We start from the raw sequence: 106,657 nt of genomic DNA, 5'->3' as shown, positions 1-106,657 counted from the left end.
CATGCTTATCACAAATCATGCAGTGTTGCATTATAATCCACGTCAAGTTTACTGTTATGGCCAATTAAAAGATTTATTCAGACATCGTTAAAGCCACGTTAGCTGCAGGTCTGCAGCTCCAAGTCTAAAAAAATTCGGATGGACGACCTTCATCCGAGTTTTTTCAGACTGAAAGCTACAGACCTGCAGCTATAAATTGCCTTATGAACCAAATTTCAGTAAAAAAAAGAAAAAGAAAAAAAAACAAGAGGCCCATGGGCCACATCGCTCACCTGAGGAACAAGAGGTATGATAAAATCAGCTCAATGGAGTCATAATACAAACTATCTGGACAATGTACAATAATTCATGTAAATCCTGTATAAATAAAATCCATTTTCCCCTGGATATTCTTATGTTTATAATCATTAGTCCCTTTTCTAACAGGATGATTTTATAGTCATATCATATGTTGAGTATTGCAGATCTAAAAAAGATCCCTAACAATAGTTTATATATGGGATATAAACGTACATCAAACTCTGAACCTTCTCGTGAGGCCAAAGAATTGTCCTGGGGCCAAAGTCTTAACAATTATAAAGAATCATCTGGCTGATTAGTTTTTGAGAAGATTTTTAAAGATTTACCCTATATATTTCTTTGTTAAACTTTGACCCCCCCCCCCCCATTGTGGCCCCACCCTACCCCTGGGGATCATTATTTTCACAACTTTGAATCTACAGTACCTGAGGATGCTTTCACACAAGTTTCAGCTTTCCTGGCTGATTAGTTTCTGAGAAGAAGATTTTTAAAGAATAACTCTGTTTATTCCTATGTAAAACATCGACCTCCCATTGTGGCCCAAACCTACCCCCAGGGGTCATGATTTTCACAAATTTGAATCTACATTACCTGAGTATGCTTCCACACAAGTTTTAGCTTTCCTGGCTAATTAGTTTCTGAGAAGAAGATTTACTGTATATAATCATATGTTAAACTTCGATCCCCCATTGTGGCCCCAACCTACCCCCAGGGGTCATGACTTTCACAACTTTGAATCTACATTACATGAGGATGCTTCCACCCAAGTTCCAGCTTTGCCGGCGAATTAGTTTCTGAGAAGAAGATTTTTAAAGATTTACTGTATATATTCCTATGTTAAACTTCGATCCCCCATTGTGGCCCCACCCTACCCCCGGGGGTCATGATTTTCACAACTTTAAAATTTACACTACCTGAGGATGCATCCACACAAGTGTCAGCTTTCCTGTCTGATTATTTTCTGAGAAGAAGATTTTTAAAGATTTACTGTATATATTCCTATGTAAAACGTCGATCCCCTATTGTGGCCCCTCCCTACCCTCGGGGGTCATGATTTTCACAAATTTGAATCTTCACTACCTAAGGATGCATCCACACAAGTGTCAGCTTTCCTGGCCGATTAGTTTCTGAGAAGAAGATTTTTAAAGATTTACTTTTTATATTCATATGTTAAACTTCGACCCTCCATTGTGGCCCCACCCTACCCCCAGGGGTCATGATTTTCACATCTTTGAATCTACACTACCTGAAGATGCTTCCACACAAGTTTCAGCTTTCCTGGCCGATTAGTTTCTGAGAAGAAGATTTCTTAAGAGTTACTCTATATATTCATGTTAAACTTCGACCCCCCATTGTGGTCCCATCCTCAGGTGAGCTAAAAAGGTTAAGTTTACAATTCAATAAGTGGGTTTCTGGAAGAACAGATTTTAAAACTTTCGTAATAAATATTGACAATTTTTTTATACTTTTTTAATCTTTAGCTTTTAAGATCTGTGTACAAACATAGAATTGTGAGCAAATCTCTGTATCTTGCTTATAATTCGAAGCTTAACACTCAAATATGGTTAGTAAATAGAAATTGTAAACAACATGCACTACATGTATAACAAATAAAGAAAACAATTTATTTTTTCGAAATGAATCATATATATATACATGGATATACCTACATATTTCCGTAAGCGATATTAAACTCTATTTAAACTGAATAAACTAGAGAAAATGCCGAGCATCTCAACAAAACCTATTGCATTAATCTACCATTACGCAAAAGATAATGCCGAATTACCGATAGAATGAATTGTATTTCAGTACCCCTACATCAGACTTTGCTTAATATGCGCAGGTAAACAGTTAACGTAACTGTTTGATTTACCGAAGTCTCTGATTGATTTGATACGAAAAATCACGAAATACAGACGATAGTTTCCAGGTTACAAAGCATAAATAATGAAAACGAAACGAAAATCAGAACAAGCTAACACCAACGTCATGTGTGAAAACTGTCAACGCATTGAAATATTTAGCCTCAATTTACTTCATAAAATCGGCACCAATATATTTTTCATGTTTCAAAACTTCCCTTCATACGCGAACTGTTGCACAACAAGCAAATTCATCATAGTCAGATCGACCCTTTTTCGTATAATGTCATGGCTGCTTTAAACAAAGAACCTCGTTTTAGAAGTATGGAATACGAGTCTTGGTAAAATGGGTATGCAAACCCGGGCCGTGGCAAAATAAATGCCAGGGCAGATCGGCAATTGTCAATTCCAAATACGCATTATTTTGCAGCAATATCTACAGCGAATACAAATATACTAGTCCATCAAATATCCTGAAATTTTAATGAGATTGACAGATTAATAACTGCCAATCTTTTGTTTTGCCCAGGCCAAGTCTTGCCTACCCATTTTACCGGATGCCGAGCCCGATTGAAATACGCCTTTCCTTTATTATTATTTTCGTAATAACTTCGATTTGAAACAAAATTACCACTTAATTTTTGCAATTTATATTTTCCTTCCCATAAGGATAATTTATGCTAAACTACGTTGAATTTGCCTCGGTAGTTCTTGAGAAGAAGATTTTTAAAAATGCACCCCCCTTTTTCTACAGTTTCAAGGTTTTCTCCGATTTGAATACAGATCGGACTTAAATTTTTGCAATTTATATTCGCCCTCCCATAAGGATGCTTTGTGCCAAATTTGGTTGAAATTGGATAAGCAGTTTTAGAGAAGAAGTTCAAAATGTAAAAAGTTTACAGACGGACAGACGGACAGACGGACGGACGGACAGACGGACGGACGGACAGACGGACGACGGACAAAATGTGATCAGAATAGCTCACTTGAGCTTTCAGCTCAGGTGAGCTAAAAAAAAAGAAACCCCAAAAAACCAAAAACAAAGAAAAAGATAAGACTTAGTTTAAAGTTTGATCATTTTGAGAAATAATTGTCACTCATTTTGGAGATTCAATACCCATCATCAAGTTCAATCATTAAGAAAAATCATGCACCTTAAAAATATAGAACATTTTATTGAGCCAATTTATTATCTTAAAAATATACAAATTTAGCACATGACCGTGTATGCAAAAGAAAAAATAGTAAAATTTCTCCTCAATTATTATTTTTGAAAGTTAATAAATTTTTCTCTTTATATTGGACAAAAAATAAAGTAAATGGCACAAGTATTAAAAATAAATAATACTGAGTTTTATTAACATGAGCTGCATTCATTGAAAAAAATTTCAAAAATTTGCCCTAATAACTTGAATATGTTTCTATCATATATGATATTTCATAGCCAAATTTATGTTTTGAAATATAAATTCAAAAATGTAAATAAAAACAAAACCGACCAACCAAAATAAAATGGATCAGGTGTACAAACCAACAATTAAAGGAGTAAAAAAAGTATATACATTTGATTGTGTGAATTGATTAATGTACCGCTTATTCTTGTAAAAGCATAATTGAGCATAAAAAAATCAGAACTCTTAAATATGAGGAATAAACTGTCCACAATTGATAAACTGAAATTTAACATGCTGAGATCAACTTCTACCGCAAAAAATAAAACATTTTGATTATCAATAAAAAGATGCAACATATTTAACATTTTCAGAAAAAGAAAACATACCAATACTTTTGAAATATTTCCAAATAAAATATAATATGCACAGTTCTCATACTTCAGGATGAAAAATATTTCATGCTGCCTTGTACCATTTGATTTCAGAAATATTATGCATTTGAATTTTGTATGCACAAACACACTGGTACATGTACATGGTAAATGTTTTAAAAAATATATACAAGTGATAAGCCATTTCTATTAAAATCAACAGAATAATGGATTGATGAAGAATACACTAAAAAAATACAAATATACAATACATGAACTGGTATGTGATGCTCATTTGCAAGGGGGGGGGGATCATTCATGTAATATGATTTTAAAAATATTTCAGCTTTGTAATTGCTAAGCATCAGTATACTTAAAGTATCAGCATGTGCATTGGTAATCTGGTATACACTGCTATCTTTTAATTTTTATATGACCCTCATATTCCAAAGAAAATAAATTGTCTAAATATTTCAATAAAAAACCCTCAAAAAACATATTTTACATATCTTTGAAAGATTCTTGTTCCATTCAAAATAGAAAGAAATTACACATCAAAACATCTTCAATCATATCAAAATTTAAAGCTTACAAAAAAACAACATCAAAGGAACTTTCAAATACATTTAAATCTCTTATCATGTGGTTAAGTTTTAATCTGCCTTTTTTCCCCGGGTTGAGCGAGTATTGTATTTGTGGCTAACAGAGGTTGTGGTCACGCTCTCAACGGTTTTGGTTTGCTTGACCTGCTTTGTGAATGGTATTTCCTGCCATGACTGAACAAGCAACAGAGCGGGAATGACGACCCAGATTCCATTGAAAAAGACGAGGTAAACCCACAGATACAGGAAGTTGTTAGTCCGCAGATTATTGCTTCCTGTCAACCATTCTGGACAAAATGTCATCCATCCTAAAATGACATGTATCTTTAATAAAATTACTACTATATATTGTTTTACACCTATTATGTACACCTTAAAAAGTTACTGCCAAATTTAAAGGACATCAGTTTTACAATATAGTGAATGTCATTAAATAATAAAATACATCAAATACATAACTCTTTGTAGAAAAAATTTGGATGAAAATATCCATCTTCACTATTTTATTTATCTATTAATTGGAATTTTCTTGATTTCTATTTTTTTTAGCTGCTGTTGAATTTTTGTATATGTATATCCTTACCACCATAAAGTTCACATACACACAGAAATATCTGTATGAAGTGGCGATAGGATTTGTCTTTCAATATAGCAAAAATCAGCCACACAGCCAAGGGTCCAGTTATGAATACCGTCAGTATTTCCAAGGATACAATTGTTGGATCAGATACACCCCATCTTTTATCAGCCAAGGCATATTCTTTCCCTACATAAAAACAAACATTAATTACTGGTACCTAAATAATATCACATATAATTGTAGCACTATTTACTAATTCATCTTGAAAAAAAATGCATTTGAGATTTGGGTTTTGAAATCCTTGCTATCAAAGGGTGAAATTAAATTTTTATTAGTATAGGCAAATCCCTTCTGAACTCTTTAGAAAAAAAATTTTCTCTGTGTGCATTTCATAAAAAAAAATTTTGTGGACTACAATCTGCAAATACAAAATTTTGTTAAAAATATCTATCAAATTAATTTTAATTGATTTTCTCAAGACTTACATTTCCTATTTGTGTAAATTCATGATTTAATTTACAATGAATTTGGATTCCAATTCACTTTTAGTACATGTATTTAGACCACAGCTTATATTCAGTCTCTTTTCTCATATTATCTAAACAAAAGTTCAAGTAAATATGCGAGAAATTTTCTATTAGGCTGAAATTAAACACCATAGAGAGCAAGCACAATTTGCCAAAAAATCTAGATTTTTAAAGTAAAAATTAATTGTAATTCTTTTACACAACATTTAATCACATTGATCTAGGTAGAAATTTGGTTCAGCTTAATATTTGGATCGACTTCTTTACCAATTATCAAGTCAGTCCTTTAAAATCCATGTCTTGAAATTAAACCCCAACTTTGTTTGCAAAATTAAAGTGGATGAGACACACATTTAATACGATTTTAACTAATCATGCATCTAAGTTAGCTTGAATTTCCAAACATCAATTTTAGCAAAGGCGTCAGTCTAAATATCAAGCTGAACTGGTTATCTGATGTTACTATATTTATCATTATCAAAATAATACTTACAGACTTGAGCAGTGAAGTGTGACGACTTCTGGATTGTTGAAACAAGTGACCAATATACAAATGGTCCTTCCTAATAAAAACAAAATTATACAAACTTATTTTTGATCTAGGATTAATTATCAAAGCCTTTAATTTAATAAACAAAATATACTGATAAAATGTCATTGTTTTTCATTCAGCGCAGACAGTGAGGATTAAGATATTCAAACAAATCTTACCGAGGTAAAATGAATCAATGCATCGAACAGAAGCCAAGCAAGAATCAATTTGTTTATTCTGGTGTGCGATCTTCCCGTGGTGAAAGCAAATATAAATGCAACAACAGCATAAACAGCTGTAACAGCTAAAGACACTACAGAAACTTGAGTCAGTGCCATTTTTTCGCTTCTAGTAGTTTTGTAAGTTTTCTGAGTTTCTGCAAAAATCTTAAAAAGTGCAAAGAGAAAGTGACGCCTCAATGTAAATAAAGATCTTGTAAAATATGGTCAATTAAGATTTAGTATAAAACGCATAGATGACTAAAGTAAAAGACAAAGGTAAATCGAGCCAGGAATTTCAATATCCGGAATAGAATAAATTTAAAACCAATTCAAGTCCGAGCCGCATCTCTCTCTCTCTCTCTCTCTCTCTCTCTCATGGTGTTCCGATGGGGCCACTTCGACCTTCGCACTTTCGCCTTTAGGTCGAGGTGCTAGAGTGCGAAGTTGCGACGGCGAAAGTGCGAAGGTGCGAAGGCGAAGGAGCGAAAGTGCGAAGATGCGACGACGAAGCGCGAAGATGCGAAGGCGAATTCAAGTGCGAAGTTGCGAAGGCGAAGAAACGATACTACTATCGCACCTTCGCCATCGCAACTTAATTCGCACTCTCGCCTTCGCATCTTCGCACTTTCGCCTTCGCCTTTTTATAATTGTGGAGATCTCTATCGTTTAAAGACAATTTTAGCTGTACAAAAGGACATCTGAGGCAGACGATGAACTTTTTAGAATTTATTTTCAACAGCCTGCGCAGATCCATAACTTTTTCGGGGGGGGGGGGGGGGGGCGATGGATAATTAAATTTGCCGGGGTGGGGGTGTGGCATATTTTGGAGAGTTTTATTTATATATAAGTGATAAAATTAAATTTTCCCGGGGGATGGGATCCGGACCCTCTCTCTCCCTTTACTGCATGTGTGAAGTTATTAATATTGAATTTTCCGGGGGCCCCTCTCCCCCTCTAGATCCATACATGAGCAAGGAGTGTCGCATAATGAAATTAGAATAATATTGTGTTTGATCCACGGTAAACAGACAGCTGGTAAGTGACAGGAGTCTGGAAGTGCATATGTATACATTATGGCGGACATTACATTTTATGTGGAGTGTAATGATTAGGCATAAGCAGCACTGGTAAACATATATGTCACATACACATTAAAATATTTATAAATATTCATTGTAAGCACAATGGCCTAGTGCATGCGTACCAATAATATCATGGATTAATCGGAAAACCTTGGCGATCGATTACGGTGCCTGCATCAAATTCTATGTAATCGAATGAGACTTTCTGAATGCTATAAAAAAAAAGTTGCGCCTTCGCACCTTCGCACTTTCGCCATCGCAACTTCGCGCTTCGCCGTCGCATCTTCGCACTTTCGCTCCTTCGCCGTCGCATTCTCGCACTTTCGCCTTCGCAACTTCGCACTCTCGGATCTTCGACCTAAAGGCGAAAGTGCGAAGGTCGAAGTGACCCCATCGGAACACCATACTCTCTGCCCCCACGGATTTCCTCAGTGTTTTGTGACCTGCATGTTTGCCCGCTTGAATATTATTAAATATTATTTTGAATATGATGTACTCATGTACTTGTACTCTTATCCACATCTCGATATATAATGACAGACTACATTTTAAAACTATAGTCTGTCCCAAGTTATTGCTTCATCACTTTTTCATGATTTTAAATAAAAATACACATACCTGTGAAATAAATACAGTTGAAATCGATGAAAGGGAATATATCTAAGATATCTTCATTGAACAGTTATCATTTTTCAATCATAAAAGTTCACATTTCTTACGGAGTTTTATAATGGGAAATGTTTACATCTTTTCTCCATTCCAATTTTTCAACGTTATCATCCGGGCTTATGGCTGATGCAATGCAAAATCTCCGTTTATTTTATATTTTGACAGTGTATACAGAAGATTGGGAACTGATAAAATAGCTCAAAAGCTCATATCGAAAAATTACAATTTCAAATTTAATTTTGTTCTGTAGTGTTTTTGTTTTGTATTCATGTTTTATAGATATTTACTGTTTTATGAAATTTGTATTGTATTTGAGCCCTAACAATAGAAGCCCTAATATTAGTGCCCTAATTATAGTGCCCTCACTGCCCTGATAGTGCAGCAGGCCATAATACTGTAGCCTGTGCCCTATCAGGTGCCCTAATGGTGTAACAGGTCCTAATACTGGGGCCTGCTGTCCTAATGGCCAGATGGTGTAGCAGGCATTGGTACCGGAGTCTGCTGCCCTAATGCCCTAACATCGTGAGGTTTCTGGGCAAAGTATATATCAGGGGGAGAGAGAGAATGTGAAGAGAGCCAGAATAAAGAGGGTTATAGTTATAGGAGAGAGAGAGAGAGAGAGAGAGAGAGAGAGAGAGAGAGAGAGAGAGAGAGAGAGAGAGAGAGAGCACAACAGATTGCCATTTGATGTACATTTTTAACTTGTTCTTTGAATACACTCGATTCAAAAGAAACTTGTGTTCGTCTTCAATAGATTTATTATTATTTAAGATCTACTGGTTCTCAAAATACAACACAGAACCCATAAACGTTTGTGACGCTGGAGCAAGAAGATCCCTTCGCATTGACTCCGAGAGCCTTGAGAAAACGTCGCAGTTATTTTAAATCTACATGTATATGTTTATAATAAAATACGCTCATGCAAAAGCCCAATTTTAACTATAAAGTGTTTTTCATAATTTTACAAACACGAAAAAAAGACCCACCCCAAATTTTGATGGTATCGAACCACCAGCCTTAAAAGCCCAAAAACTTTTTTTAAATGAATGGTGCTCTATTCAAAAGCTGAGTCATTTCAGTCATGACAAACACATGTTACAATTAAATAATCACAAGTTAATTTACGGACTTTTATTTAATATTTTTCAAGAACGTTGTACTCTGATACAAAAATAATAAATTTAATGTATAAGGCCTAGCGTGTCATCACTTCAAGTTTTTGCTGATTGAAATTAGTTTTTTTTTAAATTAAACTATGAAAAAATATAGAACACTAATCCACTGAATTTCTTTAAAACTAGTATTTTAATATTTTGGTGCACGCAAACATCACTTCAAATTCATTTATATGTTCCAAATACTGAACCAATTTTAAAAAGGTTACAAATCGATGTTTTGTAAAATATATCGCATGGAACGAATTTTTGAAGAATCATCAAATACTGTATGTGGATATTTTAAAATTTCAACTGTGTCTTGACATTCACCCATCAGCTTAACGAATGTGTAACCAGAGACACAAATAACATGTTTATATTGGTATTTATGTCTCTGGTGTAACATTTTGTCCAGTATACCCTAATAACTCATTGTTAACTCGCCAAGTGCACCGTGTGTGTTTGCATTAGAATATAAGCCATCAATCACTGTTTTACAATTGATACTTATGTATACATCAATTAATTAAATTTCATGAAATTTCATAAAAATGCAAGTACAACAAATCGTATAGGTCCCACTGGCTTCGCCTTTGCCCCCCCCCCCCCAATCTTTGGAATTTTTGTTTTATAATTAAATATTTAACGTAATAGATCTTCATATTTATATCTGTTTTTTCCAAGGTTACTTTTGTCACTATCGCTATTACCAGAGATTTTTTATTTATGTCTCTGCTATTATCCTTGACGCCCAGAGCTATGATTCTTTACTGTATCGGCAAGTTCATAGTACTAGGTTTACCCTGTGCCTACACCCATACCGGAAACGGGGGAACGCACGCGCAAGTGCCATTTTGATGCTTGCTGAACTTGGGAAGAAAATCGTCAAAGAAAACCATGTCTGAACACTATTTACAGGTCGCAGAGAAAGAGGACGATGAGCCAGTTGAGATACCAAGTGAAGATGACGGTACCCTACTACTCTCCACCCTAGCAGCCCAGTTTCCGGGTGCATGTGGGTTGAAATACAGAAACCCCCAAACCGGAAATTTCCGAGGTGTGCGACTAAGTGAGGGTTACCTTTATCCCCCAGAGGGATCTAGTTGGGGAGACGTTGTTTATGTTGTTGTGTTTCCTAAGGTGCAGAATGTTGTACAAGAGCAAGAGGAGAATCAGATACACTACATACCCAGTATTTGTGGTAAGACTAATACCCATCACTTGGCTTTTTATATAGGTGCCATAAATCACGTTACAAGAACAGAAGAAGGCTGCATTAAAAATCATGAAAATTTTTGTAATTAAAAACTACTTTGACAAAGCTTGTTTTTATTTTACACATCAATTATCTTTTTAATATTTGGCATCCCCTGCATAAGTGCCTTATCTGTGTTTAATGTATATCACTTTAACAAATTTGGACCATTTTATAGATAACAAACGCAAAGGAGATGACATAGAAAATCCAGGTTCCAAAACTCGACGCATGGACAAGAAGAGATGTGTTGATCTCATTGTTTTGGGCTTACCATGGAAAAGTACAGAGGAAGACATGCGCAAATATTTCTCACAGTTTGGTGAACTGTTATTGGTGCAGGTGAAATGATGATTTTTTTTACTTTTTAATTACCCTAAAAATTCTGCTTGTCATATCAGTTGAGATATTGTATAATTTATAAAAGCAAAAGAATAATGTAATGTATGCAGAAGAAACTTTTGTAAACATATATCTAACCTGTTTTAGATTAATATATAAATGCTATTCATTCTTTAGAATATTCCAAGATGATAAGATCAATTCTTTAGAATATTCCAAGATGACAAGATAGATTTTAGACTAAGTGAAAATTTTATTGGTGTGTTTCAGGTCAAGCGAGATGGCAAAACAGGACAGTCCAAAGGATTTGGTTTTGTGAGATTTGGTGACTTCGAGGCCCAATCCAAGTGTTTAGCTCAGCGACATATGATTGACGGAAGATGGTGTGAAGTAAACATTCCAGCCTCAAATGTAATTGTTTCCTGTATTTTTTAAACAATTTTAATTGATAGTAATCCTCAAACAAAATTTCTATAAATCATAGGAAACTCAACCTGCTGAAAACTTTTGTTAAGTCTGTATAAAGTTGGTTTGTATTTTGATTTCAAAATATGAAGTTATTTTTTTCTTCTTACAGGAGCAAAGTGGTCCACCAATGAACAGAAAAGTGTTTATTGCTCGATGTTCTGAAGATATCACAGCCGACGATCTTCACAAATACTTCAGCAAATTTGGTGAGGTGTCAGACGTATTCATCCCCAAACCTTTCCGGGCCTTTGCCTTTGTGACCTTTATGGATGCAGAGATTGCACAAAGTCTTTGTGGAGAAGACCACATCATAAAGGGAACAAGTGTCCATGTCAGCAGTGCCACACCCAAGTCATTTGGGAAATACGAGGACCAGAGCCAAGGGGGTCGGGAACGAGATGGTAGGCGGGACAGGGACAGGGGGGATTATGATAGGCTAAGGAGGAGGGGGGACAACAACACAACCGTCCGAAATGAGACTGCAATGGATCAAAACATGGGAATGAATTTCCTCAACTCAGCAATGTTGGCAGCAGCACAAGCTGTACTTAGTGGTCAGGGAGGGTGGCCAGGGATGGGAGGGACCCAGCAGCCAGGGGCAAGTCAGGACCAGACCATGGCACAGAGCTATCGGGGTACCAGTCGCCCAGACAGTGGGGGTCAGAGTTACACTGGGTGGGGATATGATTCTCAGGCCAGTACCCAGGGAGGTGGGTACAGTGGGTGGAGTGGAAGGGGAGGGGCAGCAGGTGGGTGGAGCTAAAAATGGGGGAGGAGGAGGGAGGTGAAAGAGTAGTGAGATTTTAATGGCAGAGTTGTGATGGGAATGGTCAAACTGTTCCCTAAAATGGCAGGATAGGGAGAAAGTTTGTAAATAACTTACTGTTTATTTTTTTCCTCTGAAATTTATTTTCCTCTATTTTTTGAAAGAAAACAAAAGTTTAGTGTGCTGTAGTTAGCAGAAGTGAGCAACAAATGTGTGGTTTGTTTAAGATTGGTCAAGAAGATGTAGGAGAGGTGAAATGAGGAAATGACTGGCGTGAGAACTTGTTTTAAAGCGACATTTTGAAAGGAAGAGATTCAGCAGATTTCAAGAGAGATGTGAGGACATTATATAAGCGAGATGGTGCTTTGTTTTGAACAGCCGGAAAGTGAGAGTTACCCAGACTGACAATTATATATAAGTTTTTTATATATATATAAATGTGAGATCATGTTCTTGTTAAAGAGATGGCGTAAGTGTTGTATAAAGAGTTACGTTTGTTGTTGTGAAGTAAAATAGATACTCGACTGAGAGAAGAATTTTGTGAGTTTTATCCAAGAGGTTGACACAAGTGTCAGAGAGAGGATTGATTTTGGAAAAGGTACTTGAAAGAGAAGAGAAAGAGGAAATGGATGCAGGTTTATGCTAGGTTTAAGGTAACAGAGCGGAAGGATGATCGCAGGCAAATAAAATAGAATTGCCTCTTTGGTTCTGTACCAGATATAATTAAGGTTTCTATATTGAAAGAATCTGGGGGATTAGACCAAAGAAATTACTTCATCCTGGTAGAAATTTTTTTTATTTAAAATGGGACATGGGCTCACTCTGTGTGTCAATGCTGAAAATGTAAATGATTAGGAATTAGGAAATATGTTACCAACGCATTTTTTACTGCAACAGAGATGACAGGACATACATCAATGTAATTAAGAATACCGTACATTGCTAGTACAATGCATTCTTTTGAAATAACACCAAACTTAAACACAAACAAACCATTTTCAGCAAATATTGCTCAAGTGAAAAGATGTCGTTTGAAAATTCCCCTGTGATAGTGAGTTTTTAAAAAAAAATTATTTAATTTTAAGGACAAAAATTTTCGTCATTTGTTGAATACAGCCGAAACAATGAAAAAGTTTTCAAAGAGGCTACTAAAATTTGTCTTAATGCGCTTGTCAGGAAGTTGGTACATTTGTAAGAGGTCCGTTAAAGAAGGCGCCATGAACGAGAGTATACCAAAATTGTAAACTAGGTATATGTGTGTACTAATGCGCAAGAAACTGGAGCATGTAAGTGAAATTCCTTTAGGAGCCTAAAAGGCACGTAGCATCAAGGAGAGCCAGCCCCCCCCCCCCCTTTTCTCGGAGCAAGCATTTTCGTTAAATTTACATACAGAAAAGTGAATAAAAATGAAGTCCCCCCCCCCCTTTCTGGAAGCATGTAAAAAAAAATTGAAGTGAAAGGAAGGAAATCAACAGTGAATTATTTTGCTTGTCAAGATAGTTTGGATCACTTTGACTCCCCTTCCACACTTTCAAAAAGGATGCTACGTGCCTGCTTCCACAATAAAGCTGGGTGAGTGTTGGCAAACGCTGTCTTCATGGTGCTTGCATGGTGTGAAATGTTCTGCAATTAAAATGTAGCGAAATCGAATTGTATGCATGCATTTCGGATTGTAGAGTTTAAAAAACTTTGGTTTTAGCAGTAATATTTTTTTGAAAGAAATGTTGCAAGATATACACAGAACGAAGGAGGTAGGTAATGGTCCTTTGACACTGAAAGATAGAAAGTGTGTATTCGAGTTCAATGAAGGAAACGGAGTGACGTAACACTTGGTTAATTGTTAAGATTGATTAAGGAAAATGCACTTGAAATATTTATGATTTGAATTGAAACAAAATGTAGTTTAAAATTTAATATAACTTATCTTTTAAATTGGTAAGTTAACAGTACTGAAAAATCCCGATACATGTAAAATTCGCGCGAGAAATATTCTTCAGGGGATTTGAAGTTGTTAATAACTGGAACGACTTGTCTTGGATACAAAGGTAAGGTAAAACTTTCCAGTAAGATCGAGAATTGGAAGATTCTAGGTAGGAACCAAGGTAAGATGCAATACTGAGAATCGAAACCTAAGGATTTTGGACAAACGAAACCAATTGGTAACTACATTGTATTTGCAGTGTTATCGATCATGGTTATGGTGCAAAATAAATTCAACATGTTGAATCTTATCTTGTTATCTATTGAACAATGAATAGAAATTAATAAAAAAAAAATAAAAAGAAAGAAAACCTCAGTTGTTATTATTCTCTTGTTACCACGTTGTTTAGGCATAACTTCCCCTTTTCGTTGGTAGTAGCCCGGATGTAACTAAAAGAAGCATGCTGCTGTGTAGATTAGTTATAAATATCTGTGAATCTTATCCATTAAAAATAGATAAAGTTATTAACAATAAAGTTTGAAATTGTATTTTAAATTGTCAAGTTTTACTTTGGATAGTCTTCGATATATTTATTTAACTTTCTCTACTTTTTCATGACAATCTGTTCCTGGATTCAGACAGTCGCTTATACACGCGCAAGTTATTATGAATATCTCTTTTCTTTCATATATTTGATCATAATTAAATTGTGATATGATATTGCAGACAGTCTATGTACTCTTTTAATTTTAAAACGCACCGTTTATCCAGTTTATTAACAAAAGAAATCTTAAACGAAACAACATCCATAAAACAGTATAACAGCAATTACATGTATATGTATTAGTTGTTCAATATCCAAATCAGAAGTGTACGTAAATTGTGAAAAATGATATGGAAGAAAGCTAGTATAAATGCAGTGCAGATCATCGCATGCAATGGTCAAAATCATTGGCCCACATTGGGGTTCGATTGAGTAGGTTGAAGATCTTTATCAAAAGAAGTTGGATAGAATGTGTTTAAAATACATGTAGTTTAAAAAACTGGATAATGTGCAATTCGATGTAGCGACACAGGATTGTCGACGAAATCAAAGCTCGGAGTTAAATCGGAATAGGTAATATTTCAGTTTCAATTTTGTTTGATTATACATTAAATCATAATTAGATCTATATTGTGGCTACCAATCACATGTTATACACGAAAACTCTATCAATGAGCGACCTTAAAGCGCAAAAGAAAGTTATTGTGTTTTTTTAAAAACAAATACTGAACACCTGTACAATTTTACAATCATATAGTTTATTTATCTATTTAATACCTCTCTTGGACTAACTAACGGCTGTAACTAATGTAAGGACATGTTTTCAATATTTTAACAATAACGTCTACAGATGACAATATATACAATGTATGACTGTATGAATATGGTTTACAAAATTACTACTCAGGATAACCGTAAAATCATTTTTTTTAAATGCAAAAATATATAAATCTTGATTGTTTATTCCCTAGTAATAAGATAATGACATTGATCAAAACAAAGAGATTTGTTCGCTGCTTGCATTAAAAAAAAACCCTTAAGTACAAAATAAATATCAGTAAAAAAACATTGCATGAACGAAGCGTTGAAAACAAATACTAGTAATAAGATATTGACAGGGTTTTGTGAGACCAAGCTTGATGAAATTCAGGAAGGAGGATACCTCCTCCATTGATTTGTATTCGTTACAGTCACGTTTTACTGTATATATAAAATTGCACCTTTAATCGCCCATTTCAGGACAGAAAGCACATATAGTTATAAACAACACTAAAACAGTAAAATTAATTATAAAACAGAATTGCACAAACACGAAAAGTTAACATTGCTATACTATATGATATTGCCTAATAAAACAACTGTTTATCGAGGATTCCTGGAAAAGAAGAAAATAATGACTAGTCTACGTGTCTAAAAATAACCTCGTTACCCTTCTAATTTAGACCGGTACAGTCCATGAGCAATGCAATATAGACCATGTTTTGTTGTCGATGAAAAAATATTCACTAAACATTTTGAAACAAAATGCAACGCAAGTTTTGCGAAATTAGATTTAAAAAAATTGAAATCCATTACAAACACACGACATAAAATCATAAAACACATTTAAATTGGAAAATAAACTGTCAATATTTAAAAAATAATCTCACAAACAGTAACTTGCCCATATAATCCGAGTATATATTAAGCGCCAAAAATGTCAGTAAAAAAAACTTGAAGTTAAAGCAGATCTAACAATGTGAGCTACAACAAAGGTTCCAAACCGACAAAACAAGCGTCCTAAATTTTTGTGAGCATTTTTTTATAACTATCTCCCCGCAGTTGGAACGATCATCAGTCCCCCGGTAGAGGACAATACAGCTTGCATGGTTCCTCTGCTCTTTTTCATGATACTTTTTGCCTCCTTGGTCGTCGCCCGGGGCGGCGGGCGTGGAGATCGTCGGGCCTTGCTGCCTTCGTGCATCAGTCTGGACATGCGCCCTCCTTTGTCCAGATTTGCCATTTCTTCCCCTTCCGGTTTTACTCTTGGAGCGTTAGGTACATCTCTGGGATTATTGCCATACTTGTGCAGTAAAGAGTCCATACGTCCACCTTTATGCTGTTCTGCAATTTCTTCCGCCTCCGGTTTAACACGTGGTACTGCGCGACTGGATAGAGGAGTTCCGAATCCTCGCAAGTTCTTCATCATCCCCTTACCCTCCATGCTAGCTGTTACTGACGCCTCGGGCTTTACCCTTGGTTCTTTTCTAGCCGATGATGGAATTTGTGTGGGGTCATGCATCAGATTACGCATATATCCCCCCGAACTCTTCTCGGCTGTTTCGGATGCTTCCGGTTTGACCCTCGGCTCTCTGCGAGCTGAGGTTGGAAGTCTACCGTAGCTATTGAACAACTGACTTGTAGACTTTCCTTTGTGATGGTCAGCTATCTCCTCTGCTTCTGGTTTTACTCGGGGACCCGGCGCGGGCTCGGGACGCGGTGTTGCAGAGCCATTCAGAAGTCCGGAAACGGTGCCGTTCTTTCCAAGTTGGAAATTCCTCTTTCCTTCTTCTGTCTGACACCGAGTCTCACATCTTGGAGTTGGAGGAATCGGCCTCGGGGTGCCACTCCCAAACAGTTCCAGAGATCCCTTGCTTTTGCTGGCGAATTCTTCAGCCTCTGGTCTCACGCGAGGTGCCTTACGAGGTGTGTAGTAGTTTCCTGTCTGGTCAAAGCCTGGGTAGGGGCCAGAGGGTGCTGGCTCACTCTTGTACAGCATGGCTACAAATACAGGAACATGTATGACTTGATCATTTAACGCTGTACATGCATTCAATTTTAATTAAGTTGAAAAGCAACGGTATTTATAAATAAACCCTTCTTATAAGTAAAAATTGTCACTGATATATGAACTTACAATGATTGCGAAGAAGTATACATATATACCTAACGTTATGCCACGAGTCCAGTGACAGTGCAGTGAGAAATACCTCATACTTAGCAAAAACGAATATACATGTTATATCAAGCTTATATAAATATATATCTGTAGAGTGAGACTGGCTCTGAGAGAGAGAGAGAGAGAGAGAGAGAGGAGAGAGAGAGTTATTCAATAAGTTATCCTTTACCTGGCTATACAAACATTTCTGTGATTTTTTACATAGGATTGTAGTGGCATATTGCTCAATATTGTCAAATATCGTTCGTATAGCTGCATGACTATGGCTGCATGTAACATATTGGGTTGGGTGCGCAAACATTCACCGAGGTGCAAAGCTGTATTGTTATAGATGATACGTATAATAAAACAACTTATGTTAAATTCATATTTACCTTTTAGATACGATGTTTTATAGACCTAATCCAAATTCATTTTAGTGAAGTCGATGGCCGTGACGTTTCCACGGTAAACAAGCGAGAACCTGTCTTCCGGTGGTCTCACTAATGTACGATAAAGTGTCTTGCATATTTCGAGGTAATATAAAAAGGATATTTTTCACCATAGTTTTTAATAACCCAGATGTTTTTAATTTTGCTTTTATATTTTTTCTAATTTAACATTTTCTACTGTTCTTAGCTGCGATTTTAATTAATTTTATCGGGCTCAAGATTCAAAGAATGAGAGGAATAAAAACTTCCGGTTTAACCAAAACTGTTGTTTGTTTGTGTTAATTTTATTGTTAAAGTTTTTTATTGTTATTTGAAGTATTTTGAGGAAGATGTTGTAATCTCGAAGATGGGTGATGTGGGTGATATTTTAGAAGCGTGTATGCTTTTTGATCAAAAGCTACAAGACACTGATGATACTGAAAAGCGACATAACGTTATCAGGGAGCACATTAATTTAGTAGAAAATAAACTTAAAGTTAAATGCCCACAGTTTAAAACAGGTAAAATAATATTTCAGTGCTTTAAAGGAAATGTATTATTTTTCTCTCTGTTGTATGCCTTTATAATTTGTTTTAAAAAAAGACAGGTCATAAAATGATAAATATGAGATTGATAAAGAGAATACAACTGTTTATATCATTTGTGTATTTAGTTTATGTATGATATGTGAAGCTGTGTCCTCTTTCACACTAGTTAATGGGATGGGCAACCCAATTACATTAGTAAGCAAAGTCTTTTTAGTTCTTGTGGTCAAATTTGAATTAAAGGCCCCTGTAACTTTTCTCAGAGCCTCATTTTATTGGCGACCAAGCCTTGTTTGAAAAACTTTATAAATTGACATAATGATGTCTCTTCTACATGATCAGATAAATTAAATGGCCTAGCTTCTAGGGTTCTTGACCAAAGATTCAGTGGGTCTATATTTCCTTCCTTGTTTATTTTTTTTAACATCATATCTTTTTTCTGTAAAAATTGTTGCCATGGCCAGGACCTAAAATGATTTGTACTTATACTGGAATAACTCTTGTCACTTTGTACCCCCCTTATTTTGTAGATTTAGAATGGATGAATGTTAGCAGTCCATTGAATCTAGAGCAGCTGAAAGGTAAAGTGGTTGTATTGGACTTCTTCACCTACTGCTGCATTAACTGTCTTCACATTCTTCCAGACCTAGCTGCTTTAGAGAACCAATTTACTATTCAAGATGGTGTCATAGTCATAGGTGTTCATTCAGCAAAGTTTGAAAATGAGAAAATCTCTGCTAATATTTTAAGTGCCATATTACGTTACAACATTGACCATCCTGTGATGAATGATAATGAAGCTACCCTATGGAACGAACTCATGATACAGTGCTGGCCAACTCTCATAGTTCTAAGTCCAAGTGGGTATATCCTACAGTTCTATGTAGGAGAAGGTCACAGAGAGAAACTGTTGGAGTTTGTCAATTTCTGCACTTCTTTCTACCGTGACAACGGTCTGTTGAGCAAGCACGACATTCCTTTGGATTTGGAAAAATACAAGAGAGGTAACCTCTCCCTAAAATTTCCAGGAAAGATTTGTGTTTCAGGGAAAAATATTGTGGTCAGTGATACTGGACACAACCGAGTTCTAGTGTTGTCCAAAGATGGTGTGGTGCAGGTATCTTGGATTATCATTTGTAGTCTTACCTTTATCTTATATAATTAACAAATTTAGCTACAGTATATCTATCTTAAAATTTAAGGTACATGTATTGTTCATTCTGTGATCTGCTGGTACGTAATCATTCATTGATAAAATCATAGTAAACTGTACATGATGCAAAGTTTGCCAAGCTTTTAAATTTAAGATATTTTTTGGTTAAATTTACCAGGCTATGAATTTGAAGATGGCCTCATTATCTGAGTTGGAAAGTTTTCATAAAACTTTTTTTTAAAATTGAAACACTAACTCTTGTATGCATTAAATTACCTTTAAGGCCTTTTTTTTTTTACTTTTTTCAACAGCATTGTGTAGGTGGAAAAGAAAGAGGATTCAAGGACGGGACATTTACTCAGTGTCGTTTCGATTCTCCTCAAGGTGTAGTCATGAAGGAGAACGTAATCTATCTAGCAGATACTGAGAACCATGCCATCAGAAAGGTAAGCTTAAAAAGCAGAATTTTTATACATTAACACATGAATATTTTATCATTCTCTGATTTGGATTGCTATAGATCCTTAGGTTTTATACTTTTCTTTGCTTTAAAAGTACCAGTATATTGTTTTTTCTTTGCAATGTTTATTGGTTAGTGTTGACCATTGTTTTTGTTCATATTTCAGATAGATCTGCAGAAACAGGAAGTCACGACAATAGCAGGCAATGGTAAACAAGGAAATGATAAATTTGGAGGGGGAATCGGCATAGAGCAAGAGTTGTCTTCTCCTTGGGACCTTGTGATTGGCCCTTCACCAGGTAATGTTGCCAGTGAATTTTTTGTAAGCGTTTGATACTTTTTTAATTTATTGAATAAATTAATTTGATAAAATTGCAGACCTAAATTAAATCCATGTGTTCTTATACTTAAGTTGTTGCTCTTAGCATCCATTAGACCTTAGAATTTTAATTTGATAGATCATTTTTTAATGTTAATACTGCCAGCTTTTAAAAAGCTAGTCTTGATAGTTGATACTGAAGATGTGATGTTTTGAAAAAAATGAATATAATGTTTTTAATTTTAAAAATGTTAATATTCAAATGTTATCACCAGATGGACAGACAGACTCTGTGTTGTACATAGCCATGGCAGGGACACATCAGATCTGGGTGTATTTCCTAACAGATGTAAAGTGGTACAAAGGGAAGTAAGTATAATACAATGTATCAATCATATTACTGAGCCTGGTTTTCTTTATAAATTAGAACGAGTTAAGGAAAAAAAGTTTCTGTCGCATTTATCAGAATTCTCAGCAACTATTTATCCCAGATGCTTGACATTTTTACACAGTGTTTGTTAAGGCATGCCATATCGTGGGATATATTTTTGTACCAATCAGACGTCAACTTCCTGTTAAATGATGACTTTGCTTATTTTTTAACCAAAATTTTCAAACAAAATTTAGTCAAAGATTTCTCAGCAACTATTTATCGCAGATGCTTGAAATTTTTACACAATATTTGTATAGGCCTGCCATATCGTGGGATATATTTTTGTACCATTCAGAAGTCAACTTCCTGTTAAATGACGACTTTGTTTATTTTTAGCAAAAATTTTCAAACAAATTTTTGTCACAGAATTCTCAGCAACTATTTATCGCAGATGCTTGAAATTTTTACACATCGTTTGTTAAGGCATGCCATATCGTGGAATATATATTTGTACCAATCAGACGTCAACTTCCTGTTAAATGACGACTGTTTATTTTTAGCAAAAATTTTCAACCAAATTTTTGTCAAAGAATTCTCAGCAACTGTTTATCGCAGATGCTTGAAATTTTTACACAGTATTTGTATAGTCATGCTATATTGTGGGATATATTTTTGTACCAATCGGACGTCAACTTCCTGTTAAATGACGACTTTGCTTATTTTTTAACCAAAATTTTCAAACAAATTTCTGTCAAAGAATTCTCAGCAACTATTTATCGCAGATACTTGGAATTTTAACACACTATTTGTTCTGGCATGCCATATTGTGGGATATATTTTTGTATCAATCGGAAGTCAACTTCCTGTTAAATAATGACTTTGTTTATTTTTAGCAAAAATTTTCAAACAAATTTTCGTCAAAGATTTCTCAGCAGCTATTTATCTCAGATGCTTGAAATTTTTACACAGTGTTTGTTAAGGCATGCCATATTGTGGGATATATTTTTGTACCAATCGGACATCAACTTCCTGTTAAATGAGTACTTTGTTTATGTTAGCCAAAATTTCAAACAAATATCCGTCAAAGATTTTTCAGCAGCTATTTATCACAGATGCTTGAAATTTTAACACACTATTTGTTTAGGCATGCCATATTGTTGGATATACCGGGTATTTCTGTACCAATCGGATGCCAGCTTTCTGTTAAATGTCGACTTTGCTTATTTTGCATATTCACATCAGAGCGGGGGTATCACTAGTGAGCATTGGCTCACAGATATCTTGTTGCTTTTATTTCTTATCTTTTTTTCATGAGATGATTTAATCAAAATTTATTAACAAATTAAAAACATTGAATTCATGAAGTGAATATGCTTAAAAACTTTAAATTGAATTAATATGAATCAAATCCAATCATATTAACAATCAATATGTCTATACCCTTTCCTCTATAGGGAATACAAGCAAGGATCTTGTGTGCGTTTCGCTGGTAGTGGAAACGAAGAAAACCGAAACAATAACTACCCAGAGAAGGCAGCCTTTGCCCAGCCCTCAGGTCTGACCCTGGGAAACACCCCAGAGGGGTCCTTTCTGTTTGTAGCGGACAGTGAGAGCTCTACCATTCGGAGTGTGGCCCTGAAGGATGGGGCTGTAAAACATGTTGTTGGAGGAGAGAGGGACCCAATGGTTAGCAAAGCAAAATTTACAATGTACAATGTAGAGTAATACCCACAAGTCTTATAGATTATTTATTCATTTGTTTCTAAAGGATCCAATACTATTTTTTATAGAAATTAATAATGAAAAAAATTGAATTTATTGAATGATTTTTGAAGGAAAACTATCAGCATATTATATGATGTACAAGAGTTTTTCAAAATCCTTTGTTTCATTGTGTCAAACATTGTAGAAATTTTTTACATTCCAGTATTAGTTTAAAATTGTTTAAAACCTCTAGTACATGTACCATTAATAATAATATTAATGTGTTTTAGAACCTGTTTGCCTATGGGGACAAAGATGGTACTGGAATTGATGCAAAGTTGCAGCATCCTCTTGGTGTTGCCTGGGTAACTGATTCTGGTTCTATTCTGGTGGCTGATTCTTACAACCACAAGGTCAGTTTATGAGAGAGAGAGAGAGAGAGAGAGAGAGAGAGAGAGAGAGAGAGAGAGAGAGAGAGAGAGAGAGAGAGAGAGTTGTACATGTTAAAATGTTATTGACAAATTAAAAAGCTGTAAGTTTTACAATATACTGAATGTCGTAGAATGTTAAAGTTTTGTTTCTCCTGCATAAGATTTTATACATGTATATAATTCTGTGATATAATGTAGGTGATCTTTTAAATTGTAGTTAAAGCTAGTGGACATTAGTAAGAAACAGTGTACTACTGTGTGGGGGTCGGACCGGGAGGTCACACTGAACGAGCCCGGGGGTCTGAGTGTGGACAGCAAACAGGGCCTGGCCTACATAGCAGACACCAACAACCACAGCATCAGGATACTGGGGATCCAAGACAAAGTGATGTCTCAGGTACATAATACCAGACATAAGGGATTTTCTTGGGAATAAAAGAGAGAACCAAAATTACTCAAGATATTATTGACTACAGTGAATGATTGCAAGATTTTATGTTTTTGCTGTGATCAAAATGTTTACTGTTTAATAGCAATAAATTTACATTATTGGGGATGTAAACCTAGAAAATAACTAGCAACTGTTTATTGCCACTGACCACTCTTAAAATGTTTAGAAGCAACAAAATTTTGTGATATTTAATTTATGGTTAAAACCTTAATATAAATTAAGATATGCTCATACTGGTTCATGTTGAGAAATATTTGCAACTTTGAACTTCAAGTTAGTTAACAGTATTGTAATGAATTTTTTGCTAGCTGTTTTGATATTCAATACTCTGTGTATCCTTTTTACTTCTTAAAAAAAGTACAGTTTGATTCTGTGCAAAAAAAACTATTTACGATTTTTTCTTTGACCAGCTGCCAGTTATCTTCCCCAGTGACACAGTAGATAGTCTGACTATAAAGTTGTCGGACATCTTGAAACCAGGAAAAGAACCAGAGAAAAATGAGACCATCAGTGTTGCCCCTGGATCAGAGGTCAAGGTGAACCTCCTTCTGAGTTTACCAGTTGGAGGTCACGTTAATGATGAAGCCCCAAGCAAATGGACTGCTGTTATTCAAGGTAACATGGGCATTTTAGAATGAAGTTTTGAACATGTAACCTTTATAAAGTCTCATGGCAGTGTTAAGAACTTTACAATACATTCATTGTATAGACAATAAATTTGCTTTGGTTTTGATTGCTTTATTAAGATGTTTTATAAAATGTCTCTGAAGAAAAAGTTGTAGGACTTTTTTCACAATTTGGATATGTTATTCACAAAAAATGAAAATGATTAAGATTTTCAGAATTGTAGTTATTTAAATTTTTTTTTGAAAAATGTGAATACAAGTACTATGTTGTAAAGTTGGCAGCAATTATTTGTTTACACATCACCTAGCTTAACACTTAAGCTTACTCTCGTATCATAGGATCTAAGGAGCAAAGTTTAAGTATTGTTCATGCTACTTGCTATACATAGCCTTATGTAGCTGCTTGACCACCAATGATTCCCTTTTCTTCCTTCAGATTACAAATATTTATTTTTCTTGTTCCAGAATCCTCTTGTGATGGAGCGGGAAATCCCCTCTTTTCTCAGACAGGAACAATTCAAGAAAACTCTCCTCAGCATCTCTTTTCTTGGAAGATGCCAGATTTGTCTTCCAGTGGTAGATTATTTTTGTACTTAAAGGCCAAAGTGTTTTATTGTGATGAAAGCAAAGCCTGTAAGATGAAGGAGAAAGTTTTTATGCAGGAGTTGAATTTTGAAAGCAGTGGTGCTAGTAAAGAAGTGCAATTTAAATTCCCAGTTTGATTATGCGTTGCTGAAAATTTAAGGATTGAATATTTTTTAGAATTGTTCATTTACTTTTTAAATAAAAAAATGTATTTTTAAACAATTTAGTTATGGTGCAATATGTATTTATACATAAATGCAAAATTCTTAAGAAATATAAGTTTTACAATTTTACATTTAGTTATTATGTTGAGATTAAAAGGATGCTTCTTGAAACACAATGAATTGCTGTTCTGTTGTCATTTGAGTGTGTATGTGTGATGAGGGTGAACAACTCTTTTATTATCTGAAACTTAAAGAAAGAATCAATGACTCCTTGACATAGAAAATACTTATTTTGAATCACCCCCCCCCCCCCAAAAAAAAAAACCCCACCCCTACCCCTTACTTGGGTTTATGATAGCATATTGTCATTCAGAAGCTTATCTACCTGATTATTGCTAATGCCAGACGCATTTTCTTCCAGACGAAGAAAATAAAACCCCAATGATTTGCAAACTTATATTAGTTATATTTCAGCGATGTACATTTACTCGAAAAAATGTTGCGCTTTTTAATGACGAATCGAAGAAAACTATTTATCCTTTTATTAGATTGACCCATGTGCTTGAAGGTACAGATAGATTACACAAAGATATTTGAAGTAAAACCTGGATGAATTACTGAAGACAAAGTTGTAGGTCTGGTAATTTGACGTTTAGGGTTTATGTAAATGCGACATGTACATGTATGTATAAAATAATCGTACCGAATGTCGGCTATAATAGATAGGTACGTGTATTTAAATGATGTACATGGGATGCGTTTGTAGAAACAGCACGTAATTCTTGAAGCAATGTTCAAATGCCTATTGATTAGCTCATGCAACCATCTTGTATGTAGAAATTGCTAGATTTACTTGACCGCAGCTGAAAATAAGCACTGTAAAACTATTAAATTACTGAGTAACTTTTCATTCAGCATAGTTAAAATTCGTCAATCTCTTCTGCGGTCGGTTGGAAAAAAACAACCCTGCAACCAAATGGCAATTGCACCTAACCTCGTAAAATGCAGAACCCCAAAATAAAATGAAACTTTGACACTACATTATTGTAACTGTACCTATAACTAAATTACCGGATAAATGCCCAGTAACTAGAAAAATGGTTTTTATTGATTTTAAGTTAGAATTCTTGTCCTGATAATTTGATATTTTAAAACAATTTTCGAAGTTTCCTATTTGAGTGAACATCCCCCTCCCCCGTTTGAAAAGTAGTTTAAGAAGGTTTCTAGTTGTAACTGGACTGTTAAAATCCGACACTGGTTCAATTTCAAAAACGTTCCATAGAACTTTTTAAAATAACATACGACGTTCATTAATTAAAACTATGATTTTTACTGTAAATCCAAATTAGACATTTGAACAACAGAACCCGTCCGTCCCGATTCCAATTTAATGACCAGTAATTGCAGATTCATCCGCCAGACCACGGACTATATTTTTGTTAGGTGTAAATAAATACCAGATAAGATTAACATGAATGGCCTTGCGGAAAATTTGTCTAACTTGGGTACACTTTAATATCGGAGAATTAATTTGATTACGAGACCCACGGCGTGATAAACAGGCCCATGGAGGGCAACCGTGTCACCCACGGTCAAGTCGTAATAAATGACTTTTCGGTAGACAAATTAGTGGGACGGTGTATACATATTTTCCTCAATGAAACATGTATGGTTTATAGTGCAGTTTAGTAGTGCACGTAAATTGGGACATCGATTTTATCAAAAGTGCATAGATCTATATCAAAATTAATTTTTTTTCAAGAATGACACCTTTGCTTTTCTTGATATTTTAAAAGTACATCTCCATCAAAATAAACCCGGCTATGTTACCACCTTTTCGAATTTGCATTAACTTACAATTACTTGTTAAGTTTTGGCATTTAAGTAAATAAATGACTATAAATTAAAACTACATACACCAGGCCCCGAGATCTGTGAAACAGTCTTAGACAAGTTAGAATTCGTGTAGTCTGAAAATTTTCGAATAGAATAGATTTAAAATTATTTTTTAAAAATTGTTTAGCAATCATCTTCAAATGTCAGATTCTGGTAAATAAGTAGTTTATAAATGATTGAAATGTTGACTTTCTGCTGATCCTAGGTCCAGAATTCACTTTCTTACTACTTTTCTCTTGTAAAAAGAAACCTAAATGAAAAAGCGATAAGCAAAACAAAGCTATGAAATTGCAAAGCTAAACAGCAATACAACTTACTATTTTTTTTTTGTTCTTAATTGGGTTTTTTCCCCATAGATTGCCATTTTTCTAATCTTATGATTACCAATAGGTATACATATGTAACTATTTCAAGAAATATTCAGATTTCGCACAATTTGTAACAAATGACTAGTTTACTATAATGTCCTGCCAGTGATGCCCCTGAATGGATGCACATTCTACAGAGGAAAATAAAAAAAAAATCTTCAAAAATAAAATTTTGAAATAAGCTGATATTTGGTAAGCATTCAGATGTAGTGTTTATTTATTTATGACAAAGGACCAGTATTGGGGCCATATGAGTGGAACAAACTCCTGATACGAAAACGCAGAGAAAAATGTTTTTCATATCACAGGTATTTATTAGTATTTAACTCGTGAATACATTTGGATGATTTCTTACGTGTATATCTATTATGAGGATTCGAATTCGTAGACATCGCCGAAAACACAGTCATGCAGTTTTGTTAACACTCTCTAACCGTGGACCAACTCGCTGAATTTTTCTCGTGATCATGAATAATTCATGCTCTATTTCAATTGGCACCTTTACACTTTCGTGAAAGAAATGCCACTAATCATGTCCATGCTTACGCATGCATATTTTAACAACGGAAGGTTTTCATGACATGATCACCGTTTTTGTATATATCTTCTAAAATAGAGAGAGTTTCGCTTGCTCATTGGTGTTATTAATGAATGGAAATAATAACGACAACAGTTCAATGAGTTGGCCCAGGGTCAGCAAGTTTTCTCCGAGGAGTGCATTTAATTAAAATGAGATTTTTATGTAAGAGAGCATGTGCAGGTTTTTTTGAGAATTAATTCTCGGGTGAGCACTTTGGTCCAAGTGCTTCATGCCTCATGACAACATACTACTAATAAATCACATTTCATGTTGATGATATTGTCTGTAACATTTCCCAAAGACCGTTGAATGAAAATTGTCAAAAATATAGAAGATAGATCCAAAATTTTAGAACTTCAATGTAATGTATATTAAAACTACTGGAAGATGCTTGTATAAGAAGCAAGAAATAAAAACAACTACAATGACCATCAAAATCCGAAGAAGAAAAATTGCTAAAGCAATATGACATTAAATTATTAATATATATTGTGGAATCATTTAATTTCGCGGGGGCAGATTTTCGTGGATTGTGGGTTTTTTTGCATATTCGTTGGGATGTAATTTCGTGGATTTGTCAGCTTTAAGATTCTGATGGTAAACTGAATCTTTTATAAGTAGTTTTCGTTGAGGATGTAAATTCGTGGGCAAGGGCTATCCACAATCCACAAATACTACGAAAATTGAGCCACCACGAATTTGAATGATTCCACAGTATTATATAATGCATAGTTTACGGAATTTTTAAAACCAAACTTTTACGTCTATATATTTACATTTTCCAGTGTCTTTGTGATAACACTACAAATCGATTTAATTTGTAATGCATGGTCCAGTACATTTCAGAAACGACTATTTTTAAAATATTTAATCGTGCAAATGCTGAAATTTACATAAAAATAATTTTGGAATAATTCTTGAATATCATGAGGTGATCAAATAGGATCGGGCGTGATCAAATCTATTATAAAGCCCGGGGTTTATTCAATCTGATCACCTCATTAATAATCGAAGAATGATTCCTTATTTCTTGAATATAATCCTAATTACTTCGCATGTGTGGTATAGAAAATACAGTATTATATACAAACATATTGCATGGTACACGAGGAGAGGACTACGTACAGCAGTTACTTAATTAACTTTTGTTTAGTTTTCTTTGTTTGCTTGTCACTAAGATATGTTCAGTTCTTAATAAGTTTTGTTAATGTTCGTTGATTTTCTTCTCTATGCTTTGAATTTTATCTGCAGCTGTAGTTCAAATTGAAAATGTGATTGAATTTATAAGATATTAACACATAAACCAAGCCTACACTCTTATTTAAGACATAAAACCCACATTTATACCCCTCTTATGTCTCATTATCGTATACGATTAAAAATACAACCTGACATTGATTAATTTAAATATTTATTTTTTTTATGCAAGTTGCAATGATAGAAGCAAAGTATTAAATCAAATTATCAACAACAAATTTAAAATATGAGAGAGAGAATTATATCACTTTTAAAATTAAATAAAAACAGCAACATGGTTACCAACAAAATATTTTCATCTTCATGTCAATGACTTATAATTAATTCCGGTTCTATTCTTCGACAATCCCTAAAACTGATGACGCCATTACAAGGTACGGAATTATCTCCGAGTGGATTTGTAGTTGAAATCAATAGGGTTCTGTTTCTATTAACATACCAGTGCATCTTATAAAATGGTGTTTGGTGTCTATTAACTATACACAGATTACTATACATGTATGTCCCCCTCTCTCTCTTTCTTTCTGTCGTATATAGGAATAGATAATTTTCGTGCTCTGAAAACAAAACACATTAAGCTTTTTCTGGGCGTGAAAACACTCCACGCTAAGATTTTAATCCAAAGGAAAACACTCCGAGATGATATGTAGTCCCTATCTTGTCATTCATGCGATGTCGTTCACATACCAAGACCAAAAGGTTGTCATTTTTAACGACATTAGACGGACGCTAGTGCAAGATCAAAACGATTGTTTTGCTTTTAGTCGAACGAGCTTGCCATTTGTCAAGGATTTCTTTACGCACTTCGTTTTTAAAAAAAAATATATAAAACCCCCTAAAAAAAATAACATTCAGTGTTGATGTCATCATGTAATATTTGTTGAATTTTGACATAAAGTAAAGGTTCAAATGAATGCATGAAATGGTGCAAAATGAAACTATTGGAAATTTATTAACTTTTAGGTACATTGTATTTTGTGAAAACACACTAATGCCAAAAAAATTTAGGAGTATCAAAAATTACATTATTTAATTATCTGTCAGCTCTTATAATAAAAATGCCGATATGTATATACAAAAGAAGCGCACACAGACGAAAATATATAGATTGCACATGCGTTATTATTGTCAAAATACAACAGGAATAATCCACCATTATTTTCCGAAGCCGAACGTGGCCTTCAGTCGGGATCGTTTGTCGAGCTTGCAGCTGCACCCGACCCTGATGCGTTGTGTGTAAGTCTCCCAGGCATGGGCCAAAGTCTTATTCTGACCGAACGACGTGTCTTCAATGACCAAGAAACAGCCATTGGGGCTGGGGGTCCGGCGGAGGAAGGTCAGATGGAGGATATTTTCCTGACAAGCACCATGTGCTAAAGAACAAAGAAGGAAATAATTAAGAGGGCCCAATGTTCATGGCCATTTTTAGACTGTATTGATCTCCTTTAAAAGAAGAAATCCTTATAAAAATTTAGGAAAATACCCAAATTTAGTTATAGGTTAATAATTCTGATTTTTCTTCAATAAATTACCGAGTATATATTATAGCATAACAATTCACATCTTACAATTTTAGGAGCATCTGATGGTTAATTTCTGGACCATCCAACCCCCTTAATTTTTAAACAATTGGTAATATGATTTTTTAACATATTTATTAAAAAGAAAAGCTCTTATATATAATATATGCAACTATATGGTTGTCATTTGAATTTTATATCCCCCGTTTAATAACATTGTTTCACGAGTGACAGTTTTATTACAGATTCTTATCACCATTGTCCGAAATTACTGTTGAGTACCATTACGATACAAAGTTTCAAAAATAGTCGATTAACTATAGTAAATTCCCGTGTTTACAATAGTATTTATACTTACGGCTTCTGTTGACGGTCAGACATGGCTCCACATTGCACACAATCTCGTTGATGTATCGCGGGAACCTCTCGCTCCCGAGATCTGTCGTGGTCATACACGATGTACAGAAATTGATGAAACCATTATCTGTTTTGTTGCCTCTGTACTGACATGCTTGGGCATTGACGCCTGTAAGAAGAATATGAAATACTAGTGTTTTTGCAAGCAATATCTGAAGTTCATGTAATTGTGTATTCAGGTTTTGTCTTTTCAGACATGATCAAAAATTGTACAAAAGGAAACCCACTCATTTTAATTCAAAAGAAAGAAATATTCATACAAATGCAATTATTCTATTTGGTAACCTTTTACAAACTACACATTTTTAATAGCACAATCTTCTAGATAATCTAGTCATCATGCATAACATCATGCTTTTGTTTATAAATGATCTTACATAAAGGGTTTTTTAAAACCAGAACATTCTTTTTTTTTTTTTACCTGAAGATTGCCTTTTCCATCTGCGATCCGGCTTTCTGATCGAGCTGAGGATTTTGGGATGATGGATTATGTCGTGGTCATTGATAAAGTTTATTATGTCTTCCGGATTAATTCCGTTTTTTACAATGTAATTCCCCACTTCCGATCCTAAGAGATTCATTGCACTCTGTAATTGATGGCTATAGTCAGGCGACACTGGCCGAGGAATTTTGTGGGCAGACTTGAAAAAGGTATCCCATTTATTTAAATCGTCCAAAAGCTTTTCTTTGGACACTGGTATGTCGACGTTTTTTATATAGGTATCCTGAAGAATATGATTGTTTTAAAAATAAATTGTTGACAAAAAATGTGAGAAATAAATGCTTTTTGCATCACAAGAAATAAATATTGCAAAACTATGATGTTGTCGGACCCATTAAAGAATTTAACCTATATAATTCTCGTTTTCAAAACTAAATTTCTTATAAATACTATAAAAATTGCAACGAGATAGTTTCTCAAAAACACCAGAAAATGGCTTGATTGGGAAAAATAGCATGGCGCATAAGAAGTATGCTATTTGAATAGGCAGAAATATGCAATTTTTGATAAGAAATTAAGGTTTTAAAAGATTAAATTTAGTGAATATGAACAAAAACACAAAGACTAGTTGAACTCGTTATCTGCGGTTTCGAAGACCATACTTAAACTAAATTCAACCAAATAAATTGATACAAACAATTTAGCAAAACATTCAGATCGCCGTCTTATGACATGTCTTAAAAAGCATAAGTCTTGATGTAGTGAGCTACCTTAAAAATATTATTAATAAAATCAACATAAAATTAACGTAGAACATTACGTACCTTAGCTTGACCAATTGGTAGAAGGTTAGGAAAATCGGAAAGAGCTCTTTCCTCGTCAATAGCCATCAAAGAAGACCGGAATTTCCCGCCTTTTCTGACAAACAGTTGCATCAGCTGGTCCTCAGTGAGGGAGGTACGTCGGGAGGGGCTGTTCGCACACGGGACACGGGAATATTGGAAATTGACGTGGAACATCATAAGACCGAGGGTCGGTCTCGTAACCCCAGCGGGTAAGGGAGGGGTGGGGTAGGGGGGTAGGTAACGTCTAGGACGGTGCCTGTGTAAAGCATTGTCTGAAAAATAAAATTTGTTATTAAATATCAATTATGAGATCGATTATAAGAAGAAATTAATTTCTTAAAAATCGAGATTGCAGTTCATTAAACGATAATTATCGATCAATGTTAAGGATTAAAAAAAAGGTTACAAAAATTGTCTGAAGTAATGTTCATCCATCCATTCAAAATCAATATGATAAAATTATATATTAAAGATTATGACAAAAAATAAATTAATAAATAAATAGATAAATAAATAAATAAATAAATAAATAAATAAATAAATAAATAGATAAATAAAATTACCTTTGTCGTGGACATATCCCGAATTTATCGTCCAAAATATTGAAACAAAACAAAGCACCGTTAACAAAACCATCATCCGCTCTTAATTATCACAACTATTACACTTTTCATTTTTCGCTGTCATGTATCTCCTGAATTTCCAAAAAGTCTTCGCATTATGCAACTGCATAACGCCTGCACCTTCGTTTTACAACACGCGAGTTCCCAGTAGCTAGCTTTGCCTATCACCAAGGGGGCTTTCCTTATCGCCCTGACCAAATACCCGTGGTTTGTGTGACGGGGTGATAGCTTTCACCAATCCGTTTTCATTGACTTCAGTGACCTTAGATGGGGTACATAATCTTAGAGAACTTTAATTGATATCATAGATTTATTCACTTTTGGATACATGTATACTGGTGAACTACTATAAAACTCATTTCTGGTAACTACAGATTAAACATGGAAGGTTTGAAAAAATTGAAAACAAAATGTGTCATAAATCTAAGTACATATTTTTTATCGATATGAAGGAAGGAAACTAACGAAATTCAATAAAGATACATCATTCCAATAACAGCAACATTAATATGCATGTATATTGATTTACATGTAAAATTCATTACAGTATTTTATATACTAGTACTTGTCAATCTAAATGTTTCGAAAACTTCATGAGCTTCCTTGTACGTTCAGAAGTTTGACTCAAGCCCATTATGTCAACGTAGGATTTTAGACTTCACATTCTGATTGTGCCATTTCAGTGTATTTTTTAAATTAATTAAGGAAGCTGCACTATGCCAAAAAAAAAATCTGTCTTAAACTTTGACCTAAAGGGATTTTAGGAACATTAAGTGAAGGTAAAATGCACAAATATTTTAGCTTTAAATTTTGAGCATTTTCCTATATTATTATACAGAGCTCTTCTTCATAAAGAGGTAAATATAGTCTATAAAATGGCTACGACGAACCAGTCCTCTAAAGCAGTGATTTGAAAGTGTAAATGAAAGTTTAAAATTAGGACTGTCTCCTCACAGTGTTTTTATACAATCATGACTTTTTAGTTTGTAGTAATCTGTTTATGTTGTTGAAATGAAATGGATTTTCTACAACGACAGGGATTTATAAATCAGGAGTTTCAATTATTTGACACTTTATTTCCTTCATGAATGGAAAGATATACACTGTACTCTGAAATTATGGAACTGCTGTGCCCTAGTTTCTAACTTGTGTACACAGCCTGTCATAGAATGTGACTCTGGTTATGAAATTCTCAACAGACATAAAGGCAAGAACAAATGATTCAATGTCGAGTTATGGTAACTGACGGTTACCTAATATTGAAAAAAAAAATACATGGATCTCTTATCTACTTTAAGAATTTAAAATATTACCGCCCCGAAAGACAAAATTGCTCTGTATATATACATATATGTCTTTTAGCGTTTTGCTGAAAATCCTAAACTTTATTTATCGTAAAAAATGCACGATGTTCTTGATATAGAGATTTTATATTCTTTCGGTTATATTTTTCACGGTAACCGTGACCATTTTAAACTATATTTATCTTCTTGAAATAATCAAACCTAATGTACTTGGATCATTTCTTTACTTACAACTTTTTTTTTATTAAATTATATTTACAATTTTAAGGCAGAGTTGAGGGTCATTTGTTGAACATCAAGCCACCTTAAAGAAAGCATTCACCTGGGAAAAGTTGAAGAAGTTAAAACAGTTCATTTGTTTACTTTGATAAATTTGAAGTACTCAAAATTATGATAAAAAAATGATAACTGATAAAATTTATGTGCATGTAATATACATATATATATATATATATATATATATATATATATATATATATATATATATATATATATATATATATATATATATATATATATATATACAGTATCTATTTTAGTCACGACAAATGTTATTTCTTTCATCTTCCTGTAATGTCGCCTGATTCATGTAGGTACAATTGACTAAAAAATTTCCCATATATATGCCATACAATTAACTGTTCCTTAAAGTAATCATCTTTGTTAATGACAGGAAAAAAGTTTACCATAAAAATTTGAATAATAATTTCGAGACCGATTTTTTTTTTTTTGGAAAGTAGACTAGTATATAGACAATTTAAATATTATGATGAACGTTGTCTCTACGGTATCTGGATTTGCACAGAAAATACTTATATCTAGTTTCGACAGAAATTCAAAATATCTGAAACGAAAAGTATTCTTCCTACTTCATGAATTACGGTTTTCCATTAGAATGTTTTTAAACAGGTTAAAATTATATCACTAGACTAATAAAATACATGTACATCAATAGCAAGCACAGAAGTCATTCTTATAACATATCTGGACTTATTGGGGGGAAACATGGACGGTTGTCAGAATATTACATAGCACATGTTTAATTATCCATAAGTGTATTATTGAAAAGTTTCCATACTTTAAGAATATTTTGTGAGATCATCTGATTTCATTTTTTGCTTGCACTTTTCGGTAAAATACGTCATATTTTATTTTCTAAATAGATAGAAAAAAAAAGTTCTACATAGTTCCAATCTTACTTGAAACCCCCATGAATACACAATGCTCTTCGTGACTTACTAAAGTTTGTCACAATTAATCTGGACCTGACAAAATTAGGAACATTATTTACAAACATAATAATGGACCATACCAGATGACCGGGGGTTTTGAGAGGACGACAGATATTTTACCTCTGCGGAAGTGACATGTTTGTATGTCTTGTGCAAACCTCCTTAAAAACTGTTGCTTTTAGGACAAATTGTTTTAATGCAACCGGGCACTTGACAAAAATCGCTGTTAACTCGAGATCATTTTACGTGCGTCATTCTTAGTGCTCATTTTAACCTTCTTTACAGAATACGCACTTTTTGGGGGCCAAACATTCTTGCATTTTCGACCAATTAGGTAAACCTTTAATAGGTATGCACCATTGTGCATTTGAAATAAATGAGCGCAAACCAGATTTATGTTTGCCCAAGATAGTACTGACATCGGAGGTTAAAGTAAATTTTACGATAGTAAATACAAGTTGTATGAATTGAATTGTAGGGGTAAATAGGCCACTCTGTCGGGGGTTGGGGAACGAATTTGGCGTATTTTTGCGAGTGCATTTCATTACGATATTTTCGCATATAAACACTTTCGTTTTTCCAAGCTCTGATATTGTTGTTGATCCAAGATCACCCTACGCCTTGGTGTATTGAGAGAGAGAGAGAGAGAGAGAGAGAGAGAGAGAGAGAGAGAGAGAGAGAGAGAGAGAGAGAGAGAGAGAGAGAGAGAGATTATCAAACAGACTGCAGGCTAGATACGTCTTTCGTTGATGGTGTATGTAATGGAAAACTACGTTTGATAACTGTACTTTTATAACTCCAGAAGTCTTCTTCACATACCCCTACAATGCTAGTTTTGTCATGTTGTATATTTTGAATTTACTTGATGGGTGTAAATACAGAATTTAGAATTTTACTGGGTGGGTGTAAATACGTAATTTACAATTGTAAATTCTGTTTTTACACCCATCCAGTACAGTAAATTTAAAATTTACAACATAACAATATACTGATACAAAGTGCAGTTTTGTGTAGTATCCGATCAATGCACACATTTGAAAATTAAATTTTTGATTAATATTGTTTTAATTCTAAATTTGTATATGAAATAACAACTAACAACAGTTAGGTCCTTTTTAACATTTTATTTTGAAGTAAAACAGATTCGAACAAAAACAGTTCACGTTTATCCTTCTTAAAAATGGCTGTTGATTTTTTTACATTAACATAAGCTCACACGAGTCGACAGAGAAAGTTACAGGTATTTGCATGCAAAGTAATCTTGAAGTAAAACAGATTCGAACAAAAACAGTTCACGTTTATCCTTCTTAAAAATGGCTGTTGAATTTTTTACATTAACATAAGCCCACACAAGTCGACAGAGAAAGTTACAGGTATTTGCATGCAAAGTTATCAATGTGAAATTATATACAGTGTCAGGCAGTCAACTAAAAACGTATATCCTAGTATGTAATATTAATTAATGTAAAAAATAAAGGTATTGCACAACATATTAAAAGAATTTAACGACTCTCGTCGGCATCCTTCGTAATACAAAAAATAAATAAATAAAAGTTTGTAACATTTTCGGCCTCGTGTTAACTGCTTGGATGAAGTTGTGAATTATAAAAGAAGTTGTGAAGGATCCTCGATCTCTTGTCAAATCCGCACACACATCCTCCCCTGATGTCCTGTGTGTAGGTATTCCACTGGCCTTTCCGTGTATTAGAAGCACCAACTGTCGTGACGTTTTCATATCTAAAGAACGTCATGTGAATTATGGATTCCGTACATTTCCCATGAGCTGTAAAATATCGTATATGAATATTAAATATCCTCATTTATAATATGCGCTTCGATATTATGTCAAGTATTATTGATAATGCGATTGTGTATACCAATGTGCATTTCATTTCTCGAATATCGCAATGTTGTCCGTCGTGTAATGAAAAGTGCTGGTCAAATCATTGCATGTTTGGGGCTTTGCCTTATGATTATCTAGCTTAGAGTTTCAATTACAAATAAATCAATATCGGTTGAAATGCAAGTTTTTTGCAAGCTTGTTGGAATATGAAAACTGGAAATTCTTCGCTTTCGAAAATTGCACGTTAATTTTACAATTGAAGGGTATGACGTTATAAGAATAGGAATCTTTGCAATCTTAATTGAATTATTAAAAATTTTAAAAGAAATGTCTTTACATGGCATGATTGGTGGGGGAGAGACTTCATGTGGATCACGGTGAAAATTCAAACACGCGGTATCTGGTCCGTGACACGTGATCTCGGTGAAGTATCTGGGCCAATAGTTGACGCCAAGATCTGTAGTGACGACACAGGAAGTGCACATTCTCACTAAACCATCCTCTGTTCGACTTCCTTTAGGAAAGCACTGCTGTACTGAAAATAAAGAAAAAAAAGGAGTTAACGTGAAATTTAATGTGTATATACTTATTTGATTAAATGACTGTTGTGTCAGCCATTTTAAAAAATAAAGTTAGTGATATGCTAGCAGACCACAACGGCAAACAAATACAGCGGTATGTTCGAGGTAAAAAATCTGATCACGCTAAACACATCAATCAAAGGACCTTCTAACGGGCTGACCTTATCATAATAGGATAAATTAATCCTGCATAAACTGTCCTTGCTATTCTGTTATGTTTTCAATTACGTACATACATAAACGTTCCATGTTCGTCGACAGTTATAAAAGATACTGGTACATAGCCCTTTTATTATGCATGTTAATTACTAGTATTGCAAATAACCAATTCAACAATTATATTCTGTAATGAGCATAATCAACAGATAAACAGCATAATGATATGGTGAAACTTGTCAAATTAATATCAATTAATGATTTTAAGATATATTAATCCAGAATCAAGCTCAATGAATTTCATTCTCGCTTTTGAATCGGCACGTTTCAAGACATAGTATAATTTTGTAGACTATAATATATATAAGTATCTTTGTTCACTTCAACATTTAGGGGTAAAAACATAACTTACCTTTTTGTAAAAAAGGCGCTGCATTTACAAAATTCAGTATGATAGTAAACGAAAGTAATTTCATTTTTCCCTTTCTCACTAGTCCAATTTCAAAAGTTAATATTCTTTTTAGGAATATTTGAGATCAGTAAAAAAAAAATCTTCAGCCTTATGCGAATAGGTCTGTAGTGTTGCAAATCTCAAAGACAAGTCTATCAGCTAGAGCAGCATGGCTTTTAAAAAAGTAAGGCCCCGTTCTCTTACTAAAGCACCCGTGTTTCTATTGACTTTACCTTATCCCACGATATATACATTGCCAAGTGTTCCGGGTTATCGCCCGTGGGAAGATCCCCCGCTCCTCTTACCGTAGCATCGCACACAAACAATTGTCGTAAAATTGCAAACAATTGTCGTCAAATTGCAAACAAAGGTCATCTTTCCGATGTCTTTTAAAAAAATTATTTTGACACGTGTCCTTAGAGACTGACAAAACATTTTGAAAGTTTAAATCAGAATCTGCTAAACTTCCGGGAGTTTATCCGTGTTTATTAGTGTGGGAGGGTAAAACAAGAAAATTGTGCTATAGTGTTGGATTTAAGAGATAAATGGATCACAAATGCCTGTCTACAGTTCCAACGTAAGAGTCTTGGTCTCACGATTACTGCATGTAAAGTAAGCACTTACGACACAGAGGTTAATATTTTGAACGTCTCCAATAGGAATAATATATAACAAAAGGATACTGTAATTGACGTCAATCCGAATGACTTGTGGACGGGGGTTGGGGGGGGGGTGGGATTGGGGGTGGGGGTGGGGGGTTAAGCGAGAAATACATCTTGTTGTCCAATTTACCAAGTACAAATCAAAAAGCTAAGTAAACGTACATAGTGTTAAATTCAAATTTACATAATGATGTCAAAAGTGTTAAATTAAAAAGTAATTTTTTTAACAACCAATCTGTACAGAAAGGGATAAATAAAAGATGATAAATGCAAATATGGATGTCACTATTTGGACAAAAAATTGATTATCTACAAATCAAACCATTTGCAAAAATTTAAAAGAATATTCCTTTGCAAATTTAAAAAATGAATAATTGTGCAAAATATCGCTTTTATTTGTGTCAGAACTAAATGTAATAATATTCTAAAGCACAGCGTCAATCATTAAAAGGCTTGTATAGATTCAATGGCGCCCACAATGAAATTTTTTTTAATTATGATAATAATATTTGACAACAGTCTTAATAATGCCAAATCTTTGGAACAGTGAATTAGATTATCATCAACTCCACTGTTTTTTTAATATTTAGTCAGTTGGTAAATTCCTGTTTAGTTTATCAGGTTATGGAGGAAAGACATATTTTTTATTTATGAGAAAAAATAATAAACTCAAATTTATGATGTTCAAAGCATTTACTTTACATCTTTTTAAGATATGAATGAGGAGAAAAGAAATGGTACATATTGCTTTACATGGTAGATGATTGCGCTATTTTTTTTTTACTTTTAAAGAAAACCGCCGTTTAATTTACACCGTTGGGATCACATTTTTCATTTATTGCAAGATTTTTGCCAGGACCCTTAGGGAAAAAAAATCAATGCCTGCAACTTTAAAACACTGGTAGCTGTTCTACCTTAAAAATAAACAAATTGTGACGTGCCAGTGGTAATCCGCGCTCTATCTCTTGGACACGCCCAAAGGTGTCCAGATCCGAACGATGAATCCCAATAAAAACAATTCCGTTGGTGTTATAAAAACTGAGGAAGGCATTTAAAGAGTAAGGAAGCTCATTCTGATATACAATGATATAGAATAGTACGGATATCATTTGCTGGGTTTGATTGTTTTCACATTGTTATTTGCGTGGGTAGGCAGCAAACTACTTTAAATATCAGTTGATGAATGATATCAATTGGATGGCACATGAAACATTTATCTGTCAATTGAAACTTTGTCCTATGAATACAAAAATGTATTACTGAAGAGACAACCGCATCTAACATTGGAATATACTTTATTATTCATCATGTTTGCAATGAATTTAACAATAGTAAATCAAAACGTATATCACAGAATTGTTTTCCATACATAATTAGACTAGCTAAAGAAATACATCCAGTGACATATAAAGAAATGAAAGTACATTTGGGTTCATGGCCGCTTATACATGTATTAGCGCATGATGATAATTTACTTCCTATGGCAATACATGAACGAAAATATGATTTTACGAAACTTTCATCATCTGCCATAAAAAAAAAATTAAAAAAAATTCGACAATAATTTAGAGTGGTCTCCCTCAGTAAACCTGCACAGTCCTGTGTGATCTGTAATTGCTGTTTGCATACGGGGACTTGTAGGCATCCATCCTTAGTGACGGAAGAAGACTTGGTCGCGCTTTATCTGCGTGATTCGATCGTCTGCTGTAAGCTGAAACACAGTGATGAAGAAAAATTGATTGACAAGTTCAACCTCCGATATAAATCAGTAAATAATGAACGAGTAATATTTTATGATTTGAATAAACTCCGTTAGAATGATATAGTGTTGTACATTTACAGATAAATCGGTAAAATAATATACAATTACATGTATCATACAACCAATCCTTATTATCATAAATTTAGAAAAATTATATCTATAATCATTCCATTTTCCAACTAGGACATAATTTGTACGTTATAATGGGGCTGTTTTGGTACGTATCAAATTCGTTAATGATGAATTTAAGTATTACTTATTAAATCCATAAAACTTTATAAGCGTAACGCAAATTTCCCAGATGAATGTCAGCTCAACGATAAAAAAAACCATACAAGGATTCCAAAAATATAGTTTAAAATTGATCTTGAACAATGGACGCGTGATATGAAACCACTAAATTTAATTTAATCGCACTCTTTCTGTCTGTTTTAAAAGAAACAACATAAAAAAGACAAACAACTTGAATTGTCGTTGCTAAAAATGCTATGAGAATGATCTTATTCAGCGAAGGTAAAATAGAATGAACGTATTTTCAGATCTTCAAGTCAACCGAGTTCATCATTTTTCAATTTAAATACCGGACACCGACACAAACAGGAGAGGCTCCAAAATCTGTAGAAAAAATACAATTAATTCCCACCTATTTACTTGGACATTTAATTTATATCTATTTACATTTTATTTAATGGCATTCTATTATTCCTTGCTATGCATATCCCTTGAAAGACAGGAAGGTTTTTTGACATAATTCACGGAGAAGTAGTTATCGTTCGGGGGGGGGGGGGGGTCTTAAATAATAATTTTACCCGTATTTTTTTCAATTAAGCTTCAATTCGTTAATTTTTCTGAATGAAAAGTTACAAATTTTTGTACAGAACGTTTGGTAATCTGGTAAGCACTGTCATTGGTAACCCCTAGTCCCAACAAATAGAAAATAGATGTATAGATCAAAGGAATTACAATTGATTTAACAATTAAATGGATCAAATGTTTACGAGCGTTTATACTTGTTCATAAATATTTTAAACATCCATGATAAGCCGACAACTAGATAGGTTAATTATCTTTATTTTATCACTTTGCTTACAAATCTTGTAAATGATTTGTGGAAGTTGCGATAAAAAAAGAAAATAGTAGTATAACGTGAAAATAATATTATGATTATTGTAATGACATCTAGTATATACTGAGATGGTTCAAGTTATTGAAAAAGCCAGGTATGAAATATTTTGCTTAAATGTTATCAGTCAATGTCCAAACTTCTAGAACTAATCCGCTTGAAAAAGCAAACATTTAATTAATGTATCCAAACCTGCTTTGAACCGTTATTTAGATTTGTCTTCCATTCTTTATTTATTGATTTGCCAGCTTAATATGTTCAACATGAACTTTTGGATTAATGTTCTTACCGATTGATCTCAATTTGAGCACGCAAGATAGATATTGATACTTGGGTTGTAACGAATAGGCGCCTGGTAATCGTTTGTCGTAAAATGGGTAAATACTTTTAAAATGGTTCAACCATTATTCATTTGTCCCAACTGTAGTTGAAATGTTCATTGATATTTATTTTGTTAGGTTTCATCTTCTTATAAAAATCAATTGAATTACATGCATAAAGTGAAAACCAGGTCTAAATCAGTTGTCTCTCTACACCAGTTAAGTTTAGTAATATGTTTTGGAACTTATTTTTAATACAATAAATACCACAGAAAAAAAAGTTTAATATATTTTCATCCTACCAATTGCAAGACTGGCGTTTCCCTCTTTGGTCCAATCCTTGATCCGACTGTTGCCAGGGAGACAATATATTTTATACAGTTCCTGGTAATTTTTCTGACGACTTGGAGAACGGTCATGTGACCTTCGAGGTGAGTTGGTTTTGGCCTGTTGAGATTTCTCGTCCGTTTTAAGTCCATACTTAGTACTCGGGGGAAGCTGTGAGTGTTTCTGAGTTGAAGTCTTTGACGAATTAGGTTTCTTTTTTACCTTGGGGTAATCAACGTCGATTAATAGATTCTGTGGAAGACCGTAACTGTTTCTACGGTCCTTTTCGTATTCCAAAACCTTTGGCGTAACAAACTGTTGGTCTACACGCTTATAATTCTTCATAGCAAACTCCCTCCTTCTTTCCTTCAAGTCCTTCATAAACTTTTCACGTGCCTCTCTATTTTTGCGTTCGCGTTCTCTCTTGTTCTTCTCAGCTTCCCGATCGAATTTGGAGGTGATTGTAACAAATTTCTTCACAAGATTGTTAGCTCGCAAATTTCTTTGACTGACGGTATCGTAAGCCGCCTCAGTATCCTTACGCCATTCCGAAATCCGAGAGCTGCTACTATTGGGTCGGGAGGTCCGAGCTTTTCCCATGGATAACGAGCTTTCCGGGCGGTAAGGGGTAACAAGTCTTGGTTTAGCGTTGTAGATGGTCCATACATCTTGCTGTGTCGTCGTTTGGGGCGTGAATCGGCCGTGTGTGTTTCTCGATTGTCGTTTCCTGTTGTCGTCTGCTGAGGGCTCCAGACTCCTTGTCCGCTTATGCCACCCAGTAACCCGGCTATCTGACCTCGGTGTTCTCTCTTTCTTGATTGGTGGTAAACTTACCGATCGCCTTCCCGGCTTTTGAGTTTCTCCATTTTCTTTTCTAGGCGATACTTTCCCCGGGTCTTTCGACGTCCTTCCAGATTTCCTTTTCGAATCTGACATGTTTTTCCTCGTTAAGTCAGTTGTGCTTCATCCGTATCACCAGCCTATTGAGGAATTAATGGTTAACTTTCCGTAATTTTTTCTATTTAATTAAGAATTGCATAAAACCCTACTCGACGGGATTTCCAAAAACTTTTATCCTACACTTTCAAGAACGTCTGCCCTTTTCAAACTGTATTCTCTTACGTGTACAAAACATTTTCTCCCTGGATTTTAATTGAGAAAATATTTAAACCTCTGGGGGTGAAAGAGAGTTTGAGATAGCACGCTTCATATAGATCACATCACTGACCATGCATGGCTGGTAATTATCAATAAAAGAGGTTTTAAAAATTTAAAGTACAAGAAAAAAGGTCTTGGTGAGAAACTTTAATTTCTCTGGAGAGACATTTAAAGTCTTCTATTATGTAAACCGCCAAAGCTGTTTTTATAACAACTTACAAACAAACAACAAAACAAGATGACGCTAGCATACATCATTAAGCCAATTAACTTTATTCAATTCTTCTGATAGCAGTTTAATCTTGATTGGATATTATTGTCTAGACTTGTCGACCGTCACGAGTGAGTTCGGGTTACGTACTTTTGATTTACACTCATTTCATAATTTGGCACATGACAATAGGTGTAAATTCCGTTTGGACTAGTACTGCCATTTTCGAATTGGAAAAAAAATGTCTTGTGATAATTTCGTCATTAATTTACATGAAGAGAAAACGAACGGCCGAAATATGACGCTATTAATTTGGTTTGTGTAAAGCAATCCAGCGCACATCTATTTGAAAAATCTGAAAATTGAGGGAAAATAAACGACCTTTGTAGATTAAAAGAAGAAAGGAACTTATACTGATCCATTTTAAATAAAAATTACTACCTTGCGGTCAAACCAGAACAAACCCCAGTCTACCAGCCCCTATCCCCCCCCCCCCAAAAAAAACCCCCAAAAAACAAAAAAAACAAGAACCGGCGTCCTCATGATTTATTCACCAAAAACGGGTTGATATTATCGCAAAACATAGTAGACAAATACATATATGCATGTGTATCATGTCCTTTCTCAACATGTCTTTAAAATGAATATGCGATCTTCTATTATCCTATTAAACCATGTCATACGAAGATGGCGAACTTTTTACGAAGAAATGCTAAGTAACGGGAGTAAAACTCTTTCAGTCACTGTTGTACAATAGATTGTGTTACGATAGCATCCGAGAAAATCAGTCAATTGTATTGGCACCAAAAAATTTAAAAAGAAAGTTCCATTCATCGGGATGTTATCGTACACTAAGTCATTATTTGTGATGCTCTAACACCTGTGCTTTAAACGTGGTAACATCTTTTCGGATTCGGTCATCAGTCACCGATACATATAATTTGACTCATCGAAGAAAAATAAATGAAAAATCACACCCGTCGCAACCCCCCCCCCCAACCCCTAAGTTTAAAGTCGGACTACACGATGACTGACGGTCTACAGATAGTAGGCCTAAAACCCATTTATTTGCCTCAAAATCGCCGGCAGGTAGTCGGTATTGAGCAGTCTCATTGAAATTATACCTTTGATCCTACTTATCTAGTTTGAATTAGATTGGTTATGGAGATGTGAAAGAGGGTTATCTTGTAATATTAATGTGATATATAATAGATATAACGACATACTTGTATTAAAAAGACATTAAGTCAAAATAATGCAATTCATTATACTTAATGGTTTAACATCTAGAGAGTACTTTATATTTGCTACATGCCTAATATATATGTACTATAGTTCATGCTCATGAACGATGTCCTCAGAAAGAAACCAGATTTCGTTTATGTTAAGAAGAGAGTTGTCAAAATATACAGTAGTCTTCTTTACGTGTACTGCTGTCTCCGTAGCTTCCGTAGCTTTGACAAAAGTCCTGAAGATGTACATGTACCTTAAGTGGACTGATTGCAACAGACTTCCCTCTCTAGGGGGTAGAGACTTCAAGGATACAGCCAATTTTTAATATGATGAGGTTGATCTTATATTGAAGCAGCTTATTGACAAATAACAATACACCCGGGATATGGTATTCATCCCACGCACTCGTAGAAACCGACCTAATGCAACCGTAAACCTTTTAATGCACCTTTAGTATTCGGTAAATTGGTTTTGAAAGACCCAACTGTTTCCATGAAACATTAGATTTGAGTAATTTGTGCACGCAGTATATCATATACATCAGACACCCTCTAATGATCACATATGATCTTATGAATAATTGAACATCTAGAATTTATTACATGAATGTCAAATATATCAAATAGCAGTAACCATCCTTTTTTTATCGGGTTCATTTTTTTGGCTTATTTGACCCAATTTAAAAAGACCCCACTTTCAAGTCTGTACCCTATAATCCAGTTTAATAGATGCTTTATAGGTACAGTAAATGCGTTTTTATGTTACCATGACATTTTACCCATGATTAAACAGAAAAATCGATTACATACCTAGCACCCTTGTGCTAGAAAGAAGTGGTGTCTTCACTGAAGAAGACAGCGATTGTAGTTTAACTATATCTGAAAAGGAGGAACGCATTTTGTTTGAATGGGAAACATCACAATAACACCAGTAATCGAACTGTCTCAAACTTGGAAATAAAAAAAAAAAAGAAGAAGAAAAAATGCGCTATTTGTAAAGTAAATCATGCTCCTCTTTTTATGAAATTGCATGACAAACTTATTTTTCTTCATTATCAAAGTAACAGCTAAGTTTTTGTATATATATTACACATACATACCAGGTAATTATCCAACAGTAGGTAGACTTTCCAATCTTACATCAAACGCTAGAGCGATTCTTTTAAAGGTCTTATCTTAAAGTCGTTACATAACTTTCTGTTGAAATCAAGCAATTTTATACTGAATTGCTTAAATTTTGTTTTAAAAGTGACAGTAAAAAATAATTATCTACATACAAAATGTATGTTTAGTTTTTTAAAAAAAAACCCGCTTTTTAAAAAACAAATATGAATTCATTGAAACCGCAGTTACGAATTCTCAACCGCTCCCTCCCCGAAAAGAAAAAACGATTTAATGTTATAAAGGAATCATATTTGAATTAATAGTATATAAGCAGCGGTGTGCACAAAATCATGGCATGAACTGTCCCTGCGAGCACCTGCTTCTTTTCGATTCTGGTTATGTTAGCAAAAATGTTTTAAAGAATATTAAACCCATTTGAACTCGTTTGTTGGTATATCGCCAGTTCATTAAAAGTGTTTTGAGTTATGAAAACGTTTCATTACTAGTTTATTTGTTTGATAATTTTACTCTCTGACCTGAACTAAAATTCCATAGTTTTTTTTTCACCTTGCATCTGATGCACACACAAGTCAGCTAGTTTACAAAACAGAAAAATTTTCAAGAAGAAAATATAACATGGTTCATCGTAGCATAAACCGTAAAAATAAATGAAATTCTGTATCTCTGCAGTATTTGTTGTTGTTGTAGAAGATTGTGATTGATTTCTAGATGATAATCAACATAATTTGTACACATGTCCCAAAACTCCACAACTGACAGGTGTATCTCATGACAGAATAAAAAAACTCACAGCTGTCCATGTAATGTGTTATACAATGTATTTTCTCGCTTCAACACTGACCGTTCTCAAAATCAATTCACCCTAGCAGTTCTTTTCCCCGTCGGTTCTGCACGGATGTTATTTGGCCTGTCCAATGAATAACGAACCAGCACACGTTGTCCGGAACTTCTTGTCACTGGGCTTTTCTCGGATATAGTTTTGTTTTTCAAAGCCGACATTTCCTGATTTTCTCGGATGTTGTTACCAGAATTTCTTTCTTTGAAATGGTTTTCACAGCTTTTGTCTACAAAAAAACAAAAAAAAAAATAAATAAAATAAAAAAAAATAAAAATATTAGAAAAATTATGTGAACAGATTTATTCGTTTGCCACATGTGCATAAGCAAAATTCACACACCTAGTAAATTTTAAGTAAAATGTAAAGTGCAAATACTTGTAACGATTGTCAGTGGTTGATTAATATAATTGTTTAAATTTTCATACGGCAACAAATTTTTGTTACTTTGTATCGTGATAATTGTCTTTCAACTATAATAAGCACATTGAAAGATTGCGTCAATAAAAGTATCTTTTGATTTACAAATGCATGTAATAATAATTTACCCGTTTTCCGCTTGTTTTTCCAACTGAAAGACGGAGGTTTCAACCGAGGCTCAATTGTCGGGTAATTTATGCCATAAAAATTTGGAACGGTTTGCACTGATTTATTCTGGTACCGCGAAGTTTCTTTAGGAATGTTTTGGTTGATTGTCACAAGCCTCTTAGGTTTCCTCTTCTTTGGGAAGAAATCTGCTTGGACGTTTAGCGGAAGTCCATACAATTCACGGTCCATCCTTTCGTGCTCCAGAACTCTGGTTGTGACGTACTGGCATCGTACCCGCCACTCCTTCTCTAGTTGAAACTCTCTCCTCATCTTTTTAAGCTGACTTAAGATTTGATTTTCTTTTTTTACCCTTTGCCTGGCGGCCTCACGCTGTTCTCGTAGTTGCTCCTGAATATATCGGGATCGGGATGTCGAATATTTTGACACAAGTTCTCTTTGACGCATTTTCTGTTCTCGGTCCACATCATACACTTTCTGTGTTTCGATGAAATGATTCTTCTGTCTGCCATCCATTGACAAATCGACACTGCCCATAAATGACGCCACCTGTCGCCCTCTAGATGGCGTCACTGATCTGTTGCGTCCGCTACTCAGACGCCGAATCCTCTTCACATCATTCGAAGTCTCGTAGACGGCGTTAAAATCTAAAGGGGTGTTGGTTCGCGGAAGATACGTTGTCATTGCATTATGCATATCCATTTCCACGAATCCAGTCGATGTTGATGAATTATCAAAAACATTGGTTTCCGAACTCATAGACCGAGGCCGATTCTGCCATTCTGGTTTGGTTCGCTTAACTCTTTGGGATTTGAGGTCTCCATCTGACTTCGACACATGTGAACTCACGGAGGAATGGCGATTTTTGTCATTCTTCCAGAGTGGTTGGTTAAAGTTTAGCCTTGTTGCCATCATGGGAAATTTATGGAATTTCTATGAGAGAAAAAAACCCCGACATGATGTGAGGCTGAATTCATTAGGGAATTTGTTGAGTATCATTTATACATAAAATTACATATATAGGTACCCCGTTCTAGATTAATATTTTCGGCTCATAATACTGCTCGATATCGGAGAAAATCTATATTAATATTTCTATAAGTTAACAATCTATTAAAAAAAGCCAAGGCTTATAGCGAACATTTCGCTTGACTTTTCTAGCATTATCAAAATTTTGATTTTGATGTTGATAAATCGAAACCTTTGTCTAATGCCATTACGAAGCATTTTTAATATTGATTTTAACTGGATTAAAAATTCAGAAACAAGCAAGCATCGAATTAACAAAATGATGGATATTAAGTGAAGTCGATCTGTGCAATTTATGAAATGAAAGAAAAAGCCGGCCGGGGAGAGTAATAAATCAATTTATTGCTCAGTACTAGGTTTCGATTACATACTATTAAGTTTCTTTTGGCCTAACTGACATTTAAGTTGATGGATTCCAAACACATATCCTTAGACTGTAAAGTACCCATGACAAATATGGTAATTGCATATTAAAATCAATTATTGTTTTTTCTGTATCATTTAATACACGACCGTCCGAATAATGTTAGTGAAATAAATCGTAATCAATATACATCAAAAACTTCTACACAAAAATTTAGATAATTAAGAATCAAAATTTGTACGTGACAACTTTGCAATCTACTGATTTTTGCAAAGAACATTAAAATAAAACTGAAGCAAACGAAAATAAAAATCATATTTCTTTCTTACCTAAACGCAACCCTTCTCTCTAGTCGATGACCTAAAATCATTGACCCCTCCACGATGTTTTGTAACAAAAGACAAATTTAAAGAACTCTGCAATGATATACCATAAAAAGCAACCTTAATGTCCATTAATCTAAGAATTATCGAATGGTCGCCATGTCTTGTCTTGAGACAAGATTAACAAAGCTTCTTATGAAACGGATAGATTTACAAACAATAATGTCTAGTTGTTTAGTTAGCTCGTTGTTGTTGCTGTTATTGGCGTATGTTGTACAAAGGCATAATCAACCTGTTCTATGAATGAATTTCATCTAATCGAAACAAATAGGACGGAAATCGGCGAAACGAAAACATGAATGTCAAATGAATTGAATTGTGCCTATTGTTGGGATTAACGTTTGAAATCTCCACGAAACACAAACGAATGATAGGAAAAACTTTGCCCTGAAGCTTTCATTTTCTTTCACAACAAATTCGCTAGAACTGCTTAAAGATTAATGACGGTGTAAATGTTAAGAAGAAATATGCAATTTTATCAAATCTTATCATGATCAAGAAATAGAATAGTGTATTTAAGAAATTTTTGTGATCAAAAGCTTGTGTAATTTTTGTTATAATAAAAAAAAATAACCGGAGCTTCCAAGAAACTCGTCAAAAGTCTTAAAAGTTCATAACCTAGAGAACTAGTAAAGTTCGTTTTTTGCGTGAATGTGCTTAGTAAATGTGGCATCTCTTTGACTGACCCGAGTTCATTTTGCACTAGACGTACTAGTGTAAATAAAAATGAACTTTTACCATCTTTTTGTGAATCTTGATATCAGACATAGGTAGAAATGTTGTATGTCTGAAAAATAAAACGCGTTGATGCAGATTTCCCCCAAAATACTAAGGTACTATCAAATACTATTATTTAACTAGAAGTACTATAAATTTCCATAAACTGGTCATCTTAGGCGAGTGTGGTCTGAAATATACACAAATAAGTAAAAATGTATATAGCGACCTTGAGATTATGTCTTGTTTACGTGTGTAAATTTATAATTTCGAAATTGTTTACTAGATCGGACCAAAAATTACTTTGGAATTCCCTTTGAGGAATTACCAATACAATTAAATAGAATTTCTTATTACGTTATCACTTAAAGATATTAAATGGTTGAATAACTTATTATAATTGCTTAGTTTAGTCAACCATGTTTGTCATCGATTTTTGTTGGATAGGTTTCAAAATTCAATCAAAACTACTGTAAACACATTTGTTGAAAGAAGAAATTGGTTTAGATATAAATTCAAGGACCCGTAAAGGAATTGATTCTGCAAGTTCAAGGCTAAAAGTATTAAAATGTTTAGGTATCGCTGACGTAGAATCCGAATTTTTAAAACACTGTCAGGTTAATATGCAGTATTTCATATCGAAATTAATATTACACGACATGTGTTAGGATGAGTGGAAACTGTCCATGGCCGCTAAATTTCGCTTTATCCTTTTGCCAAATGCGTTTCTGTGTATAAGGCCACTCTCTGTTTAAAAATTCATTTTTTTTAAACTAATCAACCCAAATTTTTAGAAAAAAAATGTTTCTGGTGTCAAGTGAAATTTAATTTATTCAAATCACGATATCCACTAGAAAATTCAGCGTATAAAAAATGAGATTTGAACAAGTTTTTAAAGAGGGATTTACATTTATTTGGATATGTTGTCAATCTCGTTGGGTGTTAGATGCGTGTGGGTGATGGTATTACTAATACATCATTAGATTTTTTTTTACAAAAATGTTTCTTTATTAAATTTTATTTATTTATTTATTTTGACATAACGATCCAATTATTGATGGAAAAGTCTTGAAAAACAATCAATAAATAATGGCCTATGGGAAAAGATTGAGGCGGGTGCACACAGCTTTCTTTGTGATTTCACAGTCACGAAAACTTTAATAACATTGCCTTATTACCTTCATCTATTGAAAACGTTTGAAAAAAGTCGCCATTTAACGCCTTATCTGACATTGTTTGTCTCATAATGCATTCAATTTGAAGTTTTTTATACAGTATTTCAAAATTAAGACTAGAATCTTTGAAATTGATTTATTCTTTGATTTTACCGAATGAACTTGTGTTCTAACTGCCCCAAGATATCTGAATAAAATTCCTGATGTGATAAGGCCAGAAATTGCACTTCTTCATTGCTAGTATTTGAGAATCGTTGTCTTTTTAAGTCGATACTCCTTCGTTATATGGAGATAGATATAAATATTACTCATTATATATTAATATGCAGCAGCTTAATCATAATTTGCTAACAATTTTTGATCATATGCTTTGGCCATATACGATGATCTTATATCTATTCATTACAAATGCTAGACTTTGCATCACATGTTGAAACTTTGATATTGTATTTTGATGTTTTGTCTTTGTATACCAATCATTTTTTTCATTATTATGATAATTACTTTTAAAGTTGATACTTATTTATTAAATGCTTATTATTCTTCTTCATTGTAGGTTGAAATTGCTACGCTATGAATATTGTAGATTTGTTTTAAAATTTAAAATATTTTTGTGACATTTCTTGAAAAACGTTGCCTATTCAAACATATAGAAAAAAATCATGCTGTATATATTATATAAAAAAATAACCATTAACCGATTTTAAACAAGAGTATAAGGAACACTATGCAAAGAAAATCACACTCTAAAAACAACTTCCGAAATCGCCTAGTGGATGATCACACGAAATAGTGAAAAAGATTTAAAAAATTAGAAAGTTAATACGAAGGCTACACTGTACATAGAGTGAAACACACAAATGACAAGTTTCAGACAAATTCGAAACAACTTGAAGAGGAAAATTAGACAACTTATGTTAGAATAAGAAAGCTACATTTTGTAGAGGGTCAGAGCAAAAGGGATCACCTAACTATCTGTATTTAAGATGGGGAAAAAAATAATGAAGAAAATAAATGTAAGACAATTAAATCTACTCAAGCTTTCAAAAGTACGAGGATGCAAGTCAAATAAATATAGACTAGAACGAAGACAGAAAAAAGTATTAAAACATCACTATCATAAATTTTGGAAGGTGAAAAATTTAAACCGACAAGTTTTTATAGATCACGTGGAAAACTGCATGAAAGTAATGGCGATCCAAATGCAAGGAATTCAATTTTTAGTGAGGAATTTAGAAAGATGCTAAAAAGATTAAAATTACATTGATGACATCTGGCACAAAAAACAGTAAACACAAGATGGAAAAATTGAAAAACATTTTGATAATCATAAACAGAGAAGAATTTATTCAGAAATGAACAACAAACAATCGTATGAAACAATGGTGCTTCTTTTTTTATACTATAATTTGAATTTTCAGTCAATAGTACTTTGAAAATGACATACTCTTTTAACAACACAAATGAATCATGAAATCACAAACGAAGTAACAACATGTTAATAGAATTTTAAAATTGCTTATTATTACAAATGATCAGTGTAAACAAGGAAATACACGTAGTTAAAGTTATTTTGTTTAATTACAGTTACTATGCTTAGTTACATGTAACGTGAATGACTAGTTAAGGCCATCCGTTATGTTTGATAGAGCACCTAATCACGCAATGGAGGAATGAATGGTAAACGCCGGAACAATTTGGACTCTTTCAAAAATCGCGGGAGAGGGATATCATAAATCGTGACGTCACCATCGAATTCTTCCATATCATATGCTTTTTCGTCGATCATTTTCTGCCATGCCTCAATTCCTCTTTCTTTCAAAGTACCTAAAACAGACAAATATATTCAAAACATTGTAACATGTCCAATAACCAAATATAGATAAAAGAGAAGAGGTGTAAACATCGAACAATACATGGATTTTACTTTCATTTGCGGAACAGTAATAAAAACTGAAATAACCGTTCATTTCATTTGATTTAAAAATGATTTATCATAATACCAAATGCTACTAAAATGAGGTTCAATGTATTTAGAAACTATGGTTTAAGGTACATGCGGGATTATGATAATAGAAGAAAATTATAATTTTAAAAAAACTACATCTAATTTTGCTTATGAGCCATTTTCAAAATTGGTCCAATTTCCACCAGCAACATTCTAAGAAAATAAATGCCAAGTTCTAACTTTTTGAAAGTTTTATTTTATAAAGGAAACATCAGAGTTGCATTAACAATACTTAAACACAAAGAATTACATTAACAAATACTAAAAAAAACTTTTTATGCACATTGAGTCGACAATTAATGTCCATGGTGTTACCGGGTTAGAAGTCACAATAAAATTTTATTTAACAAAAATTTCAGGTTTGTAGCATGAAATTCTTAACATCTTGATAAAAATTATTCTGCTAATATACAAAAAAATTGGACCATTTCAGAAATATTTTAAACCATTGGGCTATAAATGCCTAGTGTGGTAACATTTGATAATCCTTTAATATGTACCTGTAAAAAAAATTAGTTTTCTCAGCCAATAAATACCAATTTTGCCAACAAACATTTTCATTAGAAAACGGCAGTATATTATTGCAAGTTAAGTGAAATTGTTGAGAGATTTGAAATAAAAATTTAGAGGAAATGTGTAAGTAACACAAGGGAAATCTACATAACACAAAGGACATAAAAAGTAACACAAAGGATAGTTTATACAATTCTCTGAAATAAATAAGAAAATTATTCCTCTTACCTCCACTTATCATTACAATGGCATTGTTTTTAAAGATAAAAATAAGAGTATTTGGTTTTGGGGAGAAATGACAGAAAATTAGCCTTTATTATACATATTGGAATCTGACAAGGTAACACCAAGGATATAACAGTAACAACACAGACTATTTGTCCAGGTAACAGAATTTATGACAACAATAAAACTGAAATCAAGTCGCTATGCCCATATCATAAATGATACAACCACATAACCTTAAAATATTGGTTAATTAACATGCATTTATGCAACAAATCAGATATCGTAACACTAAAGACAAAAGATAACACAAAGAACATCTAAAAATATAAACCCTGTTTTTAATATGAAACATACATGAAAATACTTAGATTGGTTCATATATTTGTTCATATTTATGTATAAACATGAAGAGTTCCCAATCCTTTTTCATGTTCGGAATTTTGATTTCAGTTGTTTTGTTTTGTTTTGTTAATAGCATTTTTCCACAATGTAGCATCTACATAAAACTTTCTGCCTACAGCATGTGGTTGTGGAATTATTGCCAAAACATCTTCAATACTGTACCAACATTCATCTTTCACAGCTTTTGGCCAGTAAAAAGAACATGATTTAAGGTCCCGCCCAACCCTGTGCATGCATCTAACAAATACTTCATCATCATCGCAATCAATAACAACTCCAGGGTAGGGTTCGTTATCATATTGTACTAGTACGTAACGGTTAAGAAGATTGTGTGGAATCTTGTCTTCTGTACATGTGGTGATATCCGATATCTTTTCCGTGGTATCCATCCTCTGTTCATCTGGGTTCTTTTGTTGTGCCTCCATCCCTTCACCATCTTTATCTTGTCTCTCTTCTGCTGGATCTGGTATCTGCATTTTTGTAATCTTCTGTTCTGTAGTTGCATTCAACATTGTCTTACCAAGTGTCTCAATCTCATCGGCCTTTTCTGCCGGTCTCGCTTCACGTGAATTTGGGTTCTCTCCATCTGTTTTTTTCTGCTCTTCAGAGGCAATCAAGTCTATGGCTTCCAGTGTCTTAATCGCTTCTATATTCTTTTCAGTATCTTTATTTTGTATCTCTTTTGGTGTATCTGCGATATGACTATCATCTGTATTCTTATGTTCTCTAATTGTATTTATCTCCTGTCTCTCTTCTGGTGTATCTCTGATCAGTTCTGTATTCTTCTGTTCTGTAGTTGCTTTCAACAACGTTTCCTCCAGAGTCTTAACATCTTCTGCATCTTCATACTTTATCTCTTCCAGTGTATCAGTGGTCTGTCCAGCTGTTCCAATTTTCTCATTAGTTGCATTCAATACTGTGGTTTCCAGATTATGAGTTTCTCCTGCATCATTTTCAATGTCTATAGGAAGTAATGCGACAAAGTGGTTTGGAATCCAGTGATTTGTTACCATGTCTGTTCTTGTTGTTGTCCACATGACATAAGTCATGGATTGGCTTGTTGTCTGTCTTGGTATAATCACACGATGAAGGTCTTTTCGAACGTTTGGATTTCCTAAGTTTGGATATACTGAGAAGATCGGTCTGTTCAACACACTGGATAAAGCAAATATCTGCCATATTCCCATGTAAGATTTGTCTTGGGTAATTTTTAAGATTTCCTTTTTGTAAATTTCAGCTATTTGATCTTGTGTTAGCGTAATATCCGCTGCATATTCATCAGAATAAAAAGCACATGTCTTTGCCAAATCTTTATTTGTTGATTCTATGCCCCTTCCGAGATATTCATGGGAAAGATAAAGATCCATATGGAGAACGGCTTCTACTATAATCTTCACCCTGATTTCAGCTGCCCTATCCTCATTTCCGAATGCTATGATACTGCCAGTGTACGGTAAACAATTACCGTCCGCTCCTACTTTTACTGGATATAGAATACAATCCTGGGGAATATCAGTTGGACATATCTGAAGTGCATCCTCATCCACCTGCAAACCTGTACTCATGATTGATGACTGATGCATTGGTATTGTGATATCATCTTTTGGCATTAAGCTTGACAATGATGAACAATTTGTGACTATTTCCTCAAAGGATTTACACTTTCCAAGGGCATTCAAAGCATTTGTAAAAAACTGTTCCCTATCTGGTATTCCTTTGCAGATCTGTGGAGTTTTATGATCTTTCACTCCTAAATCATTCATTTTTGCCTTTCTTGGTCTTTTTAAATGTGTTGTGCTTCCAACATCTGGAGAACATGATGTAGAGTTGCCGGACTGTGATGTAGAAATTTCTTCCACCAATACTTGTTCTGTGCTGTCACAGTCCTGATTACTATCTACATTTCTTTTTTTTCTTTTCTTGTTTGTCTGAGTTTTTAAGTCTTTATCAGTGTCAGCTACTCTTGCAAATTTCCAATCGTGGCCAGTGTGCAAACAACCCTCATCACAAACACAACTGATGTTTCTAAAATAAATTTCTCCCATTCTTGAAGTCTTTATCTGATGCAGCTTGAATGTTCCAGGAACTGTTTTCAAATTTTGGGAAGCTAATATTTCTGACTTCTCAGTAACATCACTTGTGGGAACTTCATATATATATATATGGCAGATTCTTTCTCCTTGATGCTTTGAACAAACGACGCAGCATTTGTAATGTCCTTTCCATGCAAGACAAGGTTGTTAGCTGCTCTTTTAAGGGCACCTCCCACCCCATCTGGAACGCCCTTTCCATGTCCACTCTCATGGAAATTCCAAGTAGCCTGTATTCCTCGATCAGACATCTCCTGTGATAATAAGAAAAAATTCCCTTTTTGTCTATACTGAGTACATGGCCCATCACTAAAGAAATGTATGGTTTCTACATCTGGATGCTGGTCTAAAAGTTTGTTCAGCAAAGGGTCAAGAAATGCCCAAATTCCACTGGGATCATGTTGCAAAGAATCTGATACAGCACAAAAGGTTTGAAATTCTGTTTCTGTGTAGTACACACCAGTATGCAACGTAATCTGTCTTTGAGATGCACCAAAATGCATGCCTTGTATTTCTTTGGACAGCTTGCACTGAAAGTTTTCTGAAAAATCTATGTGTATCAGAGCTTCTGTCTTCTTCAGATTTTCTTTAAGGGCTCTGTAATGATTTAGTTGATTGGTAATGTTGTAAATATGGATTTTGAATCTCGGCATTTCTTGACAGAATTTGTCTATCAATGATTCCAATTTGTCTGTGATCTTTTCTCTAACTGTAACTGTTATTTCCTTTGCTTCACCTTTTATCAATCTGCTTTCTTTTTTAGTCTTCCACTGAAAAAATGTTGTCTCTTCATTTCGATCAACCTTCTGTCCAGAGACCTCCATTGCAAGACGCACCTCGTTGCACTTTGAACATCTACCGTACATGCAATTCAAGTCAGTCATATCGCAAGTGAAATTCTTTGCAACATCATGTAGCCGTTTAGAATGTAAAAGCTTGATGTTAAATAGAGCATCAACAAGATACTGCATATTTTCGTGCTGTTTGCAAGCACATGTGTCTCTGTTTGCCTCACTAGGTGGCTGCACCCAAAATGGTCTTAATCTGGAAAATGATGTGTAACTTATTTTTTGTTCTGTATTTTCCAAGAGGAATTTCTCATGGATCTTCTCAATTGTGTCATTCAGTATTCTCTTTTGCCTTTTTTCTCCTTGTCTTGTAATTGTGTCTCTTATTCCAGAGGTTAATCTGCTAATATCATCTCTCTCATAAAATGTTTGTACTTGTTTCCTTAGTCTTGAGGAAAGTGACCCTTTCACTTTGCGGTTCCTTCCCCCTGAGACACAAAATTCTTTAGAAGCTCTTCCAAGTACTTTGTATTTCCTCATAAGTTTCCCTCTCATTATCTCTAGTATGCTCTTCTTTTTTCCTTTACAGAGCTGTCTGTATTTTGCTTTCATTTCTTCATTGAGGGTAAATTGAAAAATCAGGGATCTTTTAACTGAATTTTTCATTCTTCTGCGTTTAGCTCTTGTTCCTCCTCCTTTTTCAGTTGACCAATTTCTGAGAAGTTTTTTGGTTTTAGTTCTTGGTGTATCAGTACCCCCCTTTCTTTTTAGTTCTTGCCGTGTTGCTTTCATTCTTAACTTTGTAATTGTACGTTTCTGCTTTTGTAACTCCTCTCTCAGCTTTGCATTATCTCGATAGCACTTTGCAATTGCTCTTTTCTTTCTCGTAGTACTATGGTGCTCTCTTTGTGAAATGTCCACTGGTGATGATGGAGGGGTCAGTGCCTTTACTTCTTGCTTCTTTTTCTTTCTTCTTTGGTTTTGCTTAATTTTACGCCATTCTTTTCTTTGCTTTCGTTGTTCCCTTGGGGTCATATCTGATATCTTTTTAAGTCTTCCAACTTGTACATCATTTTTATATTTTTCATTTCGCTTTTTCAAATGTTCTTCCCTTCTAGACGGATCCATATCTCGCCTTTCCCTATAGCGCCGCTGTTTTTCTGCGTTTGTTAACGCCATATTGATTCTAAAATACATAAAATACTGTATTAATTCATATTCTGTTAGCTTCCTTTGAGTTACTATTTTCAAACTACTTACATGTACATTTTTTAAGCAAGTTATGAGTTTGTTTTGACTTCAGTTGTACCATCCTATCATTTAAACCGAACATACCATACACTGAACACTACACCTGCATTTGTGCTATTGTCTTTCATTTTCTACCTTTTAATTGTTTGTGTGTCTCTTGAGTAACTTCATTTGTCCATGGTGTTACCATAGATAAGTATCAACTAAATATCCATTCATTAAAGCTATTTTAATGAATAAGCTATATATTTCAACTACCTCAAATAAATAGACTTTATGTTTTACAGCAATATAAAAAAAAGATGAGTATACTCTAAAATCTAAATGTTTCATCGTGTTAATGTCATAAGAGTTACTAAACTTGTCCTTTGTGTTACTTATATTGTTTATTTAATCAATTTGTAAAATTCATAAACATAAAAATTGAAAATAAGCAACACTCAACAATGCACATTATTCCGCATTATTAGTTTGCAATAAACTTGACATAATGGGTTTTATTTCGAATTGATAAATTTGAAGTTTGTTTTAATTTGTCATTGGAGTTACTAATTACATGTATGTCCCTGGTGTTACCAAAACATCGAAAACATAGTAATAGCAGATCGCGAACAGCTTTTTTCAATTAATTTTGCATTTTTTACATTCACAGTTATCAGTCAATTAAAAAATATACGGAATAAAAAAACAGATGACTCATAATTGTATTCTGTTTAATACATTTTTCTATATATGTCCATGGAATAATCAAATGTGTCCTTTGAGTAACTTTTCCTGCAGTAACACAATGGACAGTAACACCAGGGAATTATTCTATAAATAGTGGGAAGCATACATAAAATGGCTGACTTGTTGAGATAGAACAAAGTTCACAGATGATATGTATTTTGCTACAAATTTGCTTAATACATCAAAGAAACGATATAATAAATAATTGTCACAGTAGCATGGTAACTCTGACTTCAAAATAAATTACTAATGCAATCAAACTTACCTCAAACCACATATTTTGTTAGCGTTGAGACACACATGTTTTTGGTGCCTGTTTGTGCTTTGGCGGGAACAGGAACTTAAGAAGAAAGCTGGTGTTGAAGAGTTCCACAAGGAAAGATAACTATTACACTCAACTTATATGCCTTGGTTACTCCAAGGACACGGCGAAAATAACAAACATTATCATTTAAAATATCATATTTTACCATTTTTTAAAAATACAACCTATCACAATTTTAGACAGTTTTAAACACAAACTAAACATCAAATGTATTTTTATACAGCTATATTAAATTAAATGCAGTAATAATAGCAGTTGAATGTATAGTATTGGCGAAATCACAACCAATTTTCTCTCACCAACACATGTTTAATTTCTTTTTTTCAGTTATTAAATCAATTTTTAATCATTCTTTATCATTTATCTCGTCTTCAGATTGTAGTTTAATTCATTAGATTAACAAAATTTGTGATTTTATCACAATATTTACTAGAATTCTTGAATAACATAAATTTGGACAAATTTTGAAAATGACCCTTATAGAGATAACGAAGTAGCAAAAATAACCATACCTCTAACTGTGTTGTCCAGAAAGCAGGCCGAAACTCCCCCACACAAGTTGGGATTGATCAATAGCAATTTGATCATACCATCAGTGGTTGCTGACCCTACAATTAATTGAATGCTCAATGATCATTATTAACATGCATCACAGAAATTCATTACGTATTTTCGAAACATACATATTGTAGCCAAACTCTCAAGATTGACACAAAGTCCAAGGTCTCCTGGCCCCATGGCCATATAAGTTAGACGAGCTCTGTTTTGATCTCAGTTTCACTTTTAGAAAAGGAATATATAGTGAAAGAGTGAGACATAACAAAAGTGTGATCGTCTTACTTTTATGGCCCCGGGGCCAGAACCAGACAAGAACCAAGCACAGACATAGTCTTATTTTAAACATGCGATAACCTAACAATGCGATTTTTTAAATAAACCTACTACTTTTCTCAAAATGCACTACGGCTAGGGAGTATAATTAAGAAATCAATTACTAATCATAAGTTTAATAAAAGTATGATAAATTTTTATAAAGGTCCATTTTCAGTCTTGTTATTTTTTATTGTTGTTGTCTAATTACTATCAATAAATAAAACCTGTTTGAATAGCATCGGGATTGGTCTCCAGCCAATACGGAATCATGAGACCAAACAAGATGGCGGTTCCCATGATGGCAAGGTTTCTAGATGAGCTAAGGGAAACAACTTGTAGATTTGACAGAACAACACCGATGAACATTCCATACATCACGAAAAGTACCCCACCGAGTACGGGATAAGGAATGGTAAGGAAAACTGCCGAGATCTTCCCAATGATACCGAATATAAAATATATCACACCCGTTGTTATAAAAACGTCTCTACTGGATACCTGCATGGAAAGATCATACAGATTTTTTTTTTCATTTTTTACTATAAAAAAAGTTTTGATTTTGATGATTGTTTCTGTAGGAAATTTCGTTTTTATTAACAGTTTGTTAATAAATATTAAAAAAAAAAAACTTATAGCGATTTTTGTTTATTCTTTTATACGCTTTTAATATACACATAAGCATTATCTGGTACATGTACATGAAAAGTTAAATTTGTCAGAACGTTCATCATATTAAAATGATATGTTGAAAACGAAATAATACCAATTTTTAAAATTGTAATTGGATACACATTTTAACAAATCTTTCGTTAATACACTCAATGAAAGTTCTATAAAAAGTTTATTAAATAAATGCATGTTTATAAAGATTGTATATAACAGTCTTTTTGCGGGTCAATGTATTTACTCCTGTTAGCCTTAAGCACAAAGTGACTTGTACGAAAAGAGTGGCTGAAAAGAACTTTAAATTAATTCAATCTCAGACTTCATTTCACTTTCTAATAAAACTGTATTTTTACCTTTGTTACGCCAATTGCACCTACATTCCCTCCGTACGTTGTCGTAGCATGTCCACATCCAAAGAAACCCGCGATCAGACTACAGAACCCCTCAATGGCTATCCCTCGATTAACACTATGTGCTGGTGGGGGAGGAAGATTGCACATCTTTGCGCATGCATAGTAGTCCCCAATAGAATCAAGTATAGAGGTAACAGTTCCTATCAAAAATCCCACAAATACGCTCGTGCTGAACGAAATAGGACCAAACTGACCTAAACAAATCCCATAGAAAAAATATCCATAGAAGAAGTTAATGATATGGTGCATGGTGAGATCATCGGTACATGATCTTGAAAACATGTCTATGTTTAAACACATTTTTCTCATACTTAGATAAAAAAAATCCCATAAAGTTTTAAGTAAAGTTTGACTTAATGTCACATGATTGTTGTCCATTTCTGACACTTTCAGCAAAGAAGTTTGAAAATTGTTCATACTAATCTGATAAGACATCAATTTATAAAATCATATCTTTATTCTTCTTTTAATTTCATGTTTAAAAAAAACCACTCACACACATGAACACTTTTAGTTCAGGTCAGCTAAAATAATAGTGTAAGAATTAATTTACTATCAACAAACATTGCAACTAGCGTACCTGGATACGGTATTCGGAACCAATCAGCTTTTATAATGGCGTCCAAGCCAGTGTCTGTTCTCGCCAACTTGTCACCAGGACTAAACGCACCTGCTGCTGTCATTACACCACACACAAACCAACCAACTAGGATCCCAATAAGGATCTGAAAAAATAGCATACTCACATGGATATGTATTTAATTTTTCTGGTGATTTGAAACAAGTAATTCAAGAATTTTCGAAAGATATTTTATCTAACTGGCTAAACAATTACACTCTTGAATAAACATATTGAACCAAATGATCAAAGACATACTACTGAAGAAAATAGGTAAAAAGTTTATATAAAAAGGCCAACTGATGAATGACCTTATACATGTACATAGCCTGTGTTCATTTCAGCCAATACTCAAGGATAGAAGGCTAGCTTGAAATTATTGAGTAAAATTCCATTCAAATTTATTCTGAAACGACCAATTGCAATGACTAAAACGGTACCCCAAAAAATGAACTCTCTATATGATATAATGCCTTAATAAATCAAAGTATCGAAGCACTGACGGGAGTTGATTTTATCGATGTTTATTTATTTTAAATCAATGATATACCGGTATTATTTTGCATAACAAGTACAGGTAGTTTTTAATCTGTATTTGAATTACGCACATTTTTATAATTTGAATATTCGGACTTTTCGACGCAAGAATGTTGAAAAGAAACCATATGAATCATGTCAAGTAATATTTCAAGATAGAATCAATTCAACCAAACTATGTATCATTGATAGAAATATTTCTGGAAAATTTATGGAACCTAGCAATATTGAACTCTACTCTCATTCAACCAAACGCTCGGCTATCGTCGTTAATCTCCGACAAGCAAGAAAGCCTCTCTGCTTGTCGGAGATTTACGTAGACAGCCGAGCGTCGAGTTGAACGAGACTATATTAAACTCTGGCGTAAGAATACATACGACTACAAACAATATCTTAAATGTTCATACCATTTAAAATCTGACTATTTTCAAGGTATTTGTTAATAAGTTTCCTTGAAAAACAACGCTTTAGCATACATTATATCGAATTTATCAATTATTTTCAAGAACTAAGTCATGTCAGCGGCGATGATTTGTGCTTTGGTCCAAACACTTTCACTTTCGGTTTGTCAGAGTAACTGCATAGGAGAGTTGATTAAAATCAACTCCCAAAAAGAAGTTTAATATTATCATTTCATTCAAGAGTAAATGGGACGGTATATGCTTCATAAATCCCGAACAGGTCTACAACACATTTTAAAAATAAATTTACACAACCCATTTATATAAATAAAGCGTGGGAAGGTATATAATTTTTAACATAAAATTCTAATTAGTTTTCTGCACCATTTATTGCAGAGGGTGAAAAATTCTGACCTCACAAATTTTGTTTAGTTTTCCGCACTATTTATTGCAAAAAGTGAGAAATTCTGTCCTCGCAAATTTTGTAGCAAACCAACAGAATTGAAATTTAGGGTTGTTTGCTCATTTAATACTAGGTTTCAGATGCATTTCATATCATTTGTACTGTATTGTGTACATCTAACACCATACATGTAGTCTTAACTGCAGAAAAAGCCCTTAGAAGTAGCTTGACTGACTAGTTCGGAAAATCAAATAAAACAACTATGTACTTGGACAAACAACGTACTTGAAATTTATCTTGTAATTTAAACTATTTTTCATAGGTCAATATGAAAAAGAAAACTAACCGAATACACTTGATGTAATGGAAACCACATGATATGAAAACCTTTCTTTCTCGTCCACATCGGAAATGGGGTGTTGTGATGGCTTAGATAGAGCGACAGTATCAGGGACACGGCTGCTACCCTTCAAAGATACCTTAAATATAAGTTATCTCTATGATAAATTAAGCACAATTTACTGTTAACTGATGAAATGAATTACAAGGATTTCAAATTTGTTACTTTTTACTTACATGAATGAAATGCCCCAGTTAACGGAAGCAAATTTAACGCATGCTCTTACGAGAAAAACGCAGCTCAGGAATAGAGTTGGAACGATTGTGATTGGTCCAATGAATTTCAAAAGGAGGCTGACTAATCCTGTGGCTCCAATCAAAAACTGAATTGTCCCTGCAGCCACCAAACTTCCTTGGAGCTTCGAATGGAAAATAGTGATATAGAGGTGTATCAAGAATCTAATTTATCTATATATAGTTCTAATTCTCTTATTCTAATGACACAGAGAATAATTCTTACACTGTGAACATCATCGAAAAATAATTAACAAAGTTCGATAAGTTCATTGTTTCAAAATTTTTATGCATTAGTCAAATTTATCAGTCACTGTGTTATGTTTGTAATAAAATATATCAACATTACATTGATAACTACTCACTTCTTGGATGTTGCTAAGAATAAACTCTCTCTGGTTTACAATTAAAATTCCGGACGAATTAGTAAAAGTTGTTTGGTTTGTATCTACAAACAATAATAAATTCAGAGGGAAAAGTAAGAAGGTAAAAAGTAAGAAATTTAAAAATATTCTCCTCTGCTCCCACGCATGTTGGGAAAAACTAAATGCATGGTAATAATGCCAATGAAGCCCTCTCCCAAAATTGTTAAATTCATGGCCATATATTAACATGTATTAAATCTTCGAAAATGTTCTTCTCCACTCCCACATATATTTGAGAAAAATTAAATGCATAATTCGGATGTCGACGAAATCATCCACCTAAATTGTGAATTCCACGGTCCCTGAAATAGGGGTTCAGGCCCTAGAGCGGGGCCAATATTACCATATCGTAAAGTACTTTAGATCTTTTAAAAAAAATGTTCTTCTTTATTCCCATATAATGGCATATATATTTGAGAAAAACTAAATACAAGGTTACGATGTCCATGAAATCTTCTACCTAAATTGTGAAATTTATATTCCCCGAGTCAGGGGTTCAGGCCCTAGGGCGAGGCCAATATTGCCATATACATGTAGTAAGCCAATATTGCCACAAAGTAAAATACATTACAGTGGCATAGCTCCATTGAAGCACTGTAAGCACGTGCTTACAATTTCTTTTTTTTTAATTTATTGTGTTTTTTTCCATTGTAAATCCCGACAACCTCAACACTGCGTTTGTGCCGCAACTTTTCCTGTAGTATTCTGAAATTGTTTTTTTTTTTTATACATTTAGTAATACACTTTTCGAAATATTAATATTGCCTGTGTCGCAAGTTCAATATTAAGAATTTACAAATACGACCATCATTGCAATCGCTTCATTCTGTATTAAAATGAAAAAAGAGGCAACGCTGCTTTTTCGGAGGACAGGTTGGGTAGAGGGGAAGGTACATTTAAGTTGATATACTACTAAAAGAATCAAAACATGATAACCGTTATGACAACTTTTATTCCCTAATTAGAAATATGCCAGGTATAAAATTGCTTATAAAATGTTGCGTCTATAATAAAAAATCTAGTCAAACACTTTCACCGTGTTGTCAGGCGTGGTTGCCTCGTATAAAAAATTCTCTGAGTTAATTATTGATATTTATTTTCTCGATTCTTTTGTATCTGTTGATTTGTGGGTGTTTTATTTTCAACTTCTTTGATTTTTTTTTGTTTGAAGTTGTTCGATGTAATGTAGACAAAAGGAAGAAAAAGAAAATATGGAAAGTATCAAACTATCACTGCCGACCTAGTTATACCCCACACAACAAGTTGTGAGAGGTATGATGTTTTTGACCGGTCCGTCCGTCCGTCCATCCGTCAGTCAGTCAGTCAGTCCTGTTTTTTGTAAGCAAAACTCCTTTTAATTAAACCGCATTTCGGAATTCCGTAAAATTTGTTATGTATTTAGGACACAACGTGCAGAGGTGGATATGACCAGAAAATTCCGATTCCATTATTTTTTTACGCAAATTTTGGCACTTTATAACGTTTAAACTGTTGTTAATAAATATGCATTCTTGCGGAAAGTTGATATATATATATATATATATATATATATATATATATATATCTATCTATCTATCTATCTATCTATCTATCTATCTATCTATCTATCTATCTATCTATCTATCTATCTATCTATCTATCTATATTTGAGAAAAACTAAATACAAAGTTATGATGTCCATGAAATTTTCTACCTAAATTGTGAAATTCACATTCCCCGAGTCAGGGTTTTCAGGCCCTAGGGTGGGAGAAAAAGTCCTACATTTTTATTATGTTCATAATGCCTGGTGTTCAACTGTAAAAATCATGGTCACCTGGCCATGATGTAGAAGTTGAGGTTTTTTATTGGGAGGGAACATGTACTTTTACTTAGGGTAATCATACTATTTTAACTCCATCTTGAAAACTTAATAAGTAACACCAAAAATTGTTACTTGGCAATATTAAATTTGTTTTCTAATTTAGGAAATCTACATTAATATCCTGTGCATTGTATACTTGTAGAAAAAGGCTGTATGGATTTATGTATGTATGCGTTTTGTGCATTATGAATATTATAAAAATCTGACGATTAAAGGCCTACGGGTCTCTTTTTACCAAAAGTTTACAATGTTTGGCCCCTGGCGCTAATTAAGGTATAGATAATCTGAGATACCATTGACTCATGTAACCCCCGTTTCCCCATCAATTATCGACTTTATATCCGGGAGACTTGATTATTAAAAGTTATACATACAACGTTTTGTGATAAGTTAGAGCTGCTAAATTTTTTCGTGAATTAAATCGTCTTTCTTCCTAGATCCTAGTTTTGAAAAATACTTTAAACATATACCACTCCTGAGTTGTATTAATTTTTATTTTTACTATGTCAATTTCTTTTTTGCCAAAGACATACGTCTTATAGCACATATAACGATGAACAATACAAAAATATAATAGGCAAAAATGTTATTAAATCATGTACGTATTTGTTTATACCTGTGTCAGAAGTCTGTAATAGATTACACCTTGATTTATTCAAAGCCTGCATTGCAAGCAATGGAACCAAAAAATCGCTAGCTGCTCCTTGAAACAGAGGTAGTCTGTAAAATATAATAAAACCCGCTTTACAATTGAAGGGATATAGATTAAGAAGTGGGTAAAAAAAACAATATACTGAAGTATCGATATAATTACCTGGAGCCGATTAAACTCATCATTATTGTACAGATACCAGACATCAGCAAAGAGGAACTAAGAAGAGTCGACTTAATGTCGTCATCTAGATTTGCACATGTGACGTCAGAGACCAATAAAGAGACGGCCATCACACCGGAAATTGAGATCAGAGTGTGCTAAAAACGAAATTTTGGTTTATATTGCACAGGTCGGAAAATGGTATGCTTCAATAAGTAAACGATATAAATTATTATACATTATTTTTGTTGAGAATAACCATTTTATATAAAAAGAAAAGATATCACTCATTTCTTTGCAAAAATTATCCAACATAATTTTTTTTTACCTGAAACCCAAAGAAAATGGTCAAATAAATTGGTGGATGATCCCTGGCCGAGTACAAGATATGTTGCTTTGGATCTGTTTCAACCTCAACAAGGAGATCGCCTTTCTCAGCATCTTCAACGCCATTTTCTATCTCAAACAAAGCTGCAAGTTGAACGTTATTGTCTTTTTCACACTTTAATTTGTATCCATCGCCTTCAGAAGAGCCCATTTTGTTTCTTGAAGTTTCGACAATATTTCAAAAGCTTGTTCTTCCTTCGATGATATATTGAAACTAATTGGTATATATTTTATTCTTTAAAGTTGGCTGGGTGTGGAATTTCAGTCAGTTGAATCATATGTAGACCGAGACGTAAGATTAAAATGTGCCTTTATGAACTCCATATGACATCGGTTTACAAATTGCAGCGCAAGCTAAATGACAGACAACGCGGATCAACTACCCCTGCGGATGTGAGGATGGTTAACTTTTTCCGACTTGCGCCGTCATATTGACACCGCAGCGGTGTTGCTTGTATTGTATATGTTAATCAAACAGATTTTCAATTACATAGTCGATTTCAGACGACAAGATGGCCACTATCGTCAAATGACATTCTTCACTGACCAATATTTGAAGTGTTGTTGTCAGTTCCAGAAACATAATTTAAAAACATTTAATGCTCCCAACATATTGCCACTTCCACTGATCTGTAGGGGAAATGAGCCGATTTTGTGAGAGTAAATGAAACCTCAACATTTTTAAATATCGATTTCGACGATTACTTGTGGAAATGTGTTTTTACCAATTCAGTTTTTTTTTAACCAAATTGATTTTTTATGAGACTTTGTTAATTCAAATTTTGAAACATCTGTTATTTTTTAAAACCAATTTAAAACGATTTCTGAAAACATATAAATAATTTGTACATTTCTTGTCTAAAATAATTCGCTGAAATGAGCTACCGGTATATGCTTTGATAACTTTATCAATGCATATAATAGATAGGTAGATAGATAAATGATAGATACTTTTTAATTTCGATTATTTTAAAAAGAAAAAGTAGTTTCAACAAATCCCAGTTTAAATTATCGTGAAGATGTCTTTCAAAACAGCAACTATAAAACTACAAGTATTAAGAGTTGCTCAAACCTTGATTTATCGTTGAAATGACACCCGTGCTCATATGAAAAAAAATCGAGATAACTTTTTGATAAGTATGTTATGTTTGTATGGTATCTAGCTAAACAGTCATCTCTATTTGTTTTAATACCTTCATAGAATTACAAACTGTAAAAGCCAGTGTTCCGTAGAAAAGCGCAATTAATACAGCGTGCCTCTTTTATCGTTAAGCATATGTACATGTATAATAATAATAATATAATGTTACATAGATACCGATCTCAACTTTTTAAAAATTTGTCCTTCTTTCGTTCACATTCGTATAAATACGTCGTTGGACGAGGGCCTTTTGTTTTGTTTTTTTTAGATGCAAGCTTAATTTTACCCCCCCCCCCCCCAAACACACACACTAGTACTATCTCGTTTATAACAATCACAAAACGCAGTTTATTGAAATCAATTTATTCTTTGAAACTGACAACAAAGGATCATAAAAAAGATGATGTTTGAAGATTAATTAAATAAAAATCTCAATCACGTACAGGAGGAATAAATGGTAAACGCCGGAATAGTTTGGATCTTTTGAGAAATTGTGGGAGAGGGATGTCATAGATAGTGACGTCACCGTCAAATTCTTCCATATCGTCTACTTTGTCGTCGATCATTTTCTGCCATGCCTCGATTCCTCTTTCTTTTAAGGTACCTGAATTTGAGGCATTGTATGACAAAAAATATAAATATTCTTAAAATGTTATATTCATAACAAAACAATACACACTGTATTACCATAAAAAGTAACAATTTTAGCAGTGTTTTATAAACCGTAAATGAAGTTTTCATGTTTTATTGCTAATTAATAACGAATGAATTTCAATGTATTAATATGCTTATGGTAGTTTAAAGCATTGTTTGCCTTTTTTCAAAGTTGAATTCAAACGAATGTTGCAGCCAATATTCATTCAAAATACCGTTATAACGTTTTAGCGCTGATACAAGTCTCAGTATTGAATCTCATGGAATCATTTCACATTGAACAACCCGAACGAAAATGATGTGCATGTATCAATTTAGTAAACTTTAGTGCATTGATTAAAAAAATCGCTATTAAAATAAGAAAAAAAATGTTTAAAATTAAACATCATATCCACAAACATCTGCTTAACAATAGATGCAAATTTGTCAAAGTCTGAAATATGAAATACAGAGAAAAATGAAAAAAAAACTTGTCTACCTCTCACTGTATTGTCCAAAAAGCAGGCAACAACTCCTCCGCACAGGTTGGGATTAACAAGTAGCATTTTTATTACGCCATCACTTGCGGCTGAACCTAACAAAAAATGGTTCCATAAAATTATTGTCAAATTGAATGTGAATCTCAAGAATAAATTGTGTATTTCACGAATATATTAGTAGTATAACAGTGCCTCTATTCTTGCCAAACCTGTTGCAGTTGGGAGGCCTCCAAAACAAGACGAGATTTGATAACTAAATTAAATACATTTTCAAGGGTACTTTTGTATCCTATTTTAGTCATATTTAGTCGAACTGGCATTTGTTTGTTTATTCTCAAAAGGAAAGAAACCTGTTTGAATAACATCAGGATTGGTCTCCAACCAATATGGAATCATGAGACCAAACAAGATGGCGGTTCCAATGATTGCGAGATTTCTGGTTGAGCTAAGGGAAACAACTTGTAGGTTTGACAGAACGACACCGTTGAACATTCCAAACATCACAATGAGCGCTCCGCCTAATACTGGATAAGGAATGGTAAGGAAGACGGCTGAGATCTTGCCAATGATACCGAATATGAAATATATGACACCAGTAGTTATAAACACATCTCTACTGGCTACCTACGAAGAAGATGAAAAAGCATTTAATAGTAATGTCAAGTGTCAATCATTCGAAAACCACTTGGATATAAAGATGGAGGCCTAAAATGTTCATTTATTTTATTTGTGACCCATATCACATGCCATTTATTGGAAATATAGGGCCCCAACCAGAAAAGATAGTTTTCCTGAAATTTTTTAACTAAAATTTGAAATTGAGCCTGAAAATTTAAAGAAATAAATCAAATATTTATAGTTTGAACATTATTTAGTTACGAATTTTAAACAGAATGAAGTTGAACACATGTAGTGACAATAAAAGAAAATTACAGTCAAAGTTTAAAAATTCTTGCTTAAATGGTGGCTTCATAGGCCAGTACATAGTGAACACAACAGCAGATGTTACAAAATTTTGGAGTAATCAAATAAAAAAAATAAATGTAATGTAATGTCATCTTTCCAAAACTTTGCATACAAATAGACATACATTAAATGTCTCATTTGAAAGAAACCAAGTAGGGGTCACATCTAAAAAAAATTGAGATATAGCATGAAATAAGCTAATTTTGGGACACAATTGGAGTTAATTTTTTTTTAACTTCTATGAAATATAAGTTAAATATGCCAAAATATATCGATAGAAATATCAAAATATTGTTTTAATATGTTTTCATGATCACATTAATAAATCATAATACACAAACTAGCTAGAAGTTTGGTCTGCGCTGAAAATTAGGAAGCTAAAGTAATAGTAAAACTATTGATTTATGAAACCTTTTCATTTCCTTCTTGAAAACCTTCCGCCACAAAATATAGCCTATTACTAAACTCTGTAAAAATGTAATTTTTTAAAAACAATTTTATTCAATAAAGTTTATTTGGCATTGTAAAATATAAGTATACTACTAGAGTTAATGTGTGATGCTGAATTTTCGGACTAGAGGTGACCCAAAATGCCTACCCATAACCTAAGGAGCGAACTTCTTTAATACAGAATACTTATTAAGCAATTGTTATTGCAAAAAATATACACTTTACATTGATCGTTATATTATACATACCGTAGTTTAAATATTATATTTTATTTAAAGACAAATGTTATTCCCTTTTTTCTTCTAATTAAAAATTGTTTTCAAAGTTTTGAAGTAAACTTAAAACTAAATTTAGAATTTTTACCCCCTTATTTCTTCTAATTTTATCTTTTCACATTATAATCTGACTGCTATTTATATGTACCTCATGAACTCTAAGCATACATATCTTATATGTATTTAAGGACAGAAACAAAGCATTAATTGTGAGGACATAATCAGCTGCTGGGGCTCGTAACATAAAGCATGCTAAGATTTTGACTAAAGTACGGTCATAGGTAGGACTTAGGCCGAATCTTAGGACCTACATAAGTCCTGCTTAAGTAAGTCTTATACCGCATAAAGCAAACTTAGCAATGTCTTAGCTAAGTAATGTTTATGTTAAAAGTAAAAACGTGATTTTCATTTCTTTTGTCGAATTTAAATGCATGGTTAAAAAAATATATTTTTATAGATACACGTGCATGACATCTTTGATATTAAATGGGGTAAATGTAAATGTATAGACACAACATTCAAGGTGGCATGAGTATACATACACATGTTCCTAAAATTTTAAAAAGCTCAAAGCGATGGATCTTAGCAATGTATTCAGTCTATTGTTGTTCTTTCTTTGTTTTAACGAATATTCACTATTTTAGTCCTTCTCGAAGAGTGCCTGTGGCGTAATATCGCGACGCCATTAGAACTTGATATGATTATATAGTGGATTTCTTTTTATCTTTTGTTCTACATCTTACCTCACCAATAAGGCAATTTACCTACTCTGGGTATAATTTCGTTATTATGCCGATATATTGAAAGAGGCAATCGTTTTCTTAAAAATCACCGAGGGTTTTTCTGTCTTTAAAAGTCCTTTTTTAATTCCTCAAGTTTCGCGACTTTATATATACAGTGACTTCTTGTAAACCGACCATTACTTGTTTACAACCTATTCAGCAGCCCACTTGAATACTACCAGTATATAGAAAATGTTACAGATCACTACGACCACTGTTAATATTTAAATCAATCAAATCAAAATTTTTATATTGGTGAATATTAAGATATTGATTCTGTGTAAACATGTGATTAATACTCTGCAATCAAATGCTTTTAAATGAGTAAAAACAATACTTAAGACATACTTAAGTCACCTCTACCGGCCGCCTAAGTTTTAGGTAAATTGTCCTAGCTAAGCACTCTTCTAGGTATGGACTTAAGTCTAGGAATGTACATAAGTCCTGCTTAAGCACTGTCTTAGACTTAAGTACCCTTTATGTTACGAGCCCCTGATAAGGAAGAAACTTTAATGTATGATTTGATTAATTGTGTACCTTTGTTACGCCGATTGCGCCAATGTTTCCTCCATACGTTGTCGTTGCATGTCCACATCCGACGAAACCCGCTATCAGACTACAGAACCCCTCAATGGCTATTCCTCGATTAACACTATGTGCTGGTGGGGGAGGAAGATTGCACATCTTTGCGCATGCATAATAGTCCCCAATAGAATCAAGTATAGAGGTAACAGTTCCTATCAAAAATCCCACAAAGACGCTCGTGCTGAACGAAATAGAACCAAACTGACCTGAAAAGTTTGCAGATATCAGTCAATTTTAATGCTATGTAAAACAGTTTTTAAAGCAAATGTGAATCATAAAAAATGCTTTAAAAATGGCTAAAACTGTTTCATATTATAGTTATACTTTATTAGCAGAAAACAAGACCTGGATATGGTAGCCGAAACCAATCAGCTTTTCTGATAGCGTCTAGGCCAGTGTCTGTTCTCGCCAACTTGTCATCAGGACTAAACGCACCTGCTGCTGTCATTACACCACACACAAACCAACCAACTAGGATCCCAATAAGGATCTGCATATAAACACAAGTATAGGTGCATGTACAAAAGTATGAGTAATGCTATTTACGTAACACAAGATGTGACACAATGGAGACGATTTAAAGTAATAGGTAAATCATGAGAAATGAATTGTTTTTCTTGTTTATTTTCCGCTCGCCAGGTCTTGTCGATCCATTAATTAGAATTCATCGATTAACATATTTTTCATAAATGTTTTTGAAAATAATATGGCGGTTCTTTTAAATTTATTTATACACACCGAATACACTTGGTGTAACGGAAACCACATGATATGAAAGCCTCTCTTTCTCGTCCACATCGGAATTGGGGTGTTGTGATGGCTTAGATAGAGCGACAGTATCAGGGACACGGCTGTTACCCTTCAACAATATTACATTTTTAGTCAGTGACTTTCTAGTATTAATCAAACAAATGGTCGCGTAATCGTCAACTGATTTCGAAATCATGTAAAATTGTGTATTTTGTTTTACTTACATTAACGCAATGCCCCAATTAACAGATGCAAATTTAACGCATGCTCTCACGATAAAAACACAGCTTAGAAAAAGTGTTGGAACGATTGTGATTGGTCCGATGAATTTCAAAAGGAGGCTGACCAATCCCGTTGCTCCAATAAGAAACTGGAAAGTCCCTGCAGCTATTAAGCTGCCTTGAAGCTGAAGTTGATAAAAGTGAAACAGTAAACATTATTTGTTTTGGAATGGAACAGTAGTGAAAACATGTGCAATACATATTTTCATCAAGCCTTATCTTCACATAAAAGTTTTCCGATAACAGATAAATGAAAATCAACAGATATGCAAAACTTAACAAATTCATTTGAAATACATGTAAATTATTTCTATATTTATTACTGTGTTTTCATCCCGAATTAAGTACACAACTACTTGAAAACTGCTTACCTCTCGAATGTTGTTTAATACAAAGAGTTTTTGGTCTGCAAGAGGTATACCGGAAGTATTCGTTATTGTAGAGTTTGTGTCTAGAATTAAGTTGACAATATGAAATAAAACTGATGCAGTAGTACAGTCTTTTGTGCAAAGTTTCATTTTCGGGTTATTAATATTTTCGAGAAAACAATAGATGTTACATAATTTAATAAATATGTTTGAATACAAAAATGAAAGAATAAAATAAAGAACGATTATATATTATAGTACTTGTATTTATGTTTAGAAGTATAGTTTAACCTGTATCAAAACTTTGTGGAAAATCACACTTCGATTTATCCAAAACTTGCATTGCAAGCAAAGGAATAAGAAAATCTCCAGCAGCTCCTTGAAACAGGGGAAGTCTGTCAATATATAAATGAGATCCTTGTCATGTTGTTAAACGATAGAGAGAGAGAGAGAGAGAGAGAGAGAGAGAGAGAGAGAGAGAGAGAGAGAGAGAGAGAGAGAGAGAGAGAGAGAGAGAGAGAGAGAGAGAAGAGAGAGAAAGAGAGAGAAAGAGAGAGAGAGAAAGAGAGAGATATTTATTTTTACCTTGAACCCATAAGGCTCATCATAATTGTACAAACTCCTGACATCAACAATGTAGAACTAAGAAGGGTGGACTTGATGTCGTCATCCAGATTTGCACAGGTGACGTCCGAGACCAAAAGAGAAACTGCCATCACACCGGAAAGCGAGACAAGAGTGTGCTGTAGAACAATATAATGTTAATACATTAAGTTTACAATATATATTAATAAAATATTAAGTGAAAAGTTTATTTTTCTGCAAATCAATTGTATTTTTTAAAGCGATCTGACAATTTGGATAAATGCTTAAAGGGACCTGGACACGAAATGATACAAATGAAAATTTATTTTTGATTTCTATGTATAAATTTGTTTACTTTGCATTGTGAATGATTCACTTAAATTTGAATCTTAGAAGTCATGTTACAAGCGAGATACAGAGGAAAGAAGTTGTGGTTATGTAAACAAAGCTCGAGTCTTATGTTTGTTTACAAATACTGTAGAGTAAAGAAATTGCCATTTCTTTATCAAAATAACTTGTGGAAACAAGATAGACGGATTCAATGGGTTCATAAACAATTAAATCACAACAAACATCAACACTAGATTGAAACTGATATCAATACAACAACTGAATGTGAACTTCAACTAAACTGGAGCTTTGTTTACAAAATAAAGAATTCTAACCTCTGTAACTCGATATTTGACTTTTATATTTTGTCTAAGTATTGAAAACATCTATATTAACAATTCTAGACATAACAATAATTTAAAAAAATTGAGATCAAATCGTGTCCAAGTCCCTTTAAAGCCACCTTAATCACCAAAAAGACTTTATACTTGCACCTCAAGTAAACAGGGACTTTTTTTTATTGGTTTTTAAAGTTCTTACTTGTTCAGCAAATTTTATGGTGGAAAATGACCGAAAATAAAAGAATTTTATCATCCTATTTCAGCACTCTTTTAATTGTTCATTGTCTAAAATTGGGTCCTGCTGATGACAATATTAGTTTTTTTTATTCTATCTGTTGATTCTGTCTTCCTATTGATGAAATAATCATGACGTTCAGCATTCGTTTGACATAAAACCAAGCTGACAATTTTAAAGATTTATTAAATTCTGTACACAAATTTATGTACGGGGTCTCTATTGATAACTCTATGTATCTGTCTCATTCTGAGAATAAAGATTTAACAACAACCTTCAAAGCTTTAATTTCATACCACAAGAAGATAGGGCAATAAGACTTGTATTACTTTTCTAATACGTTCAATTGCTGCATGATATACAAAATGACATTTTTAAAGTACAGTGGGTCATCTCTCCACGATTTTGTGATCAGCTTTGACCGATCACAGTTGTGTCCATGTGAGGCATTCAGCAAATTTTACTATTTTCACACGTCTTAGACCTTGCACTACTTTTTTTTAAATTATGGAATGGAAATCTCATTTAAATCTTTAATTACACGTAGATTACTAAAAACGTTGATTTTATCCATTTGCCTTGAAAATAAAACATTTATGCAGTTATATAAAAACTGATTCAAATCCTGTTTTTCTTCACAAATGCGTAAAAAAAGTAAATTCGTCCGCTTAAAGAAAATATTACTCATGCCTTGCTATTTCATGTCAATCATTCCTTTAAAAGGAATACTTGCTGCTATTAAAAATCGGTTTGATAGATGGAAGTTTTAACACGCATACTCTGGTTTAAAGCAACATATTCCAACGTATTTAACATATTTAAAGATTACTAATAGATGTAATGTTAAATATACATTGTTATTAATAGCTTTAAAAAGGTATCAGATTTGTTGATAATTTTACAGTATCTTATCTGTCCTTATGTAGGCATTTTACACGTTTTATTCACCCATTTTTTAGCCAGGCTCTGCTGAAAGCAGAGTCCTGGCTATAGGCAGGCAAATCGCCAATGTTACTATAAATAGCACAAATAAACAAAAAACCAAACAGCGTCAAGGTAAAGCTTCCGCAATACCAAATAGTTACACAAGAGCCACGTTTTGTCAAAAGTGTTGGCATTTTGTTTCTTTCTTTTTAAATTTCGAATGAATTGTCTATCTTTTTTAGTTTTCTTATTAATAACGTGTTTTTAAAACATTACTATGCATTTTGGACACATACAATGCGCATGAATTTCCATGAATTACTTTACTGCGCGGATTGAATATATAATGCTTGTTGCAAAATTCAAGGCAGCAACTGTTAAATTGTTTAACTTCTACTAGACAGACATATTTTTTGTTTATAGCCGCTTACAAAATTTGGTCGCTCTCTGATGCTTTGCCGACATTAAAAGCATGAATGAGAGAGAGAGAGAGAGAGAGAGAGAGAGAGAGAGAGAGATTTTCAGTCTTTACTACACAATATGCATAAAGACACAACAAAAGAGCCCGGCTTTCAGTACTTCAGTACTTTGATTTTTTAGTGTTAACCGTCAGTATGGAATAGGTCGTAATTATTACTTGACGTTACTTACGGCTAGATACATACTGTAGAAGCACATACTTTCGTTGGGTCAAAATTTCGTTGTTTTTGTAACAAATAAAATTCCGTTGGCATTTAATTTCGTCATATCGTAATTTCTTTGTATTAATTAATACTTTGGTTAAAAATTCGTCATGGATTTAGTTTCGTTGATTATACTGCTAACGAAAATAACGAAATAAAATTCTCAACGAATATTTCTGCTTCTACAGCATTGCAAACTCTGTTACTATGCATCGGTGCATTTAATCCTAGTTTTCTTTACAATATACAATAACTAAATGATACAGATACCGGTGGACCAAAAAAAGAAATATTACCTGAAAACCACAGAAAATGGTTAGATAAATCGGTGGGTGATCCCCTGCCTTATACAAGATATGCTGCTTCGGATCTGTTTCAATCTCAACAACCAGATTATTTTTTTCTTCATCTTTAATCATTTTCTTCGTTTCAAACCCGGTTCCATTTTCAACGTAATTGTCTTGCTCATATTTTGCTTCAAGCCCATTTTCTTCTGCGGTACCCATTTTCTTTTCAATTCACAAAAATCTATATCTTGATTTCTCTTCGATGATACATTCAATGATGATGGATGAATGTGTCTTTTAAAAGTCGGCCTATGAGCTTCTCCATGTTTAATGCATAGGCATGAAATGTAGATCGGTTACAGAAACGCTGGGCTACATATACCTGTAATCTATCTTTATGTATACCCACGTTCACGTCGTATCATTGCATCATATTTTGTGCACTTAAACTTAAGAAAGGTATTTCAGGCTCCACCGTCACCAAAATTTTCAAATCCCTCAACTCATTCCTCCACTAAAATCCGGTAAAGAAAAGTGCATAAACTTGAGGTCAAACCTCAGATTTGAGGCTGAGTATCGATTTGAGGAAAATTGGTGACGACGGAGCCAGGCCTATAGGGTAAGAAACCAATAATAAGCATCTAAATTTTCATACAAAAATTATGAAACTTAAGCCATAAATCCAATGATTGGTTTTATTCAGATACACTGTTCTGTTATCAGAGAATCCACGTAAATATATAAATGCAATGTCATAAATATTTCTAATATTGAAAATTGGACACACTGAATAAGCAATATGATAAGGGGTTTTTTGCAAAAATTTTGATTTTAAATCATGCAGTTTTTGAAAAGATATTGAATATTCTCAGTCTATCAGAATATTTGTTTTCGTTGTAAATGTAGATAGCTTGCTGTGAGGCCTGTACTGCTCGCCTTTGTAAGCTGTTTCATCATATTTTCCAACCCAGTTAAAGCATCACAAATCAAAGTTCTCAAAGAACTGACCAGAGTTTATTTTTATTTACTGACAGGAAAGAATAATTATTGGAAGTTGATTTTCAACTCTCCTATGCAGTTACTCTGGCAAACCGAAAGTGAAACAGTGTTTGGACCTAAGCACAAATCATCACCGCTGACAAGACTAAGTTCTTGAAAATAATAGAAACAAAAAAAAATATATGATGAAGCATTGATTTTCAAGGAAACATATCTATAAACACCTTAATAAAAGTCAAATTTTATATACTACGAACAATTTAGATATTTTTGTAGTCTCATGTATTCCTACGCTAGAGTTAATAGAGTCTCGTCCAACCAGACGCTCGTCTGTCTCCGTAAATCTGCGACAAGCAGAGAGGGGGCTCTCTTGCTTGTCGGATATTAACGGAAACAGCCGAGCTTCTAGTTAAACGAGACTAGAGTTCGATATCAATAGTGCTTGGATCCATACAATTTTTAGAATTGTTTCGATAACTAATACATACTAGTAGTTGAAATCTATCTTTAAGTATTACACAACATGATTCATATGGGGTTTCTCGAAATTCTTGTCTGAAAAGTCTAAAAATTCGTATTATAAAAAAGTGCGTAATTCAAATACAAACTAGAAACTAATTGCCATGCAAGATAAATTGATTTTAAAATAAATGATGATCGATAAAATCAACTCCCGTCCGTACTTCAGTACTTTGATTGGTTCAAGCAAGCATTTATGGGTATTTACACATGTACATGTACCTACTGTATAAATTGTTTGTTCAAAACATCGCATCGAAATTATCGATGCCTGAATTCGATAATTCATCGAATGAAAACAATAGAAAAATTACATGGCAATTATTCACGAACAGGAGGAATAAATGGTAAACGCCGGAAGACTTTGGATTTTTTTAGATATCGTGGGAGAGGGATGTCATAGATCGTGACGTCACCATCAAATTCTTTCATATTGTCTGCTTTGTCGTCGATCATTATCTGCCATGCCTCAATTCCTCTTTCTTTCAAAGTACCTGCATTTAAACAAATATACAAATAATCATGGAATTGCCATGCATTCAGATAGAGGTAATGTTCAATAAAAAAAAATCGGTCAAATTAAGTAATTTCTCTTACCGTTTCAAGAGAAACATAATTATTAGCCATACAAAATGCATTACAATCGTTTTTAAAAACATAAAAAGAGTTTTGGTGCGTGTTATAGATGCCTTTATAAATAACAAACTTTAAAAAAATAAAAGTATTCTAAATCCTAAGATATAGTTTTGTTTGCGTTTTGAATTTTAATGAATCCAGCTTTATTTCATTTATCATTATGAAGTTTTGACATGCATACATATAAACATACATTGTTTATATCTAATGTCACTTTGTTTTGTTATCTTAACGAGGCATGGTCACGATTTTGGTCAAAAATAATTTTTCCTATTTTAATTTTTACCATGCTTCAGTAAGGCATTCTTAATAGGCAACCAAAATTTGAGTGTTTTTCGTTGAGTTATAAGCAAATTACACAGCTTGAAATTCTTTGCTATGTAAACAAACCGTCTGTTTACATTTTGAATTTTGAAGTGAAAATTCTAATTTCAGACCTAAAATAAATGTGTTAAACATAAGCAACTGTTTAATTATGCTTAAAATTAATATAAAGATAGACAAATCAGGTTGAAAAAGATTTTTTACTGGTATATTGAACCAATGTAATCAAAAACTGGGCACGAGCCTTGTTTACATGAAAAGAATTGAGAGCCCTGTATCTTGCTTATAACTCTGCGATTAACTCTGACATTTCATTTTATCATTAGAAATGCATTGTAATTAATAAAAAAAGAAAAATAGAATTTGACCATGCCCCTTTAAGATCAAATATATTCTCATTTAGATATAGAATAGAAAATTAAAAAAATAAAAATACCCTCGTAAACAGCTATCATTCAATAAATGCAATATCTATGAAATATGAGAGATTAAAAAAAGCAACCTTTGACTGTATTGTCCAGAAAGCAGGCAACAACACCCGCGCACAGGTTGGGGTTAACAAGCAGCATTTTGATCACGCCATCACTGGTTACTGATCCTAAACATATATACGTATCAAATAATTATTATCATGTCTTTTTTTCATGAAAATACTCGATGAATTCGATGTTAAGTAATCAGAGGATTTTTTTTTCAGAGAACCTTATTTATAAATACCTTGAAAATAGTTATATTTTGAAAAGTAGGAACAATTTATATATTTTGTAGTCGTATATTCCTACACAAGAGCTCAATAGGACTGGTTTCACTGTCATTAATTACAAAAGCGCCATTTCTACAGTGGTAGCGTTTGGAACCAATTAAGAGCAGACAATTTAATCTAAAGATAGAAAAAATACTTGCGTATTGAATATTACATAACATGATTAATATAGGGTTTTCCGTCTATAGCTTGGATTTGCCTGACAAGTCGTATTAGATAAATTTTTGATAAACAATGTGCGTATTTTCTCAAACACAGCTAAGAAACTACTTGCCATGCGAATTTACATATCGTTGGTTTCAAAATTAATAATAATCAATAAAACCAAACCCAGTCAGTACTTAGAAAATGTGTTTCTATTGCTGTTGTCTTCTCTCATTTGATTTTAATACTTTGAAAACATGACACCTGTTTGAATAGCATCAGGATTTGTCTCCAACCAATACGGAATCATGAAACCAAACAAGATAGCTGTTCCCATAATGGCAAGATTTCTGGTTGAGCTAAGGGAGACAACTTGCAAGTTCGATAGAACGACACCGTTGAACATTCCAAACATCACAATGAGCGCTCCGCCTAAGACTGGATAAGGAATGGTAAGGAAAACGGCTGAAATCTTCCCAATGATACCGAATATGAAATATATCACACCAGTAGCGATAAACACATCTCTACTGGCTACCTACGTAGAAGATGAAAAAGCAAATTATGAAAACAGGATAATTTTAGAAAGAAGATGGAAAAGCAATTATGCAAAGACAAGATAATTTTAATGTTGTCAATGAATAATTATCGACAAAATACACTTTTATAACAAAGTCTTATTGTAAAATAATTAATGTAATGACGAAAGCAAATCATTTATTGCGAGGACATAACATGGGCTGGTTAAGAATGAAACATCGTTGACCAAATATATTAATATACGATGCAATGATTTTTAACCTTTGTCACGCCAATTGCACCAATGTTTCCTCCATACGTTGTCGTAGCATGTCCACAACCAAGGAAGCCCGCGATAAGGCTACAAAATCCCTCAATGGCTATCCCTCGATTTACACAATGTGCTGGTGGAGGAGGAAGATTGCATATTTTGGCGCATGCGTAGTAGTCCCCAATAGAATCGAGAATAGACATAATAGTTCCTATAAAAAATCCCATAAAAATGCTCGCACTGAACGAAATGGAACCGAACTGACCTGAAAAGTTCGTAAAATTCAATTTAGCAGTTGAAAATCAAATTCAATGTATACAATGTCATTATTTCTCATTAAATGTGATCAGGGCATGTTGTCAAATAATTGAGTAGTTGATTAGCAGAAATACCTGGGTATGGTAGCCGGAACCAATCAGCTTTTCTAATGGCGTCCAAGCCAGTGTCTGTTCTCGCCAACTTGTCATCAGGACTAAACGTACCTGCCACTGTCATTACACCACACACAAACCAACCAACTAGAATCCCAATAAGGATCTAAAAACCCAGGAATAGGTATAGGAACATTGCTTTACGTGAAATACACAATGTGATGTTTGGTTTTAATATTTTGATTATTTACATGTACCTTGCAGCTAAAATCTCATTTCTTAAATCTGATTTCATTTTTGAAAGAAAGGTTTTAACTTTATTTTTGAATACTGGTTTATCCTGTGTTCGACGCGACTTGAATACCCTTACATATACATGTAAGTATGATTTCGACATTGCATCGCAATACTAAGTACGAGATGACATGCTGATTTGAAGTATGAATTGCTGTTACTGTTAATCATTTTCTGGCTAAGGCTCGACAATACAATAAATTTAAATTTGCTAGATAGAAACCTTTTTCTAAAAATATTAGAATGAATCATGCATGCAATTGGCCGTATATCTATGAAAACCTACCGAATATACTTGGTGTAATGGAAACCACAGGATATGAAAACCTCTCTTTCTCGTCCACATTGGAATTGGGGTGTTGTGATGGCTTAGATAGAGCGACAGTATCAGTGATACTGCTGCTACCCTTCAACAACATAAAAGTAGTCAGTGACTTCCAAAATAGCCATCTGATTGTATGAAATTAAATAAAATTATTTAATTGTTTCAACTCACATTAACGCTATGCCCCAATTAACGGAAGCAAATTTAACACATGCTCTGACGAGAAAAACGGTAATCAGAAGAAGTGTTGGAACGATTGTGATTGGTCCGATGAATTTCAGAAGGAGGCTGACTAATCCTGTTGCTCCAATCAAAAATTGGATAGTCCCTGCTGCCACCAAACTTCCTTGGAGCTTCCGTGAACGTGAAATAGACGTGAAACACTAAATACTCCATATTACTACAAAACAGTATTGTCATTTTAATGTATTCATCAATTTTTTCTTAAATAGGGGAAATTCTTCTATGTTCGAAATATGAAATAAGAATTCTTTTCTAGGTAAATAGTAGACACCCATCAAGCAAAACATTCATTTAAATTTAATTATTTTTACAGTTTGTAACGTTTATCTGCTTAAATCTTGATATATGTACATAAACAAATGAAAGATGCTCACCTCTCGAATATTCTTCAGTATAAACTCGCTATGTTGATCAAGATGTATACCAGACGTGTTTGTTATCGTAGAGTTTGTGTCTAAAATGATACACCGAATAAAAGGAGATAAAATTTACTTGTAATAAATATTTGTCTAAAATACTTACTCCGAGATAAAACTGCTCTGTCAAAATACAATTTTGAAAAAAGAAAACAAAACAAAAAAAAAATACCACAACAAATAAAAACCAAACAACCCCCCCCCCCCCCCAAAAAAAAAACCCCAACAAAAAAACGACAACACGAGTGTACACTTCCAGAAAATGTTTTTTTGGTGATTAAAAGTATATTCATACCTATATAAATTTTTGCTGGAAAATCACACTTTGATTTATCTAAAACCTGCATTGCAAGCAAAGGAATCAAAAATTCTGAAGCAGCGCCTTGGAACAAAGGAAGTCTACGGAAGAATAATGAAATGATAGTAAATACTGATTCTACATGTAATCACACGTTGTGAGATACACACACACACACACACACAGAGAGAGAGAGAGAGAGAGAGAGAGAGAGAGAGAGAGATTTACCTGGAACCTAACAGACACATCATAACTGTACAGACACCAGACATCAACATTGTAGAGCTAAGAAGGGTGGACTTGATGTCGTCATCCAGATTTGCACAGGTGACGTCGGATACCAAAAGAGAAACTGCCATCACATTAGAAAGCGAGACTAAAGTGTGCTGTGGGACAAAATAAAAATCTTTACAGAGTATTTTACAAGATAATAGTTGAAAAGATCTTTTGTTTTACATTGATCGTCTTTTCAGAGGTTATCTTACAATTTTGCTTAAAGGGACCTGGACAAAATTTGAGCTTAAATTTCATATTTTATTTTTCCATTTATATTGTCTAATATGGTTAATATGGGTATTTATAATACTATGTCAAAGTTTGAGAGTGAATATTGAGTTACAAGCAAGATATATGGAGCTTGGACCGACCCTAACTATAAAAGAAAACGCAGTGAAGTTCTTAAAAATGACACTAGATGGAAGTTTTAACACGCATACTCTGGTTTAAATCAACATATTCCAAGTATTTAACATATTTAAAGATTACTAATAGATATAATGTTAAATATACATTGTAATTAATAGCTTTAAAAAGCGATTATCAGATTTGTTGATAATTTTACAGTATCTTATCTGTCCTTATGTAGGCATTATACACGCCTTATTCACCCATTTTCTTCAGTGTTAACCGTCAGAATGGAATGTGTCGTAATTATTACTTGACCTTACTTACGGCTAGTTACATACTGTAGAAGCACATATTTTCGTTGGGTCAAAACTTCGTTGTTTTTGTACCAAATAAAATTCCGTTGGCATTTAGTTTCGCCATATCGTAATTTCTTTGTATTCATTAATATTTTGATTAAAAATTCGTCATGGATTTAGTTTCGTTGATTTATGGTGATAACGAAAATAATTCTCAACGAATATTTCTGCTTCTACAGCATTGCAAACTCTGTTACTATGCATCGGTGCATTTAATCCTAGTTTTCTTTACAATATACAATGACTAAATGATACAGATTCCGGTGGACTAAAAAAAAGATATATTACCTGAAAACCACAGAAAATGGTTAGATAAATCGGTGGGTGATCCCCTGCCTTATACAAGATATGCTGCTTCGGATCTGTTTCAATCTCAACAACCAGATTATTCTTTTCTTCATCTTTAATCATTTTCCCCGTTTCAAACCCAGTTCCTTTTTCAACGTAATTGTCTCGCTCATATTTTGCTTCAAGCCCATTTTCTTCTGCGGTACCCATTTTCTTTTCAATTCACAAAAATCTATATCTTGATTTCTCTTCGATGATACATTCAATAATGATGGATGAATGTGTCTTTTAAAAGTCGGCCTGATATGGAAGACGTATGAGCTTCTCCATGTTTAATGCATAGGCATGAATGTAGATCGGTTACAGAAACGTTGGGCTACATATACCTGTAGTCTATCTATATGTATACCCACGTTCACGTGGTAAAATTGCATCATATTTTGTGCTCTTTAGAAAGGTATTTTAGGCCTATAGGGTTAGAAACCAATAATAAGCATCTAAATTATCATACAAAAATAATGAAACTTAAGCCCTAACTCCAATTTTTGGTTTTATTTAGTAACACTGTTCTGTTATTAGAGAATCCACGTAAATATATAAATGCAATGTCAAAAATATTTCTAAGATTGAAAATTGGACATACTGAATAAGCAATATGATAAGGTGGTTTTTGCAGAAATTTTGATTTTAAATCATACAGTTATTGAAAAGATATTGAATATTCTTAGTCTATCAGAATATTTGTTTTCGTTGTAAATGTAGATAGCTTGCTGTGAGGCCTGTACTGCTCGCCTTTGTGAGCTGTTTCATCATATTTTCCAACCCAGTTAAAGCATCACAAATCAAAGTTCTTAAAGAACTGACGAGAGTTGATTTTTATTCAGGAAAGAATAATTTCTGGTTCAAGCAATCATTTATGGGTATTTACATTTACATGTACCAACTGTATGAATTGTTTGTACATATATCATATCGAATTTGAATATTTCTATTTAAAAAATGCTTTTCAAAACATTGCATCGAATTTATCGATTGTTAAGTACTATATTATATAATACTTTAACTATCTTTACTTTTTAGTATTGTCTGATTTGAAAAGCATAAAACAAATTAATTAGAATCACGTTTCAGCTTGTTAGATGTAAATAAGTATTTCGTAATATATTTGTGAAAAAGTAAGTTTGTAAAAGGACAAATCAATATGTGTGACAGTTACTGTCTCCTGAGTATGGATGTATGATTTTATTACTATGATTTTTTTAATATTTGTTTTTTTTTGTGTGTGGGAGTTCTACATGGATATAATTATATACATGAAATATCTGACAAGCACTCTTTTATTTCAGGTACACGCTCATTAGGCTTGAAGTCATGGCAATCAGCATCTTTAGAGTTTAAACAACCATTTATTAATTAGAATAAACTAATTTTTAGTTTTCCGCATATAAGCATGTAAAACTTGAACAAGTTATTTTTCTAAAACTTTATGATCTATCTATTATATAAATCATTTCTTTTTGTTAAAATAGCAATATATGTGTAAATAAATTATAATAGTAAAGCCTAAACGCATTTATACTATTTCACTTATAACAATAATAAACGTTGTGGATAAAAACAATAGAAAAATGACATGGCAATTATTCACGAACAGGAGGAATAAATGGTAAACGCCGGAAGACATTGGATTTCTTTAGATATCGTGGGAGAGGGATGTCATAGATCGTGACGTCACCATCAAATTCTTTCATATTGTCTGATTTGTCGTCGATCATTACCTGCCATGCCTCAATTCCTCTTTCTTTCAAAGTACCTGAATTTAAACAAATAAACAAATAATCATGAAATTGCCATGCATTCAGATAGAGGTAATGTTCAATAAAAAAACGGTCAAATTAAGTAATTTCTCTTACCGTTTCAAGAGGAACATAATTAATAGCCATACAGAATGCATTACAATCGTTGTTAAAAACATAAATAGAGTTTTGTTGCGTGTTAGAGATACTTTTTTAAATAAACTTTTTTTTTTAAAAAGTACTAGTATTCTTAATCCTAAACATAGTTTTGTTTGCGTATTGAATTTTGGTGAATCCAGCTTACAATATTTATTTCATTTATCATTATGAAGTTTTGACATGCATACATATAAACATACATTGTTTATATCTAATGTCACTTTGTTTTGTTATCTTAACGGGGCATGGTCACGATTTTGGTCGAAAATAATTTTTCCGATTTTAATTTTTACCATGCTTCAGTAAGGTATTCTTAAAAGGCATCTAAAATTTGAGATTTATTCGTTGAGTTTTAAGAAAATTACACAGCTTGAAATTCTTTGCTATCTAAACAAAGTCTGTTTACATTTTGAATTTTGAAGTGAAAATTCTAATGTCAGACCTAAAATAAATGTGTTAAACATAAGGAACTGTTTAATCATGCTTAAAATTAATATAAAGATAGACAAATCAGGTTGAAAAAGATGTTTTACTGGTATATTGTACCAATGTAATCAAAAACTGGGCACGAGCCTTGTCTACATGAAATCTCATTTTATCATTAGAAATGCATTGTAAATAATAAAAAAAGGAAAATAGAATTTGACCAAAATCGTGACCATGCCCCTTTAAGATCAAATATATTCTCATTTAGATATAGAATAGAAAATTTAAAAAATAAAAATACCCTCGTAAACAGCTACCATTCAATAAATGCAATATCTATGAAATATGAGAGATTGAAAAAAGCAACCTTTGACTGTATTGTCCAGAAAGCAGGCAACAACACCCGCGCACAGGTTGGGGTAAACAAGTAGCATTTTGATCACGCCGTCACTGGTTACTGATCCTAAACATATATACGTATCAAATAATTATTATCATGTCTTTTTTCCATGAAGAAAGTGTATAAATTGTGTACTTCAGAAAATAATAACAGTGCTTCCCATGCCTTCATATTCTTGGCTACAACCTTGGAATTAAAAGAGAATTAAGTGAAAATTAAGTTTTGCTTTCAATGCAGCTGTTGTATTTAATCACATTTGTTATTTTACCATGAATTAGAATATAAATTTCAACATGTCTGAAAAAAAATTCTTGCATTTGATTTTCATAAATTCTTCTATGCAGTTACGGAAGTAAAAGAGTGTTTGGACAAATCATCACCACTAACAAGACTAAGCGCTTGAAATTACTCGATGAATTCGATGTTAAGTAATCAGAGGAATTTTTTTTTAGAGAAACTTATTTATAAATACCTTGAAAATAGCTATATTTTGAAAAGTACGAACAATTTATATATTTTGTAGTCGTAAATATTCCTACGCAAGAGCTCAATAGGACTGGTTTCGCTGTCATTGATTACGATTACAAAAGCGCCATTTCTACAGTGGTAGCGTTTGGAACCAATTAAGAGCAGACAATTTAATCTAAAGATAGAACCAGTACTTGCGTATTGAATATTACATAACAGGATTATTATAGGGTTTTCCGTCTATATCTCGGATTGTTGGAAAAGCCTGAAAAGTCGTATTAGATAAATTTTTGATAAATAATGTGCGTATTTTCTTAAATACAGCTAAAAAACTACTTACTCGGAAGCAAATCATTTATTGCGAGGACATAAAATGGGCTGGTTAAGAATGAAACATCTTTGACCAAATATATTCATATACGATGCAATGATTTTTAACCTTTGTCACGCCAATTGCACCAATGTTTGCGCCATAAGTTGTCGTAGCATGTCCACAACCAAGGAAGCCCGCGATAAGGCTACAAAATCCCTCAATGGCTATCCCTCGATTTACACAATGTGCTGGTGGAGGAGGAAGATTGCATATTTTGGCGCATGCGTAGTAGTCCCCAATAGAATCGAGTATAGACATAATAGTTCCTATAAAAAATCCCATAAAAATGCTCGCACTGAACGAAATCGAACCGAACTGATCTGAAAAGTTCGTAAAAATTCAGTTTAGCAGTTGATAATCAAATTCAATGTATACAATGTCATTATTTCTCATTATATGTGAATCATGATCAGGGCGGCATGTTGTCAAATAATTGAGTAGTTGATTAGCAGAAATACCTGGGTATGGTAGCCGGAACCAATCAGCTTTTCTAATGGCGTCCAAGCCAGTGTCTGTTCTCGCCAACTTGTCATCAGGACTAAACGCACCTGCCACTGTCATTACACCACACACAAACCAACCAACTAGAATCCCAATAAGGATCTAAAAACCCAGGAATAGGTATAGGAGCATTGCTTTACGTGAAATACACAATGTGATGTTTGGTTTTAATATTTTGATTATTTACATGTACCTTGCGGCTAAAATCACATTTCATAAATCTGATTTTATTGTTGAAAGTAAGGTTTTAACTTTATTTTTGAATACTGGTTCATCCTGTGTTCTACGCGACTTGAATACCCTACATATACATATACAAGTATGATTTCGACATTGCATCGCAATACTAAGTACGAGATGACATGCTGATTTGAAGTATGAAGTGCTGTTACTGTTTATCATTTTCTGGCTAAGGCTCGACAATACAATAAATTTAAATTTGCTAGATAGAAATCCTTTCCTAAAAATATTATCAGAAATTATAAATGCTGTTGGCGGTATAATCTTTAAAAACATACCGAATACACTTGATGTAATGGAAACCACAGGATATGAAAACCTTTCTTCTTCGTCCACATCGGAATAGGTGTATTGTAATAACTGAGATATAGTGACAGTATCAGTGATACTGCTGCTACCCTTCAATAACATAACAGTAGTCAGTGACTTCCAAAATAGCAATCTGATTGTATGAAATTATATAAAATTATTTAATTGTTTCAACTCACATTAACGCTATGCCCCAATTAACGGAAGCAAATTTAACACATGCTCTGACGAGAAAAACGGTAATCAGAAGAAGTGTTGGAACGATTGTGATTGGTCCAATGAATTTCAGAAGGAGGCTGACTAATCCTGTTGCTCCAATCAAAAACTGAATTGCCCCTGCTGCCACCAAACTTCCTTGGAGCTTCCGTGAACGTGAAAAAGACGTGAAACACTAAATACTCCATGTTTGGAAACGGAAAAAGTATATTTCAAAACAGTATTGTTGTTTTAGAATTTTAATGTATTCATCTAAATTTATTTTCATAAAGGGAATTTTTCAACGCATTTTTCGAAATATGAAATAAGAATTGTTTTTTCCAGGTAAGTAGTTGACACCTGTCGTAGAAAACTTAGTATATTCATTTAAAGGAGCATGGTCACGATTTTGGTCAAATTCTATTTTTCTATTTTTATTATTTACAATGCTTCATGAATGCATTTCTAATGATCAAACAAAATTTGAAAGTCATTCACGGAGTTAAAAGCAAGATACAGAGCTGACAATTCTTTGTCATGTAAATAAGGCTTGTGCCCTGTATTTGTTTACATAGGTTCAATATACCTGTAAAAAATCTTGTTCAAGCTGGTTTGTCTATCTTCTTATTCATTTTAAGTATAAATAAACGGTTCCTAACTTCTTACACATTCATTTTAGGTCTGAAATTGGAATTTTCACTTTAAAATTCAAAATGTAAACAAACGCTTTGTTTACATAGTGAAGAATTTGAAGCTCTGTAACTTGCTTATAATTCAACGAATTACACTCAAATTTCAGTTGCCTTTTATGAATGCCTTACTGAAGCATTGTAACAATTAAAATCGGAAACATAATTTTGAGCGAAATCGTGACCATGCCCCTTTAAAGTTAATCATTTTTACATTTTGTAACGTTTATCTACTTAAACTTGAAATAAGTACATAAACAAATGAAAGATGCTCACCTCTTGAATGTTCTTAAGTATAAACTCGCTATGTTGATCAAGATGTATACCAGACGTGTTTGTTATCGTAGAGTTTGTGTCTAAAATGATACATCGAAAAAAAGGAGATAAAATTTACTTGTAATAAATATTTGTCTAAAATATTTCCTCCGAGATAAAATTGCTCTGTTAAAATACAATTTTGAAAAAAGGAAACAAAACAAAAAAAAATACCAAAACAAAAAAACCCAAACAACCCCCCCCCCCCCTCCGAAAAAAACCCGAGAACACAAATGCACTCTTCCAGGAAATATATTTTTGATTAAAAGTATATTCATACCTATATAAATTTTTGGTGGAAAATCACACTTTGATTTATCTAAAACCTGCATTGCAAGCAAAGGAATCAAAAATTCTGAAGCAGCGCCTTGGAACAAAGGAAGTCTACGGAAGAATAATGAAATGATAGTAAATACTGATACTACATGTAACCACACGTTGTGATATATATATATATATATAGATAGATAGATAGATAGATAGATAGATAGATAGATAGATAGATAGAGAGAGAGAGAGAGAGAGAGAGAGAGAGAGAGAGAGAGAGAGATTTACCTGGAACCTAACAGACACATCATAACTGTACAGACACCAGACATCAACATTGTAGAGCTAAGAAGGGTGGACTTGATGTCGTCATCCAGATTTGCACAGGTGACGTCGGATACCAAAAGAGAAACTGCCATCACACCGGAAAGCGAGACTAAAGTGTGCTGTGGGACAAAATAAAAAACTCTAATTTACAGTGTATTTTTACAAGATAATAGTTGAAAGAATCTTTTGTTTTACACTGATCGTCTTTTCAAAGGTGATCTTACAATTTTCCTTAAATGAGACCTAGACAAAATTTGAGCTTAAATTTCAAATTTTATTTTTCTATTTTATATTGTCTACTATGGGTAATATGGGTATTTTTAATACTTTGTCAAAGTTTGAAAGTGAATATCGAGTTACAGGCAAAATATGAGTTTGAAATTCTGTTTTCTTAAAAAGGCTAGAGTTACTGTTTACTTATGTGTTGTATTAGTTCAAGTCTGAATCAAATGCACAGCTTCGCGTCGGATCGGTTGACAATGGTTTGATTTCTTGGAGTGTCAATTTCAACTCAAAATTTGATAATTTTACCCTTCCAAACAGGCACTATTTGTTTTATTATACTGAATGTCTTATTCGATCAAAACTTTACTGCTTTTTTTCTATAGGAATGACGTGAATTCCGCGGCGAACCGTACGCGCCTAATTTACGCGCATATAACAACTCGTTGTGTTACCCGTTGCCAAGTGTGTTGCTAACGCTGAGGGTAATAGAACGGATTATAAACTGCGTCTAAACCAATCAGATTTCAGTATTTTACATGAAAGTGTTGGAAAAAGTATTATTATACTTTCATGTAAAATACTGAAATCTGATTGGTTTAGACGCAGATGGTAATCCGTTCTATTACCCCAGCGTTAGCAACACACTTGGCAACGGGTAACACAACGAATTGTTACATGCGCGTAAATTATGCGCGTAGGGTTCGCCGTTGAATTCACTTCATTTCTATATAAAAGCAGTAAAATTCTCTTTTAAATTAAGACATTCAATATAATAAAATAAAAAGTGCCTGTTTAGGAGGGTAACTGTTGAAATTGACACCCTCCCAAACAGGCACTATTTATATAATGTTGAGCGAATCAAAAGCACGCCACTACAAGAATTGAATTACTAGTTAATGAATTTTATTCTTATGGTCTTGGCGTTCACGTGATTTCACTTGACTGAGATTCGAACTCTCATAACAAGTTTTATATTTCCATGCACAAATTTATGCTAAACATGTTTCTGTTGTTATGACATTATATATTTACACTTGCAAATGTTCCCATTATACAATACTGTTTGAACAATCCGCCTTTATTCCTGCATAACAGTAGTCTGGGTCAAGAAGTCAGTGTAGTGCATTAATAATATGGGTCACTACTTGTCCTTTATACTCAAATTTACCGATTTTTGCTATAACACGCCTAATATTTTAATAAAAACATAATTTAATGAATAAAGAAAAACTAATAAACTTGTCTGTATTTTGTGACGCTTGTACGAAGTTTTATTCATTCTTTTCTTTTTTACAATTTTATAACATTAATTGCGAGATAAATGATCATGGCTTAAGATTTACGTTAGATCACGTTTATGGATCGACATCGTAACAAAGCGCTCTTGAAAATTACAATCGCTTTATGGGGTTTGATTATGTGACCAACTTGTTTTTATATCCCGAAGAACATTAAAGAATGATACCTTATTTCTTAAGCATTTACATCATCTTGAGAAAAATATAAAAGGCGAAAGAAATTAGCAGCAAAATTGGCCATGTTCTCAAAGGCAATTAAATTTCAAATAATACACCCGGAGAATTGGTCATTTTCATAACAGTTTGAATTTTGAAAATATCTTTTAAGGTTTTCATATCATTTTATTCTGGTTGTAACGCGGCATTTGATTGGATTGAAATTTGTATAACCTGGTTTGCACCAACGTGAAAAACGTACCAATCCGCTTAACGATGCGTTTTAATTTTGAACAGATTGATATCATTTTTAAAAGTAAAAAAGGACTCAATTTGTACCGTAAATTTAAGAAAATTAAATTATAATTTACAAGAAATGAACTCATAATCTAGTAGTGGTAATACTCGAATAACCTAGGTTGGAGCAATTTACGCTTTTTTATAATCCGCTTGCCACAACCAAGGTTATACATGTACTCTTATAACTTGCTTAGACATTGAACTCATTTCTTAATCATCTTGACGACATCTATTTTATATATTTAATTCTTTCTTAAATCAAACTTATTGAATGAAAAATTTAAGGTTGCAAGAAGTTGAAAACACTGGTGCCTAAAGACCAGTTTTTTCTTTATCTGATGCCAAAAAAGTTTTAATTAGTAAGAGTAAACTAATAGTACTATGTTATGGCATATTTCCGCACCCTACACGCAAGATAAATTATGTCACTTTATTTTACTACTTTGATGCAAAAAAAATAATTTTGCAACCATGCAAGATAATTATGTCTACATGTTGCAAATCGTTGAGACAACATGATTTTTTATGATTGGGTGAAATCACTTTCTTACGCCCGTATCTGAGATAGATGCAAGATGCAACATAATTGTGACAACAAGGGCTTATTTATGTTGACATGCGACTTATTTATGTGAACATTTCATTAAATAATGTTAATTTGCAAGATATTTTGTCGATGCGAGATCATTGTGTTAACGTGCAAGAAATTGATGTAAACATGCGAGATAATTATGCATGTTGACATGAGAATTATCTACGTTATTATGCGAGTTAATTATCTAAACATGCAAGATAATGATGTCAGCATGCGAGATAATTATATTTTAAAGCAAGTTTTTTTTATAACAACATGCGAAATAACTTGCATGTTGACATAATCAACTCGCATGTTGACAGAAAAAAAAAGTCGCATGTCGACATGTATGTCGTATTTTGACGTAATTAACTCGCTTGTAGATATAAATATCTTGCGTGTTAACAAAATTAACTCACATTTTGATATGAACAGGTCGCTTGTCGACATAAATATTTTGCATGTCTATGTAATTATCTTGCATGTCTACAAAAAATAAGTCGCTGTTGTCATAATTATGCTGCATCTTGTATTTATGATGTCAGAGTTCGCCATTGCATGGTAAGTCAATTAACCCATACAAAGATCAGAACATCTAAAAAGATTTGCTACCTGGATGTCAAAACAATTATTTTGCATGCAGACATAATTATCATGCAAATAGACATAGTTATCTTGCATATAGAATAACGCATCTTGCATGTAGGGGCAGAAATATACTTTAATACAAAAGAGAAAAATTACCTGAAAACCACAGAAAATGGTAAGATAAATCGGCGGGTGATCTCCTGCCTTATACAAGATATGCTGCTTCGGATCTGTTTCAATCTGAACAATTAGATCACTTTTCTCTGTATCTTTAATCATTTTCTCCGTTTCAAACCCAACGCAATTGTCCCGCTCATTCTTTGCTTTAAGTCTATTGTCTTGTACAGAACCCATTTTGCTTTTAATTCACGACAACCTATCTTTAGCTTGACTTTCTTTCAATTAAATATAATCGACGTTGAACGTATCGTTTAAAAGTCGGTCTAACATGGAAGAAGAGTCATGCTCCATGCAAAGTCATGAAAGGCTAAATACCCTTAGTTTATGTACGTGTATACCCACGTTCAGATCGTATAAATATATAGAGTTCATGCACAGTAGAAGAATATAATTATTACACTTGTATCTATACTTTTCTGAAGGTGTTCTTCCCAGACGAATACCAGTGTATCGGTATCTGCTGTAGAGTTTTGAACATGGATAAGATGGAGATAAAATTGAATGGTTTGAGTTTGGAATCGATTAAGGTAATGGTCCATACCCCACTAGATAAATAAAATGCGTACAGAATTTTTTCATATTTTTCAAACATGTATCTGAGGATATCTTCTCATCAAATTTTACCCTGTTGGGTGGTCCATCGGTATTATAAGAGCTAGGGTCGTTGCTAAAAATAGAACCGATTGCAGAAAATGGCGCTTTTTCATACATAGAGAATATAAGCCTAAGCCTGAAATTTGAATTTCACAGAATCATTTTTTGACTTATATCCTATGTAAAATAAAGGAATTATTATTTCAAATCAAAAATTTTTATGTTACACTTGCTTATTTATCAAAAAAAGATATATCCGCATAAAAATGAGATAAAATGAAATAAATTTTCAAAGAGAATTTAAGTTCTTATAATTTTATTTACGTACAGAATTCTCTAAAATTTTGATATTATTTAAACCTTAACGCCTTTAATCAACTGGAAATAAATTTACCCAAGGGACCGGCCTTTTCAGGATCACAATGGGCGTATTTTGGGTAAAAATCATTAAAATATATATTTTGAAAAAAGATCCGTAAAATTTAAATTGTGCATAGGTTTATTATTTCATCATTCTAAAAAAATATGTTAAAATTATTGTTAATTAGAAAACATGATTTAAACAAACTGTTGATTAATCTGTATTATTTAAACCGCAAAAGATTGTATCTTTGGAAATCGGTAAGTATTATGGATCGAGATCGGTATTTAGAAATTGCAGTCACACGCGTGGATAATGCTAACTACCTGATATGCCTTTAAGACAGAACCTCTATTCAACCTTTTTTTAATGGTTTTAAAGACTGTTCTTAAAATGAAATAACTTTTCTTCAGCGCATGATTTTAATTCTAAAAACATTTTTTGTTGTTGAAAATATATCTATGCTCGTTGCTAAGCGAATATAGGATAAAGATGACATAAGTCAAATTATTTCCCCTTGTGTATTTATCTCCCTTATTTATGCACTGGAATATTAGATCTCGGTCAGGATTTCATTTTGGATGTTTATGGACTTTCAGGAATTAATGTTCAAAGAATTGGATTAAGTTCAGCCTTGTAATGAATTGATGTTTATGCAGGACAAAAAGTAAGCGGTCTATATTTTCAAAACGAGTACTCAATCGACACAACCCAGTCAAATTTTCATTTCGCTGAGTAATAGGCTAATTGATTGCAGTTTTCAGGATTTTTAATAGATTTGTTTTGAATTAATTTCTAGATCAGCTTGATTTTTTTGTTTTGAAACACATGTACACCGTAGCGTTAGGTTTCGATTAGATCGGGCACGGAAAAAACGTAATAACGCGTGAATTACGTCAGACGTTGTTTTGTGACGTATGGATAATTACCTTAACATGTATATTAACTACTTTTAAAATTTAATGATCATTCAAAGTCCAGGGAGTGTTTTTGCAAGGAGTATGAAAAAAGCAAAAAAGTCTAAAAAAAAAAAAAAAAAAAAAGTTTTTAAGGAACCCGTAAATTATTGGTTGTGCATGTATGACACGCACGCACACATATAGTAAAGTGCAAAATTGATGTGTATATGTAACAGTCCATGAACTTTTTTCTGTAACAAGAATTACATGTAGGAAATACCCAAAAAGGGGATATTGAGACTTCTGCTATTAAAATAAGCTATGAAATGTGGAAGTAATATCAACAGGTACATGTATTTTGTGCATCATAAAATGTATATGAATGTACGGAGCTTTTTTATCTTCTTGAAATAAAAGATCAATTTTAGCAATGCCAATAAATAAAATTACTTACAGTGAGTAACTAGTAAATGTATATGTACTTCAATTGTCATCAATCGCATTAAGTTCCTATTAAATTACCTGACATATAAAAAAAAGACCAAACTTTTGCTATAAAATAAAAAAAAACACTGGAAGTTGAGCATTTATTTGATATCAAGAATAAAAATCAGACATAAAGCCAATATTTCTAGATAATTTTTAGATAATACATTTAAATTTAAATAAAATTGCAGGTCAAACATAAGCAGAAAAACATTATAAAATATGACCAACGAATAAAAAAAAGAATGCAACATTACACAGTGTAAGAAAGTAAAGATTCATTAACAAACTAATCTTATGATTAATAAAATATTTGTGTATTGATAAATGCACTTAAACTTGAAAAGGTTCGAAGAAAAACTTTTGAGTAAGTCTTAATAATGAAAACGGAATAAATAAAGTTATGCTAAGCGTAGATAAACACATTAATTGAATTATTTAAGTAGCAAAATAAATCAACCAACCACAAAAACCAAGAAAAGTATTTTTCAAAATATAATTGACGCGTACATTAAAGAATACATTGTTATGTAAAAGAGTCTATTTGGTAAACAGCAAATAAATATCTATGCTGTGTCGCTGCATGTCTGATAATTCCTATTTTTAGCTTCATGAAAGCATACTCATCACTTGGCCAACGGAAACATGGACCCCTCTTATGACATAATTTTTAAAACAAAATCTTTACATTTTCCCCTGTTCCAAAAGAAACATTTAGGTCGAATGCCCCCCACCCCCATATAAAAAGTAGAAACCGCTCACTATTCTCATAACTCCATGTGTCCATAATGTTTTGCAAGTTTCAGTTTTGTTTTTGCCGACAGCTCATTTTTTCTGTAATAGGCCACGAGCTCGGAAAGACTTTGAAAAATATTTTCTTCCGCAATGTAAATGCCTCCTTGTTCCTGGGGGAAAAAAGATAACAGTTTGAAACAAATCAAATTAAATGGACTTAAAAATTGCAAATACCACATATCTAATAGTGATAATACCTATTAATATCAATAGTGAAAGAAGTAGGGGTGGTTGACAATTACTTCCATTTGATGGGATCAATCAATCAATCAATCGATCAATCGATCAGATATCATTACAAATATATTACCACCTGTTAATTAATATCAAAATATCTTCGAGTTCTTTTACCATATCATAATGATTGTTATATTGTTATTAACCAGAGTGTCTTTTTGAACAACACTAGTCTACTGTTTAATGTTGTAAGTTTTCTTTGCAACTGTTTCATGCCTGTAAGTTTCAAGAATACACATATATTTAGAATACAATCACCACGCTATGTAGGAGGGATAAGCCATTTTTGGGTACCTTTTTATATATCCTGAACTGCACTTCCTCCTCCGGTCCTGATACCACTAAAACCTACAACATAATGGATTATCCTGAATGTTTAAGGAGGGTAAAAGGGTATTTAGTATTACAGAAAATAACTACATATATTTACTTTAAAATTTGAAACATCTAAAGCAAAACACGTTTTTAGCGAACACGCTTATAATAAAATGATGCTTACAGCGAAGTGATCTTTATTTCTCGTGACTTTTTTCGTGTTGTAAACTTGACGGATATAACGAATTATGCCTATAACGGAGCAAAATCACCCATCCCTAGCACTTTGTTATAAGCGTGTTTTTAAATTTTCTTATATTTTCATACAAAGCTTCTCTTCTCAAGAAGATTGATATAGTCCAAAAATGGCCACGACCATCAAGCTTCTTAAACATCACACAGCTCAGTAAATCATTTACATGTACTTGTATATAATGATAATTAATGTGGATCTAATAAGGCTACTTACATATGGAGTTCTACCTTCAGACTGGCTTGATTTCCTTATGATAAACGTTCCAACAGCTTCACTACTGATGGCTCTAAAACAAATTACGTACATAAAAATATTACCCATCACAATTTGATGAAAATTTTCTAAATGTTATAAGTGAAATTTTAATTAATATCCAACAACAGTCGTGTTGCAAATTTTAAAAAGTATCAAAAATTCATGGTATCCGCTGATATATATCGAGATTGTTTTTGCTAAACGTGTGTACATGTATATCAGTTGAAAGAGCTCTCTCTCTCTCTCTCTCTCTCTCTCTCTCTCTCTCTCTCTCTCTTCCCATTATTTTTGTGTCCTCGGCTCTCTATCAATAAACATAAGGAAGGTAAACATACGTCTTTGCCTCCGCAGAATTTCCTTCAAACAATGGCAAATCGTCAACCTAAAGGTTGAATAAAAACAAGGATTTTGGACACCTTGAAAATTTCTCTCAAATTAAAATAAAGTAAAATTAGATATACACATTAAAATAAAACCAAGATAAGAAGAGAAAGTGAAGTGGAGGAAAAAACGATTTTTAAAAAATCCATTCCAGCCAAGTTTGCTATCAAACCTTCGGTTTTTTATAGTCCATATTGATATACTGTCCTCGGCTTGCCGTGGGGTTGGTCTCTTTCGGGGACCGGGGGAGCGCCGGTAGGCTGGCACGCTTTGGTTTGATCTTTGAGGGCTGAGGTTTGGTTCCAACCGCGCAGTCATCATATGATTCATCTGGCAATTCTGACTCTGGGTCCAGTTCTGGCATATCGTACGACAGCTCCTCTTTTGGAACAGGTGGCAAACTTCGGGTTTTGAATACTTGCGATTTTGATTTAGCTGAAACATTGCATTTGAGTCTTATAGTTGTTTACAAAAAATGTAATGTAGAGAATAACCATTTCTTAGACAAAATGACATGTAAAAAAAACAATTTAAACCAACTCAATATCTTCATAAATACTGTTATCAACAAAAGACAGTTACATTTTATGGAAACTTACACCAATACAACACATATGTAAAAATGACAATACATGTAATCGAGCTATGTTTACCAAATAAAGAATAATGAACTCTGTATCTTACTTCTAACTTGATCTTTGACTTTCAAATTTTGATATAGCATTATACACTTCTATATTTATCGTTATAAACATTGAAAATGGAAAAATAACATTTGAAAATTTTAAGTCAAATCGTCTCTAAGTCCCTTTAATGGTACTTTTCAATAGATTAATTAGAAATTGTTAAATGAGAGGTTTCATTATGACACCAATGTTGTGCATATTTCATGGTATATCCCAAGATATCCCAAGATTTTCGAGATACATAAGTAAAAACCTTTTTGACTGATTTGAGGCGCGCAAAACGAACTCTGTGTAATCTCAAAATATGTATTAATATAAAACTGTAAAATCTGGAAAGTACATGAACAAGTATATTGATTTTGTAGAAGATCGTTGGATTTCAATTTTATGTACGTTCAATTTTACTTTCTCTTGTTAATGAATAAATGGATTTTTTCTTGTTTTGATATTTCAAATACTAGTACATGTAAGTTAATGACTTTTATGTAAGAGTTATTGATCTTATTTGATGATGATATGTATAGTTTGAATTGACTTAGTTATAACTTATATACTTGGCATGTCTGAGTAGCGCCTTTTTGTATTGGATAGATTCCCTTCACGTTCTTCATCTATGTAGTCATAGCGATTACCTCCAATTCGCTTGAAAATGTCTTTTGTCCAATCATCGTTGCCACTTAAATATAAGGGTAGAAAAAGCATGAGTATATCTGTCATTAGTTTTTGCAACATTCTGTATGTCGTTTTAATTCCGCGGTGTTAAAGCTTCAAAATTTCTCGAATATGACCAATCGCTGCAAGAGTTATCTGTCTTTGTTTCTACATGAATGTACTGAAATACTGCAAGATTTTGAAAACTAATTATAGTATTCACGATGGGTTTAATTTCGTGGAAAATAATTAATCGCGAACATGAGTAAAATAGAATCGGGATTATTGCTAATCTACAGTAGTTCTAGAATAATTATTTGTAAATTCCGTTTCTTTTTGGTTTTCATAATTTATATTTTTGAAACCTGAATAATCAAACTTCCGGTATTAATCTAGCTAATTGAACGTGCAACACGAAATTGACTGTTCTTTAACATTATATTGAGAAACAAAAACATCATACACTTACACTATTGTCCTTCATTTTGAATTTTAAAGCTTCTACACGTACATATGCAACAACTATTGATAATTCAAATAAGATAAGACAACCAAGATAATTCCATGTGGAATTCACTCATTTAAAATACTAGTAACATGAATTTGAAGTGACGGTATTAAACTTAATTAAAACAACAAAATTTACTCACACGTCTAAAGGTTCTGGTAGGTCGTTAGCAACATGGAACGCTTTATAAAAGGCGATCAGCCATTCCTATAAAAAAAACATTTCGTTTTTATTATTCTAAATATTTGTAACAGTTTAAAAATTAACTTTGATTTTTGAAAACGTTGCGTATTATGTTTCTTTTAATTAAGTTAAATTTACAGGTGTGATGCCATTGCTATCTTACCTTTCGACTGTTGTCGTCAGATGCAGCGAAGCAGTGTTCTTTCATTTCAACATAGTTGACCCTTGGAAGAAGTTTAAAGCAGTAATCCAAGTCTGGTGGCTTCTCGAAACATTCCAATCTGAATAATGTATGTACAATTCAAAGTACATTGACAGTTTGTCATATAATATATGTTCTTACTTTACGTTTGAAAGGGTGAAAAGCTGATATTCAAGCGCACGAGAGAGAGAGAGAGAGAGAGAGAGAGAGAGAGAGAGAGAGAGAGAGAGAGAGAGAGAGAGAGAGAGAGAGAGAGAGAGAGAGTTAATCAAAAATTGATTCGGTAAAGAAATTGGTAATTTTTTTAGCTGCTTCTTTAATACATCGATTATTTTTTCTTTTTACCCTTACCTACAGTAGTTTTCAAAAGAGAATGCTGTTTTGGGTTGCGTTGACTGGTCATTGTCAAAGACATAGCAGCAACCATCTCGCAGGACGACGAAAACTTGTCGCCCTGTAAAGCAGATTTTCAACTTAGGCCGCCATAAATGGAAATCAGAGTCCAGCGTACAGTAGTAAATTTAGTTGATGAAAAAGAAACTACAAATATTTCAAAATCACCAGAGTACGTTCTTTCCTAATGCCTGTGAAATATGATTTTATGTATACAGCTACAACAAAAATGATTATTTTTCAATTTGTATGCAGATATATGCATTCCTTTAATTTTTGAAACTACACGTACATGTACCTATAGAGACCAATTATTGCAATACTTTTAATGGATATTGTCCATGTATGTATTTTCTTATCATTTTACACTATAGAAATTGACTTTATGTATAGATTATTTTGTGGTTGATCGAAAGTATCGTGAGCTGCATTGAGAGAACAGATCCAATTACATGTATTTGATCCATAGATAGATAGATAGATAGATAGATATATATATATATATATATATATATATATATATATATATATATATATATATATATATATATATATATATATATATATATATATATATATTAACATTTTCAGGTGTCATTGTCTATGATAAAACTATCAGTCAACTATTTTGTTTTTCAATATATTCATCATTAGCATATTGTTTAAAACTTGGCTCTTTTTGGATTTGATCACGTGCCCGACTGTTATGATCATCCCATAAAAGGAAAAAAATGTTTATTAAAGTTTATTCCTTTAATGGAAGAATTGGCTGTTCCTTTTATGCAACGTACTGACCAACAGCAACGATAATTTACACTAATGCTTGCTTCAGATAGATATTGGAGATAAACAACAAGGGGGAAAACATTAACAGCCTAATGCTTCTTTGGTGGTTCTGAGGGTGGCATTCAACATTGCATTATCCACTGACTCAAAGGCGTTTTTTCTCGGAAGTGCTCACACTTCCATAACCGGATGAATCACCGAAGAAAGGATGGAGTTTTTATTTAAGTATTGAATCGTTATTTTTTTTAGATGTGGTCTCATAACTGCAACGGTGTTTGCATACAAATTGAATGACGGGCGTTAGCGCGTTATGAAAATTTGTTTGCATACACAATGAAAGTGAATGTAAATATTGTTATACATGTATATCATACAAGAATAGTATTTGATTTCAAATATGTATATACATTGTACATACATGTTACGCCGACAAGTTTGCCCAGCAAGCTTCTCTCTAGGAGTCCTTCTTTCCGGAGATGGCCACTTTTCTGATAGTCTAACTTGAGAATATCCCGAGCCCCTTATATAAATAAACAAATAACAATGAAAAAATCTGTTTGAGATTTCAAATTGAGTGAGAATGTATTCTCATTGTTTGACAATTGATGCCAAAATCGGAAAAATGAAATATGTCCATCTGATGTATAAAATGAAAATGGCGACGAAGAAAAAAAATCGTAATTTAATTCATTCATAAATTCATTCGTTCGTTTGTTCGTTCGTTCGTTCGTTCATTCATCCATTGTACGATTTAAGTAAACGCGTTTATATTTTTCTAAAATATGAAAATATACATGCACATATAATAGTTATGTTAACATACCTAGGTACAAAACTTGCAAGTAATTTTATTTAAAATACAATTGGCGACGATTCGAAGATAAAACAGTCACATGTTTTTAAATAACGTTTTCAGTTTTGCTAGGTTGTTTTGCAATATATTAACATAAAAATTTACAACAGCAGATATTAAGATACATGTATCAAGTATTTAAATGAGCTTTTTAAATCCTGCACGTTTTAAATAACCTCTATTTATCACAGTAGATATATTAACCGCTGAACTGAATAAAAGCAATAGTAATCTTGGTTAAATCAACATTTTAAAGTTTATTGCCACAAAGAACTGAGTTAGTTCTACCGAACTTTGGAACAGGACATATTCAATCAAAGTACAGAAGTACTGACGGGAGTTGATTTTATCGATTATCATTTATTTTGAAATCAACTTATCTTGCGTGGCAATTAGTTTCTAGTCTGTATTTAAATTACGCACTTTTTTATAATATGGATTTTAATTAGACTTTTCAGACAAGAATTTAGAGAAACCCCATATGAATCATGTTGTGTAATATTTAAAGATAATTATATAGATTTCAAACTATGTATTAGTAATCGAAACAATTCTAAAAATTGTATGGATCCAAGCACTCTCGATATTGAACTCCAGTCTCGTTCAACCAGACGCTCAGCTGTCTCCGTTTATCTCCGACAAGCAAGAGAGCCTCTCTGTTTGTCGGAAATTTACGGAGACAGCCGAGCTTTTGGTTGAACGAGACTATATTAAACTCTGGCGTAGGAATACATGAGACTACATAAATATCTTAATTGTTCGTATTATATAAAATCTTACTATTTTCAAAGTGTTTATAGATAAGTTTCCTTAAAAAACATTGCTTCAGCATACATGTACATTACATCGAATTTTTCTATTATATTCAAGAACTAAGATTTGTCAGCGGTGATGATTTGTGCTTAGTTCCAAACACTGTTTCACTTTCGGTTTGCCATAGTGACTGCATAGGAGAGTTGATTAAAATCAACTCCCAAAAATATAACGATTAAAGCAATTTGAGGTGCAATTTTCATTTTGTATTTTTTTTTTTTACGAAAATGTTATCTTCTACTAAAATGACAAAAAATATCTTATTTATCATAAAATTTTAAGTTACATGCAGAATTATCATACTAGCAGGTTTTTGGAGCAAAATAAAATTATAAAAGATACAGATCATGTTGCTTTAAATCTTTAGTTTGCGTCATTTGTCTATTAAAAAACAAATTTATGTATTAACATTCATGTCTGTCTGTCTCTCTCTACTCGTAGGAAACAAAGATAATCCTTTCTTCCTTGGGCAAAGTTCTGATATCATTGTGGAATATGAGTGTACATGTATGTTTTAACAATACGACGTTGAATAAGATATCTTCATCTGTTTATGACACATGATTTTGATTTTTTCGGTCATACAAACTTTATTAAGTACATGTAAATGCTACGTATGAAAACGAGTCAAGGTATTTAAAATGATTGGCAAATGAGATTGTTATCATGACAAAGTAGAATGCATTTTTATACATGAAATAGTCAAATATTCGTTTTTTACGATAGCAAAATCTTACAAAAAGAAGAGAGAGAGAGAGAGAGAGAGAGAGAGAGAGAGAGAGAGAGAGAGATGTTTATGTTTTATTTTTAAATTATCTTTGTAATTTTTTTCGTTTTATTAAGCGAGTGATATACTTATATCATTAACAGCTTACCTATTGTTTTTAAAGGAGTCTTCGACACAGAGCCAGGACTGGTCATATCTTATACTCTTGTCATGCTCCTTTCATGCTCTTATCATGCCGTGTTTATGCTCCTGTGAATACGATCACACCAAGAACAATGTTTATCTTATTTTTTTTTCTACAACTTTTAACTCAATGAAATATCTCTTGATTTTCTTAAACATTTTATATCCCAATATGGTGAAACACTTTCTTTATTGAGGTTATTACTAGGTCACGTATATGCAAGTATTTATTCAACCTATCAGAAATAATCGATACACGATTTGTGTTTCAAACAGAGTTGTTTGAATTTGTCATTGATAACACATTGAAAGCACTGCTCATTGAAAGTGCAGTATTCCCTAGTGAAAATGCAGTCCTTTTGATTTATTTAGATAAAACGTCAAATTTGATGATAGACTGGCGTTTTCTCACATATACACTGGTTCATATGACACCACCAACCCTTCGGAACCCTTTTACTAAAAAGGTTCTGCCTATCGTTGGTTTTCAAATTTGCTTTCGTTTTTCATTTAAACCAATCACTTGCCTGAAATGTTTTATCTTGTTCTTTGACAACAACAAAATAAGGTATAGTAATTAATTCGATCTATAATATTTGTTGTTAATCAAATAAATACCCACCGTTTTTGTATTAAAATGCCTTCCTTTGCCGTGAAACTGCGTCTTTCATAGACCAGGAAGTTATTTGACACGCATTCAAAAACCCGAGAATGTGCCAATAGGGTATCCCTCCGTATAATACAATGCACTTTTGTAGAGTCACTGTGGCATGTAAAAAGTTCTAAGTGCTATTTTTATCGACCCAGTTCATATTTAATCGGAGTCGCCTCAAACTCGCCAGTTCTTACGTGAAACTTAAAAAGAAAATAATGTGTTCTCCATTATAAAATACGAGGACGGTAATGTGGACATTTCTTTTTTCTCAAGAGAACTCGGACTTTTTCACTGGAAATATCACCCACAATAAATTTTCTATGTACACGTACATTTGCTTCCACTCACATTTGGGCTTTTCTGGCCTAATAGTTTTGAGAAGAAGATTTTTAAAGATTTTCTCTATATATAAAAATTTATTCCCCAGGGACCATGATCTCAACAAACTTGAATCTACACTATCTGAGGATGCTTACACACCAATTTGAGCTTTCCTGGCCTAATAGTTTTTAAAAGAAATTGTTTTTTAAGATGTTTT

At 33.2% G+C, this 106,657-nt stretch overlaps 11 protein-coding genes and 1 long non-coding RNA gene across 19 annotated transcripts; 2 read left to right on the top strand and 10 right to left on the bottom strand.

The window, feature by feature from the left end:
- Positions 1-4,006: 4,006 nt before the first annotated feature.
- LOC105333797 (emopamil-binding protein-like) lies at positions 4,007-6,611 on the bottom strand. Its single transcript, XM_011436977.4, has 4 exons — positions 6,351-6,611; positions 6,133-6,202; positions 5,116-5,298; positions 4,007-4,840 (listed from the first exon to the last, which is right to left on the bottom strand). The coding sequence occupies exons 1-4, from the start codon at positions 6,507-6,509 to the stop codon at positions 4,584-4,586; spliced, it is 669 nt and encodes a 222-aa protein (XP_011435279.2). The 5' UTR covers positions 6,510-6,611; the 3' UTR covers positions 4,007-4,583.
- A 3,499-nt stretch (positions 6,612-10,110) lies between these two features.
- Positions 10,111-12,670, top strand: LOC105333799 (TAR DNA-binding protein 43). Its single transcript, XM_011436979.4, has 5 exons — positions 10,111-10,501; positions 10,734-10,897; positions 11,168-11,308; positions 11,475-11,766; positions 12,359-12,670. The coding sequence occupies exons 1-5, from the start codon at positions 10,198-10,200 to the stop codon at positions 12,397-12,399; spliced, it is 942 nt and encodes a 313-aa protein (XP_011435281.3). The 5' UTR covers positions 10,111-10,197; the 3' UTR covers positions 12,400-12,670.
- Positions 12,671-15,602: 2,932 nt separating this feature from the next.
- On the bottom strand, positions 15,603-18,069 carry LOC105333801 (uncharacterized). The gene is made up of 2 exons (XM_011436981.4): positions 17,909-18,069; positions 15,603-17,356 (listed from the first exon to the last, which is right to left on the bottom strand). The coding sequence occupies exon 2, from the start codon at positions 17,352-17,354 to the stop codon at positions 16,404-16,406; it is 951 nt and encodes a 316-aa protein (XP_011435283.3). The 5' UTR covers positions 17,355-17,356; positions 17,909-18,069; the 3' UTR covers positions 15,603-16,403.
- A 123-nt stretch (positions 18,070-18,192) lies between these two features.
- LOC105333800 (NHL repeat-containing protein 2) lies at positions 18,193-24,929 on the top strand. The gene is made up of 10 exons (XM_066068631.1): positions 18,193-18,465; positions 19,020-19,606; positions 19,954-20,088; positions 20,269-20,401; positions 20,697-20,790; positions 22,249-22,480; positions 22,789-22,911; positions 23,147-23,326; positions 23,791-23,995; positions 24,472-24,929. Exons 1-10 carry the CDS (start codon positions 18,312-18,314, stop codon positions 24,726-24,728), a joined length of 2,100 nt encoding a protein of 699 aa, XP_065924703.1. The 5' UTR covers positions 18,193-18,311; the 3' UTR covers positions 24,729-24,929.
- Positions 24,930-29,052: 4,123 nt separating this feature from the next.
- On the bottom strand, positions 29,053-32,888 carry LOC105333802 (uncharacterized). Its single transcript, XM_011436982.4, has 5 exons — positions 32,644-32,888; positions 32,060-32,352; positions 31,215-31,518; positions 30,735-30,902; positions 29,053-30,229 (listed from the first exon to the last, which is right to left on the bottom strand). Exons 1-5 carry the CDS (start codon positions 32,717-32,719, stop codon positions 30,012-30,014), a joined length of 1,059 nt encoding a protein of 352 aa, XP_011435284.3. The 5' UTR covers positions 32,720-32,888; the 3' UTR covers positions 29,053-30,011.
- Positions 32,889-36,396: 3,508 nt separating this feature from the next.
- On the bottom strand, positions 36,397-38,696 carry LOC105333804 (uncharacterized). Of its 2 annotated transcripts, none has more exons than XR_010708505.1 (3): positions 38,504-38,696; positions 37,420-37,617; positions 36,397-37,022 (listed from the first exon to the last, which is right to left on the bottom strand). It is a non-coding gene; the product is annotated as an uncharacterized lncRNA (long non-coding RNA). The 2 variants fall into 2 exon arrangements; XR_010708504.1 differs by having other exon boundaries at positions 38,232-38,694.
- A 1,514-nt stretch (positions 38,697-40,210) lies between these two features.
- Positions 40,211-43,639, bottom strand: LOC105333803 (serine/arginine-rich splicing factor 4). The gene is made up of 2 exons (XM_011436983.4): positions 42,440-43,639; positions 40,211-40,643 (listed from the first exon to the last, which is right to left on the bottom strand). Exons 1-2 carry the CDS (start codon positions 43,398-43,400, stop codon positions 40,513-40,515), a joined length of 1,092 nt encoding a protein of 363 aa, XP_011435285.3. The 5' UTR covers positions 43,401-43,639; the 3' UTR covers positions 40,211-40,512.
- A 3,020-nt stretch (positions 43,640-46,659) lies between these two features.
- Positions 46,660-49,586, bottom strand: LOC109619468 (uncharacterized). Its single transcript, XM_020069554.3, has 3 exons — positions 49,294-49,586; positions 47,574-48,504; positions 46,660-47,254 (listed from the first exon to the last, which is right to left on the bottom strand). Exons 2-3 carry the CDS (start codon positions 48,484-48,486, stop codon positions 47,043-47,045), a joined length of 1,125 nt encoding a protein of 374 aa, XP_019925113.3. The 5' UTR covers positions 48,487-48,504; positions 49,294-49,586; the 3' UTR covers positions 46,660-47,042.
- Positions 49,587-52,615: 3,029 nt separating this feature from the next.
- Positions 52,616-68,028, bottom strand: LOC105333807 (solute carrier family 23 member 2). Its single transcript, XM_020069555.3, has 11 exons — positions 67,547-68,028; positions 67,219-67,376; positions 67,021-67,124; positions 64,484-64,566; positions 64,062-64,243; positions 63,832-63,952; positions 62,106-62,250; positions 61,466-61,719; positions 60,671-60,944; positions 60,086-60,181; positions 52,616-53,066 (listed from the first exon to the last, which is right to left on the bottom strand). The coding sequence occupies exons 1-11, from the start codon at positions 67,754-67,756 to the stop codon at positions 52,894-52,896; spliced, it is 1,800 nt and encodes a 599-aa protein (XP_019925114.3). The 5' UTR covers positions 67,757-68,028; the 3' UTR covers positions 52,616-52,893.
- Positions 68,029-69,093: 1,065 nt separating this feature from the next.
- On the bottom strand, positions 69,094-78,026 carry LOC105333806 (solute carrier family 23 member 2). Its single transcript, XM_020069557.3, has 11 exons — positions 77,731-78,026; positions 74,922-75,079; positions 74,628-74,731; positions 74,340-74,419; positions 73,912-74,093; positions 73,676-73,796; positions 73,283-73,427; positions 72,890-73,143; positions 70,230-70,503; positions 69,879-69,974; positions 69,094-69,350 (listed from the first exon to the last, which is right to left on the bottom strand). The coding sequence occupies exons 1-11, from the start codon at positions 77,938-77,940 to the stop codon at positions 69,178-69,180; spliced, it is 1,797 nt and encodes a 598-aa protein (XP_019925116.3). The 5' UTR covers positions 77,941-78,026; the 3' UTR covers positions 69,094-69,177.
- A 376-nt stretch (positions 78,027-78,402) lies between these two features.
- Positions 78,403-95,132, bottom strand: LOC117689911 (solute carrier family 23 member 2). Of its 6 annotated transcripts, none has more exons than XM_066068717.1 (11): positions 94,877-95,132; positions 91,541-91,698; positions 91,266-91,369; positions 90,947-91,026; positions 89,966-90,147; positions 89,756-89,876; positions 89,195-89,339; positions 88,803-89,056; positions 81,371-81,644; positions 80,702-80,797; positions 78,403-79,733 (listed from the first exon to the last, which is right to left on the bottom strand). In XM_066068717.1, the coding sequence occupies exons 1-11, from the start codon at positions 95,072-95,074 to the stop codon at positions 79,561-79,563; spliced, it is 1,785 nt and encodes a 594-aa protein (XP_065924789.1). In that variant the 5' UTR covers positions 95,075-95,132; the 3' UTR covers positions 78,403-79,560. The 6 variants fall into 6 exon arrangements, with proteins under 6 accessions (XP_065924789.1, XP_065924792.1, XP_065924790.1 ...); XM_066068720.1 differs by having other exon boundaries at positions 88,803-89,002; XM_066068718.1 differs by having other exon boundaries at positions 89,756-89,837.
- A 2,677-nt stretch (positions 95,133-97,809) lies between these two features.
- LOC105326073 (uncharacterized) lies at positions 97,810-106,221 on the bottom strand. 2 transcript variants are annotated; one of them, XM_034472427.2, is made up of 12 exons: positions 106,087-106,221; positions 105,430-105,530; positions 103,307-103,408; positions 102,061-102,163; positions 101,671-101,788; positions 101,467-101,531; positions 100,720-100,841; positions 99,652-99,914; positions 99,434-99,480; positions 99,057-99,129; positions 98,567-98,620; positions 97,810-98,145 (listed from the first exon to the last, which is right to left on the bottom strand). In XM_034472427.2, exons 2-12 carry the CDS (start codon positions 105,473-105,475, stop codon positions 98,008-98,010), a joined length of 1,131 nt encoding a protein of 376 aa, XP_034328318.2. In that variant the 5' UTR covers positions 105,476-105,530; positions 106,087-106,221; the 3' UTR covers positions 97,810-98,007. The 2 variants fall into 2 exon arrangements, with proteins under 2 accessions (XP_034328318.2, XP_034328319.2); XM_034472428.2 differs by having other exon boundaries at positions 100,798-100,841.
- Between the last annotated feature and the right edge of the window lie 436 nt (positions 106,222-106,657).

The sequence above is a fragment of the Magallana gigas genome, chromosome 8 (assembly GCF_963853765.1).
Source record: "Magallana gigas chromosome 8, xbMagGiga1.1, whole genome shotgun sequence".
NCBI lineage: Eukaryota > Metazoa > Mollusca > Bivalvia > Ostreida > Ostreidae > Magallana > Magallana gigas.
This window is presented reverse-complemented; position numbering and strand designations above follow the sequence as displayed.

Bases quoted from the DNA above. Each gene is read 5' to 3' on its own strand.
- LOC105333797 (XM_011436977.4), bottom strand. From the start codon at position 6,509: ATGGCACTGACTCAAGTTTCTGTAGTGTCTTTAGCTGTTACAGCTGTT. The intron at 5,299-6,132 runs GTAAGTATTATT...GTTTTTATGTAG, and splicing joins ACACTTCACTGCTCAAGTCT to GGAAAGAATATGCCTTGGCT. The intron at 4,841-5,115 runs GTAAGGATATAC...ATGTCATTTTAG, and splicing joins TGTATGTGAACTTTATGGTG to GATGGATGACATTTTGTCCA.
- LOC105333799 (XM_011436979.4), top strand. From the start codon at position 10,198: ATGTCTGAACACTATTTACAGGTCGCAGAGAAAGAGGACGATGAGCCA. The intron at 10,502-10,733 runs GTAAGACTAATA...ACCATTTTATAG, and splicing joins CTACATACCCAGTATTTGTG to ATAACAAACGCAAAGGAGAT. The intron at 10,898-11,167 runs GTGAAATGATGA...GGTGTGTTTCAG, and splicing joins GTGAACTGTTATTGGTGCAG to GTCAAGCGAGATGGCAAAAC.
- LOC105333801 (XM_011436981.4), bottom strand. From the start codon at position 17,354: ATGCTGTACAAGAGTGAGCCAGCACCCTCTGGCCCCTACCCAGGCTTT.
- LOC105333800 (XM_066068631.1), top strand. From the start codon at position 18,312: ATGGGTGATGTGGGTGATATTTTAGAAGCGTGTATGCTTTTTGATCAA. The intron at 19,607-19,953 runs GTATCTTGGATT...TTTTTTCAACAG, and splicing joins CCAAAGATGGTGTGGTGCAG to CATTGTGTAGGTGGAAAAGA. The intron at 20,089-20,268 runs GTAAGCTTAAAA...TTCATATTTCAG, and splicing joins AGAACCATGCCATCAGAAAG to ATAGATCTGCAGAAACAGGA.
- LOC105333802 (XM_011436982.4), bottom strand. From the start codon at position 32,719: ATGATGGTTTTGTTAACGGTGCTTTGTTTTGTTTCAATATTTTGGACG. The intron at 32,353-32,643 runs GTAATTTTATTT...TTTATTTTTCAG, and splicing joins GGGATATGTCCACGACAAAG to ACAATGCTTTACACAGGCAC. The intron at 30,903-31,214 runs GTAAAAAAAAAA...TTCTTCTTACAG, and splicing joins ATGGAAAAGGCAATCTTCAG to GCGTCAATGCCCAAGCATGT.
- LOC105333803 (XM_011436983.4), bottom strand. From the start codon at position 43,400: ATGTCAGATTCGAAAAGGAAATCTGGAAGGACGTCGAAAGACCCGGGG. The intron at 40,644-42,439 runs GTAGGATGAAAA...ACTGTGTTTCAG, and splicing joins AAACGCCAGTCTTGCAATTG to CTTACAGCAGACGATCGAAT.
- LOC109619468 (XM_020069554.3), bottom strand. From the start codon at position 48,486: ATGATGGCAACAAGGCTAAACTTTAACCAACCACTCTGGAAGAATGAC. The intron at 47,255-47,573 runs GTAAATTATTAT...GTTTTTTTGTAG, and splicing joins GAAAAACAAGCGGAAAACGG to ACAAAAGCTGTGAAAACCAT.
- LOC105333807 (XM_020069555.3), bottom strand. From the start codon at position 67,756: ATGGGCTCTTCTGAAGGCGATGGATACAAATTAAAGTGTGAAAAAGAC. The intron at 62,251-63,831 runs GTTAGTTTTCTT...CTATTTTTTCAG, and splicing joins CATTACATCAAGTGTATTCG to ATCCTTATTGGGATCCTAGT. The intron at 60,945-61,465 runs GTAAAAATACAG...CTTTCCATGCAG, and splicing joins GTGCAATTGGCGTAACAAAG to GTATCCAGTAGAGACGTTTT.
- LOC105333806 (XM_020069557.3), bottom strand. From the start codon at position 77,940: ATGGGTACCGCAGAAGAAAATGGGCTTGAAGCAAAATATGAGCAAGAC. The intron at 74,420-74,627 runs GTTAAACTATAC...ACTTAATTCTAG, and splicing joins TCCACAAAGTTTTGATACAG to ACACAAACTCTACAATAACG. The intron at 73,797-73,911 runs GTAAGTAAAACA...ATATTGTTGAAG, and splicing joins AATTGGGGCATTGCGTTAAT to GGTAACAGCCGTGTCCCTGA.
- LOC117689911 (XM_066068716.1), bottom strand. From the start codon at position 85,324: ATGGGTACCGCAGAAGAAAATGGGCTTGAAGCAAAATATGAGCGAGAC. The intron at 82,969-83,057 runs GTGAGTTGAAAC...ATGTTGTTGAAG, and splicing joins AATTGGGGCATAGCGTTAAT to GGTAGCAGCAGTATCACTGA. The intron at 81,645-81,907 runs GTTAAAAATCAT...TCTTCTACGTAG, and splicing joins GTGCAATTGGCGTGACAAAG to GTAGCCAGTAGAGATGTGTT.
- LOC105326073 (XM_034472427.2), bottom strand. From the start codon at position 105,475: ATGACCAGTCCTGGCTCTGTGTCGAAGACTCCTTTAAAAACAATAG. The intron at 101,789-102,060 runs GTAAGGGTAAAA...TACATTATTCAG, and splicing joins TCTTTTGAAAACTACTGTAG to ATTGGAATGTTTCGAGAAGC. The intron at 100,842-101,466 runs GTGAGTAAATTT...CTTATATTTAAG, and splicing joins CTACCAGAACCTTTAGACGT to TGGCAACGATGATTGGACAA.